This window comes from Vigna unguiculata, chromosome 7 (assembly GCF_004118075.2).
Source record: "Vigna unguiculata cultivar IT97K-499-35 chromosome 7, ASM411807v1, whole genome shotgun sequence".
Classification (NCBI taxonomy): Eukaryota; Viridiplantae; Streptophyta; class Magnoliopsida; order Fabales; family Fabaceae; genus Vigna; species Vigna unguiculata.
In genome coordinates, this window is record NC_040285.1 from 19,065,061 (window position 1) to 19,203,606 (window position 138,546).

General features: G+C 32.6%; 8 protein-coding genes and 1 non-coding gene across 10 annotated transcripts; 3 read left to right on the plus strand and 6 right to left on the minus strand.

Moving 5' to 3' along the window:
- Positions 1-50,968: 50,968 nt before the first annotated feature.
- On the plus strand, positions 50,969-55,307 carry LOC114190135 (phospholipase A1-Igamma1, chloroplastic-like). The gene is made up of 2 exons (XM_028078917.1): positions 50,969-52,280; positions 55,029-55,307. The coding sequence occupies exons 1-2, from the start codon at positions 51,013-51,015 to the stop codon at positions 55,273-55,275; spliced, it is 1,515 nt and encodes a 504-aa protein (XP_027934718.1). The 5' UTR covers positions 50,969-51,012; the 3' UTR covers positions 55,276-55,307.
- A 2,762-nt stretch (positions 55,308-58,069) lies between these two features.
- On the plus strand, positions 58,070-58,708 carry LOC114191261. The gene has a single exon (XM_028080433.1). The coding sequence runs from the start codon at positions 58,070-58,072 to the stop codon at positions 58,706-58,708; it is 639 nt and encodes a 212-aa protein (XP_027936234.1).
- A 6,535-nt stretch (positions 58,709-65,243) lies between these two features.
- TRNAK-UUU lies at positions 65,244-65,315 on the minus strand. Its single transcript has one exon. It is a non-coding gene; the product is annotated as a tRNA-Lys (tRNA).
- Positions 65,316-72,299: 6,984 nt separating this feature from the next.
- Positions 72,300-75,551, plus strand: LOC114191262. Its single transcript, XM_028080434.1, has 12 exons — positions 72,300-72,354; positions 72,708-72,805; positions 72,882-73,279; positions 73,322-73,508; positions 73,584-73,709; positions 73,787-74,289; positions 74,374-74,458; positions 74,541-74,630; positions 74,902-75,030; positions 75,117-75,220; positions 75,311-75,401; positions 75,495-75,551. The coding sequence occupies exons 1-12, from the start codon at positions 72,300-72,302 to the stop codon at positions 75,549-75,551; spliced, it is 1,923 nt and encodes a 640-aa protein (XP_027936235.1).
- Positions 75,552-76,140: 589 nt separating this feature from the next.
- LOC114191264 (protein FAR1-RELATED SEQUENCE 5-like) lies at positions 76,141-78,086 on the minus strand. Its single transcript, XM_028080435.1, has 4 exons — positions 77,505-78,086; positions 77,004-77,390; positions 76,398-76,472; positions 76,141-76,155 (listed from the first exon to the last, which is right to left on the minus strand). Exons 1-4 carry the CDS (start codon positions 78,084-78,086, stop codon positions 76,141-76,143), a joined length of 1,059 nt encoding a protein of 352 aa, XP_027936236.1.
- A 1,235-nt stretch (positions 78,087-79,321) lies between these two features.
- Positions 79,322-80,945, minus strand: LOC114189678. The gene is made up of 3 exons (XM_028078311.1): positions 80,220-80,945; positions 79,996-80,130; positions 79,322-79,914 (listed from the first exon to the last, which is right to left on the minus strand). Exons 1-3 carry the CDS (start codon positions 80,940-80,942, stop codon positions 79,432-79,434), a joined length of 1,341 nt encoding a protein of 446 aa, XP_027934112.1. The 5' UTR covers positions 80,943-80,945; the 3' UTR covers positions 79,322-79,431.
- A 2,760-nt stretch (positions 80,946-83,705) lies between these two features.
- Positions 83,706-89,460, minus strand: LOC114191891 (glutathione reductase, chloroplastic). Its single transcript, XM_028081336.1, has 11 exons — positions 89,051-89,460; positions 88,101-88,326; positions 87,710-87,988; positions 87,449-87,625; positions 86,924-86,977; positions 86,701-86,849; positions 85,226-85,289; positions 84,948-85,118; positions 84,720-84,857; positions 84,250-84,341; positions 83,706-84,064 (listed from the first exon to the last, which is right to left on the minus strand). Exons 1-10 carry the CDS (start codon positions 89,386-89,388, stop codon positions 84,303-84,305), a joined length of 1,635 nt encoding a protein of 544 aa, XP_027937137.1. The 5' UTR covers positions 89,389-89,460; the 3' UTR covers positions 83,706-84,064; positions 84,250-84,302.
- A 1,522-nt stretch (positions 89,461-90,982) lies between these two features.
- On the minus strand, positions 90,983-91,799 carry LOC114189794 (photosystem II reaction center W protein, chloroplastic-like). Its single transcript, XM_028078481.1, has 2 exons — positions 91,559-91,799; positions 90,983-91,384 (listed from the first exon to the last, which is right to left on the minus strand). Exons 1-2 carry the CDS (start codon positions 91,644-91,646, stop codon positions 91,074-91,076), a joined length of 399 nt encoding a protein of 132 aa, XP_027934282.1. The 5' UTR covers positions 91,647-91,799; the 3' UTR covers positions 90,983-91,073.
- Positions 91,800-92,374: 575 nt separating this feature from the next.
- Positions 92,375-98,920, minus strand: LOC114192169 (probable galacturonosyltransferase 6). Of its 2 annotated transcripts, XM_028081794.1 has the most exons (9): positions 98,792-98,920; positions 98,554-98,692; positions 98,383-98,417; positions 97,813-97,854; positions 97,552-97,699; positions 97,163-97,445; positions 96,494-96,851; positions 94,683-95,198; positions 92,375-93,505 (listed from the first exon to the last, which is right to left on the minus strand). In XM_028081794.1, exons 2-9 carry the CDS (start codon positions 98,663-98,665, stop codon positions 93,242-93,244), a joined length of 1,758 nt encoding a protein of 585 aa, XP_027937595.1. In that variant the 5' UTR covers positions 98,666-98,692; positions 98,792-98,920; the 3' UTR covers positions 92,375-93,241. The 2 variants fall into 2 exon arrangements, with proteins under 2 accessions (XP_027937595.1, XP_027937596.1); XM_028081795.1 differs by lacking the exon at positions 98,383-98,417 and having other exon boundaries at positions 98,554-98,920.
- Between the last annotated feature and the right edge of the window lie 39,626 nt (positions 98,921-138,546).

A 138,546-nucleotide genomic window follows, 5' to 3' on the forward strand; every position in this document is an offset into this window, starting at 1 on the left:
GAGTCAGATAAGTTCCTTGTTAGAGCTAGTAGACACTTCTAGTCATTTCCATCTAGAACACTCTTTATATGAGAAAAGAAAATTATTATTTTTTGGTCGTTGATATCTCACTTACCCTTTCTCTGTTCTTATAGTAGGGCCTACTGTAAAACTAATGCAGATGAATGATTAAGGACTAAACTCCCATTATTGTCACTATAATGAAAATTTTTAATGTGTTTTTTCGTTTCAAATTTGTTGGAAGGGGGAGCCTTTCATCCATAAATGAAGAACAATTTTGATGATGTCTACTGATCTAGGATAAAATATAGCTTGGTCCAGTTAGGATATGCATTAGGCAATTAGCTTCTCTTTATCAATTGTATTTCAGGCCTGCTGTGTAATCCTGCACATGATTAGTTTCTGAACTAATGGATTAGCTGTGAAGTCTGGCACAAAGTGAGTGAAAATATACTCACGATAATCGATTAGGTAATTTGCTAATCAAATTAGTGACAGCAAAAACCTTTGTATAAAAGCTGTTTTTGGAATCTGTTTTGGCGGGGGAGAAATTAGAAAGATCACGTAGTTTTCATCTGAGACAGAGCCGTCTGAGAGTCACAGAGTTTCTGAATATTCTGGAAGATCACTCAAGTGTAGATCCAAGAAGATTGAGAGTTGATACTACTATGAAGGGTCTTGCTTGAATCAAGGAGCATCTAGTCAAATCTGCACAGTATAGGTGTATTCGTTTCTTGTTTTGTTTTCTGTATTTTTGATTACAGTAGCTTCAGTGTTTGAAGTGTGGACCTAGGTGCAATTGTGTGGATGCATTGCTCCTAGGGGGAGTTCTTGATTGTTGAATCAAGTTCTTGGGTTTTGGGGGTTAGAATTACATAGGTGTGCTTGTAATTCTTGGAACCTTTCTGTTTAGTGGAATCCTCCTAAGTGTGTTACTTAGGAGAAGACTGGATGTAGATTCTTTTTGAATCGAACCAGTATAAATTGTGTGTCTTGCTTCCTTCTTCCCTCTCATAATCTTTCTTGATTGATTTAAACAGTCCATTAACCCAGAACTGCAAAATTGATTAATTGAGTTTTAAACCTTAAAGACTCCTTCAAGATTCACATTAAGTAAGTGAAAAACTCATTAATCAATTCAGATCCCTTTGTGGTTAAGAGTATTAGACAGAACTGTTTTTAACAAAATTTTCATTCTCTAAACTTAATTTTGATGTATAGTATACGGTAAAAGAGAACAAATTTGATAACCCAAAGCACCTATGAAATTTATAGAGTTCTTTGTCCATCACATAGTAGTTGCCATAATAAATTGTTGTCAATTATACGAGATTATAGTATCAAAATCTACGCAACAATTATAAAAATTATTAAATGAACCACATTTATGAAAATAATTAATCATTTGAATATTTCATATTATCCCACATATCACATATTTTGGAAATTTCCAACATTCTCCCACTTGCTCCATTTATCCCATTATCAATTATTTATAAGAAACTAAATACAAGAATTATGGTGACAGGTCCTCCAACACTGAGTATTATATCTCATGTATCACAATATATCAAGTCCTTTATCAAAGACTCTTAACTATAATCAATAAACCAAATGTTTATTCCGGGTTAAATGAAATTTCTAAAAAAAAAAATATGTGCACAACAAAATGAGAAAAACTGAATAAGAGTTTTATAAAGTAAAAAAATAATGATTGTCATAACATGGAACCAATTCCCATTTGCGCTAAATGATCCTTAAAATTCTTTAATGGCATGCCTTTAGTCAAAGGATTGACAATCATCAACTCAGTGTTAACATGCTCAATGACTACTTAACACGTTTTCTTATGGCTAGATATTTAATGTGAATGTACTTAATTTGATTCCCATTTCTATTATTCTTAGCCATAAATAACGCAACAGAGTTATTATAATATAACTTCAATGGCCTAACAATTGAATCCATTACTCTAGACCTTAGTATAAAACTCTTCAACTATACACCATGTGAGGTAGCCTCAAAATAAGAAACAAACGTAGCCTTCATACTTGATACTAGAAGTAGCAGTCAAGGTCTGTTTTTTATTGCTTCAAAATATAGCTCCACTAGTTAGCATAAAAACATAACTAGATGTTGATTTTCTAGTATTAATGTAACTAGCAAAATCTAAATAGAAGTAGCCTATCACCTCCAAACTATCAGTTTGTTTGTATGTGAGCATGAAATTCTTTAATCCTTGAAGATATTTGATTACCTTCTTTGAAACTTTCTAGTGGTGAACACCTGAATTACTCTGATATCTTCCCAAAACTCCAACTGTGAAATGTTAGGTCAGGGGAAAACCTGAGCATACATTAGATTTCCAACAGTTGAAGCATATGAAACATTCTTCATTTGTTCCCATTCAAGATCATTTTTGACTCCAATGTTGTAATCTAATTATTGTAAATGCACTTCATAATCATTAGAAATTATTGATTGATCCTTTGATCTTTGTAGGTTTTCTTAATGTTGCTTTACTACCTTGATGAGAAACTTGTTGTCAACTGATTCCTTAGGTTTTGCATACCTTATATGGTATTACAAACATGGATTGTAGTTCCAAAATCAATCATGTAACACACTGTCAAGATGTTAATAAACAGTTGGAATTTTTTTTATTTTGCAATTTAAAAGAAACATTTATTTCGCACCATAAAAACATATACTAAAGATAAACTTTTCATTTATTTCATCAAATAATTGTTCCACACTTCAAGATCTATTTCATAAAAAAGATAAAACCATTTTGTGATTAAAATTGTTCCAAATACATTCGAAATAAAATTCTTCTTCCCAATGCAACCCAAGCTCTTGTGCTATGCATCCAACTCACTTTTTATTCTCAGGATCAACTCTCAGAGTCCCTCACTTTTTATTCTCAAGGTCAACTCCCAAAGCCCCTTCATTCTTTATTCTCAGGATTAGCTCCCAGAGCCCCGTCCTTTTTTATTCTTAGGGCCAGCTCCCAGAATCCCTCATTCTTTTATCCTCAAGATCAACTCCTAGAGTCCCATATTTTTTTATCCACAGGATCAACTTCCAGAGAGCCCTAATCTCAAAATATTTATTTGATATTCCATTCAATTACAAAATACCTAATATATCAATCTGTAAGACGTTGTACGCGCCAACTACTAAACGAGTTACAATTGTCAATTACGATGCCTTGCCACATAAAAAAAACATGTTGCGTATAAAGATAAAATAAAAACGCACCCATGCCTTATGCCATACTTTCCTCAACCTTAGTTCACAACTATAAATACACAATAATAGTAACCGAAACAAAACATAATGACCAAAGAAAAAAATCCAAAGGGTTATAACTTTTACATGTACTATTTTATTAAGAACACAAAACTATGACTATATTTTTATAATAAGCACTAATCGCAACTTACCCACCACTTGTAACAATATTTTTATTTAACTTTAATCATAACTAAACAATTAAATACCTACATTCACAAACCAATTAGTCGCATGCACATGCACGTTTACTAGCGACTCTTGCATGTTAGGAACCTCAGTGCTCCCAGCGACTCTAGCTTTAGCCGCCTTCTTCTTCCGCAACGCTTGGAAGAGTGTCAAATTCTTCTTTCCCATCTGTGCCATGTGACCTGCAACCCACAACATACAACCATTAGAACGCTCAAACATAAAGTAACACTCAAAATTACAAAAAGATACCTTCAATATCTATAATCGGATGAACTGAATTATAAACCCTAACTAAGCCTTTAGTGGACATCTTATCGCTAAAGAGCATCACTGCATCCACCACCTCCTTGTCGGCCACCGACAACTCCTCTCTCGCCATCACCTTATACCTCCAAGGGTTGCCGATCCAGAAAAAGGGGAACTTAGTATTACTGTCAGCAGTGTAAAAATGGGAACGACCAACTTGCTTTATCACCATTTTAAAGAACCCATCTTTAAAGTGTTTAAAAGATTGGGTAAAAGCATCCAATCTGTTAAAACCAAGCCGGCTTATAAGCGACAACCACATCATTGGACTTCTCGGTCTCGTAACAAAAAAGTAGAGGAATGCCTGCGGAGAAGGTTGCAAATACAAAGCCATACACAACAGCCGAAACGCCTGCAAGTACGCCCAGCTGTTTGGATGTAATTGAGTGGGAGCAACATTCAACAGCCGTAACACTCCCATAGTAAATTCATCAAACGGCAACCAGATGTGTAGTTGTGAGAAATGACACATGTACATGTAAAAAAAATCCTTAGCAACTCCTTCTCGGCCATGACAGACACATTCTACAGTAGTTACCCTCTCTGGCACCACTATGTCCCTTCGAGAACCTTTCTCAAAGATTGGAGTACAGTTTAGCCACGACTTCAGCAATCGCGACCACCAAAATATCGACTATTGTGTTCGCATGTCCGCTGCAACCCACTCGTATCCCGTCTTCGCCAGCCAGCTACTTTCTGCCAACTCCTCAGGTGGATCCTCCCTAACTTCAACTATCCTCTCCATGGGGATCCTCCTCACATTTCCTGATTCCTCCATATCACTACTATCTGATTGACTACTCCCGCTCCCCCAGACCTCTCACTACTCGAACTCGACAAGGAAACCCTATCACTACTACTAGACATACCTTATTCTTTTTAGGATGACGGTGGAGATAAGGAAGATATCAGACAGATCTAACACACACAAAGTAATTGATCTCAGATTTTTTACAAATGAAGCAACATGAGCACACTTTCAACAACACCTTCATTTATAAGCATGAATTCGAAATGCCACAACTTCTTCCCGCCAAAAGTCACAACCCATACCAATCGTCACAAGGCACACCAAAGGTCATGAGCATAAAATATGACGGCACAAAACCCCTTTGAATTAGACTTCTAACACCCCTTCACCTGCCACAAACCTCTTCACATTTTTAGCCTTAACACTGTTCATCACATTTAAAAGCTAGGGGACTGGTGTACCACACCTAGCCGGCCTAGCCAAACATACCAACACTTATCATCCTTTATCGTCATAGCTATACCGGCAAAGGTTGGGGGAATGATGTACCACACCTAGTCGGCCTAGCCAAATAATAACCATAAAACCCGTCTATGTAACCACCAAGGACGCAAATAATAACAATCACCATATATATGCTAAGCAAATAAAAGTAACTGACCTAAGCCGCTAAAAGAGCAACAACGGCCTAAGCCGCTAAAAGAACAACCGGCCTAAGCCGCTAAAGAGTAACCGGTCTAGGCCGGTAACTTTAGGAAACTAAGCAAGAACTTGATAAATTCAGAACATTACTGGAAAGACCCATAGGGCCCACGATGATCGAACTAAGGGACCTGGGCTAAGGCCTAAGCCCACCTACAGCCCAAATAGGGGCCTAGCCCATGACGTGGCCAAACATAATTAATAATTTATAAATATGCATGGACCCCATGAATTAAAGGTACACATTCATTACTTTCTTAATTACGAGATTTGACTTTCTAAGAGATTTTGCTGACTTGACCATCAAAATCTCTTCTGCAGGTAACCCCACTCGGGTCCAAACTAATTCACACTGAGATATCCACAGACGACATGCACTACAAAAAAAATTGCATTTAACGGGGGTTATTTAGCGAATGTTAATATAACTTTAGCAATGGATTAACTTAACTGAGGTTTTTAAAATCTTCGTTAAATTCCAAAGGTTTAGTGTTAAACCTCTATAAAATAGTGTAGGTTTTCAAAACCTCCATTAAATTACAAAGGTTTAACTTTAAACCTCTAAAAAATAGTATAGGTTTTTAAAACCTCCCTTAAATTACAAAGGTTTAGTGTTAAACCTCTAAAAAGTAGTATAGGTTTTTGAAATCTTTGCTAAATTACAAAGATTTAGTTTTAAACCTCTAGAAAATAGTCTAGGTTTCTTTCAAACTCCAAGTTCAAACTCCATAAAATATATACAATTATTACTTATAATATTTTTTGCCAATTTATTTCTACGAAAATATATGTAATGTTCCTTAAAAATTATTTATTAAAAAAATACATGTAGATTATTTTCTTTTAGGAAAAACCTTCCACAATTATTTCACGGGAATTTTGTTATATAAAATTATCGTAAATTAATTATACTTGTTATGATTTATTTTTTAATAATTAAATTAAGTATTGTTATCAAATTAAAGAAAAAGAGTTTTATTTTTATGATAATTTTTATTTTAAAAAATATGAAAGTAATTTTATAATAAATAAAATTAATTTGCAGCAAACTAAAGATCCATTTTTCAAATTATAAGACATTTCAAACGTTGTCCATCTTTCTTCTTCAACTACTTCACACGACCACGACACAGTACTTTTCGCACTTCCTAACAACAATCTTACGCATTTTGCTTTCTCCTTTGCTCATGGCAACATCATTTTTCTCAGTCTTTCGCTCCTAACACATAGGTTTGAATTTTGATATCAGTGGTTCACTCTCTTATAGGCACAGTGGTTCACTATTCTCTCATCTCCTCTATCAACTTTCGTATTTTTCTTGTGCCACACTATTCTTTTTTTCTTAGGGTTTATCATCATCTCATTCAATTAATGCTTTGTTTCCATTTCATTTTCGTTTTCAGGTGTTGGCTCCTCAGATAGGATACTTATTTCTATTGATCTCGCTTGTAATCCATATTTTGAATTATTTTGAATAGACTTTTGTAAGCCCTTTCACGCGGCATAGGCATCGAGTGGCGGCGTTGAGAACGGCCTGGCTGAGAAGTAGGAGAGCGACCACTACAAAACTTTATTTTTTATTAGCGATGTAATTTTAGCATTTATATTAAACCGCTAAAAAATAAGAATGTTTCTGTCAATTATTTTACCCGTCGCAAATTTTACATTAGTTAAATTTTTTATTTTAATTATTAGGTGTGAGGTTACTCGAGTGACTTTGCTTCTGGAATGTCTTTCAAATAGGTTTGGGAATTTCGACGAGGGAATGCGATTTCTTATCGCTCAATGTTGCAAACAATGATTTCTTATCAAACCAAAATTGAAATTGGTCGTAGAGTACTTATTGCACAACAATTTAGTGGTTTGTAATTTTTTTCATGTTTTCCTCTTTTGGCATTTTTTGTTCTTCTTTTCTTCTGATCTTTGTTCTCTCTAGTTTTTAATTTTTAGGGTTGTTCTCGTCTTCTTAGTTTGCTTCTTTATTCTCGCTCTCAAATTTCACTTACAATTTTCGTTTTTAGATTTCATACAATTATCAATATAATTTTGATCTCTTTTCCGGTCTCCTTTTTTCTTGAAGCAATGTGGTCTTTCTTCTTCTCAGTAAAACGGTAGGAGTATTTTCCAATCAAACTTTGATTTATAGGTTGTAACTTGTTATTCTATTGATTTTTCATATTTTTTCCACCTAAACCTTAACCATTATTAGGTGTAGTTATGATTAAAATGAAAGAGTTCTTTAAGTATAATTTATGGTAGAAGGTACTCCTCACACTTTAGGAGAAAATTTTCTGTTTATTATATTTTTCTCTTATTCTGTTGTTTGATATAGTTACTATTCTTTTCAATATTATTTGGTTCAATTTTGATTTTTGGTATAGATAATCTTGATTTTTGAAAAGTATACGTGTGTGTGTATATATTGTTTTCTTTTTTTTTATCTCTCAAGTAGTCAAATTTTACATAATTGTTACCATTTTGGTTGAAAAGAATTCTAGGATTTCTGCATCTATGATTTCAAGCTTCACAACTGAATCCTTAAAGGAAGAAGTTGGCTCTGGCTCAGGATGGAGTTGGATTAGTGAACCCGTTGGCATTTCAAAGGATGATTCATTCTCTAAATTTGGATTACTGGAGCAAATAAATACAACCGCTGATAAAAGTGATTATTTGTGGTACTCGTTAAGGTATACAATATGCCTTTAAGGCTAAGGAGTCTTTCTTCAGACTTGCCTTTCACTAGAACACGTAACACTTCAATATTTTTCTGCAGTATTGGTATTGAAGATGATGCAGGTTCTCAAACTTTCCTTCACATTGAGTCCCTTGGTCATGCTCTACATGCTTTCATAAATGGAAAGCTTGTTGGTAAAATAAAATTAAAAGCAACGACATCTGATGACAATGTTTTTATTTCACTACATCGCAAAATATTATATGTGACATTATGGACAACTTTTTCAGGGAGTGGAACTGGCAACAATAACAAAGTTAAGGTTGTAGTAGACATCCCCATCAAACTAGTGACTGGAAAGAACATAATTGATCTCCTGAGCTTAACAATGGGACTTCATGTTTGGCTTTACTTCTTATGTTGTATATAAGAATAGAAGGCTGAGGCAATATTGGTTTATATATGCATTGGCTTGTTAATCCCTCCTCATATCCTTTCACTTTATCATCAAACATGTTCTCTTATTACATCAAATAATGCAAACCTTTCGTGCTTCAGAACTATAGAGCTTTTTTTGACACATGGGGTGGTGGGATCACTGGTCCAGTGATATTAAAAGGTTTGAAGAATGGAAGCACAGTTGATCTCTCCTTCCAACAGTGGACATATCAAGTTAGTCTCAGATTAACTCTAGCCAGTTATTTTCTTTTCCATGTTGTGTTTTGTTCAATTAACTGAACAGATACAACTGAACTAGTAAATTGGACTTCAATTTTCCTTTCTTTAATGAAGTCATGCATAGACAAAATACACCATCTTTATTTTTGTAAATTCAGGTTGGCCTTAAATATGAAGATTTAGGTCCATCAAGTGGAAGTTCTGGACAATGCAATTCACAATCTGATTTACCTATAAATCAACCCTTGACTTGGTACAAGGTAATCCTTATATGAATATAGCATCCATTGAAATTTTCGAGTTTTCCTAAATTATGCTCTCACTGCTATAACTGCATAAGCTGATAGAGTATTATTGCACCTATTTGATTTCCTTGGTTTATGGACAGTCCAATGCCCTGTTTACTCAACCATGTTTGCATCTGATATCTTCACAATGTAGGGAAGATAATGGCTATAATATTAGGAGGGGCAATTGGAGTTTATTTTGTGATTGTATGCTTGCTATTTTGCTAGGAGTTTGAAGAAGAAACATGATGGTATGTGTTAAACATCATTGTATGGAATAGATGGTTTTTAATATTACTAGGTTCAGTTTGTAGTTTGACTTATATATTTCTATATTTTGTTTCTATCATCTTACAACATCATTTTCCTACACAGATTATTGACAATCGAACAATTGGTGGTGGAGTAAATCAGAAACGACAATTTTCTCATTTTTTTCAATCTCTTCACAATTTATCTATTTTTTTCACCCAAAATACTGATGTTGCTCTCATTGTCTGTATTATTGGAGGCGTGGCTCCACTTTCCCTTTCCTCTATGCTTTCCAAGTATAATATTTCCTGCATTGGTAACATGATGATGGATGAAGTTTGAATGAAAACAAGGTGAAGGGAAAGACAATGTTAAAATGTTTTGCAAAATCAATATTGAAATGGATAAATGTCTACATATTTTGAAGTATATTATTAGTTCTCCATCAGCATCTGCTGTGTTTAGAATCAGTCAATTCTTTTTGGCTTTCGAGAAGGGAGACAAATGATGGAAAGAAAAAGAAAACATGGTTTTTTGGAATATAATAGGTGCTACCAACACTTATGCTTTTCAAGCACTGCGGTTTTAAAAATGAACAAATTTATTGTTCATAACTATTTGTTATTGATTAACAATGAAATCATTTACAGACATTGAAAAATGTGGATCCTAAAAGAGTAGATTATACTATATTTCCTTCTAAAAGCTATGATAAGAGGTAAGTGCCACACACAATTTCATTTGGCTTATCGGTATATGACATAGTTAAACATTTTTTAAGAGAAACTCAATGATTGAGCATTGCATAACCCCTAAGGTTCTTGGCTTTCTTTTTGGTTCACATAATATATTGTGACGCTTGCCATGATCTCATTCCTGCTGAAACCTAAATGTGATATGCTAAAATATGTGTGTGCAGATTGTGCAATGGAGTGTGATTCATGGAAATAGGGAATGATCTATGTTGTTCCAACGAAGAAGAGAAGTGCAAGAAACAAAAAAGTGAGCATGCTTCTCTCTTTCCATTTGGACTAGCTATACAAAATGCAAGGTGATGTTTTAAACCTAGAAATGTTATATCACTATGTAAACCTAGAAAACAAGCTAAAACTACTAAAACAGGACATGAAATTTGCTAATCCTAAAAGTAGCCATTAAAAACCAACTAAACTAATTCCTACAAGTTTTAAACAACAAAAAGAGACTAGAATAAAAAAAAAACTAATGAAAATTATGCAGATTTCAAAAATTAACCTATGCACTAAAATTTGTCTAACTCTAGAATCCTAATATGAATAAGCTATTAAAACAACTAAATCTACTTCTTTGTGCCATAAAATTAAAGTATTTACCTAACAAATCCAAAATAGTAAAAAAATGGAAAACTCAATTTCTAAAACATGCACTTTAACTAAAAATCCTATTAATAAAGTCTATAACAGACCACCAAAACAACATAAAATCAAAGATTACTAGTGCTAAACGTAGAAATCCTATTTTGACACTACTCATGCAAGTTTAAAACAAGCTAAAACTAGTAAAAATAGGACATGAAATTTGCTAATCCTAAAAGTAGCCATTAAAAACCAACTAAACTAATTCCTACAAGTTTTAAACAACAAAAAGAGACTAGAATAAAAAAAAACTAATGAAAATTATGCAGATTTCAAAAATTAACCTATGCACTAAAATTTGTCTAACTCTAGAATCCTAATATGAACAAGCTATTAAAACAACTAAATCTACTTCTTTGTGCCATAAAATTAAAGTATTTACCTAACAAATCCAAAATAGTAAAAAAATGGAAAACTCAATTTCTAAAACATGCACTTTAACTAAAAATCCTATTAATAAAGTCTATAACAGACCACCAAAACAACATAAAATCAAAGATTACTAGTGCTAAACGTAGAAATCCTATTTTGACACTACTCATGCAAGTTTAAAACAATTAAAGGAAGTTAAAACCCATGATGAAAACTAAAAATATCAAAGAAAAAGATTTGGTTAGTGATGAAGTCAATAATCTTGTTTTAGTGGCTTATTGATATTCCATTACAGAGCTTTGCTTCTAGACTCATATTTCACTTTTATTGCTATTATCTTTTCAATATGTATTTTTGATGGTGATCTTGACTTTTATACAATTAAAGGTGAAAAGGATATTTCTAAATGGTTAAAAGAAACCATAAAGTGTTGAAGGATGGTTAATATAATTTGTCATGTCATACTATTGTTTATAGCAAAGTCCTTTAATTCAGTTGCCCCCTTTTATTATATATAACTTAAGAATTTAAGATAAAAGTCTTGTAACTTATGTTGGGTTTATTGTATAACTATACAGACACAATCCGTTGATATGTTAATTTTATATTTTTATAAATATTAACTATTTTTTTTAATTGTGATAAGATATCCTAATATAGGCAAGAAATGAAACTTGTCATTGTAAACCAATCTCAAAAGCTTGTGTGGGCCTTGAATTAAACCACAACAATAAAATAATAGTTGTTCAGCTTTTGGATTCTGAAATCAACGTCGGAAATCTATGGATTATTTGTTTACTGTCTTTGGATAATTGGTTTTGAATGGATGATTCTAGATTCTTTGGAATTTGGGTGTTAAAAAGTGCATAAGAAAATCCTTGAGTATTGCTATGATTTTGACATGTATCCTTTTATTGAATCAGAATCCTAAGGGTGCATGCGGGAGAGCACCATCTGCATGTAATTGTTTCATTTGAAGTCAATGCATTTCACGGGTGATTCAAAGGACAACCAAGATGTCCTCTGCCTTCAGTGGTAATCACATTTTATCTCTTAAATCTAATCAATAGTGTAATGGATATTCTTGTGCATGAATGAATGGCTTGACATTTGATATGTTGCATTTGATCTTTTGGTGTCCTGAGATTTGGCTGTGCTGTAAAAGTTGAATATTATTGGACACTATTAATGTTGTTGTGTTGCTTTGGATTGTTTTCTATAAGTAGGAGTAAGAAATGTAATATATTTTTGTTGATAGATTGGGTGTTTTATAATGTTTATGTGTTTTTTACGATTTTAATAATAGATTGTGTTCTAATATAGGTCACTGCATTAAAGTCACAATTGGATGAACAAAATAAACGAAATGAAGAACGTGACAAAAGACTTGATGCAATCATGAACTTCTTTTTTCAAAATTATCAAGGTCAATTGCCTCCTGAGTTGACTATGTTCAATCCTGCACTGGTAATGTTTAAGACTGTATAACTTCTTTTATTTTTCAGAGTTTACATTTGTAATTATGATTCACATTTATACTGTAGGTTTCTGATCAAGGAAGTGTGCCAACTAATACAACAAGTTCTGGACATGAGGAAAATCATATGTGATAGTTGAAGAATATAATATAATGTGGAAGTTAATTGAATCATTTTATGTTTTGAGAACCATTACAGTACTTCATGATAGTTTTTGCTGACTAATATTGTACTTGAATTTGAATTTGAATTATTATATTTGTTATACTTTGATATACATTTAGTCATCTATAAATAATTTATCAATTTGATGAGTTTATATCTATTTATGTATAATTTCATTAAATATAGATTTAAAAAATAGAATAAATGTAAATAATTGTGATTGAAAAAATATATATGAATACATAAATGATAAATGAGTAAAAAAATATAATAATAATAATTTAAAAATCTATGGTACTTTATGGAGGTTTTGAAACCTATAGTATTTTACAGGGGTTTTGAAGCCCAAGGTATTTTAGGGGGTTTTGAAACCCATGGTATTTTATGGGGGGTTCTGAAACCTATGTTATTTTATGGAGGTTCTAAAATCCATAGTATTTTATGGAGGTTTCAAAATCCACGATATTTTACGAAGGTTTCAAAATTCATGGTAATTAACCGGGGGTTTTAAACCCACAAAACTTAACTGAGGTTTTAAAACCTATGTTAAATACAAGAGGATAAAAAACCTCCGTTATTGATTGGTGCTTCCTTGGGTTCGTAAAAATCCCGGCTAACACATTCTCCAGGGATGGTTTAGCGGGGAAAATCGAAACCCCGGGTAAAGAACTTAGTAGAGATTTTAACCCTGGATAATGTAAAAATAAACATCCGTTAAAAATATTTTTTCTTGTAGTGATGTACCGACCGGGAGGAAGCGTACTGAGGAGATTGCGGACCAGAGTAAGGTAACGCTTGTGTCTGATATATCTTATTTATTCTCTGCAAGAACACTAATATTCAAAAATTAAATAAAAAAAATTCCATATGTAATAATCCTAAATAAAATCGAAAAACTAAGATTAAGCCGACATATGAGTTTAACTATTTCTGTTGTACATAATAAAATAAACATATTAAATAAATTTAATGTTTAAATAATAATAATAATGTTTAAGCACTTTATCACCCGACCAAAGTCATCTGCTTTCATTTAAAACAACCACTCAAGAATAAAAGCATAAATGAATTTTTATGATAATTCTAAAACCAAATAAATAATGATTAACTGCCTATTACTAAACTGAAAACATTAAAATATGTTAAAGATTTTGAAACTGGAAATATGTTTCCAAAAGAACAACAATCTTTTAGTTACCAAAAGAATAAATAAATAAAAGAATAAATAAATAAATATATATATATATATATATATATATATATATATATATTATAAAATCTTTATCTCTTATAATTACATCTGATATATCAATACTATGTAATAAACTTTTATCCCAATAAAATATTAATATTTATTTAGTATAATCTCATTGAGTATAATACTTTCAATTTATACATTAAGCACCGTATACTATATGTAAAAGTTTTCATACGACTTTCACAAGTAACAAAGTTACTAATTTTCAATATACTATATAATATATGTTTCTCCACACCCGTTTCATATATTAATGCTATAATATATTATAAGCATATCTAAAAGATAATATAATCCTAACATTCCATTTTATGCACCCACCAATTCACGTATTTTATTCTATGATACAATATAACTCTATCATTTTATTTTCGAAAACCCAATATAATCCAATTTAAAGCTTCGTAATTTAATCCAAAAAGTGGATTTCGGAATTCCACAAGAGATCCTTTCATCAAAGAAAAATGATATAGTAACAACCAAAATTTGACAACTTCTCTTACTACTTGACGTGGTAAGGTTTTCTTAATTTTAATTTTTTTTGCACAATTGCCACGTCGGTCATGCTTTTGAAAGAAGCGCGAGAGAAAGGGAGTTATTGTGTGTGAAAGTTGTTAGTGTGTGTTGCAGAACTAATCAAGTGGGAAAGTTGTTACCATTGCTTTGTCTTCCGCTTCCACTGAAGTTGTTCATCTTCCCCTCAAGCTCATTCATTTCGTCTAAGCTGAAAGCCCATTATTTTCTTTCATTCCCCGTTTAGTGTGCTTTTTGCCCACGTTGTAGTTGGTGGAGAAGGTGTGGGTTTACGGAGTGGTGGAAGTTCTTCGTGGGTAGTTCTTCTTCTGAATCTTGGTCGAAAGGAGGCATTTTTCCAGTACTGTAGTTAGTGGTGTGGATATTTCAGGAGTTGCATTTCGTTTTGGTGTTCGAGAAGTTGTTGGGAGGTAAGTAAAACATTCGAAAGTTGTATCTTTGGTTGTCTTCATGGGTTGTTTTTTACTTAGATTTTGGTCAGTGAAAGGAATTTTTTTTCGTTTAGGGTTGATTTTAATTCCATATTGCAGTTTTTTGTTTTTTGTACCGAAGAAAGAAATGAGGTTACCTGTTGTGGTTGTTGTTTGCTTGGTGACTGCATTTTGGTTTTGGGTGGAAGGTATATGTTACTAATTTGGTTTTTCTTGAAAGCGAAATGGTTGGGAAATGAAAAAGAAATTCTTCACAAGAAAAATTGAAGAAGGATGTGAATAAAGGAAAGACAATTGAGAGTAGAAAGAAAGCATCTGTGAGTGATGTTAAAGCTTCTGATAAGAAAGAGGTAAGTTAAATAATGAATGAATTTATGCATTAAATTTGGTATATTTGTGATATTGTTGACATTTGTGGTTATTATAAGTTGAATTGTTTGTGCGTTGCTAAGAGAGGTCCTGAGTCGATGGGTTCCTAACGGGGAAATTCATATAAGTTAGGTAGCAGTTGGTTAAGTTAAGTTGTTCAGATTTGACTATATGTTTGGGGTTAAGTGCATCGGGCAATGATGTTGTTTTTTATAGTGACTTGTGCGAGGAAATGGATGTTAGTTTTGAAATGGTTGAAAAGCCAAGAAGGGGGGGTTGAATTGGCTAGTTAAAAATTTAAGCTATCTTTGCAAGCTAAAAACCACCTTTAATTGAATCAAATAGATCACCAAGTTAGGATGCAAACAGTATTAAACTATACACTTTCAATCGATCAAAAACAGAGTTAACATATTGATTTTGCTAAACAGATTATGTTCTGGTATAATCAATCAATTGAAACTGAAAAACAGTCGACTGAAATACTGGGAAAAATGCAGAAATGCGAATTTGAATTTTAAACCATAAATAATGCTCAAGAATGATCAAGATCAGTTCCAAATGATCATACAAACACGCTCAATGCTGCAGATGCCATGAAAACATGCAAGAACATGAAAAACATGATTAAAGCACAAGTTCTTGAAACTTTAAAATAAAAATGCAAGAGAGAAAGGACACCACGAGATTTTTATACTGGTTCACTCAAACCTGAGCTACATCCAGTTTGTCAAGGCAACCTTAGCTTGACTTTGCACTATTTCAAAAGTTTTACAAAGTATCCACCCTTACACTTCCAAAATATGTAAAAACACCACAAAAGACTCTTGAATCACACAAGAATCACACCAACACAGCAAGAACCCTCTTGCAGACCTGGAAAACCACCAGACACCTAAGTTTTTGTAGAGACATCCTTATGTATCTTTTATTTGCTTAGAGGCCCCTAAGTTCTTCTATATAAGGGGTGCTCCTAGACATGTAAAAGGGTTGAACATTTTGAAGTAAAAACACTCTTGTGTCTCAACCATTTGTGAGAGTTTTCTTCCTTGGGAGTGAATACTTTTAAGCTTTATCTTGCATAGCAAGTGGCGGCACACATCCACTCATCTTCAAGGTTGTCATGGCTTCTAGCCTAGCCTTGTAGTGGCGTGCTTCTCACATTTTTACCATTTCTTTCCTTTCCATTTTATGTTTTCTTCTTCCTTTAATTGTTTTTGGTTTTCTATAGTTTATGCGCTTTCCATTTCCTTTTTGTTTTGAATCAATCCATCATCTTCTTCTCTTGAGCTTTCAGAAAGGAACCTTCACATCTAGATAACTTGCTATTTTAATGTCTAGTGGGGATTTCACTTAGCTTTCTTAATGAACTCACACCATATTCAATAATCTTAAAAAGGAACAAGATAATCCTTCATCACTCTGTGTTTGTAATTGCGAATCCATGATATATGATATGAACAAGTGTTTTTTTTTTTGTTTTTTCCTGAGAAATCTGACTTGGGATTTGGAATCAAACTTTGTGTTGGTGTAGGTTCAAATGGATTGGATATTAAGCCAGGAGGAAATGAATCTTCCTATCTTGGTTGATGAGGCACACCTAGTGGAAAAAAAAAAGAAAACAAAATTGTTGGACAAGTTGAATGCTAATGCCAAATTGCTCTTGGAATTGAAAGGAGAATAGGAAAGGAAGAAAACAAATTTTTACAGCAGGGCTGAAGTAGAAGAATTTGATGAGGACCATAGTGCTGCTTCTGATGTAGTTGAGGTCAGTGGTGGAAGAGATAATGGTTCATATGTTAATGCTTAGGAGGGCTTACAACACTACTGGTGCAAAACCCCGAAACATTAGTGCATTAGTGCTAATTGATAGTGAGCAGATCTTACCTACTACAACGAATGCAATTGTTGAAGTTGTTGAAATTGGTGGAGCGTCAGCATTGCATTCTGTTGACATTGGCGTAGCAGCTACATGTAAAAGTGCTGAAGGTGATGAAAGTTCTGAAGCACCAAATTTTCGCATTGAGGAGACAATTGGTGGTCCACGGACAACAAGTGTTGGAGCCTAATCATTGTTGCAGGTGCAATCAATGGTGGGCCTACCATTACTATTGGAACTAGCATCAGTGGTGAAGGTGGCGGATCTGTTGAAGCAGATTTGTTGAAGCAGCCCTTGAATTACTTGTAAAGTTGCCCAAAGCACTAAAGAAGAAGAAATTGAGAAAGAGCACAAGGCCGGTGATGATGCGAATTTAAGTGTTTCATTGATAATTGTTGAGGCGCTAGCCTTTGTTTCTCAACAGTTAGGTGATTTAGAAGGTGACAACACATCTAATGGACATGTCTGATAATTTAAAATTTTTTATTTTAGTTAGAAGGTTGTAAGACGTATGAATTTTGGTGCATATCTGTCATGAAAAAGCCTATGCATCCCTTTCTAAAGTGACAGATGCCATGTTGAAGGAAGAAAAGCTAATGGACAGTGAAGTAGGTGATGACAACTCTGATCGCCTAGCCATTGTTCCTTACGTCAAACCAAATACTCCTCCTACTTAAGTACTTGATCCTTACGTGGAGAAGTTATTTTTGTACCAAGTTATAACTTCAAAAGCGAAAAGGTAAGGGGAATTTATTTTTTTCCGTTATTGTTGGTGTTATTTTGATGACTATAATATCAACTTTTTTACATGACATATGTATATTTGTTGAGATAAATGACTAGATATTGACCAGTAGTGAAACGAGAAACTTCGCGCATCGTGAATGGATTAACAACATGGTAAGGTTGGTGACTTAAGTAAATTTAACATGACATGTTACTTGCTGACTACTTTGTGCTTGTCTGTGTATGTAGTCCATTTTCTTTGCAGCTATCCATTTTATGTACAAGGAAAAATGCCAGAAGGGGAGCATCAATAGAGTCATTTTTAGTCGAACTTACACGATACACGTACTACTTTATTTATAAACAATTTTAATTTGTTTCCCAAAGTTAATTGTATTCATATTTTATGTAGGATAAGGTCATCCGTGATTGTGCAGAGCGGAAGGTAAACAGACGCGTTTGGTCTTTACCAAACTACAATGAATTCTTTGCAAGTCGACTTTTTTTTATAAATGATGTGTTCACAATAAAATTTGTTAGTATTCTCAATGTTGTCTGTTGTGGCTATAGTCAACTTGTGTGTTTCATTTATTTTACTCTAAGTTCCTTAACTTTTTTCAGCTAATGGCACCTGTGCTTCATGATAACCATTGGTGGTGTTATGCCCTTCATTGGGAAGCAAGAAAATTGTACGTTATTGACTCCTTGGGACCGAAGTGTCATAGGAGATAACAAATTGATAACCATATTGGAAGTAGTGTGATGTTCTTCAGTATGTAGAATTGATTTTTAATTTGTTTTGGTTATAAATTAATATGACATGTTACTTTGTTTGTTTCAAGGTCCATAATTTGGAGCATTTGTTTTTTATGCTGATGTCTCCCCCACCAAAAGAGAAACCAAGTTTCGAATTAATCATTGAAGACCTACCATAACAACCTAAGTTGTAAGTTTTTGTCTGTGTCAATTGAAAGCATTGAGGCATGTCAGACATGATGACTAATGTGATTCTTCATTTCATTAAATTTGGTTTTCATGTACAAGTTTGACGATGATATTATGGTACTTAAATATGTGGAGCATTGAGAACCTGACAAAAAGTACAATGGTCAATGTATGCCTACTTATACTGGGGTAAGTTCATTTTGCAAAGAGGAAACTAATAATTTGATGTATTCATGTCATAAGTAAAGTTCAATGTAGTAAGATGTTTATTTATGATTACAGGAGAACCTGCAATAGTTTAGACAATACTACATCTGTGATTGGGTGCTGGATCCAGAAAATATTTATCGGGACAATGTTCTTTACGCAATTCAGTACAACACCTTTGTATTCCCAAAACTAGATTGATTAATTTAAAACATGAGATGTTGTAAATGACATGCTATTTTTTTATTTTTTAAGTTCATGAATTATATGATAGGCCATGTAATTGAATTAGATTGGAGATAGTAGTTATGTAATGCACTGATTACTGTTTGTCGAACTTGGACACTGCAAATTAAATATTAGCCGTTTTTTATGGATGTTTAACTGTTTCCAATTTTTGTTCAAACCCAGGAGCGAATAACTATTAAACTATGGTTTAGTTTTGTAAATTATGGGCATCACTTTTATATTGATAATTTAAAGTTTGCAATTTAAGTGCAAAGCAGTGGGTTGGTAAGTGCAAATCTGCATGACTTTGCTTTCCCTCAACGTGATGTGGGTAGTAGCCCTTAATTTTTGAGAATTTAACATGTGTCCTTCATGCTTGAACTGAGTTGGAATAAGCTGAACCTATTTAAAGTAGTGGTAGTGTTACTCCTCATCCCACATTTAAGTGCAAAGCAATGACTTCGTTTCTCCTAACTTGCGTTAAATGATTTGAACAAAACCTTTCCCCTGTTTAACTTTCTTTATAAGTATCCCTTTGAACACTCCCCTTTGTGGCATAAAAAAATTATACACTTTATTAATTAAGTCACCTCAAAGGAAGTAGTAAGGGTATATTTTGATGAATTTGTATATTGTACCTTATATGTTGATAATTTAAAGTTTTGCAGTTTATGTGCGAAGTAGTGGGTTGGTAAGTGCGAATTTGCATTCCCCTGCTTCACTTTCTTTATAAATAGCCCTTAAGTCTTGTGAGTTTAACATGTCTGCTTCATTTATTCATCACATATTTAAGTGCAAAGAAATTAGTACCTATCTATGAATCCATGTTATATGGTTTGCACAACTACCGAATTACGAATGACATAACTAAATTACGGGCCAGCGATGACATACATTGAACACAAGTTAAAAAATAAAATGCACTTAATGTTTTGCAAAAGTTCACATATGACCTAAAAAACTAAACTTAACATTCAATTTAGTTGCACATCCAAAAGCATAATATATAATGGGTAATATTTATATTACCCCTATGGTTGTGACTTTGATGATTGCCCTACCTGAGTGTGCTTGAATTTCTCGAATGGATCAACCAAACTTTTAATCTTGTCATCAATGCTGATGTACGTCAAGTGCTCCACATTTGGATCCACATTCGTTTCAGATTTGTTTGAACATTAATGTGTACATCATTGTCTACATGTCATTGTTCATTGGGGTTCAAATTGGCCTGAATACAATCTTGGGGTTGTTCTTTTTGTCCATCCATAGTATGTGAAGTTGCTACCTCTTCAATTTTTGTAGTACTGATGTCATGGTTGAAGACCTATGCATTTCAAGATAACATAATTAAATATGTTTTTTTGAGATGATGCAAAATAATGAATAAATTAATAAATATCAAACCATAACAATATTCCTTAGTGTGTTGTTTATGTACAACTTATTTGGCTTAGGCTCGAATATGACCACTTATTTCAGTAATATGACAGTCCCAACACCAATTAGTGGACCACATTCGGGATGTAAAACTTCTTTTTTGTGGACGCTGACTTGGCCAATATGTTTTTAGTCCTGATATAAAAGTTCACGAGCATTATAATTTGTATTTAACATGTTATTTGGGGACAAATTGAGGACATTAACAACATAAGATAACATCAACAACCTTAATAGTCCTAAGTAGATCATCCAACCCATTTGGCTTACACTCATTCACAACACAGGACACAAAGGGCAATTTGTCAAAAAGCATTATGGTAAATGTAAGACCCGGGAAAAATTAGACTAAAGGGAAACACATGGGAAAAATTAATGACTTGATTAAGATTGTTGATTTATTTAATTTAATTAGGTTATTAAATTATGAAATATGAAAGAATTATTATTTGAGTGATTTGAGTTATTATTGTATTTATAACAATTATTTAAGTGATGTAAGCTACTTTTTTATTTATTTTAAATTTAAATATTATATTTAATGTTGCGAATATGTGTATATAATTAGGTGGTGCATATTGTAACATGAGACAATAATTGGCCTGGTGGTTGGAGTGTGTATTGTTAGTTTTATTTCTTAAGTATATGGATTATTCTCTTTCTTCTTTAATTGTGGGACCCACGAAACTTTTGCAATTTAGTTTCTCTCTACTCATTCATTCACGTTGGTGCAATGGTGTAGGGGTTTTCAGAATGGAATTTTAGTTTCTTGCTAAAGTCACTAGCTCTTTCTTTTTGGGTTCCACACATTGCTGTCATATATACGGTTGTTGCACATATATTTTTTACGATTGCTGCAACATGCAATCTTCTGTTTCGTTTTCTTTTTCAAATTTTGTTGCTGCCATAAAATAAAAACGACTGAATATTATTTAAAAACGCATGTATAAAAACTAAAGAAAACAGTGTAGGGTTTTCTTTTAAAATCTACAAAACCTAGACGAGGGTTTTAGGAGACATGCGGCGTGGGAGAGAATAGGGTGAGAAGAGGAATCCAAGAGAGAGATGCAAAGGGTTGGGATTAGGAAATGAAAGATGAAGGTTACTACTAGAGGTACGTTTGAACAAGACTTTTAGGTCCTTGGTAGGCCATGCAGAAGGTTTTGAGAACTTAGATTTCGTCGAGCGAGACGCAAGGAACTACTCAGGCAACAAAGACATGCTTTTGGCAAGGAGGGAGATGGCCAAACTTTGATGCAACATTTCTCAAGAATGAGAGAGTTGAATAATTACTTCTATTATGAAATTAACATTAATGTAGAAAATAGAATCATTAATCTTTTTTGGGCAGATGTAAGGAGTAGAGTTGCCTCAGTGGATTTTGGTGATGTTTTCTCATTCGATACTACACATCTAACCAACAAATACGACATGCCCTTTGCACCCTTTGTTGGTGTTAACCATCATGGGCAATCAATTATGTTGGGTTATGGACTATTGTTTTCAAAAGATACATAAACTTTAACATGACTCTTTCAATGTTGGTTGAGGTGCATGGGGAACAAGGCACCAGATGATATCATAACTGACTAATGCAAAGCAATGAAAAATGCTATTGCTGTTGTATTTCCCAAAGAAAGTCCTAGAGAAATTAGGTGGATTGACAACCTACAAAACCATAAAGCATGGTTTGAAACAATTGGTTTACAAGTTCACCTCCACTATTGATTTTGAGGTAGGTTGGGAACACTTCATATCCAAGTTTGTCTTACAACATAACGAATGACTTTCAACGCTTTACGAGGAAAAAAGTATATGGGTTCCTTGTTATTTGAAGTCACAATTTTGGGTTGGTATGTCCACCACTCAGAGAAGTGAGGGTATGAATGTCTTCTTCGATGATTTCATAAATTCTATCATAACACTCAAACAATTTGTCGTCCAATATGACAATGCTCTGTGGTCCAAGGCTGAGAAGGAAATTGAAGTCGACTTTGGTTCCTTAAATACCACCCTACCTTGTGCCACTCAGTCATTTATTGAAAGGTAGTTCCAAGAAGAATACACCCATGCAAAGCTTTCTGAAGTTCAGCAAAGCTAAGGAGTAAGATTAATTGCAATATCAAGACTTGCGAATGCAATGACATCTATTCAAAGTACATGGCTAAAAAGGAGTGCATACGTAATGGGAAAAGTGCTGACAAAATGCATCAAGGTGTTTTTGATAAAGTCACTCTAGACATTCAGTGTACTTGTCTTTTATTTGAATTTAGAGGTATTATATGCCGACACTACTTTGTTGTTCTTGCACAAGAGGAAGTTAAAAGTTTATCACCTAAGTACGTTTTGAAGAGGTGGAGAAAACACATTCGACGATGACACACTTATATAAAAGCATCATAGAAAAATAATAATGACGAGCCCTATGTGGAAAGGTATGACTTAATGTGTAAGAGATTTTATGAAATTGTAGAACTTGCATGTCAATCTAAGAAAGGGACAAAGTCTGTGTTAACCCAACTTGACTTCATCTCTGCAAGTCTTGACTTCCCTATATTCAATATAGTAAGTTCCCTTCACACCAGGTTAAGGAAAAATTAACCCAAGATGCAATGCCCACTGCGGACAACATGGTAAGAAGCCCTTTACACGTTAAGAGGAAGGGTCGACCCCGAACAAATAGGCTTATATCAATAGTGGAAAAGGTTTCCAAGAAACGAAAATGCAGAGTAGCATCAAATAAATCCACAAGGGATCATGTCGTAAGTGATTCATCCACATTTTACTTATATTTCAATGGATTATCTTCAAATAACTTCATATCTCCCATTTATGAAGTTAAATTTTCAGGAGGTCAGCCTTAACATGCAAACTGTAGCACCCACAGTTCAGGTAGGCACTACCAGAATAATTCACATAACCTCTTCTCACCTACACCTTGCATATGTTTTATGCCTTTGCTAGCGTCATTATAGAACAATATGGATACACAAATGTCTGCAAATGAAGACTTCATTAGGTACTTTATGACTCTGTTGTCATTTATTAAGAGCCAAACCAATCCACATATGTCATCACTATAAATTTTCCTTGCAGAAATCAGTGACATGATTTGGAGGCTTCTTTTGTATTATCTTTTTGGACACTATGACATACACAAAGAATACTTTTGGAGCTGTTGTATCTTTTTGATGATGACATGGTGGATGAAGGTTGATTGTGCACTTCTGCTATTATGTAAATCTTTTTTTATCAGATGTTAAGGCCAAACATTATTGTCAACGTAGGTTAGAACTTATTTTGTGATAGGTTTGCAGATATTATCCTGTCTGCATTTCATTTCATTTGTATATTTTGGATAAATGATTTGATGACATTTTATGGTGCTATATGTGACGTATACTAATGTTTAAGGTTACAGTGAACAAATTACACAAAGTTGTTATATTTAAGTTAACATTACCAAAACAAATTGTAAACCAGCTTAGCGCTTACTTATGCATAGGTTCGCAATTAATTCTCAACCACAAAACAATGCTAAATAAAATGTAAGTCCATCTTGGTAAGAGAAAAAAATTCTTATTTCACCATTGCAACGTCAAAGAATTTAAAATAAAATGCAAAAGGTTATTTTTTTGTCCTTAATTTTGTTAACTCGAATATGGATATGAATGAAAAATAAGTCATACAAATTCGCACTTATGCAGCTACGACTTAGCGAGTAATGTGTTCACTGCAATTTAAGAGTATATATATATATATATATATATATATATATATATATATATATATATATATATATATATATATATATATATGACAAAATTAGTATTTCCACCAGAAATAATGACTACTTGCAGTAAGGTCACAAACTTATAAAATTATTAATATTCTTCATAGCATCAAGCAGACTCTTGAAAGTATATTTTATAAACAAAATTAACAAGGGAAAAGGTTTTGTTAAAAATAATTAACTTGGGTTAGCAGTAGTTATGTCATTGCTTTGCACTTACAGATTGAATGAAGACAGACATATGCATGGGTATATATGACTTTACTATATTCCACGATGGAGTACCAAGAATATTTAAGGCCTCCTCCCAAACTCAACATAAGTGAAAACGAAGTACTAGTGCTTAGCACTTATGAAGGCACAAGTTAACACATCAACTATGCACTGGAATTTATTAGTACATAACACAAAATCAATTATTCTTGAACAAATTATGACTACATGCAAATACTTCACTTATTTGCTATATTATAAACTTTTTCTATATTCTAAACAAAGTGAAATATGCCAGAGGTTCTATACAAAACATTTGACATGGGTTAGCACCACTTAACTCATTGCTTAGCACTTATGAACCCATGGCTTAGCAAATAAACAACAGTAGAGTTTAACATTTCTCATTGTGAATCTTTATTTGCTTAATTAAACCCTTTAACCTAGGCGCCATTTATAAGATGCACACTTTAATGTAAAACGGGAATCAAACTAAATCATTCTGATCCATTCAACTTACTTCAATAAAATACAAAAATAACAGGCAAATAGTAAGGTCAATTAACCAATGAACAATAATAACAAAATTGGTGTTCCAAACCTCACTTTTATAACTTCATAATTAATCCACAACTTAAATAAAAAAAGGAAAGCAGAAATGTATTGCACTGTTTACATAAAATGAAATTAAATTCTAACATCACTAAAAAGATGCAACAACTTCTAGGTAACTCACTTCCTCCTCGTGTAAGTCATAAAAGGAGTTCGTACCGTTATATTCTTGAAATGCTTCTTGGGTTCTTCCTTCAATCGATGGTACAAATTACTGCTTTCAGCTTCCTCCCTGTCAAGGTGCCCACCAACCTCTTGGCCTTGTTGTTGTTGAGGAGTACTTTCAACAAGTTCAAACTTCTTCTGCTGCCCATATTTATCAAAGTCTTCCTGTCCCCCATATTTATGTGGTTCTATTTGGAACCTCCTATTTGAAATTGTTATTCCATGTATCATTCATTATTGCTTTAAAATCTATCATTGCCTTCCATAGTTCCAAGATCTCTACTTCTTGTTTATCTATTTCTATGCTTAAATGTTCCTCGTCTTCTTTTTCATCCATAAATCTTGTATCATATTTATCAAAAGCTTCCTTCACAAAAGGATGAGAAAACTCAAAGTTTGATACACCAACATCCATGACAACCTGAAACATTACACCAAAATATAACTTCAAAAAATTAAAATCAATAACTACAACAAACTACTCATACAAAATCCACTTTCATACCTTGTCTTTATTCAAAGCAGTAGTTATTTTGTCCTCAACCACTTTCATATCCATCCATTGCAATACTCGGGGGAACATTGTGCTTGATTTTCTAATATTACATTTTGGAATCAAGAAGTGCTCAAAAGACCATAACTAAAACATCTCAACAAAAATAAATTAACTTAATACATTTCTTCCTATTTCAAACAAAACAAATTTGAATTCAAACCAATTCATTATGAATTACCTGTAACAAGTACACACAACCAAGAATATGGAAGTGTCTCTTCTTTCCTTTCTCCTTTAAGAACATTGACGCATTGCATATGCTCCCAACTAATTTTTCATAAACAAGTCCACCCCAATTGTATTTCCCAAGACTAATAAGGTCATCCACAATGGTAAATAAAATGGGGAAAATTGTTCCCTTGCGACTTGGACAAAGGAACTCCGATATTCCTAATAAAATATATAGCCTACAATAATCCTCCAAGGTAACCTTGTTCTTACATCTTGCTAGAAAATCATATAACATGTGAACATCAACACTTTCTTTATTCAATAATTTCTTACAGTCACTCTCCACACAAACCTCATCTAAGTTAATACTTTCACCATGAACCCGTAAACCCATTCCCAAACAAACATCCAATAAAGATAAACGAAAACTTTATTACTTATTAAAAACCCACACCTCCTTTCAACCCACAAACTAATTAATGAACTAAGAAGTTTCCTACTAATTTTTAGACTTCCTTTCAACATGTTGAACTATCCAAATGGTGTCCCTTCAATCATGGACCTTTATTCTGCACTTAAATTATTATTTAAGGAAACAATGTACTTCGTCTGACAATAATGCCTAAAAGTTTGCAGATATTCATGAACAAAACTTATAAAATGTAATACTATAAATTAATCAATAATAAAATAAGATGGAGTCTGCACACCTTAATCTCATGCTTCTTCTCACCACCACATTGACTATTGTCACTATAATCAGCCATTACAGTATCGCTTATGTAAACTGATGTCACGTCTTGTCATATGTGCAAAAACAATACCCTGGCTTAGCACTTAAAAACTAAGAGGTTAGCAAATCATTTTTTACAACCTTACATTAATTTAAATCAATCAAAGTAATACATGGTGTACTAATAAGATGATTAACAACTGTCATGTGCAAACACTATACATATACAATCCTCACTCATTAACTATTCACAATCCATATCACACATCCACAACTGTAAGCAGACATGACATCATGTGTGCAAAAATAAAAGTCTGGCTTAGCACTTAAAAAATAACAACAGCTTACCAAATATTATTTTCCCATCTAATAAATTCAAACCAATCAAAGTAATAAAGTGAATAACAACTGTGATGTACGAACAATATACATATACAATGCAAACTCAATAACAATTCACAATCCATATCACCCATCCCTAACTCAATTGAACTGGACATCATATGTGCAAAAATAATACCTTGGCTTACAACTTAACAATTAACAGGTTACAAAATTGTTTGTTTCCCAACCTACCTAAACTCAATCAAATGAAAATGATATATGATGAAGTAATAAAGTGATTACCAACTCTGATGTGCGAACACTATACATATTCAATCCCAACTCATTACTGTAAATAGGACAACGTGTGTGCAAAAATAATACCCTTGTTTAGCACTTAAATACTAACAGGTTAGCATATATTTTCATTCCCACATTACATACATTCAAACCAATGCGTTGCAAACAAATATCCTAAATCACTTCCAATAACAAAAATAAATTTATATTACGTTAAATCTGTTTACCTTACCCCACTATCCCGCAATGGGTTGGGTTCAACAATGCTTACCTTTTCACCAATGTAGAGCCACAACATAACGAAAAACAACAATCCTTCAAATTATGCTTCAGAGTGATTATTTTCTACACCAAACCTTCCTCTTCCGTTGTTGAACAAAATTGTAACAAAAAAAAATCCAAACTTTATCAAATATTCTCCAAAAACATAAATCACCAACCCCGTCAGAAAATAACTTAGGGGATGGAGGAAGAAGAAACTTGGGGGATGGAGGAAGAAGACACTTCGGGGATGGAGGAAGAAAAAACTTGGGGGATGGAGGAAGTACAAACCTAGGGGATGGAGATTGAAGAAATTGCTCTCCACTTCTCTCACGAGCTCCACTTTTCTATCTCTCTTTGTTCTTCACCCACTTCTGTCACGAATCCAACGTGGAAATTGTGCAAAAAAAAATCAAAATTAAAAAAACCTTGCCACGTCAAGTAGTAAGAGAAGTTGTCAAATTTTGGTTGTTACTATATCATTTTCCTTCATCAAAATGTAGTTATTTATAATCCCTAATAAAACAAATTTCTATAATTTAATTTGTAAATATTACATATAATCATTTATCAAGAAAAAAAAAGTTAACTCCCCTTACCATAAATCAATTGCTTTCCTATTCTATAATGTCCAACTTTCCTTTTTCAGACTTTGACCACACTCTCTCGTTCTTCCTAAAGTTCTTATATAACCTATAAATGTTATACATTTTACCTCAATCTCTCTCAATAATAATTAATAATCAAAATAATGTCGATTTATTCCCTTTCATTAGCCATTTAATGGTGCTTTTATTCTCTTGTTTGGTGTCCAGATGCATTGAATTAGTGTTACTTTTCTCTTCATCTTCCAAACGTTCACTTTAATTGCTAAAAATATATAATATTGGCATAATCAAACACTCTAACCAATTGAGCTACAAAATCAATTGGTTATAAACCTAACTTAAGAACATAAATATAATTCTACACTTTAACCTTATTCCATAATTATTAAAATTAATTCTAATAAATGTACCTGATGGAATTGAACTCATGACTTCCATTACCAACCAACTCTAGCCAACTAAATTACCTTAACTTCTTAACTTAATAATAATATAATAAAGCAAAATATACCACATCATTCCTTTATTGTTCTTCTTAATAATTAAACTTATTTGTCATGGGTCTTACAAATCAACCATATGTGATGATTAATACTGGTCATATTATATTGATAACAAACAAAAGCAAAATAATTACCTTTCTTAACTAGTGAATTCTTAAACTTTGTGCAATCCTTCTTCATGTGTCCCTTCTTTTACAAAAGAAACACTTGGAGTCCTTCTTTATAAACTGGCTTAGCAGACATCTTTCTCTTCTGATTAGCTTGATTCTTCTTATTCTTAAGAGAAGTAATCAAGTTCACCATTTGACCTTCCTCCATTAGCAACCTTTCCTCTTATTGAACACACATGGTCACTAATTCATTAATAGACCACCTACTTTTATTTGTGTTATAAGCAATTTTAAAAGGATCATATTGATGAGGTAAAATATTTAAAATATAATGTAGTAGAAGGGAATCAATCACGACGTCTAATATGTGTTTATGATTCAATTTAGTCCCATTTTTTTTTTCAAAATAGATAAATATTGTCTCTCTCTTAAATTTGAGCCAAAATTATTTTTTTATAAAAATGTTATATTGATATTTGTTATTAAAATGAATTACAAAATTAAGTACTAATATTTAGGATTAAATATGTTTTTGGTCTCTTAACTTTCAGTGAAAATTAGAATAAGTGTCTCTTTGAAACTTTGGTCCAATTTAGTCCTCCAACTTTAGAAGAATGTAGATTTAGTTCATTTAACCAAATTTTGTTAAATTAACATTTCAAATGTGTTTCAACCAGGGATTAAAAGTCATCAATAACAACACATCGATTAACAATTAAGAAAAATATAATATGTTATAACGACATTTTCAATAAAAATATGAGTATAACATTATATCAATAACAAATTTGGTCTCAAATTTAAGAGAGAGACAATATTGTTTTATTTTGAAAAAAAAATTAACTAGGACTAAATTGAAACAAAGAGACATATGTGGGGACTAGATTGAAAAAAAAAAGAATATATGTTGGGACTAAATTGAAATCAAGACAATGATACTTGGTAGTGACAATGACACTTGGTAGTGACACTAACACGTGGCAATACCTTCCCACATGGCATTAACCGTGATACATGTCACTACCAAGGACCTGGCACATGACATTTTTTTATTTTTAAAAAAAAGTTAAAAAAACCATAGATGGACCAGTGGCGGAACTTAGAGAAAAAATTTAGGGGTGCCAAATTAAATTTGTTATATATAATTTTTTTAGTTAGAAAAAAAGTTTTTCATTTTTTCTCCTCATTTCATCTGCTTAAAACAAACACATAATAGTAGAATTTAAAAAAAAAATATGACTATTATTTGTTATTATATCATGATACCAAACCATGATATCATTTTATATCAGCCCTTTGTACCTCATCAATTTGATTTTGTGGGTATTGTCAAATTTGAAGACGCTTTTCTCGGATCGCGTTCTAATGAATTTTTAAATTCATTATATATAATTCTAGGAACTTTAGAGATTTGATTTTCATTGTCTTGAATTCTTGGTTCTCGTGAAAAGTTTAGCTAACATATATGTATTTTTTCATCTTTATCAAAAACCTCCTTCTTTAAAAAAAGAATTAATTTGTTTACTCTTTATCATAATATTTCTAATATAAATTTATCACATCTCACCTATTTAGAAAAAAATAAAATTTATATTTATAAATCACAATTATCACAATGCAAGACATTACAAAACTTATACCACTTTAATCAAATAAGCAACACAGTATAAATTCAAAACTTAAAAAAAAATTTACCATAGGCAGCAGAAAACACAAAATTCCTAACTTTCATAATTAAGGGTTATAATAATTTAGAAAAAAGTATAATTAGGGTTCCTACCATTTTCACAAAAGAATCCCTAAAATCATAATTAAGTTTATACTAATTTGAGATAAACTTAATTTGGAGAAACATCCTAAAAAGATTAATAAACTCATCATACATAAATCATAATAAGATACTAAACTTGATCTGTGAGAGATTATGTGAGAATTACTTCAATCTCAATCTATGTGTTCCCCAATTCCCCAACCTCTGTTTTCCCATCTATCTCTTTATATTTATTTCTCTTCACACACTTTCATGATAATTTACACAGTGAAAAAATCCTATAACAAAAAAAATCCTAATCTCTTTTATAGATCTCTGTCTCCATTAAATTTTTTATTTTATCTTTTATTATAATTTCCATAATATAAATTTAATATAAATTGTTCCTGCAGAGGGACAAATAAGATAAGTTAGGCACGAGCGTCACCTTACTATGTAGTCCGCTATCTCCTTAGTTGGCCTCTTCCCATTCAATACATGCCGGCTTGAACCCAGGAGGGGTTACCTGCAGAAGAATCTCCGAAGCTCAAGTAAGTCAAAGCTCTCAAGAGTCAAATCAGCAATTAATGAATGCGTACCTTTAAATGATGGGGTCCACGTGTATTTATAGACATTAATGACGTTTGACCATTTCATGGGCTGGGCCTTGACTTGGGCTCTAGCTTGGGCCCCAGCTTGGGTCATGAGTGGGCCTGGTCCTAAAGCAGTTTCCAGAGGTGTATTGAAGTGGGTTAGCCTTCTAGGCAAGTAGTCGATTTTGGCCGACTACCTGTCTAGATGGCTAGTGCTGGTTGTGTCCGGGTGCTGGATGGTATGTGGTTTTAACGTGTGTACTTATTTACTTGATTGGGCTTGGCTAGGTACAGTACATAAATAATATATAAATATAATTTAAAAAATATATAATATATATGTAATAAATTCCAAAAAAAAAAATTGGGGGAGTCGTGGCTCCCCTCTGTCCATGCATAGTTCCGTCGTTGAGATGGACACATGACACGTTGTTAACGTCGTTAATGAATTATTGTTTTAAAAGGGCCTAATTGAAGCATTTTTTTTCAAAAGTTGAGACATAATTGACATGTTTTTAAAAGCGGGTACCAAACTGACGCATCCGAACAAAAATAGATATCATCTAACTATAATTATACCTTTATTTTAACTAAGGGCAAAGTGGAAATTTAAAAATATTTTAGGGGTGGTGGAGAAAGGTTTGAAGGTGTAGGGAGAAGCCCCCATTAGGTTAATAAGTGGCCCATGTGAAAATCAATTTGACACGTTTTAAAAATTTTAATTGCACCACTTATCCTATTATGTTAAAACATATATCTTAGTCTCTTAATCTCAACATCGCTAAAATAAATTGAATTCTCTTTTATAAAGAAATGTGAGTAGTCACTGTACTTTATATGTTATATTAAACTACAAAAATTAGTAAAAACTTAACACCATGGTGGCTCAAGAGTTTGGGAGACCCAAAACAAATTTAAAAAATGAGACATTTTATTTAAAACTTATTTTTTGATTTTTTTATGTAAAAATATTTATTAAATTATCATAATTAATATCATTCAACATTTCTTTTTCGATGGATAATAAGGTTAATCCATTCAATCTTTGTTGAGAAATTATTGACTCACCCGTATTTTCTAATTCATTTTTCTTATCTATTTTTATAAATTTATTCATAGCTCTTTTTTGTCATTCCTTTAGATGTGTGTAATTTCTTTGATAATTATAAATTTTCTAGATTATGTATTCATTTTTATTGAATTAGTCACAATAATATTAAATATATAAATTTTGAGTATATTATTCTAGCTCCCCCAAAAATTTAGGTGAAGATCCGTCATTATCTATGTATACATATTTTTAAATATTTTGTTATTGTAATTTTTCAAATTTAGTTAATTTAATTTATAAAGAATAAAGTGATGTTAAAAATGTTTAAAAATAATGAGTAATTAGCGAAATAATTAGAGAAAGATACAAATTTTAGAACTACAAAAATATGAGCACATAAAATAGATAATGTAAGTTAAAAATTTCAAATTAGTAAAAGTAACTAAATTAAAAAGATAAAAAAAATGAGAGTATTATCAAATAAAATATAAATATTTTTTAGTAAAAAATTTAATTCAAATTTGAAAGTACAATAAACCGTAATTGTTCACTCTATTTTCTATTTTTGTTTTCATAACCGTCACCTTCTAACTATGAATTTTACAAATAGTTCTTTTACAGTAAACTTTAAACTTGTCATTCACGTTCTCCTGTGTGTAATCCTCCTATTTGGACATCATTTAACCTGTATTTCATTGACATCGACGATGTATGATTTTTAAATTCTCCCTACATTACACAAAAGTTCAATTTCATTTTCTATTTCAGTTTTGACTTTTTATCCCTCTCTATCTATGAACATTTTTCCTTTTCGACTTCCATGAACAATAGTGAATAATGAAATTTAAAACAATAAAAAAGAAGTCGAAGATAACTTTAAAAAGAAAATACAATAGGAATAGTAAAAAGTACCTCTAAATGAGGGTAGAAACCAAAAATTAAGATGAAGAAAAAAATATGTTGAACAAATGGATAAAAAAGAAGATAAAATTGAAACCAATGACAGTTTTATATAATTGCCATCAACTAATAAGTTAAGAATTATATTATAAAGAGTAAAATATAAGTATAGATATATTTCTTCTATGAGTCAGGTGACTCTTTTAACAACGTTACGTAAAATATAAATTTTCATTTTTTTTTCATTTTGTATATATAAACCTATCTATCTCTTTATATTTATTGGAAAATATGTTTTATAAGTAGTAAAAGATGAAATACTAATACATAAGTAATTTAGGTATTTTTAATTCAAGTGATTGTACAACTTTGAATTTGAATATTCATATATACTTATATTAAGACATTTTTGAATTTTTTTATGACAATTTATTGAAAAAATATATAAAAAGGTTTTAAATTAAAATTACTTTATACACATAATAAGTTTCAAATCAATTTATATATAAATTATTTTGAACCTTTTAAAGGAATTAATTTTATTTTTTCATATTTTTTAAAAGTTGTCCAATTACAATAAAAATGAAGGAGTGTTATAACATGCAGTTCGCCGGTGTAACCTCCAATTTAATTAAAATTATTATTAAATAAAATATTACATAATTTAATATAAACGAGCAACGAGAGCTAATATAATATAATAACTATTATTGTCATCCATATATATATATATATATATATATATATATATATATATATATATATATATATATATATATATATATATATATATATATATATATATATATATATATATATATATATATATATATCAAAGATTTTTCAAAAGAATACTAAAATGAAGAACTATAAGAAAGATTCCTTCAAAAGAATGCTAAGAGAAAAGAGTTATCTAAGACATTCTATTAATATCCAAATTATATTCCGAACAAATAAATTTGTTCTCAAAAAATATAAAAAAAAATATGTTTTTAGTTAAAGATAGAAAAAAAAGGAGAAAAAGGAGAAAAAAAGGGTGTAATACTCTTTCTTTAGATTTTCAAACTTTAAATTTTAGTAAAATAATAATAATAATAATAAAAGAACGGAGAACCCATTTTGCTGAGCATAATGGCCTAAAACTTGTATACATATATTTACCCCCACTCTTTGATTTTTACACCCCCACAGGATATGTCACAAGAAGATATTTTTGAAATCTTTGTTTTTAGATAAGGGTACAATTTTAATAATTAGAAACAAATATTTCCGATAATAATGTCGTTTAGAGAAGAATACGAATTTAATAATTAGAAGCAAATATTATTGGTAATAACGTTTTTTAGAGAATGGTATGATTTTAATAATTAAAACCAAATATTCCTGGTAATAATAGTTTTTAAAAAGGTACAAGTAGAGCTGTCAAAATGGGTAACCCGACCCGACACGGCTCGACCCATCATGGATTGATCATTTAGTGAGCCAACCCAACCTGGCTCACTTATTAGCGAACCAAACAAATTCCAACCCAACCCAGCCCACTGCGGGTTGGTGGGTTAAACAGGTTGGCTCACAGACTCACTTAATTAAAAAAATATAATTTATTTATTTTTTGAGTCAAAACTAGATTATAATTCTAATTAAATCTAAACAAACTTTAATACAATCCAAATACTAACCAAAATCACAAAAATATAAATTATCTTTGTGTTGGCTAAAAAAAACAACCTAACATGATCCAAATACAAAACCCAACTTAACAAAACAAACTTTTGTGACCTTTTATTTGCGGGTCGGTGAGCCAACTTGGCTCACCATGGGCTCAACCCGGGTGAGCCGGGTCAAAAATCAACGTGTATTAAAATTTGTAAAAAAATTTCAACCCAACTCGGCACGAACCCGTGGTGAGCCGGGTTGTCTCGCGAGTTCTAACCCATTTTGACAGCTCTAGGTACAAGTTTAATAATTAGAAGCAAATATTCTTGATAATAATTTGAATAAATTATATGAATATTATGTTATGATTTGATTTATGTAATATGTTGCATTAGGATCTTCATGTACCAAAAAATATATGATTCTAATAATTACACACAATATTTTTAATAATTTATAATCAATACCTTGGATATTATGTAACGATTTAATTTCTATAATATATTTCATCGGGACCAATTCCTTCCTCATATATTTCATTATAATTAAAGACTAGGACTTCAGTTGTATCCCAAGGTGTCTATATAAGCATACAATCTCTCCAATGTTGGACATAGGAAAAAAATTCAACATTTTTCTTCTTTATTTATTATCAAAGCACATACACAAAGGGATCACTTCACTATCCTCTCAGTCGGATTTGCTCTGTTCGTGGCCTCCAAAGGTATGTTCTTTTTTTCTCCTAATGTTATTCATGTATTGATGACATTAATAAAATTAAGGGGTTGTGAATCTTGACTCCATTACTCTATTATCATATCAAGTGTATGATTAATTGACATATTATATGGCCAAATGCGTTTGGGGTTTGGATGTTAGGTAACTTTGGGTTTGGATTCATGATTAATATGTGTCGATTGAAGCTTAATGTTTGATTGTAACAACTCTGATTGTAAATCAACGTCTCTCTATTTGAGTGATTAATCCATGTGAAACTTAATTTATATGCGCGACCTTTTTCTTTTCTTCTCTTTGGGATGCCATTATTTTTATCTTGGTAATTAGAAATATCTTTCGTAGTCTTTTAATTCTCTTATTTTAAAAAATAAAAACTATAAAATTATATTATTTCTTTTATATAATTATTGAATATCATGTCAAGTCTTGATTTGCATGATAATTAAAATACTCCTTCGTAGACTTTTAATTCTCCTATTTTAAAAAATAAAACATAAATTATAAATTATATTTCTTTATTGAATATCATGTCAAGTCTTGTATTTTTTTGATAATTAAAATATTCCTTCGTAGGCTTTTAATTATCTTATTTAAAAAAAATAAAAATATAAAATATAAAATATATTTTTTTATATAATTATTGAATATCATGTCAAGTCTTGGATTATTAATAATTAAGATGTTTATCATGTTGAATATGATAATTAAAAAATATTAAAATTTCAAATAGTCTTTTTACAGAGAATTATGTTATTCCTGATTTTCTAAATGGAAATACGTAGAAGAGAAGTACAATCCTTGTCGAACCAAAAAAATAAAAAATAATGTTTTTAATCTTTATTATTTTGTATATACATTTATTTTGTTTGATATTTGGGGAACAAAAAATATTTTAAAAATATACTTTTATCTTGCATACTTAATTAAAGGAAATTGTCTTAGGACGGATGTTGTGGGGGTGTTAATACCTTCCCCACACGTAACCGACTCCCGAACCCAAATTTGGTTTCAAAGACTATTCTTTTTTTAAGTTTTTTTTTTATAGTTTTCCATAATAAACTATGGTGGCAACTCCTCTGTATCTTTTAAATTATTTTCTTGTCCTATCGCGATTCTGGTTGCGACACACCCTATCTAAACAACAATATCTCCCTCCACCTGATAAGGATCAACAAGCATCTCCTCATCTCGTCACACCAATTTTGGTGATCATTGCAAAAGAAGAGACATCAGGAAAACATAAGCACATGAAAAAGGGTAAGCTAATGAAATTAAATTAACAAATAATAATCAAGTCATGGTAACATAAGAAACATGTAATACCAATCAATAATAGACTCTCTAACTCAATTATCTTGATACATGTAACAAAATCGAATTCATTGGAAACTTGCACTTGTGGTGGCCTCTACTGCTTTGTAGAGTCATTGCTAATTGGTTTCACCCTACCATACACAAGGTTAATCCATGATCATCTAAGGCCATTATCCTGCCTTAGACTACGACCTCCTACTACTCTCACCACATGAACCATTCTATTATAATGAGTCTTAATGATCATTAGAGTGTTAGGATGTAACCTTACTTGAATCCATAAATCATTGCATACATTACATTACATTAAAAGAATTTCTCCATGAAATTCCCTTATCTTCCATATTTTATTACAAAATCAATCATATCTCGTACCAACACATCAAGTAAAGTCTCACACATCACATTTCATAATTTTATGTAACAAGCACTCTGAAACATCAATGTTTAAGAACCACTAGTAAAATTTTATGAAACACAAAGAAAAACACAAATGCCATACATAACAAAGAGGAGACGAGTTCATATTAAAAGTGAAGAAAGCAACAAAAGATTCCACAAGTAACATGTGGATTTTCCCATAACTTATGGATTTGGCTCAAGGATGCATAATTCACATCAGTGAGTTCCACAGGTGACACGTGGATTTTTCCACAGCCTGTGGATATGGCTCCAAGATGCAGAATTCACATCAGCAAATTCCATAGGTGACTTGTGGATTCTTCCACAACTTATGGATTTTCCTATTCTAATAGAAATAAGATTTTTCAAACAAACCATCACAATGCAATTCACACACTTCATATTGATTTCATCCCATGCCAAAATCACACCTAATATTGTCAACCCTATTTAATCCAACACCTTTGCAATGCAACACACCAATCATCACTAAATTTGGTCACATAACCTCCACATGTAAATTAGAAATTTTACTTCCCAAATTTCACAACTCAAATCAATACATAAATTAAGTCATATACATTTCAATTTGGCATCTCAAATCAGTCAATTAAGTCATCAAAATGCACAATAGTAAATGTTAGTTTCCCCATCTCAAACGTGGATCAAGCTTAAAACGAAGAAAATCCCAAAGATGTTTTGATGACTGAAACTCCAAATCAACCTAGAGAAGCCCAAAACACAAGAATACGAAGAAGAATGAGACTTTGATCATGACCAAAGCAAAACAAAAAAACCCTAAAACTTAAAAAAAAAGGGAACTAGGTTGGATTTTTGACTTATACAGAGGAAGGAAATGTTCAATTTGATTCAAAGAGGACTCCACAATGGTCCAAAATTTGGCCTTTGTTTCAAGAAAGGATGAAGATTCAAATGAGAAAGATGAAGAACAAAGTTGGGTTGAAGTGGAGAAAGGAAATGGAGTTGAGATAAAGAAGAGGGACATGCATTTAAAAAAAAAAGAGAGAGAAACGAGGCTACTGTGATTGCTTATAAAAGAAATGGGTTTTACAACTAGAATAACTCTTTATTCTTAATCCAATAATAGTAAATAACTAAAACCATTTTTTATCGATAAAATATATTGTAGATAAATATTGGAGTTATGTACAATGTTTCTTTAGAGTTAGATTCTCGTGTGTGTGTGTGTGTATATATATATATATATATATATATATATATATATATATATATATATATATATATATATATATATATATATATATATATATATATATATATATATATATGATAAACACATTTCTGTCATATAACCTTCCATACAAGACTTTGGTAGATTTAATAGTCATTCCAAAATAGTGAGAACTAGCACATATAAGATATAATTAATGACAAGTGGTGTTAGCTTCTCATTGGTTTAGCCTGTTGTTATGATTGTATTGATTTGTCGTGTCCTTTCTCATTTTCCTACAAAAATGCATAAATCTCTAGGTTAGACTGCGTGAGTTTGTTTAGTCATTTTCTTGCATTTATGCCTATTCAAATAGTTTTATGCTCTACTATTCAATTTTATTTTCTTATTCTCTTTTGTGATCCATGTAGCTCATAATAATGTCTTAATGTAATGAATTGGACATAAATACCAATCTGACTAGTAGAAAGTTGCTTTTTGGTATTTGCCCCTTATCCATGTCCATATACTCATCTACGCCATGCATAAGATTTCCTCTCCATTAGTCTTGTCTTTTCTAAATAAAATGCCATTTCTTTGTTTCTATATGATAGCAATCCACATGCCCCCCTCAAATCATATTTCTTTTTTTGTTTAATTTCGTGAGGAAGAAATGGTTGAATTGGGTTGTTGCATGATTATGGTATACATTTTGAATACCTACCCAAGTATCACACAAATACACAACTCTTGTAGTTATCTTACTCTCGGAAATAAATGACTAGTTGCTTCCTCACTCTCCTCACACATAACAAATAGGTCATTGTCTAACCTACAACCCTTATGTTTCAATTGCTCCTTAGTAAGTATTCTATTTACCATAACCCTTCATGCCAAATATTGGACTAACGGTAGATTCTTCATAACCCACAAATTCATAAAAGCTAACCTTTCTTCCCCATTACTTTTGTCAGACAACTTCTTATAAGCATATTGTACCAAATACAAGTCATCATCTTCACCTTTTCATACCAAGTGTCCTCTCATTCCTTAGTTAAAGGGATTGTGGCAAGTTTTGTCATTAGTGTTAGTGGTTGTGGTTTTACCCATTTGAACCATTCTCTCCTCCAATACATGTTCCATTCCTACTTATTTTCCTTCCACTGTCATGCCTCCTCCAAAGTTGATTGTTTCATTTTTGAATTATCACATAGTTTAGGATATGATTGTCTAAGGGTCATTCCCTCTATCCATTTATCTTCCCAAAATCTTATCCTAGTTCTTGATCCAATCTTCCATTTTACATTCTTATCAAACCAATTTTGTTTTGTACATCCAAAAATTTTTCTAGATCTCTCCACCACCAAGATTCACCTTTAATGCTTCATGCATTATTGAGGCTTCCCCATGATCCATAGTTAGACTCAATTATATCTTTCCATAAACCTCATTTTTCTGTTCCTATTATTCTCTTCCATTTCTCTAGTAAAGTTATGTTGAACAATCTAATATCTTTAATACCTAGTCCACCATGTTGCTAATTGTGGCGCAACTTTTCTTATTGAACCCAAACTATCTTTCTATCATCTGCTCCCCATCTCCAAAGAAGTTTCCATTGAATTTTCATAATCTCTTTACATACAAAAGTTGGAACTTTGAGCAATGACATGTAGTACAAAGGTAAAACTATCAGTATAGATTTGATTAAGCACATTCTTCTTGCAGAAGATAATTGCCTTCCCTTCTATTTTGTTTTTCTGCATCTTATTTTATTAACCATTGGCTATTAGAAGTTTTGTTTCCTTGGATTGTATCCCACATCCATTCCTAAATACTTGAAGTGTATACTTATTTCACAATTAAGAATCAACGAAAACCTCCTTAATTCATTGTCCTCTACCCAATTCCTTCAATCTTGGTCTCATGAAAATTTACTCTAAGTTTTTATGCTAATTCAAAGCATCTTAGGATGCTTTAAACTACCATTATGTTTCCAATGTTTACCTTACAGGTGAACAGTGTATCATATGCAAACTACAATAGATTATTGTTACTTATTTTTCCCCAACTTGTATTCCTTCTACCATATGGTTTTTCACAACTTGTTTCACCATCCCAACTAAGCCTTCTTCAACTATTATGAATAGAAAGGGTGTCAAAGGGTCTCTTTGTCTAAAGCCTCTTATTACTTGAATTCTTATGTTGCTCTACCATTAACCAATATTGATATTGTAGATGGTTATAAGCAACTCTTTACCCACCTAATCCATTTCCCATAAAACCCAATCTTTTTAGCATATAATATACAAAATCCCAACTAACCAAGTTATACGCTTTTCATAATCTACTTTCGTTGTGATACCTTATTCCCTTTTCCATTTAACCTCCTCTATCACTTCATTTGTCACTAGAACGATATCCAAAAGTCCTCTACCTTTGATGAATGCGGATTGAGTAATACATATTAAACTAGGAATAATACTTTTAATATATTTTAAACTAGGAAGAATACTTTTCAACCTATTAGACAACACTTTGGATATGATCTTGTAAATAATCCTATTAGAGAGATGGGTCCATATTCATGTAAGCCAATAGGATCACTTTTGGGTATAAGAGATATAAAAGATGCATTACAACCCTTGGGTATATAGTCTTGTGTTTGAAAATCCTCTACTACCTGCATGACTTCATTTTTTAAAACTTGTCATTACTATTTTATGAACCCAAAATTGAAGCCATCTGGCCTGGACTCTCAGTGCTCTCACATTGCCATACAACATCTTTTATTTCTACCTATGTGATGATACTTGTCAACATTTGATTGGCTTCCAAAGATATAGTTGGGAATTCTACATTATCAAGTTTAATACCAAAGGTTGTATTTTATAAAGGTATAATTACTAATTTGGTACCTTAACTTTTTGGTTAAGTTCAATTTGGTACCCATACTTTTGGTTTGTTCAATTTAGTACCCCAATTATCTAAAGAGATTCAATTTGGTCCTCTCCGTTAAGTTGGAGTTAACACCGTGTCCGTACAGGACACGTGTCAAGCGATGAAATTTTTAATTTAAAAAAAAATTAATTAAAATAATTAAAAATTCCATGGCTTGACACGTGTCCTGTACAGACACAGTGTTAATTCCAACTTAACGGAGATGACCAAATTGAATCTCTTTATAAAATTGGGGCACTAAATTTAACAAACCAAAAGTTTGGGTACCAAATTGAACTTAACGAAAAAGTTGGGGTACCAAATCAGTAATTATACCTATTTTTTTCTATCAATCTTTTCTAAAAATACTCCTAATCTTTAACAAAATTTCGGCTCCTCTCTCCACTTGAATTTGGACTCCTTTGATATTGTTTTTTCCCTTCTCCATTTCAAGATGGAATGGAAATATCTTGAATTTAAGTCTCCTTTTTCTCGCTATTTTCCCATTGATTTCTTTTTATCACAGCCTCTTATCTGGCTTATGATTTCAAGCTCACTAAATATCTTCCTTCTCTTCGCCTTTTTGTTATCATCCAAACTATTATTTTCATCCATCTTGTCTAATACACTTATTCTCCTAATTATATCCTACCTCGTGGTGTCTAGGTACCCAAACACTTCCCTATTCCAAACTTTGAGGTCCTATTTTAATGTTGGGTTAATTATGTTTTTCGTCCCTATATTAAGATTGAGACACGTGTTGACACGTGTTAAATAAAAAAAATTTCTTTATTAAATTAATTTAATTAATATTATATAATATATTAAATAGAAGATTTAACATGTGCGTTTCATTTTAGAGGGTGCAGACGGAAGGTTTGTCCAAGCATCGAAGAGAAAGATTGTGGAAGAGAGATCCGGAGGTTCTAATGTGAAGGAACAAAAATTGAAATCAACATAAGGTAGGTTGATTTGAGTATTTGGGATTTTTTTGTGTACCACGCCATATTTGGGAAATTTTTGTATTTTAGGGTTTATAAATGAAGAGGAGTACTAGGTCGAAGGGTGTTCCATGGTCATCGTCTTCTTCTGCGCAAGTGGGATCTTCTCAATTTGGAAGAAAAGTTTGTGGTTGTGGCGACCAATTACTACTTCTTAAAGCAACTACTACAAAGAATAATGGCAGATTTTTCTTCCTGTGTCGAAATTGGGCAGTACGTATTTTTTTTATGGTGTTTAGATTCGTTAATTTGTTTGTGGGGATGTGGCAATTTTGTTAAATTTGTTACTTTGTATTGTAGAGTGAATCACATTGTAATTACTTTCGATGGGCTGATGCAGTGGAACCTGAACTGGAAGGGAAGCCTGAAATGGAAGAAGGAGAGAATGAAAATTTAAGTGGCAATGAGACAATGATACTTCAGTTGGTGCAAAAGAATGCCAAACTAAAGAAGAAGTTATTGGCAGAGAGAAAATTGGTAGAAATAAAGCTGTTTTTTTTTTGTCTTGGGGTTTTACTGTCATACTTTGTGTTTTATTTCTGTTAAAGTCAAATTGTAAGGATTAAGTTTGTAAGCAATTGGTGATTTGGCAGGATTTTAGGAATTTTTCATTTCACTGTTATGAACTACAAAATCTGGAATTTTGAATTTAAGTTTGTTAATCAAATATAAGTTTATTCCCTGCTCCCAACAACTATAGTTAATGGCATTGCGAATTAGCAATAATGAATTTCGTTCATTTGGATTGATATCAAAATTATGCTTGAACATTTATATATGCACTATGAAAATTTGTGAATTGGCAGTAAAAGAATAGTGTTAATATATGCAGTATGAAAAATTGTACTTTTTCTGTCCTTGTTCAAAGTTGTTTTATCATATAATGGTTTAATAGTAGAAAACAATGGTTTAATAGTAGAAAACAATGGAATGTAAATTAGAGTGCACAATAGTAAGATATGATAGAAGCCCAGGAATGTAAATTATGTGCATCTCTAGAGACGTATCACAAGATAATTCAAATTAATAATCAAAATTCTATAAATATCAAACATCAATTTATAACCTGGCCATGAAAATTGTAATCAAGCATCACGAAGGAAGTTGTAATCAAACATCAACAAACATCAATTGTATCCCAAATGTAATCAAGCATCACGAAGCAAAACAGTGGGCCAAGTGTGATGTATAACAACACATCAAAATAAGTAGCATCTTATACAATATTGAAAACAGTGGTCCAAGTGGTCCAAGTGATTTGTTTTGGTCTCCTAAGGCTAAAACAACAACAACTGGAAAGTTCATCACAACTAACAACAAAAAATACTTTTAAATCAAAATATCCATGTGACCACCACTAGATAACACAACTCCCAATATTGTTCACATGGGTTGTCCAGTTGGTGGGTTGCTTAAACTTGCTTGTGAACCTAAATTAGGTGCGCCGCTCGGGGGCTTGGATGACCTTCCTCCCTTCCTATTAGTTGTCCTTCTTGTGGTGGTAGCAGATCTTAAGTTCGTCTTCCTCCTGGATCCCAAAACAATCATCATCATCTATGTGTCTTTCATCCTCACTCTCGTCCAATTCATCAAGTTCCTCATCCCCTAAAAGAACACCAGATTTATCACCAGATTCAGCATCAGCATTAGCCATGTCTTCTGTATTTTCCATCTCTTGAAAAACATCACCACCCCATCTGCTTCATTTACCCCACCACCATTAATAGCATCAGCATCAGCGTTTACCTCTTCTTCATTTAGCCCACCACCATTAACAACTGCATTTGCCTCTTCTTCTCTTACCACACCACCATTGACAACAACATTTGCCTCTTCTTCATTTATCACACCACCATTAACAACAAGAGTTCCTTCTTCTTCGTTTACCCCAACACCATTAACAGCAACAGTTGAATGATCTTCATTTACCCCACCACCATTTACTCCTTCAACAAGTTCAATAACTTGAGCAGAACTAACCAAATGATCCACATAGATCTCAACTTCCTTGTTTCTGTTTTCTGGGTATTTGGCCAACTCCAAAGCATGCCTATCTTCACATAATGGCCTTAGATCTCTATCCATTCTCCCTTTCTAAGGCTTCCACCACATATAACGTTCTCCATCATACTTAAAATCCTTCTTCAAAATACCCAATGCTTCGAAGTAGGACCACATATCTGGATCCAGTCCACGCACTACATGCTTTTCTCCACCTTCGTAATGCAACATCCTTCCCCTAAATCTTTCAAACTTTCCCATGTGATGGAAAACGACTGAAAAACCCATCTGTGCAATAACCAAATACAGAACCCTAAACCCATCAAAATCAACAAGAAATCAAAACTAAAGTAACACACCCGTTGGAAACTGGAAACACCCAATAATTTTTCCCCCAAATCAAAAGCAGCAAAACCCTAAATCAAAAAAAGAAATGAAAGTAAAGACACTTACCTCTATTTCTAGCCAATGTTGGTCTTGCAACCTCGCCGAGAAACTCAATCACGCACCACGTGAACACCTTCTACACTTACTCGCACACATTTCATATTCTAGTTTCACCACGCAAACAAACAGTTTCACGGACCAAATGTTTCTCTAACAACACTTTCACCGGTCTCACTTAACACTTATGAACTATGAACGAACATGTTGCTGCTGATGCAAGATAAAAAGCACATGTTAAAATCTTCTATTTAATATATTATATAATATTAATTAAATTAATTTAATAAAGATTTTTTTTATTTAACATGTGTCAACACATGTCTCAATCTTAATAAACACGTGTCGGCAGATGAGGAGTCTAGCTAGAACGTTGTTTGTCATGCAGTCACAGACTTAACGCCGTTCACAAATTAGGGACTAAAATCAGTAGTTTCAAAATCATGAGGACCAAAATGGTTTAACGTTTGCGGGAGGGACCATTTCCAAAAATTGATAATAGTATAGGGACGAAAAATATAATTAACTCTTTAATGTTTTGAGTTTTTCTTTTTAAGACCCACATTCCTTACCCTTTCACTAAATGGTTTTTCCAAGATGTTTCCACTACCTTATTCAATCCATTTGCATTTGGCCAAATGTCAAGTGGCCTAATAAGTTTCAGACCCCAGTCTATACATGTTGCCTTCACTATCAATGCATAATGATCAAACATCTATCTTAGATGTAGTGCTTATTCTGAAGCATTTTTTGTTCCATAATGATGGTGAGAACCCACTGCATCTTACCCAAACCAACTTATGTGGAGGTTTTTATTCCTTAACCACAACACTATTGACTGGAACATAATTTCGAACTAAGTCCTATTTTCTTCAACCACCTCACTCAATTTCGTTCCTTCCATTCTCGTAAGTAGTATCATAACATGACAACTAATGATATAGATCAATTTAGACTCTAATTCGCAAACCAATTATAATATTTTATTAATAATAAAAACTATTTTAATTACCAACAATTTTTAGTTTACAACATGATATATAACTTAGTCAATATAATAACTAATATTTGGTCTCTAAATTTGATTGTTATTTAAAGATTTTCTCAATAAATGTTTCTATCACCAATAACTTTACTTTTATTACATATTTTTAAAAAAATTCCAAACATACATTACTAGTAATAAGTAGTGGATATATATATATATATATATATATATATATATATATATATATATATATATATATATTTAAGTATCATAATACTCAAATAATATCTTTGATAATAAGTAAGTAATTAAAATAGTGTATTTGTATCATATCTAGAGTATTCATTAATATTTATTGTATATTTTATTGATAGACTCTAATTTCAATTTTTCTTCAAGAATTTTTGTCATTTTTAAACACTGTATAAGAGATATATATTAATCCACCTGTTATAATAAGTGAAGTGGTGCCATTCTTGTAAATAGTGTTAGGTTTTTTATACCGGCTAGAGTTGGAATTGATATAGAAATCGATGCAGTGGAAAAATGGAAATAAAAATTAATTCACTAGACCTAGAACTAGTATCAAAAATTAATTCTATACCGGTTATTCACTATATAACCTATATAAAAGATTTCATCTTTTCTTCCCACCCTTTCACGCTTCCCATTCCAACGGCTTTGCTTCTTTGTACTAAAACCTCTCTTCTTCTTTCTTTGCTTCCATTCATCCATCCCTGCTCGCATTCTCGTCCAAGGTTCGTCGTTGGTTACATTCGTCTAAGGTTTGTCATTCATCGTTAATTTATGTTCTCATCACTGCTTGCATTTGTGTTGTAGTCAAAATTTTCTTCCTATTCTTGTCCAATTCACATTTGTTGCATTCGTCCATGTCTTTGCTTAGTATTCTCATCATTGGTTGTATTTGTCTAAGTCATCGTCGAACGCTCTTTGTGTTGGCGTTGCTTGTTCTGTGGTGGCATTGCTCGACCCGTGGTGGCATTGCTCGAGCTGTGATGGCGTTACAAGTGTTGGCATTTTCGCTCTCATGTGCTATGGAGGCTTCCTCATGGCTGCTTGTTCTCCTCGTTTAGGGTTTTGGTGAAGCATAGCTAGGGTAAGCTTCGAGACTCATTCTTTGTTATGGTTGGCACATTTTAAATTTTCCAATGAATGTTGATAGTTGTTGTTTAATATAAAATCATGGTTGTTTCATTACAAAATTTCTACCAATATGGATTATTAATAAGTTATCGAAGTATAACTTATTTGTCACCACTTTGATCACTTCCAATTTTGTCATTCATGAATCGCATGAATAATTTTGAAATGTGTCTTGTAACTACTTATGATACCAAATTTGGCAAAAGACACTTCATCTAGATAGAAAATGGTCGGCGTAGTTCTCTTATATTGAAATTATAAGAGAAACACATATGTAGACTAATTAGATGGTTTTGGATTTTGGGTGGTTATCAAAATCACCAAATAATTTCTAGCAACATATATATGTAATTGTTTAGCAACATAGAATAGTTATGTTGACAGATTAATTGTTTGTGTTGTGGTTTGGTGGTAAGGTTGAGTTCATAGTTTGTACTGCGTGTTTGACTTTTTTTAGCTCCACCAAAATGCAGAGGTGTTGGTTTTTACCAATAACAATGGATCAAAGTTGAATAAATTTTATACGCATAAAAAATGAATGAGAGTGGAGTATAACAATTTCTTGAAATTGTAAAGATGAATGTTTCAGACAATAACGGAAGATTCTATTGCCCATGTGTTAATTGTTTGAATGACCAAAAAATTTTTATGTAAAACTTAATTATATCTAATATTATTTGAATCTGCAGGGGTCATTGGTAATTGCTAATAATTCTTTCTCAGCAGAGTCTTATGGTTCTCTTGTGTTCATTACAAAAGTCACCTACATTTGACAATTAAAAATACACTAGAATCGTAAGTTATGTTTTAACTTATTTGTTGTGTTATATAATTTGAATTTACTAAGTTCCATACTAGGCATAAAGACGGTTTACATTAACTTTTGCATAGTGATTAAGGCTTATTCGAGGTTGAAGGAAACATATATCACCTCTAGAAAGAAGTTGCAGTTCAATGCACAAACTCTAAGTAGTTAATCTTTAGATAATTGAAATACAATTATTAAGTTTATGATATTCTATGAATTTAACTTGTAGTGCTTGTGTCACCCGGGGAGTTAAGAATGTGCATATTATGTGATGAGTTACATGCATACAATCGTATCCATAAACATTATTGACTTATGGAATGTGGTAAGATGTACAATTTTTAACTCACATATAAGTATTTGTCGCTAAAAGATTGTTGACTCAAACTTTTCTTTGCATAAATTTTCACGTGTCTCCATTGAAAAATAAAGGCTTAAACGAAGTTTGTGAGTAGTGAACTTTGTTTCTTTCAAGTGTTTATAAAAGACGATGTTAGGTAATTTATGAGTTTTCATGTAAATATTGTATGTATAGTTATTAGGTTAGGTTAGGATAGAAAAAAGAAGAAGATAGGATTGTATTTCACGAATTTCATGTAAATACTAGATTGATGAAATATTGTTTGGCTTTGAATAAAAATACATATTGTCTAGCTGTTCTGGAAAATTATATACAGGTTTTTATTTGTAGTAAGGGGAAAAAACAAAATTATTATTTAAAAAAAAAAACACAAAGTTCCACACCAATTTGGCTATAACTAATATAGAACTAACCACTTTTATATCGCTCAGAATCGGTATAAAAGTGATGTTTTTTTCTTTTAAATACTCGGCACTTTTCTATATTTGTTGGAGCTATAACCAGCGTAGAATTAACCACTTTTATACTAATTTTGACCATAACTAGTATAAAAGTGACTTATATATACAAAAATTGTATCATTCCAAGTAGAGTTCTATACCAATTTTGAAACTAGTATAAAAATGAGACCTTTTCTACCTATTCTGAAACTGATATAGAGGAATAACTACTTTCTATACTCCTGCTTCTTATACAGGTTCCAGAACAAGTATAAAAAACTCTTTTTAACCGATATTAAATTATTTTTCTGCGATTCTTCAATATGAACGATACCACTAAGTTTGTACACCTTCAATTGGATTCCATCAACACCGTGTCAACAATTAACATATATATCTCGAACCATACATGCCTAGAAGAAAAGTTCATGATTTGAGATATCATCAACTCCAAATAAATATGGTGGAACATGTTAAAAAATGTTTCGAAAACTATAATCAACAAAATTGGTTATTATTTTAATATGTTTTGTATTGCGCGAGTTATATTATGTTTAATTTTTTCAAATTAAGTATTGCGATAAAAAAATATTATGTAATAATAATGTAAAAGAATCTTAAATTTTAAAAAACCATTAATTTATAAATTAAATAAATAAATAATTAATAAATATAATGATGTAAAGTTTTTTGCAAGATATACTTGAAGCAACTTTGGACAATTGCTCCATATATATTGGAAAAAATTACAGTGAAGCATTTGTACATTCGTTTAACACATTAGTTTTATTTTATTCTTTTAAAAAGCATGTCAAATAAGTGTAAGTTTGTAAACCTACCATTATCCTTGTACATTTAATTGTTGGAGTTGTTTGTATTGAAAAAATAATGTAAAAGGGAATGATGTGTATATATGGGTTTATTAGTGACAAATTTAGTTACTTCAATAATGTAATGCTCATGCTCAAGGTTGTTTTTTTATTTCTAAAGTTGTTTCTTTAAAAAAAACGTATGGCACATGCGAAACATTAGGATGAATTAAGTGATAAAATTTTTGATTAATTAGATGATAGATTAAGATAAAAGTAGAGCTATCTAAATAGGTTGGAACCCGCGAGCCAATTCAGCTCACCACAGGTTCAGACTGAGTTGGGTTGAAATATTTTTACAAATTTTAATACGGGTTGATTTTTGACCCGGTTCACCCGGGTTAAACCCGTGGTGAGCCGGGTTGGCTAAATAAAGGGTCACACAAGTATTTTCTGTTAAGTTGGGCTTTGCATTTGGGTCATGCTAAGTTATATTTTTAGGCAACACATAGATAATTTGTATTTTTGTGATTTTAGTTTGTATTTGGATTATATTAAAGTTTATTTAGATTCTAATTAGAATTATAATTTAGTTTTAACAAAAAAAAATTAAAAAAATTATTTTTTTAATTAAGTAAGTCTGTGAGCCAACTCTAACTTACTAATCCGTGGTGGACCGAACCGAGTTCGAATTTTTTTGACTCGCTAATAAGTGAGTCAGGTTGGATTGACTGACTAAGTGATCAACCCGTAATAAGTCAGTCAGAGCCGAGTTACCTATTTTGACAACTCTAGATAAAAGTCTTGAGAACTTTAAAGAAAGCGTTATGATACTTCCAAGGAAGTTTAAAGTCAACTCTCAGAAATTGGGATAATTGTCCATATTTAATTGATTGGCTTCTTAGATAAATTATCAAAATTAATTAATTGTGAGTGTAGTAGTTTTAAGTCCTGATATAATACTAGATTTAATATAAATACTTGGATAAATATTGGCTTTATTTGTTAAGTGATGAGTTGGGTAAAATATTGACTTATTTGTTAATAATATTTTATGTTTTTTTAGATGAACTCTTTTTAGATGATAAAAACTTATTTTTGTTTTTTTCTTCTGAATTTTCTTGATTGAAGTGAAAATTCTTTTATCAATGCTTAAAGTTCGTGACTGCTCTCCATTTCTAAACCTAATCAATCCTCCACTTGTTAATTTAAAATTATTTAGAAGATAGATTTGAAGGTCGTGAATATAGTAGTCTCGTGTTGTTGAGAAGTTATTTCCCATTTCCATTTCCATTAAATGACTTACCGGTATATGAATGACACAGATCAGTAAATTAGAAAAAAAAAACAAAAATAATATCGTCAATGCAAATTAATTAAGAATAAAACACACTCCAATGCGATTCCAAATCCACCAGGTTGTACACACCTATTATATTATTATTATTATTATTTTATTGAAAATATTTTTAGGGTATGAATAGTTTATATAAATGTAGGAAGAAGGTATAATTTTCCTTTGTCTATAGAAGAAGGCGTCTTCCCCAACAACATGGCCATGGCTGCTCCTTCAATCTCAAACATGTTCTTTCCCTTCCCAAAAACGCGCCAACTTACCTTCTCATTACCCTACTCCAAATTGAATACACCTCTCACACGAACCCAAAACTCAATCAAACTAGGCACACGTGAGAACTCCTCAACCTCCACCGTGAGAGAGCAAGAACACGAGGAAGCAACAACGCATACCCACAACTACAAACCAAAGCTAGAGGAACACCTGAAGCGCCTCCCTGAAGCCTGGCGCCAAATCCAAGGAGAGGACAACTGGGCCGGGCTTCTGGAGCCCATGGACCCGCTCATGCGGATGGAAATGATCCGCTACGGCGAGATGGCCCAGGCCTGTTACGACGCCTTCGACTTCGACCCCTTTTCCAAGTACTGCGGCAGCTGCAGGTTCACGGCCCACAACTTCTTCTCCTCCCTCGAAATGCCCCGCGTCGGCTACACCGTCACGCGCTACCTCTACGCAACGGCTAACATCAACCTCCCCAACTTCTTCAAGCACTCGCGCTGGTCTAAGATGTGGAGCAAGCACGCCAATTGGGCGGGGTACGTCGCCGTTTCTGACAACGCCATGACCACCCGTCTAGGCCGACGAGACATCGTGATCGCGTGGCGCGGCACCGTCACGTGCCTGGAGTGGGTGGCGGACCTCATGGATTTCCTCAAACCGATCTCCTCAAACGGGATCCCGTGTCCCGATGAGACGGTGAAGGTGGAGTCAGGGTTTCTAGATCTTTACACGGATAAAGAAGAGAGTTGCGGTTACTGCAAGTTCTCCGCGCGGGAACAGGTTTTGACGGAGGTGAAGAGATTGCTGGAGATTTATAGCGACGAGGAAGTGAGCATTACAATAACAGGACATAGTTTGGGGAGTGCGTTGGCGATTTTGAGCGCGTATGATATTGTGGAGACGGGAGTGAATGTTATGAGGGATAGTAGAGGTGTGGCGGTTACAGTGATGTCGTTTTCGGGGCCGCGGGTGGGGAACGTGAGGTTTAAGGAGAGGTTGGAGAGACTGGGGGTGAAGGTGTTGAGGGTGGTGAACGTGCATGACGTGGTGCCCAAGGCTCCCGGAGTTTTGTTTAACGAGCACTTACCCGCGGCGGTGATGAAGGTGGCTGAGGGGCTGCCGTGGAGCTACTCGCACGTCGGGGTGGAGCTGGCGCTGGACCACCGGAAATCGCCGTTTCTGAATCCCAATGCTGATGCAGTCTGTGCCCATAACTTGGAAGCTCTTCTGCATCTTCTGGACGGGTCAGTTTCATCTTTCAACCACTTTCATTTCTTTTACCCTTTTCTGCATGAATCTTTGTGTATGTGTACGTACATACATGTTTGCTTTGCTGTTTTCCTGAACCAACCACCCTTCAAGGGTAGAATAAATCGTGCAAGTCTTGTTGCATATGTAATCTGCAACGGGTTATGTTCTTTTATGTGTTATGTGTTGCATATTTTCTTAATCATGGTAGTTTATTTATGAGTTTTTGATTGATTATAAATGATTTGGAATGGGAAAATATTATTCGACACAATCATTTGAAAATTCTTAAAAAGTTAAAATAGTTTTAACAAAAAGTTAAATTTTATATTTTCAAAGAAAGGATAAAGTAAATATTAATGAGGTAGTGTTAAATACCAATATTTTTTTGGAATATAATCAGTGTAATTTTGTGTTGCCCTATCACTTACATGTTATTTTTTTCAAATCGATTAATTGAATTAATTTATTTTATTAACAAATTAAAATCAAAATAAAATATTAACAGTTATATATGTTTGTAGTCCATTAATTTATATATATGCAAAATTAAAATTTATATATATATATATATATATATATATATATATATATATATATATATATAAATTTTGATATATTTTAGTTTTAAATCTTTTTAATTCAATGAGGCTAATTGTTTTAGGGGCAAGGAGTGTTTTAAGTTAATATTAAATTATAATGTGTTAAACAATATAACCAACTTAAAAGTTAGTTTAAAATATCATTTAACATATAAAAAAATTAAAAAAATTATATCTATTATTTTTAGAGTTAAAGATCAAAGTTCGAAAAAAGAACAAATTTAATTTTCACTCCATGAACTAAACATATTTAACCAAAAAGTATAAAGTATAAAATATAAAAATTTTAATTTCACACTCAAAAATTGATAGATCAATTCAGAACAAAATAGTCAATTGAAAATATTTGTATTCAAAACTTGTCGGTTGTGAGAGAAGGTATAATTGGCAATGGTATAGTATGATATAGCACGTTTTGTGAAGAAGAATAAATAACATAATATATTAGTTGTAACTTATGTCGCTATTAGGTGAGATAGGGATAGATTTTAGTGGGCATTGATTATTTTAAGAAGCAATAACTGATGATAATGATGATATGAGCAACCTAATATAATGCCAGTGACAAGTATTTAAATAGTGATTCCGTTGAGGAAAAGGGACAGATTGGTATTATACAGGGACTCGATCAATATTTGAATTAATTAGTGATGCATCACTTGAACATTTTTGTTGGTCTTCATATAGATATGTAATATGGTAATAAAATAGATATATGGAAGATAAGAATGGGACCATATATGCATCATAAATTACTAGCTAGTGGCATTGACATGCATGAATTTCATTATTGGAGAAGTTGAAGCCATATTGAATATACTAGCAAAGACAAAATACTAGTCCTAGGGATTGGCACGTCAAGAGTTTTTTTTTTCTCTGCTTTCTTGGAAGCTCGGTATAATTTGTTAATTTCGTGTTTACATTGCTAGTAATAGTTCTTTGGTCAAACCTAAGAAACCATATGTATTCTTACAGCCATCGAGCATATCAAATGATCGTGAAAAAACAAAACATTGGAAAAATTATGTTGACCATGAACTTCTGTTTTTGCTAAACAACCTTCTAACAACTCTAAATATTCATAAAATATTAAATTAAATTGTTCAAAAAAAAAGTTGTAAATGGTGGGGTATAAATTTATGTACTTATTAATATATTACTCCAACCGTTAAATTAATTTAAGTGTAAATTTAAGTTTCACATCGATTAGATAGGAGAAAGTTAACCACGATAAAATGATGAAAATCTACAATTCATTATCTTAAAGTTTTGGTTTGAAAGTTTTGTTAATATCTTATGTGAACTTGACTTAGGTCTTATTTGTGTGTCCCATTAAGATGAATGACAAATGGATGTTCATGGTTGAAAATACTTCCACTTGATGGGAACTGTACTAATGTGGAAGAGATTTGTCCTGGGATTGTTGAGAATCTAAGTGAGTCCAAGTCTCATATTGATAAATATGAAAAAAGTTGAACCCAATATAACGATGAAAACTCATAAACTCATTACCTTAAGTTTGGATTAGAAGCAGTGTTAATTCCTTATATGATTTGAACTCAAGTCTCATTAGTATTATATCTTCCCAATAAAACTCCTCTCAATAGACCCATCAACAACATATAACTTTTGTTTTATCATAGTGACATTAATAAGTACATCGAAAACATATAACTTTTTTTTTATCATAGTGACATTAATAAGTAACATGTCTTTTGGCATTATAAACATTTTAAAAGATCGTATGTCTACTTAAGAGTGGGTCATATGCGTTTTTAGTATTTTAGAAATTCAAAGTATAATTAAAGCTTGAAAAAAGAACTAAAGTGGTTAAAGAGAGATAATAAATGAGGTGTAAATGATAGATTTTTCACATATTATTTGAAGAAAGGTATTATTAGATAAACCTCTAGATAATGATGTAGTAAAATAAATGAATAAATTCTATTAAGTAGAACAATAACTATGTTGAAATCAATGAGAGTTGTGAAGTTGTTTTGAACAAAAGTAATGAAAATTGTTTGTTATGTATGAAATCAATCACTACCAAGAATTGGTTTGGGTAGTAATAAAGATGTGGAAAGAAAAATCAATTAATTATTGTTGTGGCATAAGACATTTTGTATGGTTGATGATGCGCAGATACCATGGAAAGGGTGAAAGATTCGTGCTGGCGAGTGGTAGAGATCCTGCTCTAGTGAATAAAGGATGTGATTTCTTGAAAGACCATCACATGATTCCACCAAATTGGAGACAAGCTGCGAACAAGGGCATGATCAGGACCAATGATGGACGTTGGATTCAGCCTGAACGACCAAACCTTGATGTTCACCCTCAAGATATGCATCATCATCTCACCCAACTCGGTCTCACTTCATCTGATGCATGAATCTGTATTAATGCATGCATGCAACAACATGATGCATATATATATATATATATATATATATATATATATATATATATATATATATATATATATATATATATATATATATATATATATTGATCGTATATAAAACAGTACATGCAAGGCTTCTGCAATAAAATTGACTAATCAATTAAAGAGAATACGATAAAAGATCTTGAAGAGGTGGAGTAGAAAAGAGGACGCACAAATTTGATTTCGTGAGATTATTTTACGTAAGAAACACAACTGAACTTGAAATATTGGATAAAATTTGGATTGAGAATACAAAGATTCATGTAAATTTTCCAAATGAAGAACAAAATAGAGGTTCGAAGATTTCAGGCGAGAAAGGCTTAGAAAGTTTAAACAATAAATAATTAAACATTTTTGCTTATAGGTGATTACATCTTCAACTTAAAAATTAGAATAAACTGAGTATATTTCAAATCTACACCATACAAGGTGGATTTTTTTTTAATTAAGATATGTTAAAACACCTTTCCATAGAAGATTTTACAGTTTTACCAATACCATGTTTTTGCCATGACCATATATGCTATAAGAATGTTTCAAGAGTTTCAACTCTGAGTGGATATAAAATTTAAAATGTGCTTAAGTTTAGTAAGTTGTCAAGATAATCATAATTTTATCATAAGTTTTCTCCAAAAAAGAACATTATACAAATATATATAGTGTACTATACCTAGCCGGACTTGGATAACTATACGGTTAAAGTCGCCTACCTATAGTCCCAGATAAAAACAGTAGATGGATAATCGATTAAACAAGGTTACATAGCGGCGTAGACCGCCTACTATAAAATGTCACATTATAACATGAGACCATTAACTTTGAACTCAAGCCTCTCACAAACACTCAGAATTGGGGCTCAGCCCAGGCCCATAGAAAATCTAGATATTAGCTCAAAATGACTCAATAGGGACCCAACCCATAGGAAGGTGCAGACACATTTAATGACTCTATAAATACATGTGGACCCCAACAATTAAGAGGTACGCTTTCATTAATTCCCTAATTTGAGATTTAACTTTTGAGAGTCCTTATTGACTTGATCGTCGGAGCCCTCTCCGCAGGTAACCCCTTAAGGGTCCAAACCGCCTACATTAGGAGGCGACATGTATAAGTCAAGAAGTAGCCAACTTGAGAGGTCAATTATTGAGGTAAGGCATTACTTGTTTTCCCTAACATCTCTTATTTGTTTCCGCATGAACATATATTAAATGTAACTGTTTTGCAACCATAACTTTAAGAATATTGTTGGCTTGAATGTTAAAATTAATTGACGAATTAATTCTATTAGTGACTCATTTGTTGAAATATTATGATGGCCCAATTGTGATTTAATAAAATTTAAAGACCTATTGGTTTTTATTATGGGAAGTGATAATAAAAGAAAAGAAAGGCAACTTGATAGACGTTGGTTTATAAAAGGGATTGGGGTTCTCTTTCTGGCCATAAGGTTCTTTTCACAGTAACCCATTGTGAGAAGAGAAAAGAAAGGCAAAGACCACTAGGCCAAAAGCTATAACTATTAATCAGGGTGTAACTCTTTTTACTTAAGAGTGTAACTTAGCTCAAGCGCCACGATTTGATTGTAACTCGACCCACTTAGTCTCCGTCACGGGACAATTGATGCCACATGCAACAATCTTTCCCTCAACAATTATCGTACAAGGAATCCCATTTGGATTGTGACTTAGCCCACTTGGTACCCTCACGGGACAATATTGATGCCACATGCAACAATCTCCCCCTCAGCAATCGAACTTGTGACCTTGGCTTTGATACCAATTGTTAGGATTGAGCGCTTACCACTAAGGCAAAAGCTATAGCTATTAGTTAGGGCACAACTCTTTTTACTTAAGAGTGTAACAACCCAAGCGCCACGATTCGATTGTGACTCGACCCACTTGGTCTCCACCACAAGACAATTGATGTCACATGCAACAATATAGAAGAACATATATTCACATTATCTCTTATGGATTAAGGTTAGTGCTCTATTATTTTTTATTGTTAGAATCCTAAATCTTAAAGATCCTTAATTGTTTTACATATGGTATCAAAGCACCTATTATAGGATTTATGATTCTCCTGTTATGTGATGTTTCTCCTTTATGATGTTTTTTCCTAATTAGATAAACCCTAATTATGAATTTAGGGAATTTTTAAAATTATAAACCCTAATTATAGGTTTTAAGGGTTTTTATTTTTTCCGCTGCTTCAAAGATCGAATGCGAATGACATAATTTTAATTGCATCCGTGAAATTGCATTGAGAAAATTGTCACTGGGTGAAGATTGAACGAGAATTGAATTTCGATGCCATTGAATAAATGCATCTCATTGTGCTTTAATCTTATTTGATATTGAATGTTTTGTTATGAATTAAAAAGCATCTCGTCTCGTGGTGCGTGAATGTATTAAAAAACATTTATTTGAATGCTTACGAATTACCTGCACCTGTTATTAGTGTCAATTCTAGTTGGAATTGAATTAATGACTTTTTTTCACTAATAAATAAGGTTTCAAATAAACAAAAGGCACTTATGTATGTTCATAATCTGCTGCATTAACGAGTTTGTATAATTAAATGGATGCATGAGTTTGTTGATTTAATTTAATTGGCCGAATCAATTAATAGGTTTTATTAAATTACGTTTAAAGACATCCATTTGTTTGAATTAAAAATTATGAAAATGCTATGTATGGTATGTTTAGGGTTTAGGGTTTAGGGTTTAGGGTTTAGTTTTATGGCTCAAGGCATTAATGTTAGGCATGTTTTAATTGCAGTCTCTACTCCGATATCTTTACACTCGCACATTGCGTCTATTCCCGTCTTTAATGGGTTAAATTTCCCTGATTGGAGTGAACAAGTCCAATTTCACATAGGTGTGTTGGATCTTGATCTAGCTTTTCAAGTTGAAAAGCCGACTGCTATCACGGATGCCAATAGCAATGAAGAGAAAGCCCATTACAAAGCTTGGGAAAGGTCAAACAAACTTAGCTTAATGTTTATAAGAATGAGCATAGCAAGCAATATTAAGTCAGCTCTTCCCAAAAGTGATAACACAAAAGAATTTATGAAATTTGTGAAAGAGCGCTCCCAAACTGCTGATAAATCTCTCGCTGGGACACTGATGAGTACTTTGACAACCATGAAGTTTGACGATTCGCGTACTATGCACAGACATATGATTGAGATAAAAAATATCACAACAAGACTTAAGTCTCTAGTAATGGCAATAGATGAAGGTTTCCTCATGCAATTCATTCTAAACTCATTACCGTGTGAGTATGGTCTGTTCCAAATGAACTACAATACCATGAAAGACAAGTGGAATGTGCATGAATTGCACAATATGCTAGTTCAGGAGTGTTGGCACAAGTAAGCTTGAAGCAAAAAATTGATAAAGCCATGTGCATGAAGATCTTAAGTGTTTGATGAAGATTGATGAAGATCCTCTTGAAGATTAAGTTTTAGTTTGTTAAATCTGTATATAATATGTTAAATGTAATGTGTTAGTGTTATACATTGTTGATAGGCTATATGACATAGGTTAGATGTCTTGTGTGCCTTAGTGTGTCTCTTTTAATCTGTTAAAATGGGTTTTAACAGGTTAAAAGGCTTGTTGTATATAGTTTCTCGTATGAATGCATTCAATCAGTTGAATTATTTTTCAATCGACTGATTTCACTTAAGTCAGGTGAAATCAGCTGATTGTACGGAAAATTCAATCCACTGTTTTCACTAAACCAGACTATATAAGCTGTGTTTTCGCGAGCAGAGATGCGAATCAGAGTTTTTCTGAATGAAATCGTGTCATTCATCTCTGGGAAGCGTTCTCTCTTTGCAATACACATATGCAACTCGTGTTTGAAGATCTTGGTTGATCTTGGAGGCATTTTGGCTTGTGAGTAGCTTGAAGAACACATGTATGGTATGCTAGGGACAACCACCATCTTGTGCCTCTGGATGGTTTGCTTGATGTGATTTCAGGTCTGCAAGTGTGATTCTTGTAGGTTGTGGTTCTAGATTTTTGTGAGTCAAAAATCTTGTGTGCTTTGTGTTCAAAAGTGTAATCTTGGTGTTTGATCTGTAAAACTTTTGAATATAGTGGAAAACAGGCTCAGGTTCTCCTGGAAAACTAGATGTAGCTTTGTGATTGAGTGAATCAATATAAAAACAGTTGTGCATTCTTCTTTCCCTCATCTCCCTCTCTTTGAAACTCTTTAAAAACTCAAGAAAACCAAGCAATTTGATCTTTGATATGATTTAATGCGTTCTTGTGTAATCTGAGGCTTTATACTTGTTATAAATACTGATTGGAACATGTCTTATATGTAAAAGATTATTGTTTGAGTTGAATTCGGGAATTCTGCATTCGGCATAATTCTCCCGTATTTTAGCCGACTGATTTGTATTTTTAATCGACTGTTTCATAGCATCAAGAACAATTTAGTCTGCTGTTTTATATTTTAATCGAATGAAAGTGTACTGGTCTGCTGCATTTACATCCAAACTTTCCAGTCCATTAGATTCAATTGAAAAAGAGTTTAAGATTTTGAGACAGTTTTATAAAGCCAATTCACCCCCCCCCCTTCTTGGCTAAACTCATCATTTCAAAACTAACAAGGAGGAGACCCGACTGAAGAACTTAGGAAACCATTCTATTCAATATGTGAAGAATCAAGGAGCTGGAAAGAAAGTTGCCAAGAAACATGGAAAGGGTAAAGGACCATTGAAAATTGATGAGTCCTCAACAAAAATCCAGAAGAAAAATGACAAATGTCATTTATGCGGGAAATCTGGACATTTCCATAAGGACTGCATAAAGCGTAGAGCTTGGTTCGAAAAGAAAGGTGAGCATAATGCTTATGTTTTTAAATAAACTTAACTGAAGTTCTCCATAATATGTGGTGGATTGATTCTAGATGTATGACTCATGTTTCTAATGTGATGTAGGTATTTCTTACAACCCGAACCATAAACCCAAATGAGAAGTTCGTCTTCATAGGCAATAAAAAGAAAGTTCTAGTGGAAGCAATCAGGACTTATCGCCTAATCCTTGACACTGGATATCACTTAGACCTTATAGATACCTTTTATGTACCTAATATCACTAGGAATTTAATTTCTTTGTCTAAACTTGATGTTGTTGGATATTTTTTTAAGTTTGGGAATGGTTGTTTCGATTTGTTTAAGCGTATTTTTATGATTGGATCTGGTACATTTTATGATGATTTATATAAATTGAATTAGGATAATTTATATGCTGAAACTCTTATGACCTTGCATCACAATGTTGGCACTAAACGTAGTTTAGTGGATGAACGATCTTCTTACTTATGAGATAAGCGTTTGGAACATATTTTCAAAGAAAGAATGCAAAGATTAGTAAAGAATGAAATCCTTCCGGATTTAGATTTTACTAATATGAACGTGTGTGTGGATTGTATTAAAGGCAAACAAACAAAACATATAAAGAAAGGAGCCACGAGAAGCACTCGGCTTCTTGAAATCATACACACCGATATATGTGGTCATTTGATATAAATTCTTTTAATAAAGGGAAGTATTTCATCACCTTTATTGATAATTTTTCGTGTTATGGACATGTCTATCTACTGCATGAGAAATCCCAATCAGTGAATGCCTTGGAAGTTTACATAAATGAAGTGGAAAGACAATTAGACAGAAAAGTGAAAATCATAAGATCTGGTAGAGGTGGTGAGTATTATGAAAGATATGATAAAAGTGGACAACACCCTGGGACGTTCGCTAAGTTCCTTGAGAAACTTGGTATTTGTGCTCAATACACAATGTCAAGCACACCATAACAAAATGTTGTATCAGAAAGGCGTAGTCGAACCTTAATGGATATGGTTAGGAGTATGTTAAGTAATTCATGTTTACATGTATCATTGTGAATGTGTGCTTTAAAGACTGTCATGTATTTTTTGAACATGGTTCATAGTAAAGCTATTCCAAAGACTCTTTTTGAGTTGTGGACGAGTAGGAAACGTAGTTTGACACCTACATGTTTGGGGCTATCATGTAGAAGTAAGAATATACAATTCGCAAGAAAAGAAACTAGATGAAAGAACAATCAGTGGATATTTCATTAGTTATCCAGAAAAATCAAAATGGTATATGTTTTATTGTCCTACCCATAGTACAAGAATCGTTGAAACTAGAAATGCTCGGTTCAGTAAGAATGATGAAACCAGTGGGAGTGAATCTTCACGAAATATGGAGATTAAGGAAGTTAGAGTACAAGTTCCTGTAGTTAGTACTTCCTTATCAAAAGTTGTTGTTCCACATGTTGTAGTAGACATTGCAAAAAAAATTAAATTCTACCCCAAATCGATATAAAATGTGTCCTATTTCGATAACTAGAGCAAATGTTATTGCTGTTTGAAGTTTTGCTAAAAACATACACAATTTTTTTCACTATAAAAACTACTAAACACCACTACAATGACTCTAACATCAACACACACTCACTGAAACACAACACTACAATGGTAGCACTGAACAAAACAATAAAACAGTAATGAAAATTTGATAAAACAGTAATGAAAACAGTGTTGATTCCCTTATTCGAATGGAAATCTTCCAATCACAAGTCACAAAATTAATTAGCTATCATTACTCTATTGAACTCCTGAAATAATCAACTAAGCGAAGATTAGAACTGAAATTCAACATGCAATTAACCAAAACACTCATTCATTCATCTGTAATGGCATCATTAAGCATGATAATAGCCCCAAAACGAAATGACCCATTCTGCAAAATAAGCTTAAACAGAATGCTTCATCCATTAAGCACAAAAAAAAATCTAAATGAAGAGTAAGATAAACTCTACCATTTGAAATAGTAACCTCAAGGTTTCAATTCATTATCTACAAGGAATCAACACATTAAATTAGTGTTCCATGGATTGCGAACCAAAGCTCAACCCTAAACGGAATACAACCATTGAATGATAGGAAAACAGTGACGAAAACGTAAGATGGTGCAAAAAGTGTCAAACAATAACAAAGCAACTTATCAAATCCTGAATAGAAGATGAAACATGGATTCAATAAGGTCCCAATGTTAAAACGAAACTGCCCAAGCTTCCAAACGTGCAAAAAACGTAAAATCCACAATGGGTGCTTTCAATAATGCACAAAAATAGAAGAAAATTGTGCTAAAACATCAAAATTTAGGTGGCACCTCCATGGGTAACCATACAAAGCTCTCAAAATGTAAAAATAGAGGGTGGAGAAGATGAAGATGCGGCTGCCACACCTACAAGACCTAAATTTTTGTGGTCACATCACTACAAACCAACATATTTACAAAATTGTCATTTTGCCACTCAAAATTATAAAAATGCCACTATGGGCTGAAAATGCTAGCCCAATGACGTGGATAGACTGACTGACATGGCGCAAGCGTGGCAATGATGTGGAAATCATGTGGTAACTCTTTCTTGACCTTATGATAAATGTCCAAGCTCCAAAATTTGCTCCACATAATACCTAAAAACAATTAAAAACAATAATTAGACCAATTAATGTCAAATTACTCAAAATTTGGAATAATGGCCCAATGAAGCCTAATTGAAGAAAATGCACTAACAAAAGACAATTAAGCACTAAACAACCCTCAAGAATGGCACACAAAAGGCAATGGAATAAGGGAAAATAATGACTTATCATATACATTCACCTATCAAGGCCATATCAGCACTTAAACATCCATTACTAGTCATACTCTTAGGGAATTCAAACAACTCATCATGAGTGACGTATATCTCTAGCTACAAACATCCAATTCAAATCTCCACCGTCCAAAGTAAAGAAAAATATGCTATGGATCACTTGTCAAAATTTCACACAAATCAGATGGTTAACGAATCAAAAAACCCAATTTTACGAAAACTACGCATACTAGAAAAATTGGAGTCGCCTAGTGACTAGATCTTGCCACCCAGCGAAACAACATCAAAGACCTAGCGCCTGGAGGTAGGAAACCACGCTCGGAGGTTCCTGTTGCGTAAAAGGTACAAAAAATAGCACAATTGCACATTGTTCACGTCTCCTGGCGAAGTCACCCTTGCCGCCAACGGTTCATCACAAAAACCTAGAAAAAACACATAATTCATGCATCGCGTGGCAAACCTTGCAGTTTCAAGAAAAAATCAAGAAACGTGAAAGCAGAGAAGGTTTTGATCATACCAAGGCACCACAGGCATGCATTATACTATGCAAACATCATAAAACAATTATACACATAAAGAAGCTCCCATAACCTAGTTTTCTCGCTTCCAATTTGTAAAGCTTATGATCCTTGATGATAGCAAAATCCCACTCCTTGGCATCTCCAACTTTTTCACGTCCAATGGCTTCCAAATACCCTCTTAACTCACCTCACCTTTAACTCACTATTATTCTCACCTCCCACTCTAATTTTTAATTGCCTTAATGATTAAAATGAATTTTGCATTAACAAGGAGCTTAATGATCATTCAATTACTATTTTATGATGATTTTCCAGCCCTTCCAACTACTCTTTTAGATGACTAGGGTTTTCTATACATAATCACACCATTGTCAAATCAATGCACAATCATTCAACCAATTAATGTTTCGTGATAATTCCTATACATCTAGGAATTTATAATCACTCATCATGATTAAGCATATCATTAAAATTAATAAACTATTAAAATAACATACAAAGGACTCAAACCCAAGTCCTTTTCACATAACTAAGTACTCTCAACCACTTAAGCTAGTACCATTCCACGTCATAAACCCCAATTAAATGACATAAAGGTTCCCACTACCCACATTTATTAAACAATTATTTATTTATTTATTTAAATTTTTCGAGTCTTACATGTGGCTCTTAGCTCCAATTTTCCACCACTCGGCCTTGGGCAGTTTGACAGCATTATGTACTTGAAGCACTAGGCGTGATTCCAGTGGTGCCTAACGCGGGTATTTGCTTCAAAATCAATATTTTCTTGTCAAATCATGCTCCCATGAGTTTTTTCTTGTTTTTCTCCACCACAAATGTTTTCTATTAACTTATTTAACACACTTAAAAGAGAGATTATAGGCAAAACAAACATAAAACAACTAAAACACAAAACAAAACACACTAAATTTGAGAATATAACAAGATAAAAGCTTGGAAAGAGTTTATTTATTCATGACATTAAAGACATAAAAGGAGGTATAAATGGACATTATCACTAATCTAAGTTGAGTCAAGTTGGACTGAAAGAAGTCAAGTTAGGTTTAAGGCGAGTTAAATCAAGCTTGGGTTAGGCCATGTCAAGATCAATCCAAGTTAGGTCGAACTGAGATGGACACACCTAGGTTAGATCCACATCGATTAAAGAGTTCGGCCAAGGCCATCTCGAGTCGGATTGGACCAAGGTTAGATTGGGTTAAATTGAGATTAGGTCAACTTGGCCCAAATCAAGAGGTCAAATCAAATTAGGTCCAAGTCATGTAAGGTTAGATCATGTCTATCATGCCTAGGGATGTCAACGGGGCAGGTAGGGTATGGATAGTAGCTCCCTCGTACCCTACCCGCTGGATAAAATCTACTATGTCCCGTACTCATACCTGTCGGGTATCCGTTATGCGGGTATCTGCATAATTTTTTAATATCCAAGGATATCTACGGGTATCCGTGAATATTTACAAAAAATAAATAAATAAATATTTAACAACATATTTTAATCGTAAATTCAAATAAAATACAATACATAACATTCATAAATTTTAAACAAAGTTCAAATATCCAATTTAAATAGTGTTGAATGACAGTTTACAAAGAAATGAATTTTTTTTTAAAACTAATTGATAAAAAAATAATTCATTCAAAATCAATATGTCAAATTTTTTAATTATGTTTTTTTCCGTTGCCGAGAATTGAACCCAAATCTCCTGGGTAAAAGCCAGATATCCTAACCACTAGACAACAACGGATATCTGATTATTATTATTATTTGATTAGTTCAATATCATTATATCTGCTTAAGACTCAATTATACCCACTGCCAAATCTTTATGAATAATTTAATATATAATTTTAAATATATTTTTTAAATATTTAATATTTTTAATATATTTTATATATTTGATATTTTAAAAAAGTTTTATACATCTAAATCTATATATATATATAAAAAGAAAAAAAAATTTGTCCACGTTTATTTTTCAAGTTTACATTTTAAATATTTTTTAAATAAAAATAATTATTTTATCAATATTATCTTTTAAGTGATAATTTGTTTAATTTAACATTTTCTTATTTGACTATTTTTTTAAATTTAATCATTATAAATGAAAATGAATTATAGTAAAATTGTAAAAATTATTTATATTTAGTTTTATAATTATAATATTAACAATAATTATAATTTTATTATGTTTTATTATCATAAAAAAAGTAAATATAATGTTTTTACTAGTTTCTATACAAATTTTGGAATTACTCTTTTGGTTCCTATTTTTGTTCAAAAATATCAAGTGGATCCTCCAGTTTCTTTTTTAGTCTCAATTTGGTTCCGATTTTTTACAAAGTTATGCAATTTGGTCACTTTTCGTTAAATTTCTTGAATCGGATCAAGGTTATTTTTTCAAAATTGAAGTTGTGAATATAGATGGTTCACTTGGTTGGTGTAATTGACATAATCCCAATGTCAATTTTGATGAAAAATAGTTGCTCCGCTTCAAGAAATTTAATGAAAAGTAATAAATTGAATCAATTTTTAAAAAATGGGACCAAATTAAGACTACAAAAATTAGAGGACCAACTTGACATTTTTGGATGAACAAATGGACCAAAGAGTAATTCAACAAAAAAATTGGTACCTCTAAAATTGGCCGAAGATCCGCCACTGATTATATGAATAGCATAATGAAAGAATAAGAAAAAAAAAGTACATTTTAAAAGAACTAAAATTTAAAACAATTTAATTATATGTATATTTGAAGCAATAATATCGTTAACACCAATTGCAAGGTGCTTTGTGTTAGGGATTTTCTAACTATAAAACTCCTCTAGTTTTCTATTTTTTTTCCTTCACCTCTCACTGTCTTCCACCACCCCCCTTCCTTTTTTTTCCTCTCTTCTCAGCTATCATTTTCCCTTTCTCTTCCTTTTAGGGTTTCTATAATTAATGGTAGAGATGGAAAATAAACTTGTCCTTCTAAGTATTGCCCGAACACATTCTCATTTAGATGGAAAATCTCCACATTGACTGGGTATAGGTATGTGTATGGGGAATACCCAACTCTTTCAATTGGGTAAGGGGATTGGGATGAAGATGTACATATCTGCTCCGTCCTACTTCCCACACCCACCATAATACTCATTCCTGCCATATCGTTGTCCCACCATAATACTCATTCCCACCATAATATATATATATATATATATATATATATATATATATATATATATATATATATATATATATATATATATATATATATATAGACACACACACACTTTCTATTTTTTATTTCTTATTATTTGGTTCGTCATGAAATTCATTCTTATCTCCAATATATTTTTCATCTTATCCCAAATTTTATGCAATTATGTTCAAATGATGTATGTTAATTAAATATTTTTTATGTCTCATATTTGAATAGTTTTACTCTTTTTTAATATTTCTATTTATTATATATTTTCTTTTCACATGAGAATATTTAACACTATCAATGTAAGTGTTCCATAGTATACACCTTTCATTTATTAGGTAATATAAAAAATTTAACTTCTTTATTTTATTCTTTTGTTTCATTTGAAGAACTTTTTTATTTCATCAAAACCATTTTCGTTATATATCAATCATTGAGTAAATTGATATTTGAAAAGTTTTCTTGGATCTCTAAAGTTTTTTTCACAGGGATGGCAAAATGGGTTGAGCCCAACGGATTAGCTTGTCATCCCATAGAGAAAAAGCTGGCTCAGGTCAAGAATTTTAGCCTGTTAGCCTGTATTAACTTGACCCGTCAGCCTGTTGGACTACATGATAGGTTGGTCGTTGGTTGACCCGTGCCTGTATCAATGTTTTTTGTTTTTTGCATCTTCACTTTTATTAATAGTTAACATGAATAATGAAATCCAAGTTCTTAAGAGTTTATTTTCATGAATGAATATGTGATTTTTATCTCTATATATTATAGTAGTGTTCTCCTCTTTATCTTTTCTCTTCTAATCAATAATTTAGTAGGTAATCAAGTTTTAAAAAAACAATTTTTTTCTTAAAAAAAGGACGAGCCAAATGGGTTGTCCCGTTAGCCCGTCAACCCATCACAAGACGCGACGGGTTCCATTTTTTGGCTTGTACTGTGTAAACAGGTTCATTTTCAATGGCCAAAAATGGGTCAGGCCAAAATGGGTTGGACTGACCCGTTTTGTCACCCGTAATTTTTCATCTTATCATAACTTTAATTATACATTTTGTTTTCATTTGTACGATTTTATTCAATGGTCTCTCAAATTATTTCTAAAACACACATTTGATAATTTTTTTAATATTTTTATTTATTGTTTATTTTTATAATGTAGAATACTATTTTGATATTTTTTATATAATTATTTTTACTTTCTAGCTCATTATCATATGTGTAATTTTATCACTATAATTTTATAAATAAATTTTATTTACTGCAATATAATTATTTAATTTAATCGCCATGAATCTTTTTTGTCACCATGCAACTTATATTGACGTTTAAAAGGCGAAAAATTTATGTTAAAATTTTATTATTATTAGTTTAATCTTTGTTCTTTGTATGATTTTGATCAAGTGATGTAATATAACTTTTATTAATATGTTAAAAAGAGATTTCATTAGAATTTAAGAAATTTAAGTAAATTGACATTTAAAATAATTTTTAATTTGAATATTTATTTATATTTTATATTTTTTTAAATATTTTTTAATTTTATCAACTATGGAATCATGTGAGGAATAAATGTTTTGGTTCTTATGAAATTTTATTTGGTATTCTAATTTGAAATTGTGCATTCCCGGATGGAGAAGATCTCCAATAAACCGAGGTATTCAATAGACCATGGAATCATGCCAAAATTCAAGTCAGAAATCATGTCTCCACATAGTCGAGGTCATTACAAGAATCCAGAAACATGTCTCCATAGAGTTAAGGTCATTGCAAAAAGCCAAAAAGATGTCTCTCTAGGACTGACGCCACTGATGGTGGCTGGTTGATGGTTCAAGATTTGTGAGGATGTTACCTTAGGACCGACCTCCCTATAGGAAGCTAAGATTGAGAGGAGTATATTCGAGAATATAAAGGAGAATCTTGGCGAAAAATCTCATCTACATTTGATGAATATAAACCAGATTAGGAAATATTATTGTTATTATTTACTAATTATCTTTTGATTAAATTATTTGAGAATATTTGATTATGTATATCTACAAAAATTGTACCCGACTTGCTTATAAATAAGAGTGTTACTCCCACGGTCAAGGGACGAAATTATTTTGGCCTAAGTGAGTCATTAACTAAGATTAAAATATTTATTTCTTTTTGTCTTCGGTCTAAGGTTATTTTACGCATCGACTCCTAAGTGATGTGAGACTTATTGGGTGTACTGGAACAAGCCTCTCAGTCGAGGACAAGGGGAGTTGTTGGTCTCTACGATGGGCGCCAATGTAATATAATTTTATTTGGTATTTTAATTTAAAATATATATAATTATAATATAATTTATTTCTAAATATTTGATATGGAAGAAACAACGCTCATTTTAATATTGAATATTTAATAATATTATATTTTCTTTACCATAATTGTTTATTATTTTATAAAAATTAATTAATTAATATTGAAACAGTAAGAAAACGAGTATGGATACGGGTACGAGTATATACTCGTTATATGGTGGGATGAGAAAAAAACTTGACACCTGTTGTGTTTGGATATGAATATGGGGATGAATTTTTTCATTTACTAGAAATGAGATAGGATAACGAAACTCATCTCCGTCCAACTCCATTGTCATCCTTAATTCATGGGTTGTTGTTCAAACTTTAGTTGGAGTTATACATGTTTGTAGGTTGTATGTTGGTTATCACCTACTTGAAATTTGGGTTCATGAGATGCACATGAGGTGTGTAAGAATGTTTTTGGTGGTGTTTGGGATAATGGAGCGCGTTGGTATAAAGAGGAAGAGACTTTTACCATTTTTATTATTTATCATTTTGCTTCTTTATACCGTTTTTTATTATATTTATATTTATTGAATGATATTTGGAGATAGTAGATGATAATTTAAGAAAGGAAAATGATATGCTGACCCCTTATATTGACTCCATAAGTGACTCCATGACATGGCATGCACAGGTGGATTTAATTTTTTAAATTAAAATTAATTTTTTTGAAACATTTTACTTGAGACGTGGCAAAAGCGGAGAGTGGGTTTGGGCTTGAATAATCGGGTCAGCAGTAGTTTTGGATAGTGGGTTAGGCAGCATCAGTTTTTGGAGAGTGGGTTGAACATTTCTATTTGCTCCTTCTCCCGCGCACTCAGTCTCCGCACAATCTCCGCACAATCGCCGCACGAAGACGCTCTTCTCACCAGCAGGGTGTGCATTTTAGATGGCGAAGGGTTTATTGGTAAAAAATTTTAACATTGTTTCCTTCTCCCCGTGCTCACTGGTATGGTTCTGACTTCACCCCTTATTGTGGTCGCAGTTGTAGGTTCTAGTGTCACCGGCAAGGGCATCGGTTTCTGGAGTGGTTGTTGTGGCGAAGGAAGATAGCAAAATCTGTGTGGCGGCTAAACCTTGAAAGGGTTAGGGTTTGCGGATTTGGAGGGCGTTTGCTGCGGAGGAGTTCAACCGTTTGTGTTTTCTCCTTCTCCCGCGTACTCAGTCAAAAAGCGTATTCTCTCCGCACAGTCGCCGTTTTTCTTCCCACCGGCAAGGTATGCAGTGTAGATGGCGAATGGTTTTTTGGTCGAAAATTTGATCTTTCTTTCGTTTCTCCCCCGCGCTAACTGGTATGAGTTCTCATTTCACCCCCTTTTGTGGTCGCAGTTGTAGGTTCTATTGTCACCGACAACGGCAACGGTTTTCATAGTGAAAGGGAGTTCTGACGAAGCATCTCCTCCATTGTTCAAAGGTCGCACTTCTACGAAGGACCGGGACCGGGTTTGTAGCAGATTGTAGGTATGACGATTTTCTTTCTATTTGTTTTGTTAGGGTTTGTTTTGTTGCGTTTTGATAATTGTTAGATGTCGTGATTGTTCTTCATGGATTGACCAGCCATCAGGATATGAACAATTTATTTGTAAAGATTTACTGTTGTTTTTCTCTTTCTGGCTTCGCTGCATATGACCTGCAAGACACACGTTGAAAATACCTTGTTGAAAATTACTGCCAGAAAAATTACATGTATAGAAGAGTATCCCCAAATTATGAAGCAAATTTTTCATTTTTTCTGGCAGAAAAATACCTTGTTGAAACATCTAACATCTCAAACTCTTTCACAAGATGATCACAGATGTCCTAGTAGACACTTTGTTTTTGTATTGTTTTGGTTCTTTCTGTAATATTTGCTCATTATAGTTTTGAAGGGTCAACTTGTGAAAAGAATACAAAATAAAATAAAAAGATCATATGATCATTTTCATATCTCTGTAGTGACATCATCATTGTAATATTTTGTACTAGGGTTTAAGATAAGAGCTCCAGTAGCCACTAATTGGTTATCAACACACATAACTAGTGCATCCATATCCACTATTATTGTATCCATTCATCACCAACATTGCTGAAACACCATTTTTTTTTCTTATCACTGCCTAAACGTAAAAGTTAAACTGTGATAAAGATTTACTGTTAAAGTCATTATATTTTGAGTTTGAAACTGTGATAAAGATTTATTGTTAAAGTCATTGATGAAATTTGTCTTTTTTCAATTATTTGTTCATCTGTAGCGACTTCCATGATCAATTTTTTGAGTTTGAAGTGGTACAAATTTGCATATGTCAAAATGATGTAGACCATGTTAATATGTTATCTGATTCATCATACAGCATATATTTGGAGTTTATCTATCTGTGCCTTTGACATGACCTTTTGAATGTGGTGTGACACAATAATTAAATCATCCTCTTAGGGAAACCAAGTACTAGTTTTGTGAATAGGTATATTAAATCTGTCACATTTTGTTTGTGATGACCTCTATGCAAGTAAGTGATGACCTGTGCAGCATTTGTTGCAACAATGAGGTTTGACTCAATTTTTTGAACTGATACTATAGCAGTCAATTCGTGTGTTTGGGGTGACTGAATTTGGTTAATAATATGTGATTTGTAATAAGTGGGGTTAAACATGTGTGATTTGTTGGTGATGACTTTTGTGCACTGTGTGTGATGATTTGTGTGCAAGTAAGTGATGACCTGTGCAACATTTGTTGCAACAATGTGGTTTGACTCAATTTTTTGAACTGATACTATAGCAGTCAATTCGTGTGTTTGGAGTGACTGAATTTGGTTAATAATATGTGATTTGTAATAAGTGGGGTTAAACATGTCTGATATGTTGGTGATGAGTTTTGTGCACTGTGTGTGATGACCTGTGTGCAAGTAAGTGATGACCTGTGCAACATTTGTTGCAACAATGAGGTTTGACTCAATTTTTTGAACTGATACTATAGCAGTCAATTCGTGTGTTTGGGGTGACTGAATATGGTTAATAATATGTGATTTGTAATAAGTGGGGATAAACATGTCTGATATGTTGGTGATGACTTTTGTGCACTGTGTGTGATGACCTGTTTGCAAGTGATGACCTGTGCAGCATTTGTTGCAACAATGTGGTTTGACTTAATTTTTTGAACTGATACTATAGCAGTCAATTCGTGTGTTTGGGTGACTGAATTTGGTTAATAATATGTGATTTGTAATAAGTGGGGATAAACATGTCTGATATGTTGGTGATGAGTTTTGTGCACCCAAGTGATGACCTGTTTGCAAGTAAGTAATGACCTGTGCAGCATTTGTTGCAACAATATGGTTTGACTTAACTTTTTGAACTGATACTATAGCAGTCAATTCGTGTGTTTGGGGTGACTGAATTTGGTTAATAATATGTGATTTGTAATAAGTGGGGTTAAACATGTCTGATTTGTTGGTGATGAGTTTTGTGCACCCAAGTGATGACCTGTGATACATTTTTTTAATCAGTATTAATCCAATTTTGTATCTGTTTTATTATGCCAGTCAATAATTGTTTATGATATTATTTACATGTGATAAATTTTCACTTATGTTTGGTACTTTGTGGATATATGTTTGATGAATTTCAATGAACTTGGTATGTTATTTAGGAATTTTAAGTAAGATGTCTAGTAAACGCAAACGCAAATGTATTCCGGAAGCAGGCAACAAGGGAAAGAAGAACAAGGTGGTGGAAAATGTTGATCAGGTATAATTACAATCTTTAAGTGATTTTACTATTTTTATTATTTATAATAAATAATATTTTGTTGATGGTGCTATAGGTGCGAATTGTGCATAGGTGCGAAAGCAAGTACATTGTTGAAGTAAACAATGTACTAAAAGCCACCCACCGTAAGCGGATTCAGGCAACACCATTTAGATGGTGTTTGGAGGTGGACAATGCATTGGAAATAAATTGTCCTTTGTTGAGGGAAGTGTTGCGTAGATGGGTTCCACAAGGGGAATACATTCGTGTAAGTCAACATTTGGTGGGGTTATCGGTTTATGATGTTTGTATATGCTTAGGTTTTAGTATGGTTGGTAAATGTGTTGAATTTGATGTTGATGTAAGTGGGATAGTAGGTTCACTTTTTGAGAAGAAACCAATCACCTTGCGAGACATAATTAACAAGATTAAGAACCTAGTGGTTAGTGATGATGATGTAGACAATGCGTGCAGGTTGTATTTGTTACTTTGTTTTACTGTATTTTATTTTCCTAGGACATCTAGGACAGTGACCAATATGCCTTTCAAAGTGTTAGACAACCTTGACAACTTAAGCGACTATAACTGGGCAGAGTCAGTGCATAGTTTTTTGATCTCTGCACTCAATCATGGATGTAAGGTTGTACGAGAAAAGATAAATACTCGTAGCCTTAACTTAGCCGGATCTGTTGTAGTTGTTCAGGTAATTATTGTTTTAAGAACCTTTATTTTCCTTATGCATTTGCATAATTTATTGATTTGTCTAACATTGTTATAGGTTTGGGCTACTCGTCGTCTTGGCTTAGAAGATGTAGAGGGGGAGGTTCAATTCCCAAGATTTCTGTGGTGGCCCTCCGTGAAGATTAGGACACCTAATATTGAGTCTGCTTTTGAAAAGAATAAGGTTTTATTTGTATATGTTTGGTTAAATTTGGTTTTATTACCAAATGTGTTCCAAAACAGATTTTTTTTTATTTGTAGATTGTGTTTGGTTGGGCCCTAACTGCAGAGGAGAAGAACAACCCAATAGTGCAAAATGTCGTTCATTTTGAGGTGCAATATAATGTGAAAAATGATGGCATTGAGGGTGTTTCTCATTCCAAACAGCAAGTGGATTTGGAAGAAAAATTTGAAAAACATGAACGGGTGATTCTAGACATGAAAGAACAGATAAAGAAGATGCGTGATGAATTTTTTGATGCTCCTGAACCTGACTCCTGTGCAGGTAAAGGAAATGATGTTAATGAAGAAGATGGATGTCCTTCTGAGCAAAAGAAGTGTGATGAAGGCCAGGCTTGTCCTTCACACCGGGAAGAGAGTCCGCAACCTCATGAGTGTGAGGAAGATGACCTGAATGACAAACCAAAAGCCAACCATAATGGAGACGACAAAGCTATTAAGCCTAACACTGACGGTCAAAGTAATACACTATTTATAGATAAGGCTAAATTGTATAAGGATGTGACTGCTGTTGGTTGTTCCAGGTATGCTATTTTTTATTAATAATGTATTCAACCACAACACACACTAATAGTTAACACTTGAAGTTGTTTCATTTGACTTTTCAGAACTATTTATGTTGATTTGAATGGTGAGATATTGAGGAGCGATGAATGTCAATGTTTTCGTCCTCGTGGTTGGATTGATAACATGGTAAATTATGAAACTTAAGTTTATGACTATTTGTATTGTTACTACAACCATGTACTGATATAATTATTGTTTTTGTGTTCAGTCTATAATGTTTGCAGCGTACGAGTTCATGTATAAACAGAAAATGTTGACCGGGAAGATTAGCAGGGTTATATTCAATCCTTTCTATACAGTAAGTTTTTTTTCCCTTTAATATTTATGCTTAAATTAGTGTATAAGTATTGACATTTGTTGTGATTCAAAATGTAGTTATCCTTGATTGTAACAAAAGAAAGGTGAATAGACGTGTGTGGTGTCTAGATGACTACAGGCATTACCTGACACGTGATTTGGTTTCAGTGCAGGATATATTAACAGCAGATTTTGTGAGTATCTTTACTTGTTAAATGGTCTTATATTTTGTTAGCAAATGAAATGTGTTTGTTAATGTTACTTCTATTCAGTTGTTTGCCCCAGTCATTTATGCTGAACATTGGTGGTGTTATGCTTTTAATTGTAAAACGAAAGAGTTCTTTGTCTTAGATTCACTTGCACACAAATGTCGAAGGCGAAAACAGATTGATAGTCACATGGTAAGTCCATGTGTGACATTATAAATTTTCAATTACTGATGTTCATTGTGTTCACATTATTTTTGTTCGATTTATATCTGTTATAGGTACAAAATGTGGAACATCTCTTTTGGCTATTCTTAAATGACAAAAATAAATTGAAGCCAACATTTGAAGTCCATATTGAAGACGTTCCTGAACAGCCTAATTTGTAAGCACAACTTTAATTGAGTAGCCTATTCATACAGCTTGGTTACGTAATTAGGAAGTTTTGAATAAATGTTTTGTTAACCACTTGCAGGCATGATTGTGGTATTATGGTGTTGAAGTATCTTGAGATATGGGACGACATCAAAAGATTTGATGGGAAAAGCATGCCAGCTTACACTGATGTGAGTATAATACCATCGGAACTGTTTACATTTAACTTGCATAAAGTTATTTTGATATGAATATGTAATTAAGTAGTTGTTCGTTGGTGGCAGGAGGATCTACAACAATTCAGGCAGCAGTACATTTGTGACTGGATTCTTCACCCATAAAATAAGCATAGGGAGGTTGTCCTTGAAATATTTAAACCATATTTAAAGAAGTAGAAATGTCAATATTTTAGTGTTGATTAATAGGGTAACTTTAAGGTCTTTTTTTATATGGCTGACGTCCAAAAGAATTCTTACTTGCACTCCTTTGTACAGTGTTAAGAGTGACAATGACTAGAATCAATTTTGTAAACTATGTTCTTAACAATCAATTCTGTTATATATTAAAGTTGCCTGCTGTTTGTTCTGTGTTGACCAACTTCCAATATAAGTGATGACCGACTTCCATATAAGTGTATACCCACTTTATATTTTTGTGTTACCAGGTAACTGATGATAAGTACGTTGGTATCCCTAATTTTGGCACATATTAATTAAATTAACTGTAGAACACCATGATAATGCGAATTTTGTGAACAAAATCTGGGGATAATATTAATGACTACTACTGAACGTAGTAAATAGTAATTAGTACAAATACTTTGACCGTGTGAATAAATAAACATGTCATTGACAAACACAAACTCTAATAACAAAAGGTGTTTGGTTATGCCATGTTGATCATCTCAATTGATCCAAAAAATGTCGTTTTTTATAATACTAGTTCCTGAAAAAAAAAACAATTACTATATTAAGCTATCATAAATGTAAGGCAAAATTAAACATGTCTGTACTGTGGCATACCTAATGATTTGTTATGAACCAAAAAGTTGTTGATTACTTTCTATTGATGTTAAAAGTGATAGAAAGCCTGTGCACTGGACATCATAAACCTGGGCATGGTATAAGGGTAATTAATTATTTCCATAAAATACCATAACAAGATGTAGTTACGAAAAGAATACTAACCATGTTGGTTGTGGAACTACTTTGAGCATTCAAAATTTCATTAGCTGGTGCAATTGAAGTATGTAGTTCCCCATCCTAAAGTGCATGTCCACAAATGAAATTAAAAACTGGACAACCTACATATTAAAAAATGGTCCTCTAAATAAACATAGTAAATACATACAGTGGCATTACAAGAAGATTTATTCCTAGCTGCTGCATTTTTCTTTTTTTTGCATATCTTCTCTACCGTTGATTGCATCCTTGTACCTCGTGGTCGACCCTTTCTTTTAACATGAATTGGACTTCGGATCGTTGTTTGGTGAGGACCACTATTAATTGGAGAAGAAATTTGCACATTTGTTTGTTCACAGTTCCTAATGTTGTGGAACAGGATAACAAAGGATTCCTTGATAATAAGTCTAATTGGGAACACAAGAATTCTGTACCCCTCTCGCTTTGGCATGCAAACTCAGCAATGTCATAGAACTTTTTACACAATAAGTCATACCTATGAACAGTGGGTTCATCTTTCTTAGTGTAATATGATGCTCTTATCAAAGTATGCCTTCGCAATATGCGTTTGCTCCATCGACTTAAAATATACTTTTGTGAAACTAGTTTTACCTCCTCTTGGGCAAGGACCATCAAGCTGTGGCGGCAAAGAACTCCTCTAAACTCAAAAAGCCGGCAAGTGCATTCAATGTCTTTTGTCTCAACATCAAATATAACTTCATTAAATTTGTCTGCACTTTGGTCTTTCCATATCAACGCCTCTTTAACAATATATTTTGCTTTACAACCATGCACTTCAACACTTTTGATATTACAATTCATCTTACACCTAAGCTCATTTTGCACTTCACTAAACTTCGCATGAGTGAATTCATCTTGAAATTGTCTCTCAATAAATGACTGAGACCCACATGGAAGGGTAGTATTAGCAGAAGCAAAATCTGCTTCACACTCTTTCTCCGCCTTAGAACGAAGGGCATTGTCATATTGGACAACAAACTATTGGAGTGTTGTAGTAGAGTTGATGAACCCATCAAAGAAAGCATTCATTCCCTCACTTCTCTGAGTTGTGGACATGCCTGCCCAAAAATGACATTTCAAATAACAAGGAACCCATCGACGTCTTTCTTCGTAAAAAGTGTAAAGCCATTCATTAAGTTGAAGATCATACTTTTCAATGAACTTTGCCCACCCATTCTCAAAATCTTCAGCACTATCTGACTCATATACCAATTCTTTTACACCATGCTTGATTTCCTTGTATTTGCTATATCCCACTAATTTTTCTGGTAGTTTTTTCATGATGTGCCAAAGGCACCAACGATGTCGGGTGTTGGGGAAGACAATTTCAATGGCATTTTGCATCGCCCTGCATTGATCAGTGACAATTCCTTCAAGGGCTTTATTTCCCATGCATCGCAACCAACTTCGAAATAGCCACACAAACGTACCAGTATCTTCAGCACATAGAAGCCCACACCCTAATAAGATTGACTGACCATGGTGATTAACACCCACGAATGGTGCAAAAGGCATATCGTACTTATTAGTTAAGTATGTGGTGTCGAAGGACACAATGTCACCAAAATATACACATGCAGCCCGACTCCTTCCGTTTGCCCAAAATATATTGCTTATGCGATTATCTGCATCAACATCAATTTCAAAAAAGAAGTCTTTGTTGAACTCCCTCATACTGGAAAAATGATTTAATAAAGCTTGTCAGTCAACTTCTATGTCTGTGGTGCGACTTAACTATGTCGTCAAACAAAATGTGGAAACTGATGTCCAGCCTAGTAAAAATTCCAGTCCAAACGCAAATGACAACACAAATTCGGGACCCAATTTGCATCCCAACGTGGAGCCTACTAACACGGCTAATGTGGAGGACATACTGCAGATGATGGTTCCTCCACCCACAAATATTCCATGTGTTGAGGTTGGGGAGAGTTCCAAAGTTCAATCTTCTGTTCTGGATAATATATCACTAACCTAACTCATGAGTGTTTAATGTCTTCAATTTTTAGGTTATTTATTTTTAACTTGAGTGTTTTTTATGTTGATTTTAATTTTCATGGCATTGTTGGAATGATCTACTACATCTATGATATTAAACTTATTTTATCACTGTCATATCTATTTCACTGTCAGTTTAACTTATTATATGATCATCTATGTACAAATAAGTGTTGACCACCGACAAAGATTTTGCACACCTTCATAATTTCTGATACATGAAAAAGGTTATAGTATGAAACTCACTTACCATCAATCACACAAATAGAGTAAAATTTAATGTAGGCTACTGCCCATGATGAATGTGTGGGAAAATTGTGGTACAACTGGAATATAACATAAATGCCTAACACTAACAATAATAATTGGTTAACAATGAAGTATTAAGTGTTGACCTACAATACACATTTTGCACACCTTCCAAATTCGTGGTGTCTGATAACATAAATTGTACGAAAGTTAACTTTACCAAAGTAGGCGTGTGATAATTGATAATAACTACTCCATACTTAGTGAAATTTAACACCTTTATTGCGTTCATGAAATATATTAAACAACAACAATACGTGATAATTCATCCACAACTCCAACATGATATTTTTGTTATCTATATTCAAATTATATGATGACTCAAGAACAATTAAGTAGTGACCTGGTTCAAAAAATTGGACTTAATCACTCTAACATTTTAATTGTAGATCAATCATATATTAAGTGTTGACCTGTGAACAACATCTTGCACATAATTAATCACTTGTCATCTGTGTGGTAACCAAGATTACTAAATTTTAGATCACATATGTATTCGCTGTTCACCTGTTATAAAATTTAGTTGCACGCAATCAAAATTAAGATGATCAACATCCAACTATCACTTAACATAAACCACACAGAATTCCACAAATCAATGAGTAAGCCAAATAAGGAAATTGTCATCAATCACGACAACAATGTCTAAACATAAAAAAAACCAAATTTAGCAATACAAATCCAAATTACAACAAACATCAAATCTATAAACCAACTACTTATTGCGTTTCCTCCCACTAAATGCTGCAAAAGGAGTTCTTATTGCTATACTCTTAACACGCAACCGAGGACCCTCCCTTCGTCGGACATACATGTTGCTTTGTTCAGATTCTTGTGTATCCTGATTTGGAAAATGAACTTCTTCCACATGACCCCTGTCACCAGAATTGCCAAATTCAATGCAGCCAATGGGGTGGTTCGAATTAGGTGTTTGCGAATGACCAGCACTTGCTTCACCAAAGTCAGAAAAATTCATTTTGCCCTGCTGGTGCTGGCGTTGGTTCTTCCTCTCAATCATCATTGCATTCAAGTCTTCAAGTTCTTTTTGCAATTCCCCTAGCACACTTTCTTGTTGTTCGACAGCTTTAATTAAGTCAACTATTTTAGTACCCTTACTTTGACGTCCGTATACCTCAAACCCTTCTTTAACAAAGGGATTGGTCAGCTCTTCTGCAGAGGCAGCAACATCTGCAACAACCTGAAACAATTCACAATAAACTTCAATCAATATAGATGACAGATTTAGGAAAAAAATCAAACAACAAAATACCCAACTTACAGTGTTATTTGTCAAACTCCTTTTAATTACATTGTCCCCTGCTTTCATTTCCATCCAATGCAAGATTCGGGGAAACTTTGTCGTGCGCTGACAATCCTTTAAATTCGGTATCAAAAAATGGTCAAAAGACCATAACTGCCTCAATTGTAATCAAAATCAGACATAACTCAACCAAATATTTTAAACGGATCAAACAACTTCTAATTTAATTTAACATATAGTACCTGTAACAAATAAACACATCCAGCTACGTGGAAGTGTTTGGTACTTTGTTTCTCCTTCAAGAACAATTTAGCTTCACATATACTGCCAACCAAAAACTCATACACCACTCGACCCCAATTAAATTTCCCAATACTACCCAGGTCATCAACAATGTTAAACAAAATAGAAAAAATTGTTCCATTACGATTGGGCAACAAAAACTCAGAAATTGCTAACAAAACATAAAGCTTACCAAAATCCTCTAAACAAAGCACTTTAATATGTTTCAAGATGTAATCATATACCATGTCGATATCAACAACTTGGGAAGCTCCAAATAAATTCCTTGAATCACTATTTAACCCTTCCTGGTTTAAATCAATGTTCTCACCCACCACCCTCAAACCTAGACCAAGACATACATCTAAATAGGTAAATCCAACAACTTGTGCACTCATGTCAAACCCCCCCAACCTTTCAACCCACCTACTGATTAACGGAGTCAAAAGATTCCTAGATATTTTAACAGACTCTGTCAACTCAACCATCCATCCAAATGGTGTTCCTCGGATAAATGATTTTTGCTCATCTGTTAACTTGTTATTCAAACTACCAATCAATTTTGTCCGGCATGAATGCCTAAAACAGATCTGGAACAAAAAAAAAATAGTTATGTCATTTTTTACATGACAAATTTGCAAATAAATTGAAAAACAAAATTTATCATACCTTGCGGTCAACATTGAATTCACTTCCCTCACGGAATGCAGCCATATTTATGACCTGAATACATAATTTCATCAAACATATAATTTAAAATGAAATCACACTATCCATACGTAATCACCCCATAATCAACTATTGAGTGTTATCACATGAAAGATCACAAAAATTCAGTCATACCACACGCTTCCAGAATATTCAACACAGGTCATCACTTGTGACCAAACAGGTCATCAGTCATATATCACACACGTGTAATCAAGTTGGCAATGAAACCACATCTAAGGAATAATTACAAATTAACTCACATTATCCAAACAGAATCACCCAATAATCAGTTGTGCAATAAAATAGTATGGAAGTTAAAAAGATTGAGTCAACACACATGATTGTAAGTCATCATCAATAAATCATACAACTTTAATCCACTTGGGTTTGAAACCACATCAAAGAGATAACTACAGATGAATGCATATTACCCATACGTAATCACCCCATAATCAACTATTCAGTGCACATGAAAGATCACAAAAATTCAGTCATACCACACGCTTCCAAAATATTCAACACAGATCATCAGTTGTGACCAAACAGGTCATCAGTTGTGACCAAACAGGTCATCAATCATATATCAAACAAGTGTACTCAAGTTGCCAATGAAACCACATCTAAGGAATATTTACAAATTAACTCACATTATCCAAACAGACTCACCCAATAATCAGTTGTGGAATAAAATAGTATGAAAGTTAAAAAGATTGAGTCAACACACATGATTGCAAAAAATGCAGCACAACTCATCCCTTGGATGCACACAAGTCATCATCAATAAATCATACAACTTTAATCCACTTGGGTTTGAAAACACATCAAAGAGATAACTACAGATGAATTCATATTACCCATACGTAATCACCCCATAATCAACTATTCAGTGCTATCACATGGAACATGAAAAAATTGATTCATACCACATGGTTCCAAAAAATAAAACACAAGTCATCACTTATGAGCAAACAGGTCATCAGTCATACATCAAACAAGTGTACTCAAGTTGCCAATGAAACCACATCTAAGGAATATTTAGAAATTAACTCACATTATCCAAACAGACTCACCCAATAATCAGTTGTGGAATAAAATAGTATGGAAGTTAAAAAGATTGAGTCAATACACATGATTGCAAAAAATGCAGCACAACTCATCACTTGGATGCACAGAAGTCATCATCAATAAATCATACAACTTTAATCCACTTGGGTTTCAAACCACATCAAAGAGATAACTACATATGAATGCATATTACCCATACTTAATCACCTGCATATTACCCATACATAATTACCCCATAATCAACTATTGACTGCTATGAATTCAAAAAATTTAGTCAAACCACATTATTGCACAAAATGCAGCACAGGTCATCACTTGTCAGCAAACAGGTCATCACAATAAAATAAGACAGATTTCATCAACCTAGTTAGAAAACTAGTATTCATGCATCTATCAAAGCACCAAAATCACAGAAAAGGAAAAATAACACAAACATACCAACCACCGCCTGAATCGAACAACTGAAAGCACCACAAACCCTAACTTCGCAAGCTTTGTGGAGGATTACAGTGTTGTGGTCATTCACCTGTACAAGATACATGTTAAATTTGTCTTTAAACAATAAGTCACTTCACTATGCCGGCGAAAACCAAAAAAAAATCTCAATTCCTTAACCAAAAAACCCACAACGACGACTTTGGAAAAAAATACCACAAACTTGTTGCCGTAGTGGAGAAACGCAGATAAAACAAAACATACCTACGAACTACGAAGCTGAATCCAACAATGGAGACGAAGAAAAACCCTAACTTTGGCAGGAATGTCTTCTCCCTTCGTCTTCTCTCTTCGTCTTCTCCCTTCGTCTTTTTCGACTCACTACAACACACGTATTCTCCTTGCTTCCTTTCTCCTTTCTCCTTTCCTCTCCTTTCTTCCTTTCTCCTTTCGACTGGGTTTTCCCTTTCTTTCTTTCTTTTCTCTTTTCTCGTTTTTCACGAAGCTGAATCCAACAATGGAGACAAAGAAAAACCCTAAATTTGGCAGGAACGTCTTCTCCCTTCATCTTCTCCCTTCGTCTTCTCTTTTCGTCTTTTTCAACTCACTACAACACACGTATTCTCCTTTCTTCCTTTCTCCTTTCTCCTTTCTCCTTTCTTCCTTTCTCCTTTTCAGTGGGTTTTCCCTTTCTTTCTTTCTTTTCCCTTCTCTGATTTTTGCTCCCACTCTCCACACGAAACCCTAATTTCCTACCCTTTCAATTAAGACGCGCCCTAACCCACTATCCAAAACGCCTTCTGACCCGATTATTCACGCCTAACCACACTCTCCGCTTTTGCCACATCTCAAGTAAAATGTTTCAAAAAAATTAATTTTAATTTAAAAAATTTAATCCACCTGTGCATACCATGTCATGGAGTCACTTGTATGGAGTCACTTATGGAATCAAAATAAAGGGTCAGCGTATCATTTTCCTTTAAGAAAATGGGATTAAAGATAGCGTGGAGTAAAAAATAAAAATGGTAAATGTTTCATTTATTCGGACCTTATGTTTCTCTTTCTCTACCTCGGCTTTTATGAAATGTTACTGACAAAGAGTAAATACGTGTAGACATGGTTATGTAGTTGAATGGGTGTCGAAGTCTAGACAACCCTTTGTTTATCTAATCACCAAATTAAAATTAAAATCCTTTAACCACAAAACATTTTATATATAACCTTTGACCACTAAATTATATTTCTTAAGCCACAAGGAATAAATTTTGCAGTTGGAAATTACAAATATTAGAAAAGAAAACTATTATTCATGCTGGCCACTGTTTTTTGTCTGGATGCCCCTACAAATTCGATAAAAAAGACTATTTTAAATCAAACTCCCTCAAGGAATTTCCTTTTATTTTTGTACATGAAAGGACTGGCGAAAGAAAATGATTTAAATTACAAAGGAAAATAAATGGCAACGAAAACTTCACTCGCCTTCTCCGGACTCAATCCAACATTCCATGCACTGTGCTGAAAACTCGATCGCTGAAGATCGTCCTGAATTTCGTCTAACCATTTGACAATCACGATAATTTCAGTGACAACCAATCTGGTTAAGAATCACAAAAAAGTCAGTTACTGAAATTACATATCATTTCGTAATTTTACTTGTCCACGTACTAATATCCACTAACATTAAAATACTCAAGTCCTTACTCACCATTAAGAAATTTAACGCAACAAGTTACTACGAAAAATTATGTATTCTTCCAATAAACAGAAATTCATTGATACCTTGAGACACCGACTGGTTTCTTCAAGTATAACGATTAAGCATAGCAATATTGTTAAACTCCTGCAGTAGCTTTTACAGAACCCGATTTTCCCTGATATTAAACGGAACAACATTACTTATATCATAGAAAGTTGCAAAACTATCCATTCAAAATTATTAGAAGAGCATGCATCATCAATATTGAAAATTACAGATTTTAAAGCCGAAATGAAAATCACATTGCCAGACAACAGCCAGACTTTGGATTTGATAGCTAGTCGTGCAGGAAAAAAAAAAAAAATAAGGCAGCCGCAACTATGTTTTATTGCTATTTTTAAATAAATGTAGTGGCCTTCAATTCCAAAGTTCTATAGTTGATATTATTCATTACCAATTAAATCACCAAGTTATTCATTTTGTTGACCAAAATTCTGGACAAGAAACACATGGAAAGAAATAAATGAAATAAATGGAAGAATCATCGACTTACCTCAGATGATTGACTCTTTCGAATCCTCCTAGTAGGAGTCCTCATGGTAACAAATTCCTCAGCTGCACTTGGGTGAACGCCTACAGTGGCATCGAAGTCAGCCTTGGTTAAGCCCGCTTTGATAGCAATTGCAAACCCCTGGGCATCAAGCGAACGCATGTCAAGTGAATTGAAATTTCACGTATAGTTAATAAGGCAATACAGAGCAGCTGTAACAACTCTAAAAACCTGTATAATTTCAGGAGCATCTTCTCCACACATATGCAGACCCAAAACTTTATTTGTCTTTGCAGAGACTACTACTTTCATAAACACCCGATCAGGAAGCCCAGAGAGAGTAGATTTCAGCGGCCTAAAATCTGCAGTGAAGATGTCAATATCTCCATACTGTTGTACAGCCTGGAAAATCACAAAAAGTATCATAAAACATTAATCTACACAACCGATTAAAATATGCACAAGACCATTTACATGTATGAGAATCAGACACTGCATAATTCTCTCACCTGTTCTTCCGTAAGACCAACTTGTCCAATTGGTGGTTGAGAAAATACAGCGGAAGGAACAGTTCTAGATAAAGAGGAAAGTAACAGAATCAGTTGGGAAGCTATGAATTTACTAAAACACAGCAGTGTACAAGTTACCAAGATTAGCTTCCGATATTACATGCACGTTCAGGAATGAGTGAAACACATTATGGAAACGGAAAGCTAGAGCGTAACGTATGCACTAATAAATGATTGAACAGAAGATTTACTAGCAAGATACTGTTTGGCTTTTTTTTCAACCGTTTCTCTATTATTAACTATTGGGTGAAATTCTATTTGGTTGGGTCCCAACAAATAAGAAGTAAACTCAGGACCAAAATTTTAAACTGTTTGAAATACAATAAAGATTTTCGTTTCTTCACCTGGCTGAGTAGATATTACATGCACGTTCAGGAATGAGTGAAACACATTATGGAAACGGAAAGCTAGAGCGTAACGTATGCACTAATAAATGATTGAACAGAAGATTTACTAGCAAGATACTGTTTGGCTTTTTTTTCAACCGTTTCTCTATTATTAACTATTGGGTGAAATTCTATTTGGTTGGGTCCCAACAAATAAGAAGTAAACTCAGGACCAAAATTTTAAACTGTTTGAAATACAATAAAGATTTTCGTTTCTTCACCTGGCTGAACTACTCAGCTCTGTTCTCAATATCTGCGAATAAGGTAACGAAATTCCAAGTAATTTGGCCTTTTAACAAACGGTTTCATTAATTTCATCACAAATGTGAATTGATATGCATTGTCGATTACTTTAATCATCAAAGATTTATGAACAAGCTTTCAAACAAATAAAAATATTTCAAAAGTGTAATGATTGGGTGAGCAAGATTGGCAGAATAGATACCCACGATTCAACAGTTGGATTTGTATAATGATATTCTCTGAAAATAGTGAAGCCATTTGAGGATATAACTGACAGTACCAGACCAGTTACTAAGTCACCATTGAAGGTTATATATGAATTTCTTGCAATCCTAACACTGGTTTCTTAAAATGTATCAGCAATTCATGAAGATTAAAAATATTAGAATATGGATTCTTTTAGAATATGTTTAAGGTTAATAATTACATTATATAACTGGCACCTTTGACATCTCAAAGATATGTTTTCTGAAGTCCAGCGACCAGGATATTTCATTGTGTTTTAACAATAAAAAACAAGCAGTTAAAATATTATCCAGGATTGAATTGCAATAAATGGAAAAATTATACTTTATAGGTATCAAGGAGTAGTAAAAATACAAAAAGTCAAGCTATATTTTATACAAACTTTATAAGCAACCGTTATTGTCACAGGACTACTTTCATACACTATCAGTTCTTTTACCAATTTATTATTAATGATATTTTGTTTAAAAATGCATGTGAGCTCAAGCAAAATGCTAATAAAAACCTATAACTAAACATGATGCATTACGTATATAATACCTATAATCAGGTTTTGTTGGGTTATCCTGAAACAGTGTTTTTACTATTGCCCCTGCCTCCATCAAAGCAACTGGGGTCAGATTTATTCTGTTTGTAACATCTCCAACCGCCCAGATTGAAGGAACTGATGTTTGAGAGTATTCATCAACCTGGAATGAAGAAGAGTGAGCCCAATATCATAAGAATATACACCAAATAGAACCAATGATAAGGCTTAAATTACCTCTATTGATCCATCTTTAGCTAGTTTCACACCAGCAGACTCCAGCCCTAAGTTCTGCAGTGAAATCAAAGTTCATAAATATTCTCTATGTTTTTGTCTCTTTCTGTTAAATGCATAAAAATAAGATGCTTGAAAAGTAAAAATTTAAATTTTAAAATTTGAAACATGTAAAGTAACTATTAAGGAAACTAGGCCAACTATGAAACAAGGCCAAATACACCGTAGTTCAAAAGTTCCAGACCTTTGAACTTCAATAAAGATTGAAATTAGCATGAAGCATCAGCACAGAATTATTCAAAGAAAATTATGCACATAACTTGGAGAAAATATTGCCACATAATGAACTAAAACAACAGTTAAAAACTATTTCTATTGATATATTTAATAGTGTAAGTTGTTAATATTGGTAAGGTCAATCAAATTCCTCGCCTCTAAATCATTTTCTAAGATGAAAAATATAGCCACGTATTTAAATTTCAAACAGGTAGCTACTGAAAAGTAAAACAATACAACTGAAAATAATACCTTAGTATTAGGTCTTCGTCCAGTAGCAAACATAATATGTGAGAAACCATTCATTGTACCTTTGTTGGTTTTTAAAGTGAATGAACCATCAGCTGACTTCGTGATAGCTTGGGGAGACTCCTCAGGATGGATTTCAATACCTCTCAGAGACATTTGTTCTCCAACAAAATCTCTAATCTGCAGACATAGTTCGCAATTTGAATGGGATAGTATACTAAGCAGCACCTATTCTCCAATTATAAATCATTCATGAGTGTATACCTCTTCATCAAATCCCCTCAGAACCTTCTTTTGCCGTATAAAGAGATGAACGTCGCTTTTCAAACCATTAAAGATACCAGCAAACTCCAAGGCAATGTAACCACCACCAACAATGGCTATTTTCCCAGGTTGTGATGGTAAATCAAGGGCAATATCTGAATCTATTGCGTATTCCTTCCCAGGAATATCAGGAATGAAGGGACGACCTCCGACGGAAACTAAAATGTGTTTGGCTGAATATTGCTTACCATTAACGTCAACCGTGTGAGCATCTATAATCTGCGGATTCCAAAAGCAACATCACCATAAAATAGAAACAAAATCTTCATTCATTGATTAATATCTAGAAAGCTATAGAGTACTTCAAAACGAAGCCATAGCATTATCCTACCTTTCCATGCCCTTCGATCAGCTTGACCCCAGCATTGTTCAAGATATTCTTGTATATGCCAGTAAGACGCTGCAACTCAGCATTCTTATTAGCTATCAAACTACTCCAATCATGCTTGGGCTCACTGTCATAACTCCAGCCAAAACCATGACTTTCTTCAAACTCATGAGAAAATTTTGATGCATAAACAAGCAACTTCTTTGGCACGCATCCTCGTATTACACAGCTACAAGGAGAAGACAAAAAAGGAAACATAAAAACGAAGCATTTGAATTTGAATTCTTTTACAAAGGAACAAAAACTGAATAGCATACCCAATTAACACAATGAGAAGGCCATAATAGAGGGAAAATTGATTGAAATAGCTAAGTTGTAAACATTTTTTCATACAAAAGCCACCACCGGTTGAGTTTAAGGCTCAGTCATTATTGTGATATCATAAAGAAAATAAGCCGGTTTTTATAAATTGCAATTGTAGATTTAAAAAAAAAATGAATTAAGTTTCTCCAATTAGTTAAGCTGTATGCAATACTTTAAATAAACTTTTGAAGAAGTTAATAGATATAGATAGAACTTCTACAAATGAGATTATGTAAGCTAATATAAGAAAATATTAACTCTCTTTTTTTTCGTATTTTATTATCTATAATTGATTAATTACTATTTTATACTAGTAAAAAGAAAATTAGTATCCATACTTAAAAATATTTTTTTAATATCTACACTTAACATTTTAAATCTGTTGTAATTTAAGAACGGAAAGGAATTCCAGTGATACCAGTATTTAAATATTTTCATTACGTTGCATGAAAAACCCAATTACATATCTAACACTGTGACTTGTCAAAAGAGCCGGTTAGCCCGAAATCCACGTATCCTGTCCTCCACAACAAGAAACCCTAGTTTAACAAATCGAAATAGTAAAAACAGAGGGAAAACGAGAAACTCACGTTCCGCCGACGCCTCCGGTGGTTTCGGAAGCGACGGTGGAGAAAGGAAGCTCGCAGATGGCAACAGAAGCACCGTTATTGGCGGCGAAACGAGCGGCTCGGACGCCGCCGCTTCCTGCGCCGATGGTGAAGAGGTCAAAGTCGTAGTGGACAGCGACAGGCTCGGCTCCGTTTTGAGATTCGGCGCGCACGGAGAAGGTGCAGCGGCGCGTGAAAATTGGAATTAGGGATTTGGAAAGAGGGCGACGGAGAAAAGAAGAGCGAGGAAATGGAAGCGTTTTGGAGAAGAAGAGAGTGTTGAGAGAGAGCGATGGCGAGAAAGAGAGCGAAGTTGCCATTGCTTTTGTATTTCTGTTTTTTTCACTTCTTCTGTCTGTGGACTCCTTTTGCTTGCTAATGCAAATTTACTTGTCGCAATATAGCTTTATACTCCTTTTCACTTCTAAAATAGAAAACCCTGATTATGTAATTTTAGAATCATCAATTATATTCCATAAAGTAAGAATAATTCTTATCAAACCAAAAGATTCAAGACAAAAAAAAAATATTTTTTTCTTCCAGAAAAATATCATATTTACTATACTATATTATAATTGAATTAATAAGTGCTAAGAATTATTTTTAAGCGCTATAAAATAAATAAAAAAACCAAAATAAAAAAGTGTATGAAACTTAAGCTTTCTTCAAAACCATGAAATAGATTAAAAATTAAGTGACTATTTTTAATTAAAAAATTCAATAAAAAATAAAATAAAATAAGTATCCGAAATATTCAAAGTGTTTTTATTGCCTATCAACTAATGCATTCAGCCTATAAATAAAATATTTCAAATAAAAAATAAACCAGGTTAATGTACTAATTAGTCATCTGTTAAATAAAGAAATGGGATTAAATGAAATCCAATTTTAAAAAATAATAATGATACCATCAAAGTAAAAAATAAGAGAAAGAGCCCAATTTATGTGAAAAACATTCATTTATACAGAAACCAAAGACTAATATAAATGTTTGGTCCTCATTATTTGTGAATATAGGTTTGTTTTTTATGTTTTAATTTTTTTATATCTATACATTTAAATTTATATTATTTTGAATTTTTTCTTACAATAGTTATAATTTTAGATTATGTGATAATGAAGTTCATATCAAAATATAATGATGCAATGTGATACAACTGTGTAGCACTTGAGGACCGAGAATAATATTTCATATCAAAGGCATTGTCTGAAGCCACCTCAAAACCACTTTATTCCATTTCTAAGGCAAAAAAGTTTTCAACAATAAGAACATTAACATTTTTTTTTTTTTCTACTCCTACAGTTTCTCCCCCGACAACGTTGGTTGTTGCAACGAAGTTCCTATTTGTAGAGCCGAAAGGGTCTCCTTTGCAACAGGAATTTAACCCAAGACCAGAGACTTCTTCTCACGATCTTGTTGAGCTCTTCTTGTTCGGATCTACCCATCTTAAGATACTCGAGTCAAACTTAAACCTTATTTATTTCGAACATGCCCATAATCAAAATATGAATATCCTGGGCTGAACCATCATCAAAGGTTGAATCTTTAGACTGATAAAACCACTTTGGTATGATGGATCAGATATGCTATTCAATGTTGCCAAAGTTAGATAAAACTATCGTAGTTGTATAATTTTATTTTAAATTATTACAATTAACCATTATATGCACATTTTTTTTCTTTTCTTCTAGATCACATTATTTTATCTTCTGAACCAGATCTGCAAGGCTTAGCGTAGTCTCAGAAGAACATAGATCTTGGTTTATTGGGTTTTGGAAAATTAATAGCATTTCTTATATTGATTCTTTAAGCGCCACAAATGCTTCTTCTTCTACTCGTCCACTTTACACTTCCACCGTCGAGTAGCTGTTTATGTTATTTAGTGTGAAGAATTGAACAGACAACAGAAAGAAGGAGTGATGAAGATTGTGTTGAAGTTGAAAGAAAGAAGACGAAATTAAGCACACAGGTTTGTTTTAACACAACAGAAGATGAAGCCAGAATTTAAAGGGACAAGCCCGACTCTTCATCCTCTTCAAGAGTTGAAGTGTAGACAAAGAAGAGAGCCCATATAAGAGCAAAGACACCCAACAGGATCCAACCAAGAAGGTTGTTGCTAAGCCCAAAGGGAAGCCCGGTTCCCTCAGTGCTGAGTCTCTCATCCACCAAGGCCATGGCTGGGCCTGACATCACTGCAGCACAGGTGGCTGCCATCAGAGATGCTCCCATCCCCATGCTTGAGCTGCTTTCCTTCACACAAGGTTTTTCCTCCATGGAACACCTCACTTTTCCCACCTTACCCATTTTTGGCAATCCTATATAAAACAATTTAATGCTCTACATCAGAAAACATTATTCTAGACCAAACAATCAATTAAAACATGTATCTTAAAATTCTCATCCAGATAAGATAACCAAAACTCTCAAGCAACATGAAATAGCTTAAACTCCTTATTTACAATGGGAAATTAGGATGAGAAAAGACAAACCAAGAACAGGAGATGAGACCCCAAGAGGCCGCTTTTGCACGAGACATGTGATCGAGGGGGTGGTGGTAGCAGCGGAGATGGTTGCCATTTTTTTCAGTAACTACGAAAGATCACTGAGTGTGGAACTGAAGTGGAATATGATCAGACTGTAAAGAGCGAGGGTACCCAGCTTAGTACCAAACCTAATGTTAAAGTTAATATCATCGATCCAAAGAGAGTCTATGCACCACAAAACATAGATAGATTGTGGCCTCTTGTTAGATATCCTTATCTGCAGCAAGCCAATAATTTCAAGCCACGTGTCAATTAACCCATATTTTCTCCTTATTCATCTAGGAAGTTGGAACAAACTTTTTTCCCGGAAAAATAATAATTACTTTTAACTGTTCTTGTATGAAACGAGGGGAAATAAATAATTTCACATCTTCCAAATACATATACACAGTGAGCCTCTTTTCTCTTTCCTCTTTCCAAATTACATATACATGATAATTTTTCTGGCAGTGGGACTAGTTCTATATTAACAGATAAAAAATTCTAGAAACCAGACTCTCAATGGAATGTCTTCTAAAATTACCGAGAAAAATATACTTTTACACATTGGTTTATTTATTCTCCAACATATTTTTTCCGGACAAAATTTTGTTGACTAAAATCATTATTTAATAAGAGAAAAAATCTAACTAATTATTATATATAATACATCTGTTAACTTCAATAGCAATAACTTCAAATATCAGAGAAAATTAGAATTTTACAGGCTGAGCATATTTCTCACAAATTATTATATAGATATTATTAATAAATTAGAGATGATGATGAAAATATGTCTAAAATATATTAAAAATGCATAATTAACACTGCCCCCAGAAAAATTTCCCAGGAGTACTTTCCAAAATTAGAGGGGTCGTTACACAGCCACAAGAAAATGAAATTAAAAAAAAATAAATAAAAATCAGCATTTCAAACAAATCACTCGATGTAAATACTAATAATAGGCCTGCTGCCTCTTCCTCCATTACGATTTCCAAACCTTCCTACCCTCGTGACCAAAGTAACTTCTGATAATCCATAGCCACCATATATAGAAAAGAGAATGAAAAAAAAAAAAAAAAAAAAACTAGATCCTTGGATATTGGAAACACTATGAAGAGGTCACTCCTTTCCACTTTGTAAAGACTAGAGATCAAATCATCCCCACGGAACAATTCAAATCACAGCCGTCATCCCTAATTTGCAATTGAGTTCTTCTAAGTAAATAAACCAGCTCCCAGTCGATGCATGGAACTGAGCAAGACCCACATTTGCTCCAAATTCACATTAAAATCTGTTCTAACAGAAAAGCAAGTATGAGTTGCTTCAACATGAATCACATCCAGGCCTTGTGCCGCCCAACCAAATACACACCGAATAGCAAAGAATGTCGGTATGAATTAAGAGACACTAAATATTATATATACAACAACCAATTGCATATGTAAGCAGCTACTGAATCTTCATCTTGACTATAATTTGGTAAGTTTCCAGAAAGAAGTGCAAGGAAATTTGGGGTGGTCAGAGATGTGGAAAACTCTAGAGAAGAATTGCAGAAATAATAACGTGAAGCAATCCGGGAATGAACCCTCGAGCCTGTCAACAACAGAAGCCCACTCAAATCAGGTAGAGGGAACTTTGAATTTTGAACTATGCCTGGAGATTGCACCGTTGCAAAAAATGGTTGTCATAATTCACATATTTGGTCCAAAAACTTTTATATCTGCCCATGGCAATATCCAACCACGGCTTCCTAAGCCCATCATAGTGTATAACGGCAGCCCGCTCAATCTCATTTCGATCGACATCTGAACTATAACCAAGGCCAAGAATATGCCATTGTCTATTCAACAATTCAGTCTTGTTATAGAAAGTGAGCCAGCCTAGAGGTAGACTTCCAACGGTCGACAACCCCTGCAAACATTATCCGAGACAAATAAGACAATTATTCCATTACAGTTTTATTTTAAAACAATATCGGGGGAAAGAAATGGAAAGTTGCTCAAACAAATTAACATTTGTGCTCCATCTTAAACAGTAATTTGAATGATAAGACATACTCCTCATTATGATTCCACCACCAAAATTAGATACAAGAAGAAAACGCCAATTTTAAATGCAAATCTAAAAAAATGCCTTGGTGATATCAAATATTTGCCTGATAATAGTCTCCGATTCAGGTCATTCATAATCAAAATTCAAACTACTTGGTTAAGGATGCTAAAATGCAAAAAACACCATCATAATGAAAACTCATAAACTACTTGGTTAAGGATGCTAAAATGCAAAAAGGACAATCGCAAGTGATGATCAATACAATTGAGGTTCAAGAACTTGGATGCCAAACATTGTTCTTCAAATTAACATTGCCTCATTAATGTCAGGAGTCTAACTGAAGATCTAATGAAATTTACATTGGAGAAATTTGGTTGGGTTAAAATAAGGGTGGACAAAAGGGTGGAGTCGAGTCATCAAAGACCAGCATCGAACCAAGTCGAAGAATCGAGCTAAGTTAGCCTGGACTGAAGAATTGAGCCGAGTCAGTCAGGACCAAAGGTCGAGCCAAGTCACCTAAGGCGACCCACACCAAAAGTTGAGCTGAGTTGGCCTAAGCCAAAAATCAAGCCATGTCAGGTCAAAGGTCAGACCAAATCGGTCCTAACTGAAGGTTGGGCCAAGTCGACCCGGGCTAAAGAAGTAAGATGAGTTTGCCCAATATAAAAGTCAAGATGAGTCGACTCAAGCCCAAGTTGAGCCAAGTGAACCAAACCTTAGTCGACATGATTCAGCCTGGGTTCACGTCGAGCCGAGTTGGTCCCACCCATGTCTTAAGAGGTTTAATAGTCAAGTATATTAGACTAATCCTACTGGATTTAATCTAATTGACAAAGTGGATTAATGTAGATTTAATCCAATTTAAATTAGATTGAAAAAAATCAAATGCAGTTAATCTAGTTAAACTGGATCTGGATTAATGATCCAATCTATTTTATTGGATCTAGACTGGATTTTGAAAAATCCAATCCATGACCACACTTAGGGTAAAATATTGAAGTGCACAAAACTAAATAAAGACATTTTTTAGTCGTACCATTTGCAAATAATTGTGATAGACAGCAGTTAAATTGTGTCTCCTCCACTGTTGCAAATCAAACAAGTTCATCCCAAATGCCCATGTGCAAGCATTGACATCAAACCTCTTTCCAATTAATGGATCTGAAAAGTTTAAGAACATGTCAATCCTATGAAATGGGATTTTTCCTTCTTGACAAGTTCCAACTGCTCCAATTACGTTTCCCTTCATATCCATATTCCACAGTGCACTGAGATCTTGTTGTACCACCACATCATGATCAAAGAGTATCACCTTATTTAGAGCAGGAAAAATGTCTGGAAGGTAGAAACGTAGGTAGTTCAATTCAGAGGTGTATCTTGGATCGCTGGAGTTACTTTCCTGGAAGGAATTGTCCTTGGACAGCCATTCAAAGTTGTCTATGCTCTGTACGTGGACTGTAGCTTTGCCAGGAGGATTTATCAAGAACCACATTGAGATTGCTGGTAAGTTGAGTGATTTGGTCAATACATGGAAAACAAGTTTCCCCTGATCCTGCAATTTGGAGTTCATTGTCAAGCTTTCTAACCACAATATATATACACACTTAATGAGAACTGTCAAAAATTGTATGTTTTATGGAGTAATGAGAGAAGAGACAATGAAGCAAATGATATCACGAAGTATATTGTTGATAATATATAATTTGTTGCAGTACCTTCATCTCGTACTCCTATTTATACTAAAAATCGGTCAGGTACTTGTATTACTAGTACAAAACCAGCCCATTAACAAACTAAACTAAATAAGGAAACAAAAACGTGAAATATTACAAAATCAGGAAAACAACTCCTGATATTGCTTCCTTAATTAGATGATTGATTGATTTTAGAATATTTTCTAAGTACTTTAGAAACTATTATAAAGATATGTTAAGTTAGCATACTTTTAACAATAATTTTCTCAGAGATTCCCGGTACTGCAACTAAATTATAATGACTCCACAACTTTACAAGATAAAGTGACATGAATTGATGAGGAGAGACAACATTCTTCGGAAAAAAAAAAAACTTATTGAGGAGCTTAAAAGGCTCTCTTCTGTCTCTCATCATGTATGTACTTCAAGTTAGACACTTCAATACAGATGCTGAGAAATCTGACGACGTAAAACGAGCTCCCACTAACTGGAAATGACTGTTTATCAGGAAGTGACTAACAATAATTTTCTTTTCAAATATATATATATATATATATATATATATATATATATATCAACCCAAGTAAATAATGAAAGGCAACATACTGTGGAAAGAAAGTGAGGAAATAATTTTATTTTATAACATTGAGACAGATCATAAATCAATCATCTTAGGTATTTACTGATTTGGCTTCTTGATTCTGAAATAAGTTCTGTAGCATTGAAAGCTTCAACTAGAATTCTAATTTTCAAGTAGTCAGGGTCAACTTCACATTACATTGAGTACAACATGTCATGTAATTAACTACCCAAGGTTAGGGGGAGGGATTATAATGATAGATCAGGTTCTTCCCACAAGTTCCTAAATATACCCTCTCAAATGTGAAACAAGCATTTCGAGTAAATGGGAGAGAGAGAGACATCAAGTCATCAACCACCAAAGCAACCACTACCACTAGGGACTTGTCTACTTTGAAATAACGTAACAGCTAAACTTATTAGTATGAGTTAGTATCTCTTTTTCTCTTTCAGCAGTTACATAGGGAGTCACAACGAAAACATTAGTTCAAAAATATTAAAGAGTATCTATGTTGAAAAAACAAAAAAACAAGATAAAATTTGGTCCAAATAAAAAAAAAAAAAGTTATTTTACCTTGGCAGATGAGATAGTAGAGTTCACAACTACTGCACATGCCAGAACATTGTCAGAGAAGACAGCATAATGATAAAGTTCTGGGCGATGAATATTATTTTCATTTGGAAGTTTTCTCTCCTCTGGCCTCAATGCAAAGTACTCTGCAGTCAACTGCATAGAAAGACAATGAATGCCTTTTGGGGCAGTCCTTGCAGCAAGATGTACAAGATATGTTGCTTGATGTCGCTGAGAACGGACTTGCTCTTCAACCTGACGCTTCATTGTATTGAGCTTGGCAGCCATATTAGAACAGTCCGGAAAAGCCCGGTAGACTTTAGACAATGAAGCTTCCATGTGTCTCATTTTCTGCAAAGCACTGTGAACTTCACTTGTTTTCAGATTGAAAAAAAATGTCAATTTTTGTAAACAATTCATATCAAATAAAAAATTAATGCCTTATAGCCATTCCTAAACCCAGGTAAATAAGAGCGTTAGGCTATTGACAAACAACGTAGACCCGTCAATATACAAACATGGATCAAATTTCAGTTCAAAAAATTAGCAATTAACAATTGTGGTTGTGGGACAAATTGATGTGTCATGCTTACTTTCTTCAAGGATCAAAACATTAGCAGCTTTCACTTGAAAGTTCTAGATGCAAGCATAGACTTACATGGGAAATTTTACCTCATTGATAGATCTGAATCCTGGGTGGCTTCACCAACTAATAATTCCATCTCTCTTGATAGCCGCTCCAAATCTCTCAAGCGCAAATTGCTGCTTGGTGGTGCAATTTTCAAGTATGCCTTGGCTAAAATAAGTTGATCCTTAATCTCTTGAACCTTCTTAGTTGTTACTTCGATATTCTTCTCTAACAATCTCTGTGAATCATGTATATTCCTACCTTGAGACGTGAAGGATAATTCATTCTGCTGAGTTCCCTGGTGTTCTTTTCCGTGTTGATTGAAACCTGAACTCGACAATAGTGCAAATTTGAGACAGTCCCACATAGTTTATCACTTAAGAAGAAATATGTAAGCCCAAAATTAAATAATAAAAAACTTATATATACCAACCATTTATTTCCAAAGTGGCGCCTCTGTATCCCGCATCTCTAGATTCCTTAGAATCATGATTGTTTTCTGATTCGTAACCAATTGTTGAAACAAAATTGTTTTCCGTATAAACAACTTGATTTGGTTCATCTAATTCTTCAGCATCTTCCTGAAACTCAAAAACAGGCAGAAAATTTAAAAGTATTATATGTCAGTTCACTCGGAAAAGAAAACAGGTACTTAACGCAATGAGGAAAAATTCATAACCAAAACTCTTACTACCTGTTCTACAGCATTTAACTTCATTGTATCTGTCCTGTATGCCTGCAAGAAAAATAAATTAATAAACAAATAAAATGAAAAAGAATGAAGACAGTTTGAATACAATTCCAAAGGTGTTTGGTATTGTTCTCAAATCAAAATTGAAGTTTTGCATCGAGAATGAAAAACCTTGATGACACAAATAACAGATATAAAACTATAGTTCTAACTGGAAAAATACACCGGTAGCACGTATCAAACTGCCTCTAAGTTTTATCCTAAAATAAATTCAAGTTCCAAAGTGGAGCATAAAAGCTGGTATAGTTCAACTAGCTGCTTTGAAAGAAGAACTCATTTTTCCTCCACTTAAAACAAACAAATCCGAAGTAACACGATAATCCGCTACTAAATTCCGGGAAAGTGCGAGAAACTCCATTGACTACTCCACTCACCGACACTAGAATTTAAAATCCAGTACTAAAAACCAAGCCAAACAACATATCCTCCGGCTCAAACTAGTTCGTGGCAACCAAAAGCAAGAAGAGCTAGAAACATGTTTCAACAAAACAAAACAGGAATCCGGAGTCTTACAGCGCGATATAAATCTTCGAAAAAATCTCTTCTTCCTGAAACGACGGTCAGATAAAGGCGCAGAATCAATCGAAAGAGTCACAAGCAATGGCGAAAGAAAAACGACATTGCAAAATACCAAGCAGCAAACAATCACGTGATGAGAGAGAAAGATAGAGGAATTGAAGTTACCGAGAGGATTGAGAAGGTTGAGGCGGTGAGAGACGAAGACGAGGGGAGCGACGACGGAGAGAGAGAGAAGAGAGAGGATGAAAATCCTCTGGCAGCGACGGATTTTGCTCATTGATGAGTTTGGTTCTTCTGGATCCTACTGGAGAAGTAGCGCATTACATTACATTGCGTAGATTCAGATCTTGGAGAGGGTATGATGCTTCAACCCGAAGAAACACGCACGTAGAGTTTCACTTACCCTTTGCGCTGCTAGTTGGTGTCAACCAGATAGAGAAAAAAGAAGCAGAAGCTTAGCTTTGGCCGTGGTTATAGTTCCGACACGGCTACCTGTGAGTGACAGTCTGTGAGAACGAGCAAAGTCAAGTAGAATTGACTGCGAAAATTATTTTTTATATATACAATTATTGTCAAATGACCATTTATGTTTTTAGAGGTGTAAGTTCATAATAATTTAATTTTTAAAATAATTAATATATTCTTATTTTTAATGAGACTATTTTTAAAATATAATTCAACTTTCTATGATCTATAACATTAAGTTATTTTGTAAAACAAGTGTTATGCTATAACAAAATAATTGATTTGTTTAATCGAAATCAAATTATAGTTATTTAAAAAAAACAATCTAATCATCCATTTACGTATTGAATGATTAAAATTATTATTTATTACAATATTTTTATTTCTGGTTTTATATATTAATATATATATATATATAATAAAAAATTGTTTAATATTAAAAATTCAATTAATGTTTTTAATTAAGAATCGTGAAACGATGAAACAGAAAACTGGATTCGTGCATCATGATAATATTTTTTAAAATCTGGATATATGTAAAATAATTTTGTGATTACTAGAAAATATAAAATATATTTTACTTGCAATAAAAAAATATTTTCAGAGTAACTTTTTGATGATAAAATATTCAAAATATGCATGGACTTAATCAATTTTAAATATTTTATTATTTTAATTTTGAAAAGTTAAAATAAATATAAAAAAATCTTTAAAATGTGTTTTCTATTATTATTTTTTAAAAGTGTATTAAAAGGGGACTATATGTAGAAAAAACCCAACTTAATTTAAAGAGATCATGGACCAAATACACAATTTCAAGTATGTTGAATTATTGTTTTCGAAAACAGATTGATTGGGTTATTAAGCAAAATTTGAAAATATTGTAATAATCATTTTACAATTTATTTTCTTACATTGATTTAAGTAAATAAAATATCAAGTTAAAAAATATATATGTACACTTTTTGGTATATATATTTTATACTCCTATTTTATTAAATATATATTTTAAAATTGAGAAAAAATTATGATAATATATAAAAGAAAAACACATTTAATATTTCAATTTTACTCTTATTTATATTTTAAAATTAAAAAATAAATTATTCCTATAATGTCAAATAGGATAAATAATTCAAATGTTAATCGTCTTTAATTTTTTGATTGTCAATTGTTGGTTACTCTTTCTATTTTGTCTCAATTCTATTTTTTTTGAGTTTTAACTTTTTTTGTGTTTAAGCCTTTTATTGCTTTGTTTTCTTGGCTACTCTTCGGTGTGCATTGAATTGTCGTGCAGGAAGAATTCTTCCAATGTGGACCATTGCTAAGAGGTAGTATATTAGAGGGTAAATGTTCAATTGAAACTTCAAGCCAAAGAACTTTCAAGGAGCATACCAAATACTCAAAGTAGGAGAGAAAAGTGAGCTTAAACACCCAAGGAGCAAGGAGAGTTGGTCACGAGAAAATAGCCACATTTGGCTTGATACTAATTTAATCGTGTTAGGAATTAACTATTGGGAAAATAATAGATGTAAAAATATATTTATTAAGTCTGTTAGTTAACAACATATTTCAATAACTGACTTTTATTTACCAAATTGTCATCGCATATTTTTTAAGTACGTTTTCTTCTAAAGAGACTTAAAATCACATACTTAGAAGGCCTATTTTGCACTAGTGCATAATAGTTCGAAACTCAACAACAACAATAACGTATCAACACATGCTTCATGGTTGATATGGAGTCTCAAGAAAGCAAGGTAAGTACTTATAACTCTAATATACAAGAAAAGTAGGATGAGTTTCTTGATGCATTTGAAGAATTACATAAAAAAAAAAAAAACTTGATTGCTTAAATAAAAAGCTCAACATGGATCATAAAGGGTTGAAAAATATATTAAAGAAATTAGAAAAGGAAAACAAGAATTTGAATTCTAATTTGGAAAATTCAAACATCATTTATAAACACTCTAGTAATTATAATTCAACCTTGCAAGTTGAAATTTTTTATTGTAAAGATTGCAAGAGCTTTAAAAACAAAGTTGAATTTCTTGAGAAAACTCTTACAAAGTTTACAATGGAAAAATCCAACTTGAATACCCTTCTTAATTCTCAAACGTGTGTAATGGATAAAGCTAAAATTGGATATTCCCTTTCAAAGAAACAAAAATCTTTCAAAAGATTTTCCTTTCATCCTAAAATGTTATTCACTATAGCTTCTATTGTTTAAAGAAGGTTCATATATCATATTCTTATTATTTCAAAAACGTTGGTGTTCTAAGTAGAAAATATTTTTTGTTGCTAAAAAGCATCTATATTGTTAACATGAAGGGACACAACCACAAAATGGGTACTTGGATGTATTTTACTTGTTTTTGCATGGGTTATGAAAAGCCTAATGATCAATGTGATTTTTTTTTGTGTAAAAATAAGTTTGAATCATTCCCTGCTTCAATAACGATATGAGTAAAGCAACCTTTCATATGTTTGAAGATGTTTCTTGAGACATAAAAAATTAATCATTTGTTGCAAAAAAATGTTTCTAAAAATACAAATTGCATTTTTGCATATATGTTGTTATTTTTCAACACTTTGAATAAAATAGAAATGCATCTCAAATCAAGTGTTTGCAAGAAAGTTGTCTTCTGTGGAGGAGTTTCACACTATATTGATAAAAATCTACTCAAGATGTATGATGAGTACAATTTGGTTAGTTTCATTTATCTATGTGACAATCTTAAAGTAATTTATGTGGTAAATCATTGCTTGATTTGTTGTCCTGCATCAAATAAGGTAATTTTCATAGGAAAAAGAATACAAAACATTTACATGGTTGTTTTTGACAACCCATCTTTTCAATATATTGCATGCTTGTTTATAAATAAAAAAGGAAGAATCATGGCTTTGGCATATTAAGCATAGCTTGTACCAATTGAAATATGCATTTCATATATTGTTGGATATATTAATCAATTAGATGTTGATATTAATCGATTAAATAGTGTCTAATTCCATTTATGCTTGCTTCAGAGTTAATCGATTATGTTGCAATTTAATTGATTAATATACTGATGTGACTGGTTTTCATCTCAGGCTTTAATGAACTCTTAATTGCATATTTTTTATAATCTCTTTTTCCTCATCTACACTCTTTTAAAATTTCAAACTCTTTTTTTAATATCTCACTAACACTAGTTACAATTTTCAAAAAACCATTTTCTTTAGCCTAGCCTTTGTTATTGCTTAGGTGCTTATTCCTACGGGAAGTAATCTTTTGTCTGTATTATTGTGATTAGTTGTTGTTTTGCTGGTTTGATTTTTAGTTGTATTTGGTTTTGATTTGTATTGTGTTTAAAAACTATTTTGTTTATCTTTATTTGAACACTATTTCTAAAACCTGAACATTTTTATCGATTGATCTTTTACTTTGATCATGCATACTACATTTGGTTGAACGATAACGATATTTTAACATACGTTTTTGACACAAATTTGACACAACTTACATGTCATTTTTTATTTATTTCAAAAATCATTTTTTTTAAAGTTGGTGAAGGAGTCTCGCACGTGTGTGGTGTTTTGGGGTAAAGCATGAGTTGTCTCTCTTTACAAACAAAGAGAACCAAAAAGTTTAGCCAAGAGAGAAAACAGAGCAACGCGACTGTAGAGCAATGTGATAGAGAGAAGCGCCATAGAATCACCATTGCAGCCAATAGAGAAACATTTCGTTGCGAATGTAAAGCACAAATAAGCAGTGATTGTGATTTAGGGTTTTTGAGTCAACATTCGTTTATCATTGCGGTTGTGAGTTTGTTCATTGATTTTTTGTGTTTTTGTTGGTTGAGAAATTGTTAGACATTCGGTACTGTATATTTTGATTGTTGGGCAACGATTTCATGTTTGGGGGGGTTTTGGTAGAGAAGGTTTCAAATTTAGGAATCACTGAAAGTTCAAACCTTTGGAGAGAAGTGATTTTGATGAAGACAAAGAAGTGATTATCTGTTCCCGCTTTTAGTCGTTGGGCTTTGTTGTGATTTTATAGGGCACTACAACCTTTGTGCTTCAATTTGGCCATTCGTGTTTTTGAAGGCAACTTGGGTGGTGGTTCACTTTGTGCAAACATCCATGATTGATGTTGCTTTTCATCTTCATCTTTGTTCACAAACTGGTAGGGTATTCTTGCGTTGAGTGTATATTTTTATTTGTGGACTAGAATTTTGTGTTTTCCATTTCGTTTTTGGTTGGTGTGTGTTGTGGGGTGGAATGTTTCGTTGGTGTGGGTTGTTAGGGCATTGACATGTGTATGTTTTGATTGTTGGGGAACAATTCCTTTGTTCTTGTGTTTTTTGGTGTAATGTTTTGTTGTTTGGAGTTGTGTTAGAAATATGATTCGTTTGTGTTTGTTGTTTATTTATGTTTATTTTTTTTACAGTTGATAAGATTTGTATAAATAAGTAATAGTTAAGAAAATTCCACATAAAGAAAAGATAATTCGAATGTGTTTTTGATTTTTGTTGTGGATTTTGTGCATTTTTTGGCTTAAATATTATGTTTGGTGTGGGTGAACAACTTCAGCATATTTGGGAGTAATACATATGTCAATGGATACCAGATGGAGACAATAGCAAAAGGCAACAAGTGCTTCATGAATATGACTTATTAATCAAAAGTTAAAAGTAACTGGTATAAATTTATTATATTGTGAACCATACTAATGTAGGAGGACGGCAACAAAAGACATTTAGGTTACAGAATATTGAAATGAATTGTATTTGATGGAGTAGTTGTAAATGTCAAATATATAGGATAAAACCCTAAATCACAATCATTGCTTCTTTGTGCTTTACATTCGCAACGAAATGTTTCTCTATTGGTTGCAATGGCGATTCTATGGCGCTTCTCTCTATCACATTGCTCTGTAGTCGCGTTGCTCTGTTTTCTCTCTTGGCTAAACTTTTTGGTTCTCTTTGTTTGTAAAGAGAGACAACTCATGCTTTACCCCAAAACACCACACACGTGCGATACTCCTTCACCAACTTTAAAAAAATGATTTTTGGAATAAATAAAAAATGACATGTAAGCTATGTCAAATTTGTGTAAAAAATGTATGTCATAATATCGTTTTTGTTGGTTGAAAACTCTGTCTCTTTGTTCTATCCATGCTTTTTATCATGTCCAAAGGGAGGGAGGACGTTTTTGTTATTATTTTTATAGGTTGGCTATTATAAAAAAAATGGGAACATTGTTATTACTATGTCAAAGAAGATCACGTTGTTCTTTTTTATGATGTCCATATGCAATGAATGATTTTTAATTTCTTCTCCATTTGTGAAACAAAATCTTCACTAAACAATGTGATATGTATTAAGTTGAGAAGTAACTTTAGCACTAATATCTCTCATAAGAAAAAAAATGAAATAAAAAGAATTCACTAAATATCAAAAGTTGAAATTATGACCAGATAACAAGGAAAATTATTTTAACATTTAATTTTGAAAAAAAAATATCGATGTCACACTCCATATCTTTGTTAAAATTTATATATTTTCAATTATATTGCATGCATCATTTTATAGAATAAGACAAAATTCTTTATATTCCATAATTCCCACTAAATAATATTTAATATCCACCCTTTAATTTCCATCACAGGGATCATTACTTCTCATGAGAACATCAACTATTTACCTTCTTGTGATTTTTTTATGTTTCTATCTATTTATTGAACTACTTAATTAAAATTATAATAAAATTATATTGTCCAAATATTCTCCACCTAGATGGCAGCCATATTGCATCACCATTTCAATAATACATATTGTATCATTGTATATTCCATGGACACACCAAAATCTTAACTTTCAACACATTACTAGTTTGAGACTCGTACTTACACACGGGTGGTTTTTTGTTGTGTTTTATTGGTTTTGGATTTTATATTTACTTATGTTTTATCTAAGTAAAGATCAAATTATTTGATTAATAGAAATACTAATTATAGATGTAAGTGCCAATTGTTGTTGATTAGGTAATAAATTTAATGAAAAAAATATTAATATTATTATAATATTTTTTTCATAGCAAGAGTATGATTGCGTTTCAGACTGGATGTGAAGAGTCTGATTTTGGCGGTAAGACACACTGATTATTTGTCTTTTCGAAATATCTGGCCTTTTATTATATATTGTGAGTTTCGATTTGATGTTTGCATTTTTGGTGTCGTTGGTCTAATGCTTAAACGTTCGATTAGAATGCAAAGGAAACATTTATTCTGTTTAAGTGTATTGTTCAGTTTCATGGACGAAAAAATAAAACCCTTCAGTGTCCATAGCGTTGTGGTTCGGTTTGGCATAAGAGAAAATGTCAGGTTCCAAACATTTCAGTTTCAAGAATTTTTTCCAAAACTCGATCATGTTCTTGGATCCTTCCGAGGTTAGTGTATGGACTTCTTTGCTTTTAGCTTTTCCTTTTTCTTTTAATGTGATTTGGTTTGAAGACAGTTCTTTCCTTATGGTAATACTACAGGTTTCGGAATAGGAAATTTCGTTGTAAACATGAATTATTGAAACATAGTCCTTTGCGTTCTGTTTTTCCCAGGAGTTTTTAGTGTTAGATGAAGGCTTCTTCTTAGAATGGGGTAAATCATTAGTAATAGGCACGAACTATTTTTCTGATCCTGGGCGAAATGTGCTTAACATTGAGTTTGATGAAAATCTGGTGGTAGAGAGGAAGTTTTGTGGTGTTACTCAGATATTAGGGTTTTACAATCTACATGACATGGGTTACGTATGCACTCTGTTTTGTGGAGATAGGTACTTTCGATTAAGACTGTTTGACTTATATTGGAAGGAAATTGAGTACCATGTGGTAGGACAATCAAGGTCTACGATGGGCTATGACCCTTTTGGTTTATCGAGATATTTTCAATGTTTTAGAGTGAAGTTGTTGCGATCGAGGGTAAAATGTTTTATTCCTTACTTATTTTGATTATTTTTGTGTATGTATATCTATATTTACTAATTTTCGCTTTACTTTTAATGCTTATGAACAACCATATATTCTTCTCCCAAACGAATTTTAGATATTTTTTCAAGATGAACTCAAGACTGATCGTAATGTTGAACTATATGATCCTGTTACAAAAAAAATTGAGTTGTTTATGGATACAACAGATTTAGGAAATATTGTATTGTTTAGGCCGGCAGAATTTATGAAGTACTATGGGTTGAAGAAATGTTTTTTCCTACATTTGAGTTATGTAGGAAAAAATAAATTTATTCATAATATTTTCTCCCCTGAAGGAGTAGAAATGGTCTACGACAAGGATTCAGTCGCTGGCTTTGACATAGTAGTGATCTTGTTGTTAATGTTATTCCTGATAATGCATCACATAGTAGTGATGATGGGCTCGTGAAGTACTTAACACATTATGATGTTCAAACTTCATCTCTGGTATAGTTTATGTTTATGACAGTATGTTTCTTCACAATGGTATTGTTATGGAATTGGTGTCTAACAAAACTCCTTTTGTTTGCAGTATCTGAATTCCAATTTTGCTAGACAGTTTTTGGATAAAAGTCACAAGAGATATTTGCTTACCAATGAAACTGCTATATATTGCTCTTGCTCAATTCGTTGCACTAGAAGGAGCAATTTTGAATGCTATTTGACCTGTGGATGGAAGACGTTCTGCAAGGACAATGACTTAGCTTTTGGTGATGCCATAAAATTTGTAATAGACGATGATAAGAAAAACAGCATCCATGTTGTAAAGGTTTAGGTCTGTTGGACAATAGTGTTTTGGTTAATTTATGTTTTCGGCTATTTTGGGATGCCTTTATAGTTAGGTATGAAGTTAGAATTGGAAAACAATTTGTGTTTTGTGAACGCCTATTTACTTTTGGATTGTTGTTTATTGCAACGATGTTATTTGACCAAGTACTCAATGTCCAAGATCAAATATTGTTAAATTATTTAAATATTGTTATTTTAATGATTAATTATTACTTTGTATAACATTGATGGAGACTATATGTAATAATATTTCATTACTTAAAATGGTTGAATTTTCTTTGGTATATTAACGTGGTTTTAATGTAGTAATTAAAGTAATAAATTGCCCGATATCATTTTACTTGGTATAAGTTATATATAATATAAATTTATTACTAAAAATACATGTTTTTCTATCCACATGATTTTAATGTACTAATTAAAGTAATAATTATTTTCGTATAATTTTAGATGTTATAGAAAATTTATTAATAGAATAAAAGTTTTATACAAATGTTATTAAAAGAATTAATCGCAATAATTGATTAATAAACCAAATGTTTTCTACGAATCTTATGAAAATAATTAACTGCAATAATTGATTAATAAAGAAAATGTTTCATAGCAATGTTAATCAAATAATTAAGTGCAATAATAAAATATATAATGTTCCTAAAAATCCAGTTGTGTACAATATAGTATGAAAATTTGGTATGGGTTCAAAGTTGACCTAAAATTCTAGTTGTGTACCAATATTATAATCATCGCTGATGTTAGATTTGTTGCTAAGACTTGCGGTGGTGTGGTTAGTGAAAATTTGGTATGGGCTCAAAGTTTACGTTCTCCCTAATGGATGATGAAACACAACATACGAGAAGATGTATGACTGTGAGTAAAAAATGGAGTTGAAAAAAAACTGAATATAATTAGGTTTTATCGTAGTGGTGCACAAATCAATTTTGGTGGTGTTGTTATCAAAGTTCAGTATAAGTTAGGTACGTTTGTTGGTTTTAGTTTAAATGCATTGCCATGTGTTGTGTAATAGGACCAAATAATGGTCAAGCTGAAAAGATTCTAAAGTAGTCATTGGTCATAGGTTCATATAGGAGAACTTGTAAGCTTTTGGGAACAATTGAAAAGATGGAACAATGGAAGGAGGTTGATCTTTGTTTTGGTGAGTTCTTATGGCCTCAATAATATTCAATTGATTATTTTTTTAATCTCATATTAATGAATTATTATATGTACCATATTAGATGGATCTGGATCTTTCATTTCAGATTTTATTGAAGATTTTTCATTGTTGCGATTAAGATTGCGGAAAGTCATACATCATTGCTTCCAATTGGGATTTGCAAGTTTTATCATGGGTAGAGCTACATAAGCTTATTGCAATGCTTCTGTCTATCTCCAAAAGTAAGAAGTTTTTTGCATCTTTTGTAATGTATTTTTGTAAGACCTATAAACTTAATTAATTGACTAAAGTTCTTTCTATCGAATTTGAATGCTATAATATTTCCTTTGGCTAATAAATTGTTAGAAAGGCTTCTACAAAATCTTTAGTAATTAATAACAAAAAATTTTGTCTTAAGATAAACTATACATTTTGGAATACTTCTCTGTATACAACATTGGTTGTATTCGAAGGTTTGTTGTCCTTGTCATGGATTAGGATTCTTAACCCATATTTACTTTGAACTCTAGAGACTGCAATGTATAGCTGACCGTGACTAAATACCAGTATCGGCAATACAATCCAACAAAACGTAGTGATTGACCTTGAGATTTGTTTATTGTCATTGCATATGATAGCATGATAAGAAATTATTTTCTGATTAGCTTAAATGAAAATGAGGATTGTGAGGGAGACATTGACATTCTTGGAATATAAATGTCTTGCTCATCTTTATTACCTGCAATCATCTTAGCTTCAATAACAAGGTTTGGAAGTCTTGTTATTATTAATTTGCTCCCATTGCACAAACCTTCTGCTTGGTCTAAGTTTCTCAAAAGCATTATTGGTAATCCAATCGATCAGTTTGATTCTATGGTTAGGAAGTGTGAGACCCGTGAAATTTAAATAAATAAATAATTAATTATTTAATAAATGCGGGTAGTAGAAGCCTTTATGACATTTAATGTTAATTGCCGTAATGTGGAAAAGTACTAGCTCAAGTGGTTGAGAGTACTTGTTTGGTGAGAGGACTTGGGTTCGAGTCCTATGTATGCCAATTGTATGATATTATGTTTTGTGCATTATTTTAAGGTTATGATTGAATAGGAGTAGTGACAATGTAATCCTAAAATTATAGGAATTATCATGAAACATGATTGGTTGAATGGGTTGTGTGTTGACTTTGTAATTGAGTGGTTGTGGGTTCAAACCTTGTTGAGAACGAAATTAGAACTCTCTTTTTGCTAAATTTAGAGTTCTGTTGTTCTGATGTTGTTTGAGAAGCTGTTTATGCTTTGGTATGGATATAATGGGGGGGGGGGGTTTGTGTTGTATGATTGTTTATGGCTCAATTTCAGGTTTTGAATGATCCAATTGAGTTCAAATTTATCCATGAGAATTGTCATTGTTTGGATTGTTTGGTGATGGTCAAATTGTGGTTTTGGCATTGTGTCTTGATGTTTTGCATGCGTGAACAGGGAGAAAGTCTGCTATTTTCGCCTTCTACTCGAGCGTCTCGCTCAAGCGGGAAGCCCAGGCTTTGGGCGACAAAGCATCTCGCTCAGGCGGGAGTGGCTCGCCTAAGCGAGAAATCGTGAGGAGCTGTGTGTGTTTGATGGACTCGCCGCCTAGGCGAGAGATTTGGTTTTAGGCAAAAGGGTGATCTCGCCTAAGCGAGAAGGTCTCGCTTAAGCGAGCCTTCGCAAATTGCCACTGTGATGCACTTGTCCAGGCGAGAAAGCCCGGCTTAAACGATCCAGGCCTAATCGCTTGAGCGAAGGCTTTTAGCCCAAGCAAATATAGTGCAGTGTGTGTGCGTTGTTTGTACGCCTTGATGCAGACGTGGATTAGGAGATGTTGTGCCATGAGCGGATAGATTTATGGATGGTGGTTAACATGTGATGGTATGAGCGGGGAGGTTCATACTTAGTTGCTCTCATATGGGGATACGAGCGAGGTAGGTTCGTATGTTCCGTGCTCACATTCAAGAGATGCTGCGTGCGGGGAGGTACGTAGCTGGTGGATCACATGTGTTGGACTACGGGCGGGTAGGTCGTAGAGAAGAACTACGAGCGAGGAGGTTCGTAGAGACAGGACCACGAGCGAGCAGGTTCGTGTGAGCATCATAAATCTTGAGTTCATGGTTAACTATGTTGTGTGGTGAGAAGATTGGAAAGCCTTGGGGTATTAAGGACTTGGACAATGTCTAAATTTAATAATATATAACTGGAGTAATTATATTATTGAACTGATGTGTTTTCTTTCTATTAATAAGCTCACCCTTTCTGTTTGTGCTTGACGATGATCGTGTAATTCTTTACACGGAGCAGTTGATGATACAGGTGATGTTGCTGATGTTTAAGACGGAGAGTGGGGCTAGCTTGGGATGAAGCTATAAATTTTATTATGATATTATTATTTTATCAAAAGTTTGGAAATTGTAATAAGATTGTTATTTAGCTTTAATTAAATATGTACACCCTGAACGATGTTTTAAATTTTCCCGCGGTTGGGAATAATGAAACTATGAGGTTATTTTATAAATTATGTATTCATTTATTTTAATTAAGTAATTTCCAGTAGGGATGTTACAGGAAGGCCAGACGTAGACAGAGAATATAGGAATTCGGAAGTTATAGTGTTATAGCTATCGTTTGAAGCAGATTCAGTTTCATCAACTGAATCGTAGCTAAGATACTCCTTTTCTTCCCCTGTATTAGTAATAATATTAGTCACAATAAATTTCCAAATTATAATCATATTAGATTGAGGGTCTGGATAGATATACCTGGAATTAGTGATAACATGTATTGATTGATTTCATTGACTGTCTCAATCCTACTTGCCAATAGTATTCTACATTGGAGAAAGGACTCGTCCGTGTACTTTTGTATCAAATTTGGGTAAGTGGCACACACAATTGCTTGTATAGGATCATTGAACTCTAAAATTAGGAATTCTTGAGATATTTCAATTTCAGTCGTTAGGTTCTTCTAACTTACCATCACCAATTTGAACAATCTAGTCTGAGAATTCTTGAATCTCTGATGCAGTTGATTGTAGGCCTTCTTGTAGCAGACACATATTTTTTGTCAATTTTAATACTTCACAGTGATCCCATAAATAAGATGAATTAATTGTGGCGTTGACAATATAAGATCTGGACCCTCCTAGTATAATAGGTAATATTTGCCTAAAGTCTCCACCGAATACTATGACTTTTCCTCCAAAAACTGAATCCTCTTTTGTGATATCGTTCATTATGTCATTTAGAGTTCTATCCAGAACTTCAAAACAAAATTTGTGTGCCGTTGGAGCTTCATCCCAAATAATCAGTTATGCTTTCTTTAACAATTCTAATGCTTCAGATCCTTGTGAAATGTTACAAATTGAGTTTTCTAGTGTTGGTACCGATATCTTGAATTTAGAATGTGTTTTTCTTCCCCCTGGCAATAGTAGGGAAGCTATTCCACTTGAAGCTATTGTTAGTACAATTTTACCTTCGGAACGTACTGTCGTTGGCAGTGTTTTCCACATGAATGTTTTTCCAGTTCCACCATACCCATACAGAAAGAATACACCTCCTTGTTTATTAACGACTGCTTGCTTGATCTTTAAAAAAAAAATTGTGTTCACATGTAATAGAATGGTTATTGAAACTGATTGCATAGTGTAATTTTCTTTAATAGTCAAACACAAAAAACGATAATAATACTTAACTTGTCATGCATCTGAAATTTGATTGGAATAAATCTCGTTGATTAGCAGCATTATAGTCAAGTTTTGCATATACCAATCTATTTCCATAATTTTTTGTAACAAAATCATTCGGGTATGGCATTGTTGGAAACAATTTTAAACTGCTTCTGTTAGATTCCAAGAGCTTTTCAATCTCCATTAAGGTTAGATTTTGGAGCACTTCTATAGTAAGATTTAGTTCTGCACAAAAAAACATTTAAGACATTTAATTTTGCAGGAGATCGTGTGGTCATTTTACATATATATTTATGAATACAATTTATTGGACCTAACCTGGAAGTCCTGCTATATTTCTCTCTCGGTAGAGAACTCCATCTGTTAACCACTCCTATGTCTTGTTCCATAGCTCTTCTGGTCAATTAACACTATTTGACAACATGATAGTAAGAAATAATTTTCTTAGATAATGTCCGAAACCCCAATCCTTTGCTTTTTTTTATAGCTTCAACATATTTTGTATCATCTGCTAAGATTTCCAAAGCTAAGCAAGCTTCTCTAAATGTAGAATATATTACATTGTTAACAGTTCTGATATCAATGTAGTATGTTGGTCCTCTTACATGGGTTAACATTCTTTTAAGATAAAATACTTCACCAGTACTTGGAGGAACCCAAATCAGTCTTCCAATAGTATTCCCCATTTTCCTTGGTTTCCAACATCTATCTTTCTTGACATATACACACTTAGAAACAAACTCAGCATATGTTAATTCCATGGCTTATGAGTATTTCTTATTACATTCCATCTAACCTATAAACATTGATTCCGAAATTGTTGCCTTTCTCATGATTTCATCAATCACGTCATCATCCTTAAAGTATACTACTTGTTCTCCGGGAAGATGGAAAAACAGTCTTTCTACTGCTGGATTTCGTCCATGAATAGGAAACAAAAATATATTCCAACATGCTTCACAAGGAGATACATATCTGCAATCAAGATATTGCTTGATTTCATCTATTGGTTCTTTGTTCAAAAAGAATTTATTTTGCTCTGGAACTATGGCATTGTTATTCTGTCGTAACCCTTGTTGATATATTTGAATAAATACTTGATGGAAGTACTACGATTACACCATTCAACATTTATGTGTGTTTGGCACTTCAACAACAATTATGGATTGTAAGGAACCACAAAACGATTATCTAGACAAACATCATTCTTGGTTACTGTTAATGAATCGTTCCTTCTACGATAATGAGAAAAACCATCTTCTGATATGGTAGTTGTCCTTAGAAATTTTTTTGGAAATAGCCGTGAGCATTTTCCATTTTTCATGCAAGGTAGTGATTTGTTTGATATTCCACAAGGACCATGAAGCATGTGATCTTGAACACATTTATGCAATTCAGGACTATTTATTGGACAAGGGATTTCGGTACAAATTACCTTATTAATATCATTAGCAGTTGGGTATTTGCTAGTGGGGTGCAAAAAAATCAACAAGTGTGCATGAGGTAGACCGCACTTCTGAAATTCTATAGTATACATGACTACAAATGAAGCAGAAAACATTTATTCTCATACAAAAGAATAATAAAATATTTGATAGAAAACTATATTAAATAATTATGATTACAAAAAGGGATGACTTACATGCTATAGTTTTGCCTAGTAAATGATTCTTAGTTAAGTCTGTCAAAAGTTGTTTAAACTTAATCTTGAAGACCCTTGACACTATATCTTGATGGTCTGTTGGTGATAGCTTTAGCTTAGTGAGTGTTGTAGTTATTTCTGGCCATTTAGGATTGCATGTGAAAGTTATTAAAAGGTCTGCGAATCCCATATAACGACAAATTGTCATTCCATCAAAATATAGTTGGTCCATGAATCTTCGGCTACAAATAAAAGATGAAGGAAGAACAACTCTCTTTCCTTGTTGTGATCCTTGAGTTTGTGAGCTGGTGGAAGCTTGACAGAGGTTATTGTATTTATCAACCCTTAACTTCGATTGATCATATTTAATGAATGACAATCTTTCAGACTCCATCATTGTATATCCATCAACTATGAATTGTTGAAAAAGTCGTCTAGATCTAAGCAAAGTTTGTGCTTCAGATTGTCTGGTTTGTAATCTAAAACAAAACCACTCCCTAATTGTCAGTTTGTTCCTTTTGTTGTTGAATCCTGGTTTATCATGATGATTGACATCATGTCTACAACTATCTTCCCCATATGGAAAGAGTAAAGGATATTGAAATCCTAAATAGCTGGTGTGCAATTCATTTATTCTTTGCAATTTGCCAGATTGCTTTTCCATAATGATGTCTCTACCTGAAGCAGTGTCAACATCACCAACTATAAGGGCTGCATCTAATGTGATTTTGATAGTTCTTGCTCTCTTTTGATTCATTATCAAATAAAAGACGTTGCAAAACAATAGGTGGGTCTTTTAGAGTTGGTAATTGAACTTTACCATTACCACAACACATATGGAATGTCGGATTGACGAACCTTCTGTTCTTGTTAATCCTTTCCTCGTACCACATATAGGCGTTGCATTCCTTGCATATGAATACTAGATCACCAATATCTGCATACATTGTGTATAATTAAATATAAGGTCAGTAAATGGAATTCAATATAGATTCAATAGACACTATAACTATTAAATACAATCTTATCTTGGAACTATGCTTTGTGGAATTTCGTCATCTTGTTCTATAGTTTCATCTTCCATGTCTTCGTTTACATAAGGTGCTGAATCTGAAACACTTACTGGTATGTCTAAAATGATGTTGTAGTTATGTCAAAAGATATTTCTTTAGTAAATATGGTACAAAATATAATTTACAATGTATAAGTTATATAGACACAAATTTAGTAACTACTACCTGTAGCCATATTTTCAATTGGAGTAGTTCTACTTGGACATATTGTAGCATCATGTAGTACTGTCTGGAAAGATGATTGACCTATGGATCCAGTAACTTCAAACTTTTGAAATGGATTTTGATGATGAGAACTCTGATGAAACAATCTGTAGTTCATTAGATTACTTCTTCCCTGTGGTCGTTGACCTTTATAATACCTTGCCAAATCATTATTTCTTGGAGTATCTTGATTCAGGAAAGTATTCATTGTTATATCAGATAGTGGTGTGAAATTCCTTTTCTTCCGTTGGTCATCGTCAAGTAGGAGACTTTGACTCTTTTGTGCACACTTCATTTTCTTTTCTTTTAGCATTAACTTTCTTTTTAGTCTTGCATTTGCGCAAGCTAGATTTGACGTTCAGATCTCATATTGGCTATTATGACAATAAAACTTGTAACTGAAACAAAAGCAATTTACACATTCACATTAATTTATTAAAGTAAAAGACATTCTAAAAGCTTTTCTAGAATGTACTTGACATAAATGTTTGCATCCATTAATTAAGCTTTCATTTCCATCGTTATTTTAAATATAAAAAAAATTAGTGCTAAAATAGAACATTCCATTTTGATAAGTCATTGCGTCATTTTAGCATTATATATAGTCTTTACTTTTAACTTTTTGTAAATGTATTTGTAACTTCACCATCCAACCTCTTTAATCGCGACGTCTGAGGAGAATGAAAACAATTCTGCAAAACGCTACTCCTTCAAAAATTGGTTCCAAACTTCAATGACCTTTGTATATCTACAATGGGTAAGTTTTGAAGTTGTGATTCCATATACTTTTAACACTACTTTTATTGTTAGATTGCTTGTAAAAATTCACTCTTTCATGAAATGTTCAACCTCTGGACCATGTATACTTATTTCTTTTGTAAAAATTCCATTTTTGTTGGATTTTATAATTGTTTGTAGGAATTCCTTCAGTTTGATGAAACTTTCTTTGCTTACTGGGGACAACACATGCTAATGGGCCTAATCTATTTTCGTGATCCAGTAGGAAATTATGTTATGGTTGAATTTGAAGATTCTTTGATGCAAAATCGTACATTTCGTATAACTAGTGAACATGCAAAGTTTTATAAGTTGGATGATCTGTACTGGTTAGTGATCCTATATTGTGGAAACCGGTATTTTCAATTCAGAATTTTCAGTTTGCCCATGGAAGAAATACATTATCCTGCACCCAACATGGTTCCTATTCTGCAACGACCTTTGTCTTCTTCAAGGTTTATGACTTGTTTAAATCCGACCTATTGGTATCTGAGGTGCTATTTAAAACTTCATAACATTGTCTTTGGGTATTAAATTTATCATGATTTTTTTCCATTTAACTTGGTTTCAAAATTTCATTCGGCAAGACAACTCCTTTGTTATTTTTTAGGCACATCAATTGACTTTCGAGAAATTTAAACTTATTGATCCGCGTCAAAAGAAACATGATATTAGTATCCAGAGGGCCAGACAATGGAGATTTTATCATACATAAAGGTGTCTTAGAGATATGTCAGTACTACAATCTCAAGGAAAACAAAGTCATACATATGAATTATGTTGACAAATATACCTTTTTATTTAAGGTTTTTTCTGCTGAAGGTTATGACCCTGCAAATTTCTACCATTCAATGTCAAAATGCTTATCTGCAATTGATGCAAAATCTTCTTCACTGGTAACAGATTCTTAAACTTGGATATTTTCGTGCAAATTTGTTTAATATGTTCTAATTTAAAAAAAAATCAAACTCTTTCAGTACTTGGATTCTGAATTTGCTACAAAAGCTTTGGTTAAACAGAGGAAGCGTTACTTATTGGTGAATGTCAAAGGTGATTGCTGGCCTTGTAAAATTAGATGGTCTGGAAGAAACAAAACATAATGTTATTTAACTTGTGGATAAAGACCTAAGCATGTCTATCCATGTAATGGAGATAAAAATATAATTCTGGTGTTCATGATATGTTTTGTCAATAGCATCAAGTATATCTATATTTTGTAAACGTCTTTAATGAACTATTACCTATATATATATATATATATATATATATATATATATATATATATATATGCTTATGCATTTAACTATTACCTATATATAGTTGCTTATGCTTATGGTTGTGATGTCATCATGTTTGATGTTAACTATTAACATTAAGCTAACCATTAAGAAAAAAGTCACGAAATATAATTTAAGAAGCTTTATGATTCCCCAATTTTAAAGGTTATTTGTACATGTTATTATTATTCCAAACATCAATTTATTTTTATACCAAATAGTATCCAATTTTGATTGATGTCCATATAACATTTAAACTTGTAACACCACTTGTAGCATATGAAATTAATAACCACCAGTAAACCCTTTAACCCTAAATATATGTATAACGATACTTAGAATATAATTAACATGTGATTACATCAAAATTGGAAATTGTAAAACAAATTTACTATCAATAAATATTTACATTCTTCTAATAATGTTCGATATCCATTGGTGCTACCAAAATTAATTATAACCATTGTCTGTCCTTGATAGCCAACTCCAAGCAAAAACAAAAGTGCACCATAAAAAACATTAACATGGCTATGGTTTCTAAAATACACCATATCATGGTCAACATTAACCACCACACATTTAATATATATATATATATATATATATATATATATATATATATATATATATATATATATATATATATATATATATATATATATATATATATATATATATATATATATAATTACAAACATCAGTGGCCCACATTAGTGGTTTTCCTGTTTCATTCGTTTCTTAGTCTTGGTCCTAGAAAATTCTACACTTGGTATATCTTCAAGGTGATCGCAATCAACTTCAAAGTCCAGCAATAATTCCTTTGTAGGGGTAACACATAAATCAATATAAGGATCATGTTCTGTTGAACCACTCAGAATCAACTGCAACATGCCAAAACAATATTACTATGACATCCATTTTGTGAGTTATAAAAGATTTGATATTTAATGAAATTATATATTTTATCTTACCATATAAATGTCAGCTTCGGTATTTTCATTACAACTTGCCTTACCCCTGGATTCTTTAATCTGTGCATTTAAAAATAAAGTGGTTAGAACATGGTAAATTTAGTGCAATGAAATAAGTATACAAATAGTTTAATTACATACACCTTTCTTGTATGAGTTGGAGTTTTAATGGAACCAACTGTTCTAGGTTGGGTACTGGAAGCACGTAGATCTATAGGAGTGGAATCTTTAATCTATAATTTGCATAAAAATAGCATATCATAAAATTAGTGTCAACATAGAACTATAAAAATAGGTTAAAGTACACATACCTTTTTTCCATGAGATCTAGTTTTAATCAAACCAATTGTTTTAGATTGGGTACTGGAACCACATATAGTAGTGGGACTGGACTTTTTAATTTGTAATTTGCATAAAAGTACCTTATTATAAATTTAGTGTGAACAAAGAACTATAAAAATAGTTTAAAAGTATACATACATTTTTTCCATGAGATCCACTTTTAATCAAACTAACCGTTATAGATTGCATACTGGAACCACATATACCTGTGGGACTGGATTCTTTAATCTATCATTTCCATAACAACAGTTAATACATCATTTATTTAGTATCGAAAATAAATGACAAACATAAATTTAAATGACTCTTACCACTTTTGTCTGAGACTCGCAAGTAATCACAAGAATTGATTCATTTTCGATGTTAGAATCACATATAGGTAGACCAAAAGACTCTTTACCCTGTGGATTTAGAAATAAATCTTTTACATCATAAAAAACTATATATAAAGCAATTAGTGACATATCAAGTATTTGACCTCTTGTATTTCGACTCTGCCCTTACAATTTTCTTCGGTACTGGAATAACATGTACCTTCACCACTGGAGTCTTTAATCTACGTATGAAGAATCAAAAATTGAGTAATTCAAAACGTTTCATTTTATGTAACTATTCCACTACAGTATAACAACTTAAAAGGATGATATAAATGAGTTACCATCTTTGACTCAAGTTTACTTCTAATAAAAGCAATAGTTTCAAGATTGTTTGAAGCTTTCATGACCGATGAAAATCTATTTTTTGGTTGAACTCTAACCTTGAATGCAAGAGTACATCCCAACAAAACATCTAAATCCTCTGGAAAACATTTGGGATCATCCTCCCTATCCTAAGAACAACAAAAAAATAACCAACATTAACATTCAAATTTATTTAAATTAATGAATGAACATAGTAATACTACCTTAATCATCTTATTCATTAACTCAACAACTGACACACCAATCAAGTTAATGCAGTCTTGATCCCATATAATGAAATTCACATAACTATCTCCATCACAGACCTATAATTCCAACTTATATCTACAATAAAATAAATTTATTTAATTCAAACCATACAACTATTGGTTAAAATGTACAATAGGAAAAAAATACAAATCTAATTCCAGATTTTCATTATTAAACCCACACATGACACACTTAAAAGCACTTATTTCTTCAGTCTTCTTCCTGCAACATTGCATACTAGATAAGACCATCCATCATTCCCTAAATTAAACTTGATAGTAGTTGCAACAATGACACAATACACTTCTTTTATATATATATATATATATATATATATATATATATATATATATATATATATATATATATATATATATATATATATATATAAAAGAGTCATTACAATTAACAAATTTCAAAATTCAGTAAGGATGTTAAAACCATTAATTAGTGCTATATTACCTCCTTCATTGTTGTAATTTCAGATATCGTACTAATAACAACTTTATACATAAATTTCTCATGTTCACTATATTGAGACGGTGAACTCAATTAGCTAGCTTCTTGACTTTGACTAACTTCATTGCCAAAACGTCTATAATTCCAATATCTAAGTCATTATCCTATAATAATTTGAAAACAATGTTCTAAGAACAAAGTAATTCAAGAAACACATATTGTATCCATTGCTCCTTGAACTAGACTAATTCAAAACATTCATCACCCATAAACAACTTTAAACCATTCCAGGAATTTGATATTGACACTAGCCACCGTCCTAAAACCAACAAAAAAATAATTATTACAAAATCACATTACAAAACCACAAAACAATGAAATTAAATTCACAAACCTGAACATGGTTTGATCTAAGCTTGAGTCAACATAACAACAACAATAAACGAATCTGATCTCATAAATTTAAAGTAATAGGAATCCCACAACGTACACCCAATCATAGCAGAACTGTAGAAGGAAACCACAATACTTTATCAATACTAACTGATAAATGAAAGCATAATAAAATAAAACACTATACTTATATCAAATACAACAACCTTAAATTCCTTATATGAAATACAACATTCTTGGATTGGGGATTACACCTCACATTATCCACCACTCCAATAATATCTAAAACTAATATTAACATGAAAACAAAATCATTAAATATTTACATGGTAATGTAAAAAAACAATATTATATGTACCTACCATACACCAAATCAGCAGAGAAATTGCCATCAACTATATCCTTGATACTTTTGAAGTTATAAATGTTCATTGGAATACTTGAAATTGGTTGTTCTTTTATAGTTGTTCCACCTATGAACAATAACTTGTAAGGGTGGTCACAAACCCAAAATTGTCCTTGGTTCTTCAAGATTTTAAAATTATGCATTATGTAGGTATGACCCTCAACCAACTTTTCTTCCCACAAACCTATATCTTCCTTTTTTACCATTGTAGGAATCATATCGCCCCGAAAAAATAAGGTCAACACTAGAAATCATTCCATATCAAAAAAAAAAAAATACAACACACTTTATTTACCTTTTGATCCACAAATCTTTTACTCTAACAACAAGCTTCAAAGTTTCTTTCTTCTAATCTATATCTTTGATCACATCAAATTTTCTCACCATTTGAAGACAACAAATAGAACCTACACGAACTCAAACAAAACACCAACGTCCCAACCTCAAAAAAAGCAGACACCAAATAAAATCCATGTACTGATACGATCCTATCCAGGAAAGAGTATGATAGATGATATGATCCTATCCAAGAAAGAGTATGATCGTTTCTGAATTTGAATCCTCAAGAGGCACGATATGAATAAATCAGAGAAGAACATGAAATAAAACAGATATGGAGGATGCCACAATCTAGCAGATTGATAAGTCAAGTGAAGATTCGCCGCAAAGATGTTAATCTTTGATAAGAATTGAAGGCCTAAGCTAAGAACAAAGAGAATCATCTCTTTAATGAAATCAAATTCAATATATGACTAAAAGTCTCTACATTATTTTTGGTACCTCTATATATAGGCACATAAGTTTAAGGAAACTTGAGAACCCTACAAGAAGGCCCAAACCCGAAACATAAAAACATAAATTAATTTATAAAGAAAGCGCAAAGCCCAAAAATATAGAACATAACTAATTCCTAAGAGGAAACCCAAAGTCTAAAAACATAAACTAATTTTCCTAAAAACTATCCTTCAAATGTGCTTCAAGCCATGATCTTCATATTCTTTGAATTTCAGATTGCTTGTAGCATCAAGAACCTTGAATAGTTTTGATCTTCCAATCTCTTGCTCCTTGCCTTTGTCATAGGACTTTTAAATTGTAAAGGTTCATCTTCAAGATCTTCTTGTATGGAATCTTAGGATAGTCCTCTATCATTCCCTCATTCTTGAAGAGAATTTGTCCTCAAATTTGTACCACTTGAAGTTTAGGAGATAGTCATCTATCATACCCTCCTTCTTAAAATGAATTTGTCCTCAAATTCGTCTCACTTCAAGATTTCTTATCATTCTCCCCTGTTTGGAGAGAATTCGACTTGAATTCTAGAAGGTCCTACGCATAAACACAAACATAAATCAAAGACACAAATCTAAAATAAAATAAAATAATAGTTCTACTAAAATAAAATTTGGATCCTGAAAGAGGCCAATATCTTATTATCAAAGATTTTGGAGGTCTTCCTCCAGGGTCAAATAACCACCTGCACAAATCATCAAACAATTTTAAATTAAAGATAAAATGCTCAAAGAAAAGAAAAGGAATATTGCTCAAACAAACAACCCAATTATAGGTATGACTTTGAGCACCCATAGGTTTGTTAGAAATGGGTAAACAAGCTAATTCATGAGCATATATTTATAAGCTTGTGTCTTTTTTATCATCATTTCGTCTTCCCATTGTTGATCTCCTTGTTGCTTGATGAACAAGTCTTCCCTAAGTATCCTTTCTTCTTTCCATTGTTGATGCCATTGCTCTTTGATGAATAATTCGTCCATAGGCAATAAAACAATAAGAGGAAAGTTAGTACCTTTTTTCATTGACAATTCATAATGCTCTCTTATTTCTTCCTCTTTTTCTCTCTTTTCTTCCTTCTCTTTTTTTCCACTCTCTTCTTTCTTTACTTTTTTCTCGCTCTTCTTTCTCTTTTCTCTCTCCTTCTTCTTTCTTCTCTCTCTCGCTCTTTTCTTTCTCTTCTTTTTCTCTCTTTTCTTGTTCATCTCTTTCTCTCTTTTCCTTTGTTTCATTTTCTATAAGTGTTTCCTTCTCATGGGCTCTTTTTAGCTTTCGTCGTTGTCTTCTTTTCAATACATCTAATCTTTGTATTGTCTTGTATTCCTCCTCTCTCAAGTATGAAATGTAGTTTTTGAGGTCTTCGTGAGTCATGGGACTTGCATCCCCATTAGAACATTGATGATTTTGATGCCTATATCCTTCACATTTGGAACATCTTAGTGTACTGGTCTTTGGTAATGATTTTCTATCAAAATTATGCTTCCGTTTAATACTAGCAATCTTGCCATTTAGCTTTATAATTCTGGATTCCAAGGCATTGACGTCCTCTACCAAGGCCTCATAAACACTAGGTGTATCTCTACACGTCACTCTCTTGGGACATTCAATTCCTCTAACCAGATGATCCTAGGTTGGTGTAGAATAATTTAAACCATATGTTAAACCAGTTCCAGAAGGATGCCTTTGTGGAAACATGTTGCATTACTCAATATTGCTAGTTCCTGTAAGAAAATGTTAGTATAATAATTTTTTTTTTTGGACCTCACCACTCTGCTAAGTGTTTCACTCAATTTTCCACTCATATATCACACTTATAGGCTTTTTCTTAAATGTACTTTCTTGCCTTTTACCACTCAAATTTCCTTTAGGCCTTGGCAAAGAACTCTAGTAGGTTAAGCAAAGAGTGAACAAACAATGTGAAAAATGTTGCGAGATCTAAATCTTGACTTAAGAGGACAAAGAAAAATCAAAACTCTAGACAAAACTTCAAGTGATTTTAAAAACACAAAACAAGAAAATTAAAATTAGAAAATAATAGGACTACCAAAGATATGAGACAACACAAAGACTCTAAGAGAAAGAATGATTGCAAGTAGATATCAATAAACCACAAATAAAATTGCAATAAAAGTTGTGTTGAACTCCCCCCCCCCCCTTTTTTTTAGATCCTTCTTTTTTTAATTTTTTTTCAATATATATTTGTTTCCTTTTGACTTTGATCCACAATTTTTTTTTGTATTTTTTTTTTCAGTTCAACAAAAAAACAAACTAAACAATTTATCCTTCAAACCCTCATACTCATGTAAATCAAAGTAAATGCACTTGTAAATCCCAAACACAAAAACAAATAATTTCCACAAATCAAATGTAGAAATACACAATTTAAACAGAGAACAAAAGGAAAAAAATATGCCAAATAAAAAAAATTCAACCAAATTGGAAAGAACCTTAGGGGTTTTACTCCTTACAAATGAAAAAAACAAAATTAAAAATAAGACACATGATAAACAGACATTGAAAAATTATAGTTTTGTTTTTTTTTTTCATATGATAGAAAAATAACATAGAAGAGGAAATTCAAACCAGAACTTTGCTCTAGATACCAGATGATACGATCCTAACCAGGAAAGAGTCTGATCGTTTCTGAATTTGAATCCACAAGAGACACGATACGAATAAATCAGAGAAGAATGTTGAATAAGACAGAGATGGAAGACGCCACAATCTAGCAGATTGATAAGTCAAATGAAGATTTGCCACAAAGATGTTAATCTTTGATAAGAACTGAACGTCTAAGCCAAGAACAAAAGAGAATCCTCTCTTTAATAAAATCAAATTCAATATATGACTAAAAGTCTCTACATTGTTTTTGGTACCTCTATATATAGGTACATAAGTTTAAGGAAAATTGAGAACCCTACAAGAAAGCCTAAACCCAAAACATAAAAACATAAATTAATTTATAAAGAAAGCCCAAAGCCCAAAAACATAGAACATAACTAATTCCTAAAAGGAAACCCAAAGTCTAAAAACATAAACTAATTTTCCTAAAAACTATCCTTCAAATGTGCTTCAAGCCATGATCTTCATATTAGTTGAATTTCAGATTGCTTGTAGCATCAGGAGCCTTGAATAGTTTTGATCTTCCAATCTCTTGCTCCTTGCCCTTGTCATAGGTCTTTTAAATTGTAAAGGTTCATCTTCAAGTTCTTCTTGTATGGAATCTTGGGATAGTCCTCTATCATGTACACAATAGGAAAACTATAAAAAAAAAACAAAAAAATAGACTCCAAAATGAAGCAAAGAAAGGTCATACCTCATGTAACTTGGGAAACAGAAACACAGACGAATAAAAAGTTAACGTATACCAAGTAAAAAGAAAAACGATAAACACATCAAAACACAATAACAGTAAACAACAAACAATGAACTAAAAAATACAAACACGAAATGTAAAATATTGTCAGAAAAAGTAATAAACAGGATCGAAGCAAAAGGAAGAAAAGAAAAATCCTCTTAGAGCAACTGAGTTATATGATCACATTAAACAACATCCAAAACACAATAATAGTAAACAACAAACAATGAACTGAAAAATACAAACACGAAATAGAAAAAAAATGTCAGAAAAAAATAATAAACAGGATCAAACCAAAAGGAAGAAAGGAAAAATCATCTCAGAGCAACTGAGCTATACGATCAAACCAAAAACTCGGACACACAAACGAAGAAAAGAAAATGATATCAGAGCAAGCGAGGTAATGGATCGAACCAAAAACTCAAACACTAAACGAAAAAAGAAATGTTATACCTAAACCGGAGAAAATAAAACGCAAGAACCATATGAAAAAAGGAAACCACTAAACACTACTCTTAAAAAATGATTTCAAACGTAGCTCAAATAATTAATGCATGCAACATCAATCAACTGATGCACAATATCCCTCCTTTTAACACTCAACAAGCGGCAAATATAAAATGACTTTTAACCACGGTCAATAAAGTCAGACTGAGTCTGGAGAAAAGGGTTACATGAGTAAAATACTCAACATTGTGTAGCAAATCACGAGTAATCACATGGTAAAAGATTAATTTACGAAAAAACATGTTAAAACGACATGTGTCAACGAATTAAGTTAGGATATTTGGGTATTATTCAGAGGTGTTTATTTTCATATAGTATGCAATCTCCTTCACTCTTAAAAAAAACTCATTCATGGTAGGTGCAATCATTACTCAGAATCATAATGTATTTAATATTCATTATCATCACCTAAAATTATTTAATACTAAATTTTGATGTAATCATTATTAATAACATATTTTTTGAGGTACTTAATTTGATTATAACTTTAACTTAACGTTCTTTCATTAATTCATATTTTATTTTTTAATTCATTTTAAAATGTAATTTTACTTATTAATACTAATATGGATAATACTTGCCTTTTTCTCTAATCCAACGCTTTATGAATTAAAATCATTGTTAAATAATTTTAATACTTTATATCACTACAAAAAAATACTTCATTAGTAACTAATTTTAGTGATAAAAAATTGTTAGTTACTATAATTACTAATTTAGATACAAATTTACAAAGTAAAAAAAACATTGGTTACTAAAATAGTTACTATTATGAATAAAAAATTATAATTGGTCGCTAAATTGGTTTTTAAAATTAGCTATCATAGTTTTGGCTACCAAAGAAAACTGGTCACTAAAAATTAGTTACCTAAGTTTGGCTACCAAAATAACTTAGTTACTAAATTGCTCTCTAATTAATTAATAACAAATTTAGTAACCAATTATAATTTTTTATTTATATTTGTGACTATTTTAGTAACCAATAAATTTTAATTTTGTAAATTGGTATCTAAATTGGTCACAACTAACAACTTTTAATCACTAGAATTGATTACTAATAAAACATTTTCTTATAATGTATAAAATTTATTAACAATATTATTTTAGTACTTAATTTATTCATCAAAGTGTTACTGTTAATTCATTTAATTAATTTTAATTATAGGTTTTTTATATTTGCTGTTCTTTTGTTCTTTTATTTTATTTTTTTAAAAGAGAAAACCAAACCTGAAACCTGAATTCTTACCGGTTTTTTGGTGTGATGAGGGTGAAATGTTAGGTCAAATTTTGGCTCTGGAATAAAATTCTAGGATGCTAAAGTAAACTGGTAGATGTGTAATTACTTTCCAGGGTATGCCGTGTGGTAAAATTTTATTTTCCTATATGTGCTACTTCACACAAATTTCTTAGTGAGGTTGTTTATCATATTTTTCACAATTAGGAATGGAAAAAATTCATCCAATATTAAATAAACATTTTTAATGAATATATGTGCGTAATGACATGAATATCGTAACATAATTTCCGCACACACTTTACTCGTTAAATATAATTATTAAATTTTACTTGAATATTTTAAAAAAATTGAATAGTTAAATAAAATTTATTAATGAAAAATATTAACGATTTAAAAAATATTTAGAACATGGTATTACATATTTATATTTTTTATTTAGATATGTTAATAGAAATTATTTTAAAAAATTTAAATTTTTAAAACGTATACTTTGAGAAAATATATTTTTTTAAAAAGGCTAAATTTATTTACATTAATATTTCAGTTTTCAAATTTATTTAAATCATACTTTAAAATTAATTTTTTTATCTAAATTTATGTTTGAAATAATTTTGTTTAAAAAAAAAAACTATGAATATCAACCTATTAATATTATAAGATTTGAAAATATTTGTTTAATAAACTTAACAAGTAATGAAACAATAAGATAAGAAATTAAATATATTCATGTTTGACTTGATCTCATCCTTATTCACCGTCATAATTTATTTAAACATTTGAAAAAAAAAAAACGGAAAAGAAAAAGTCTTATATTAAACATTTGAAAGCAAGTGGAAAAAAAGTCTAATAGAATATAAGAGAATACTTAAAATGTTAAAAGAAATCCTTTGTCACAATAAATAGTGTAAGGCCATTTATTCTACTCCTTTTATTTTAAGGGCTGTCCCAATCTTATGGGCCTAAGGACTGGCCCAAAAGGGAAGGATCATACCTAATCTGCCTCAATCCTAATCTTGTGCTCTTTTTCGTAAAACAGAAACCTTTGTGCCTCCTTGAGCAGCCGCACTCTCTGCTAGGGTTTGTCTCCTCACCACTTTCAAGTTCGTTCGAGTTGTTCCTACTTCACGTAAGTCATCCTACATCTCGTGTCATCCATTCCTTAGTATATTTTCGTGTTTTACCCAACTAAGCCTCTGTGATGAGCTTGTCTTGTATTATGTTTCGTAGTTTTTCCAGCTCCTAAGCGTACTCCTTATTCTGTTGCGTCCATGTCTACCATCGAGGTCTTGCTCTAGCTTATTCCAGGTAAGGGAAGCTAGAACTCTCTAGTTGTGTGATGCATTTTCTGTGGTTGTGTGTTTGTATCGTGATTGGTTGAAATTGCATGTTGTTGTGAACGTATGAGATCGCTTGAATTATTTTTAGGTGTGAAAATATAGTTGATGCAGGTCGAACAGTGGCGTGGTCTGTTATTCTCGCCCAAGCGACTCGGTCTCGCCTAGGCGAGACTTTCAGAGAACCAACCCCCGTTCGCGCTCGAGCTCTCGCTCAGGCGGAGGGTCTTAGTTTTGAGCAAGGTGCTATCTCGCTCAGGCGAGAGACGCTCGCCTAAGCGAGCTCGCGTGGGAGTGCGGGGTTGGGTCGCTGCAGTTGCAGCCCAGACGAGGGACCGCACTTTTGGGTGAGGAGTGGGCTCGCTCAGGCGAGGGAGGACTCGCCTAAGCGAGTACGCGAGAAACACTTCATTCACCTCTGTCACGATCTCGCCTAAGCGAGGGCCTGTCGCTTAAGCGAGGGAACCCCTCTCGCTTGAGCGAGGGCTTCTGACCTAAGCGAGAGTTGGGCGAAAGGATGTGTGGGTACTGTTTAAATCTTTGTTTTGGGTATAAAATACATGTTTGGTTGTATTGCTATGTCAAAGTATGAAATGAATGAGTATGCATGAAATGGGAGGGTGTATGAGTTATGAATGGTGAACTTGGATAAATTCTTGGCATGTGATGAAATGAGATTGGTTGGTTATGAATGTGACATGGTAATGAGATGCGTTGAAACCCTATATTCATGGGTGGAGTATGACGAGTTGGTATAAATTTGACCTGGAACACGAAAAAGGATTGGTTATAAGGGTTGACATGATACATATACATGCATGATAAATATTACCTGGTTTTGTGAACATGATTTGGTCCGTGTCAGTGCGTAATTCCTTGGGATCTTTAGGTGAGATTCTTAGGGCCGTGCTTCAGTGGTCGGAACGTAATTCTATGGCTCCTGATAGTGGGTGTTCATGGTGGTGCCCTATCTATATAACTCGGTAAGGATTCAAGGTAAGGATCACATCCTGACACTCTAAGGAGTTAGTTAGTCTCACTTAGAGCGAATTAACTCCTGTGGTGAGAGTAGCAGGAGGCCTGAAATTCATTAAGGACTAACTTTGTGGTGAGGAAAATTGATTCATTGTAACACTTGTAACACATAGCTTGGGGGTGAGTAGCTCGGGGATGAGCAGAGGTATCTACCATAAGTGCAAGCATCCGCTGAATTCGACCAGGTTATATGTAATCCGAATGAGTCGAGTCGAGTCTTAGTGTATTGATTGAAAGGTCATAACATGTTTGGTTGATATGTATACATGGAATTGTGGAATTATATCTGATTGTATTAATGAAATTCTTGTTGGCTCTAGCTTACCCTTTTGCTTGTTGGTTGCTTTGTATGTTGTACTTTTATCCTTGCGATGATCATCAATTTATTGATGGGAGCATATGAGAGAATTGCTCGCGGTCAACAAATGAGGGATGATTCTGCTGCATAGTTTGCATGGGCTGGACTTTAATTTCTTAATGGGTTTTCTTTAGGGCTATGACCCATGTATTGTCTTATGCTTTATTACTCTACCTTCATCTGTTAGACTTTTCATCTGGTTTTTTGTTGGCATCGTGATGTGCCTAGCTTTGTAGGGGTTGTGTTAAGGATCCCAGGACTGTGCTGTTATACTATTTGTGTGTGACGTTTTTTTTAATTACGCTTATTAATTAAATGGGACGTTACAAATAGTCTCCTCAATTTTAATTATTTGTAGTATGAACTTATCAATATGACTAAACTTTAGAGAATAATTTCCTCTGGGAATTGAGATCTAAGAAGAAGAAAGATACCTTCAATAAAGTGGATAAGTCTATGTAAAGATTGTCTTATCGGCCAAATGGGGTTGGTGATGATAGAGAAACATGCGTCAGGTATGCGGAACTAGTGTATGAAATGTTTGGTTTGAAAATAGTATAGAATGAAAAGTAGATCAGGAAATAAGCTACGATTCTGGAAAGGTATATGGGTTAAAGACAAGTCACTAAGGAACACATATCCTAGAGTGTATGCTAATTCAAATATTCAAATATAAAACATGTAACACTAAACTAAATGAGTGTGGACAATGGAAGGATAACATATGGGAATGGACCATGATTTCAATAAGGAGTGGTTTGAGGGGAAAAAGTCTCAAGTAGCAGATTTAATGCTTGAAACACTATTAGAAAACATCGATTGTTTTAGACATTCTATACCAGTTTTAAAATCGATGTAGATGTTGTTGATGTAAAATGAATGACCCTTTGCATTAGTTGATAATTCTGTAAAATGGTATACATACCATATGGATTGTGTACTCAATCGATGTAATATCTCCACTTTCTACATTGGTTGTAGGTCAATACAATATCTCTACTTTCTACATCAGTTGTATTCCATAACCAATATAATATATGATATTATTATTATCTTTTTTAAATGTTTGTACGTTACATTAATTCATTACTTTTATTTTTTACACTTTTCACGCAAGGCAAAGAATATAACAATACTAAATAACAATATACGTATTACATCAAACAATTTAACATTATTATACAAATTTTTGTAACCAAATGTAATTTTTTTAAATTATTTGTTTAGGATGAAACATGTGATATTTATTGCAAGAGAAAGTTGATGGGGTTTTCATGATAAAGAGGAAGAGGTGCCTTCTCCATATATGAATGGAGCCAAATTTTGTAAAAAAAGTTACGAAATTATTTTTAAATATTAAAATCAAATTAAAAAATCAAAATTTTACACTAGTAAAAGTAACATGAAGTTAAGGAAAGAGAAGAGACCTATGAATGGAAAAATAAAGAAGACAAAATGTATACAATAAATGAGACATGCACAAAGTTGTTGAAAGATTGCAGTGATGAGTATTCATATATGTTCCTTGAATTTTGGGGAGTGAAAGCAATTCCATCAAATACTGTAGTAGCCAGAAAGTATAATATAAGATGCTGGGTGTACCCCTGATAGTAGTGTTAGAATTAATTGACGAATTAATTCTATTATGTAACTCATTTGAAATGATGGATCCTATTGTGATTTAATAAAATGTAAGAACCTATTGGTTATTATGGAAAGTCGTAATAAAATAAAATAAAGATAAAATAAAGATAAAATAAAGCACAACCCAATTTGATGGACGTTGGCTTATAAAAGAGTATTAGAGTTTTGTCTGTGGTCATAATGTTCTCTCACAATAAGCCATCAAGAGAGAGAGAGAGTGAGAGGAGAAACAAAACAAAGAAATAGATCGGGAAAATGAGAAGTTGAAGAACAAAGATTGAACAACGCATTATTGGATTGGATCTCTTATGGATCAAGGTTAACATCCTATTATGTCTATGTGTATGAATGTGTGAGAATCATGAATCTTCAGATCTTAGAGTAGTTTTCTAGTTTTCTATAATGAATTATTATTGCATGAAAACTAATAATTGATTTACATGTGGTATCAGAGCCTTTGTGTTATTAGATTTATGATTCTCGAATTACCATGTTTTATCTGAATTGTGTTTTTCCTAAATTATTAGGAACCCCAATTATGATTTTAGGGATTTTATAAAATTATGAACTTAATTATAAATTTAGGGATTTTATAAAATTATGAATCCTAATTATGAATTTAGGAATTTTATACTATAATAAACTCTAATTATGATTTTAGGAATTTTTATGAAATTTGTATGAACCTCGGTTTATGTTTTTGTCCAATTTTCAAGAACCATAATTATTAGATTTTGGGATTTTAATTTTCTTCTATTGCTAATTGATTTCAAATTAAAATCATGTGTGATGCATATGATGATATTATTCATCAATTAATCTTTTTCAGCCGCCTATGTAAAAATATGAAAGGCACCATATGGTGCTACGTGAATTAGTTGCAATACAAAAGGCTTTGAATTGAAAAGGATTTCCGGTAACATGAATTCAATGTTTAGAAGTTGAAAAGCTTGTGTTTGGTGCACATGTAACGATGGTGTTGGATTAAGATTTCTAAGCATATTAATATTGCATGAATTGCATATAAAAGACTTGGATTGAAAATCAATCTTATCACCTAGATTGAAATAATGTGTTTCAATTTTATTTACGATGTTATGTATGATTTATAGCAATTAAATATATATTTATTTGAAATTAAGTATGTTGAATTTGGTTAGTCACTAAAGTAATCAAAATTTTAAAGTTTTTAGGTTTCAAATTATTAATAGTTTTTATTTCAATTACTCGTAATATGGATGCTAAATTATGAATAATTGATTTATGGGTTAATTGAAGTTCATTATTATAAGGCATGTCAGGATCGTCCAAAGGTTGATTAATCGTTCTTATAATTAATGAGCATGATGGTAGATAATTTTATATGCGTCACTAGTTTTATTTATATACCCAAAGATAGTAGATGATTCTAGTTGATGCATATTTTAATTATCAATAATGTTATATAATATGATTAGCATCATTATGTTAATGTTTGTGTATTAGTGGATCTCCCAAAGCAGAATATTAGTATCCATAGAATAATTATTTATGTATGAATCTGTATTTATGTTTACTTTTATGACTCAAAGCATTAATGTTAAGTATGTGTTAATTGTAGTCTCTGTTCCGATATCTTTACACTCCACGCTATGTCTGGTCTAGTCTTTAATGGGTTGAATTTCATTTACTGGAGTGAACAAGTCTGATTTCACTTAGGTATGTTGGACCTTGATTTAACTTTTCAAGTTGAAAAGTCGGCTGCTATCACAGATACCAGTAGCAATGAAAGGTCAAATAGACTTAGCTTAATGTTTATGAGAATGAACATAACAAGCAATATTAAGTCAACTCTTCCTAAAATTGACGACGCGAAAGAATTTATGAAATTTATGGAAGAGTGTTCCCAAACTATTGATAAGTCCCTCGTTGGGACATTGATGAGTACGTTGACCACCAAGAAGTTTGACGGTTCGCGTACTATGCATGAGCATGTGATCGAAATGACAAATATCGCAACAAGACTTAAGTCTCTAGGAATAGCAGTGGATGAAGGTTTTCTCGTGCATTTCATTTTGAACTCATTACTGTTTGAGTATGGTCTGTTTCAGATGAACTACAACACCATGAAAGACAAGTGAAACGTGCATGAATTACACAATATGCTAGTTCAAGAGGAGACCAGACTGAAGAACTTAGGAAACCACTCCATTCATTATGTGAATAATCAAGGAGTTGGAAAGAAAGTTGAAAAAAAAGATGGAAAGGGTAAAAGACCATTAAAGATTGACAAGTCCTCAACCAAAATTCAGAAGAAAAATGAAAAATGACATTTTTGCGGGAAGTTTGGACATTTCTGCAAAAATGAAAAAAGAAGGATTGCATAAAGCGTAGAGCTTGGTTCGGAAAGAAAGGTGAGCAAAATGCTCACTATGTTTTCAATCAAACTTAACTGAAGTTCCCCATAATACTTGGTAGATTGATTCTGGATGTATGACTCATGCTTGTAATGTGATGCGGAGATTTCTTTCAACATGAACCATAAACCCAAATGAGAAGTTCGTCTTCATGGGCAATAAAGAGAAAGTTTCAGTGGAAGCCATCGGAACTTATCGTCTAATCCTTGACACTAGATATCACTTAGACCTTATGGATACTTTTTATGTACCTAGTATCACTATAAATTTAATTTCTTTGTCTAAGCTTGATGTTGTTGGATACTCTTTTAAGTTTGGGAATGGTTGTTTCAGTTTATTTAAGCGTACCTGTATGATTGGATCTAGTACACTTTATGATGGTTTATATAAATTGAATTTGGATAATTTATATGATAAAACTCTTAGGTTAAATTACTCTTTTGGTCCCTCTATTTGTCAAGAAATTTCAATTTGGTCCTCAAGTTTTTCGTTGTCTCAATTTGGTCCTCATTTTCTTAAAAATGATTCAATTTGGTCCTCACCATTAACTTTGACCAAATGGTGTTAAAGTCAACGTCACCTGTCAATTTCTGGTTTTTTTAAATTTTTTGAATTTTTTTTTTGAATTTTTTTATTTTTTTACACGTGTCACTTAACAGTTGTGCCACGTGTCAAAATGACTCAATTTGGTCCCTATATTTGTCTTTAGTTTCAATTTAGTCCTAATTTTTGTAAAAATGAAGCAATGTTGTCCCTCCTTAGATTGGCACTCAATTTAATCTTTGTATACAACTTATGATGATATTCTTAATAAAATTGACGTTTTTATTAAATATTTGTAGAAATATTTTTAAACAAGTTATTTTTTTAGTTTTATTATTAAACAAAGTTAAATCCCAAACTTAATTTCAAAAATTAACAATTTTGTCATCATATATAAAGGCATCAAGTGTATCATATTATACAAACTTAGTGAAGATTAAAAATCAAATAACTTGTCACACATAAGTTTAGGAACTAAATTTCAAGTTCAAAACAAAACCAAAGTCTAATGTTTTGTATAGAATTTAAAGTTAATATTTAAAATATTTATCAAAATATTTAATAAAAATATTAATTTTAGTAAGAATATCACCATAAAATTTATAAAAAAGTAAATTTAGTGTCAATTTAAGGAATGACAACATTACTTCCTTTTTACAAAAATTGGGACTAAATTGAAATTAAAAACAAATACTGTGAGATCCAGGAAATTCATAAAAATTAATAATTAAAAGAATATAAGAGATGAAGGGTTGAGACTACCTTAGGAGAATTCTTTAATAAATCTTAGACAAGAAACAATGTGAACAAAGTGGTTTAGAGCACTTAATTAGGTTGAAAGGAATTGGGTTCAAGTCCTGAGCATGTCATTAGTAGATGTATTTAATTTTGTTGTATTTTGCTCTTAAATTGTGAATGTGAAAGCATGATTTAAGTTCATACGAATGGGTAAATTGACATGAAAAACTATAGGAATTCCCTAAGAAAGCAGAGAGGACTGGGAATTTGGTGGGTCTGAGAGAAAGAGTGAGGGTTGAAGGAGAGTGGAAGAAGATACATTTAGAGGAGACTTTTGACAACAAGCACCAACCATTTTAATTGCAATTGGAGCGAGGATCAGAGGTAAGGGGAGCTGACTAGATCTTTTTCTTTTATCTGAGTATGTGTTGTTTAGTGATGATGATAATATTTGAATATGAATGAATATACAACTAAGAATTTGTATGTAATTTAAGCCTCGAATGATTGTTGTTCTGCTTGTTTATTCCAAGGGTGGTGTTGTGTTGAATTTTATTTTACTGTTAAAGTGTGGGATTTTTGTGTGCTGTGATGCGAAGGTGAATCAAAGTATTTAGGGTCTTGTAAATCATTTTTTTCCTTGAGGCTAGATGCAGTTTTCATAGATTGGTGGCATCTGCGGAGGTGTTGGTTAAAGAGAAATTGGGAGGTCATGAATTAAAAGGGTCGTGGGGTAAAATTAGGAAATTAGAAAATTATTTGGGAGAATTGGATGCTCTGGAAGATAATTAAAAGGATTCGGGAGGTGAAATGAAAATTAGATTTCGCAAACCAAGGATGTATTACAAGAATTAAAATAAGATGTAAGTACTGTGCAATATTACCATTACTGTATACTTGTTCTATTTAGGAACATAGAATTTAGGTTTATGGTTGAATTGGTTATAGTAATATTGTAATTTCTTTATTTGAATTTATAAAATTCTAGAGATAATTGGATGTGGTTCCTTATTTCATGAAATCTAAATGGGTTCCAGTAATTTAAAAGGTATGAGTTATTTTAGGAAGAAATGATTATATTATATTATAATAATAAATGTTCATTTAGGTGAAAATAAAAGTGAAAAATGATTTGATTTGTTATTTGGAAGAGTGATGAATTTGGTATTTAATTATATTGTTAACCGAAATGATTGTGATTAGATATTTATATAACCAATATAATGGTATAAGCACGTGGTAATCAGGATTTTAATTATTGTAATTGGTTATGACTTTAGTATTATAATATAATATATAAGAAGCTGTGATGTTCATTTGATTTTTGTTTTTGGTATTTGATTTTGTAGTATTAATAATTCTATGCATATAAATAGAGTTACGACCACTGCAAAATGATTTATTCGAATTGGGGAAAATTGTAGCAAGGCTTCAAAGTTTACGTGCTTAGTGGCGACAATTGTGTTTATTATTTTTAGGTATATAATGGCAATAGGATGCTTGCAGGTTCGTGTTAAGTCTTGAACAGTCTATAAGTTAAATTATGGAATGTGCGAAAATAATTTTTTTATATATAAAGTAAAGTCAGTACAATGTGGTTGCTAAGGAAAAATATTTGGTACTGTTTTGGAGGTATATTGAATTGTAAAAATACACACTTGGTATTCTAAGTGTGTAGAAATAATTGCTTAATGTGTTAGGATCAATTTTGCAGTTCCTAAACCAGTAGAATTTATTTTTACTGGTGTGGCGCCTCGCGGTGGGTGTGCTTCCGCCAGGTGATAAGTCACAAATAGAGGGGCCATTAGCGCAAGGCGCCTAGTGGTATAGGATTACCGCCATGAGGCTTGGAGCACAATTTTGCTTGGCGGCGCTTAGGCAACGTCAGGCGATAGTGCAGGGACAAGGATCCATTGCAGATGGATTTACATGGATGGGTTTGATGGCTTGGTCAGGGATATGCTGGATTAGTTACGAACGGGGAGGTTCGTAACAGAGATTGGAGATGCGTGATTGATGCGGGCGGGTAGGTCCGTATCTGTTGTACTCTTGTGTGGGGATACGAGCGGGGAGGTTCGTATGTTCCGTGCTCACACTTGAGGCTACTATGAGCGGGGAGGTTCATAGTAGGTGTTCACGCATGTTGGACTACGAGCGGGCATGTTCGTAGAGTTGGACTACGGCGGGGAGGTCTGTAGAGTTGGACCACGAACGGGTAGGTTCGTGGGAGCATGATAATCCGTAAGGACCAAGGTTGGGGTTGGATCTTTCTCATAGTGGTTATGAGATTGGAAGTATATTGTGATAACAAGAGTACCAAACTAAAATTAACTAAGTTAGATTGGGTAAGGGACAATTTATTTTATCTTATGATTATATTGTGTTCTTTTTAGCTCACCCTTTCTTGTTTGTGTGTTTGTGTTTGGCGATGATCACGTGACTTGTTACGTGGGAGCAGATGTGAATTCAGGTGAGAATGTCGAAGCATAGAGATGGAGCAAGGGGCTTATGATGGGAGATTTTCCATATTTTTATTTCATGAATTTCTGTAATAGACTTTGTGATGTCATCTTTATTATGAACCTGTGATGAGGATGAAGTACTATGAATGAATTAACGCGTTAAAAGTTTTTAATTTCCCGCGCTTGGGAACTTATCATAATGTCTGAATTTCTTAAAGACTATTTTTGAAAATAAGTTTTATCTAGTAATATCCACCTGGGGTGTTACAAATACAGGGACCAAATTGGGTCACTTTGACATGTGACACAACTATGAAATGACACGTGTAAAAAATTCAAAAAAATTCAAAAAAATAAAAAATTCAAAAAAACCAGAAATTAACACGTGGCATTGACTTTAACACCGTCTAGTGAAACTAATGATGATGACAAAATTGAATCATTTTTAAGAAAATGAGGACCAAATTGAGACAACGAAAAACTTGAGGATCAAACTGAAATTTCTTGACAAATAGAGGAACCAAAAGAATAATTTAACCAAACTCTTATGACCTTGCATCACAATGTTGGCACTAAACATAATTTAGTGGATGAACGATATGCTTACTTGTGGCATAAGCGTTTGTGACATATTTCCAAAGAAAGAATGCAAAGATTAGTAAAGAATGAAATTCTTTCGGATTTGGATTTTACTGATCTGAATGTTTGTGTGTGAATTGTATTAAAGGCAAACAAACAAAACACACAAAGAAAGGAGCCACAAGAAGCACTCAACGTTTTGAAATCATACACACCGATATATGTGATCTGTTTGATGTAAAATCCTTCAATAAAGACAAGTATTTCATCACCTTTATTGATGATTTTTCGCGTTATGGACATGTCTATCTACTGCATGAGAAATCTCAATTAGTGAATGCCTTGGAAGTTCATATAAATGAAGTGGAAAGACAATTAGACAAAAAGGTGAAAATTGTAAGATTAGATAGATGTGGTGAGTATTATGGAAGATATGATGAAAGTAGACAACACCTTGGTCCGTTCACTAAGTTCCTTGATAAACGTGGTATTTGTGCTCAATACACAATGTCAGGCACACCACAATAAAATGGTGTATAAGAAAGGCGTAATCGAACCTTAATGGATATGGTTAAGAGTATGTTAAATAATTCATGTTTACTTGTATCGCTGTGGATGTATGCTTTAAAGACTGTCATGTATTTGTTGAATAAGGTTCCTAGTAAAGTTGTTCAAAAGACTCTTTTTGAGTTGTGGACGAGTAGGAAACCCAGTTTGAAACACCTGCATGTTTGGGGTTGTCAGACAAAAATAAGAATATACAATCACAAGAAAAGAAAATAGATGAAAGAACAATCAATGGATATTTCATTGGTTATCTTGAAAAAATCAAAAGGGTATATGGTTTATTGTCTTACCCATAGTACAAGAATCGTTGAAACTGGAAATGTTCGGTTCATTGAGAATGGTGAAACCAGTGGGAGTGAAGTTTTACAAAATGTGGAGATTAAGGAAGTTAGAGTACAAGTTCCTGTAGTTAGTATTTCTTCTTCAAGGGTTATTGTCCCCTATGTTGTAGAAACTAAAAACAATCAAGAAGAACAACAAATTAATGATCATGAGGTTAATAATGAGTCGATAGTAGAACAACCACAAGAAGTAGTATTAAGAAGATCTCATAGAGATAGAAAGTCTGCTATTTCGAATGACTATGTGGTTTATTTACAAGAGTTAGAAAATGACTTAAGTATTGATAATGATTCAATTTCATTTTCAGAAGCCATTAATGGTGATAATTCTGATAAATGGTTAGATGCCATAAAAGATGAGCTTAAATTAATGGCATAGAATGATGTATGGGACCTTGTGGAATTTCCTGAAGGATGCAAGAGAGTTGGGTGTAAATGAGTCTTTAAGATTAAGCATGACTTTCAAGGAAATATCAAACGTTACAAGGCCCAACTTGTTGCCAAAGGTTTTACTCAGAAAGATGGTATTAACTATAAGGAAACATTTTCACCTGTCTCTAAGAAAGATTCTTTTAGAATTATCATGGCATTAATAGCTTATTATGATCTTGAACTGCATCAAATGGATGTTAAAATTGCCTTACTGAATGAGGATT

What these genes read in the sequence shown, in the direction of transcription:
- LOC114189678 (XM_028078311.1), bottom strand. Translation starts at nt 80,942, where the DNA reads ATGTTGACCGCAAGGTATGATAAATTTTGTTTTTCAATTTATTTGCAA. An exon ending in GATGTGTTTATTTGTTACAG is followed by an intron (nt 80,131 to 80,219) that starts GTACTATATGTT and finishes CAATTGAGGCAG; the next exon opens with TTATGGTCTTTTGACCATTT. An exon ending in GGAGTTTGACAAATAACACT is followed by an intron (nt 79,915 to 79,995) that starts GTAAGTTGGGTA and finishes GAATTGTTTCAG; the next exon opens with GTTGTTGCAGATGTTGCTGC.
- LOC114191891 (XM_028081336.1), bottom strand. Translation starts at nt 89,388, where the DNA reads ATGGCAACTTCGCTCTCTTTCTCGCCATCGCTCTCTCTCAACACTCTC. An exon ending in CCAACAAAACCTGATTATAG is followed by an intron (nt 85,290 to 86,700) that starts GTATTATATACG and finishes CTCTTTATCTAG; the next exon opens with AACTGTTCCTTCCGCTGTAT. An exon ending in ATGCTCCTGAAATTATACAG is followed by an intron (nt 84,858 to 84,947) that starts GTTTTTAGAGTT and finishes CTTGATGCCCAG; the next exon opens with GGGTTTGCAATTGCTATCAA.
- LOC114191261 (XM_028080433.1), top strand. Translation starts at nt 58,070, where the DNA reads ATGGCTCAAGGCATTAATGTTAGGCATGTTTTAATTGCAGTCTCTACT.
- LOC114191264 (XM_028080435.1), bottom strand. Translation starts at nt 78,086, where the DNA reads ATGAGGGAGTTCAACAAAGACTTCTTTTTTGAAATTGATGTTGATGCA. An exon ending in ACGAAGAAAGACGTCGATGG is followed by an intron (nt 77,391 to 77,504) that starts GTTCCTTGTTAT and finishes ACACTCCAATAG; the next exon opens with TTTGTTGTCCAATATGACAA. An exon ending in TGGTCCTTGCCCAAGAGGAG is followed by an intron (nt 76,473 to 77,003) that starts GTAAAACTAGTT and finishes CATGCACTTTAG; the next exon opens with GATGGGGAACTACATACTTC.
- LOC114192169 (XM_028081794.1), bottom strand. Translation starts at nt 98,665, where the DNA reads ATGAGCAAAATCCGTCGCTGCCAGAGGATTTTCATCCTCTCTCTTCTC. An exon ending in CAACCTTCTCAATCCTCTCG is followed by an intron (nt 98,418 to 98,553) that starts GTAACTTCAATT and finishes CCGTCGTTTCAG; the next exon opens with GAAGAAGAGATTTTTTCGAA. An exon ending in ATCACAATTATTTGCAAATG is followed by an intron (nt 93,506 to 94,682) that starts GTACGACTAAAA and finishes TAATGTTTGCAG; the next exon opens with GGGTTGTCGACCGTTGGAAG.
- LOC114189794 (XM_028078481.1), bottom strand. Translation starts at nt 91,646, where the DNA reads ATGGCAACCATCTCCGCTGCTACCACCACCCCCTCGATCACATGTCTC. An exon ending in GGTCTCATCTCCTGTTCTTG is followed by an intron (nt 91,385 to 91,558) that starts GTTTGTCTTTTC and finishes TGTTTTATATAG; the next exon opens with GATTGCCAAAAATGGGTAAG.
- LOC114191262 (XM_028080434.1), top strand. Translation starts at nt 72,300, where the DNA reads ATGTCTGATATGTTGGTGATGAGTTTTGTGCACCCAAGTGATGACCTG. An exon ending in AAGTGATGACCTGTTTGCAA is followed by an intron (nt 72,355 to 72,707) that starts GTAAGTAATGAC and finishes TATGTTATTTAG; the next exon opens with GAATTTTAAGTAAGATGTCT. An exon ending in GATCTGTTGTAGTTGTTCAG is followed by an intron (nt 73,509 to 73,583) that starts GTAATTATTGTT and finishes ACATTGTTATAG; the next exon opens with GTTTGGGCTACTCGTCGTCT.
- LOC114190135 (XM_028078917.1), top strand. Translation starts at nt 51,013, where the DNA reads ATGGCCATGGCTGCTCCTTCAATCTCAAACATGTTCTTTCCCTTCCCA. An exon ending in CTTCTGCATCTTCTGGACGG is followed by an intron (nt 52,281 to 55,028) that starts GTCAGTTTCATC and finishes GATGATGCGCAG; the next exon opens with ATACCATGGAAAGGGTGAAA.